Below are 136,947 nucleotides of genomic sequence, written 5' to 3' on the forward strand. Positions count from 1 at the left end.
TGGCTTGACCCACGTGCAATAGACTGGCTCCTAGTGGACTACCTGATTGTACGAAAGAGGGATCATTATGACGTCATACATACGAGAGCTATATGTGGCATAGACTTCGTCTGGTCCTATCACAGGCCAGTCAGGTCCAAACTCGCCCTTCCTATTAATATGAATATCGGTAATCCACCATTTACGAGGAAGAAAAAGAGCAAGAAACAAACACCACAATTGGCACCAAGCACCTCCGAGATTGCCCAAGAGGGTCGGGGTAAGGAACAGCAGAAGACTGCTGATCTCTCAAAGAGTTCCAAGAAACAGGAAACAAGTGCCCCTCCTAACTCGTCAGAGGGAGTTTCGACAGTTAGAAATAAACAGGAAACGAGTGTTGTGCCAAGTTCGTCTGAAGGAGTCTTGCCAGAAAAAAATAAAGGGGAAATGAATGCTAAAACTATCTCTTTAGGAGTCTCGCCTGAAAAAAATAAACAGGAAACAAATGCTAAACCTAACTCATCAGGAGTCCCATTGGAGAAAGATAAACTTCAAGCAAGTGCTACACAAAGGGTCTTGCCAGAGAAAAATGAAGAGGAAACAAGTGCCAAACCTAACTTGTCCAAGGAAGTCTCATCAGAGAAAAATAAACCGAAAACAAGTGTTACACCTAACTTTTCCGGAATCTTGACAGAGAAAAATATTGAGGAAACAAGTGCTATACGTAATTCATCACAGGGAGTTTCATCAAATAAAAATAAAGAGGAAACAAGCACCATACCTATCCCATCGCAAGAAATTTCACCAAATAAAAATAAACAGGAAAAAAGTGCTACATCTAATTTGTCAAAAGGAGTCTTGCCAGAAAAAAATGAACATGAGAATTGCAGGAAAGTAAAAGGTAAGAACAAAGTGACTGTGTCATTGTCAGAAGAATAACAAATTTTATAGTGTTTCTTGATACTATTCTAATGGGAGTTTGTGCTGTATCCAAATGTAGTCAACAAGGTAATTGTATGGCAAGGTTTAAACAATGTTTTATGTAATGCATTACTGTCAACACCCATATTGCAATAACTTCAGTGTTGCAAAACCTGTAGAAACAAAGTTCATGATTATGTTCAGTAAAGGTTTTTTTCTGGCTTTGCATTTTTGCTTATCCCAATGAAATTACGCAAAATTGTGGATTCAGCCAAGAGTACTCTCTATTTCTATCTCAGTCTCTCTCTGTGTTTCTGTATCTGTCGTTCTTTGTCTCTCCCTGTCTTTACCTCATTCTGTCTCTTTCATTCTCTTCCTATTTCTGTGTCTCTGTCATTCTCTGTCTCCCACTCTCTGTATCTCTCTCTCCCTCTCTCATCCTTTTGGCCACTCATTGTGTGTCTGTCTCCCTATCTGTATCTCAGTCTCTGTTTCACTGTCTGTCCGTCTCCCTGTCTTTCTCTGTTGGTCTTTGTCTCTGTCTCTCTCATTATCTTCCTGTCTGTGTCTCTGTTTCTGTTTATGTCTCACTCTGTCTCTCCTCCTCCGTCTTTCTCTACCTCTGTCTCTCCATCACTTCTTTTTCTGCCTCTCCCTCTCTTTCTCTGCCTTCTGTCTCTTTGTCTCTCTCATTTTCTCTGTTTTCTCTTTCTCATTCTCTATCTCCTTGTCTCTTTCTGTCTCCGCCATTAATCAAATGGACTACAAGAGGCATCCCAAGGCTTTGGGGCTCTTTTCTCTAGAAACCAGGAGATTGTGGTATCAGCAAACGGAAGTTTTCAAAATACTCCAAAGGATTTGATAACTTTGACTGTCGACATCTCTAGGTTGAATATGAATGCCACTTGCAGTCATGAGTGGAACCCCTATCTCCCTTGTTACTTTCGTGATGAAGTTGGTGACTTGTACCGGGTGGCTACAAGAAATGAAATTCAAATAGTGGTAAGTACACTGTAATCACTGATACCACTGACAACTAATGCATGCGAATACAGACAGAGCTGGCTCCGAACTGACGCCAAGCTGCCAATTCATGCGAAAAGACGTGCATCGCATTTGCGATATCCAATATAATTACAATTATACACAATGATTACACATAATTACAATAAATAATAAAACAAAACATATGACAATTTTATAAAGAGGGGGAAACATATAATTCCCCAAATAAGCAACACAAGTACAATGTACAATAATAATGGTTTGATATACAACATACCACGCTAACACAGACTTTTTATTCATAAAATCTGTAACACTTGGAACAAGCTGCCAAAGGACGTAGTAAATAATTCCTCAGTTGAGCAGTTCAAAAGTTGGACAAAGTGCTACACACATTAGTGTAAGTACTAGTGTGAATCCCTGGCAACCCGGTACCTCCTTGGGGTGGATCGTAAAACCTTTTCGGGTACTGAGATTCCTTGTAACTGTCTCTCCTTTGTCTTTTTCTCTCCTTTTTATCTTTCATTCTCCTCAGTCTGTCTCTCTCATTCTCTGTCTTTTTTTCTGTCTTGCTGTCTTTATTTCTCACTCTAATTCTCATCCTATCAGTCTCTCTGTCTCTGTATTTCTCTAAGGCTGTATTTCACTGCCTCTTTTCTGTCTCATTCTCTGTCTTTTTATCACTGTATCTCTCATTCTTTTCCTGTTTCTGTGTGTGTCTGTATCTTCCTGCTTCTTCTTTTTGTCTCATTCTCTCTTTCTCCTTCTTTTTATCTGTATGTTTCTCTCTTTGCCAGTATCTCTGTCTCTGTGTCTCTCAGTCTCTCTGCCTCCATTTCTGTCTCTCATTCTCTCTTTATCTCTGTCTCAATCTCATTTGCTTCTGTCTCTCATTCTGCTTGTGTCTTTGCCTCTGTCAGTTCCCTTCTCTGTCTTGCTGTATGTCTCTGCCTCTCCTTCTCCATCTGACTCTTACACTGTCTCACCTTCCATCTCTCTACTGATATTAATATACAATTTGAAATTCTCAGTGCAACATTTAAATGCCTCAATGTGCATGCTCCCATAATTACTAGAGAAATATCTGCCATTTGACCCATGGATCGATCAGCTTAAAAACAACAGGCCAAGTATTACACTAGAAAATAAAAACAACAGGCCAAGTATTACACTAGAAAAGATTAAAAAAAAAATTGAAAAGCTTATCAGTAGGGCCAAAATGGACCATTTGAAAAATAAATTTAGGATAAGTAGAACCGTATGGAAAGTATAGTGGGTGCTGCTATAGTGTGAGGTCAACCATTTCCATACATTTATTTTAGCGATAAACATATTTTGCACATATCCTAGGAATGACTTAGATAATTGGATTTCTAATTACGTTCATATTAAAAGAAGAAATGTAGAAATAAACATATATTTCCATACATTTATTCTAGCGACACACAATTCGTGCATCTTCTAAGAATGACAAAAATAAGTTAGGTCAGGTCACGTTTTTTGGTGTATTTGGGCAGGACATATATTTGATTGGACAGGTGAGTGGAGCGTCCCGAAGGAACGCGAATCTCAGGCTGCACCAAAGGTAGGCGACATATGGCGGTATACCTGACGCTATAGTAGCAGCGTATAGTGTGTCATCACGTGATCACACGTGGCTATAAGAGTAAGTAAAAGTCGAGGTTACACGGTATTTGGTATTAAGTTAAAAATGTACATACATATACCAAGGCTTTTTCCCCCTTTCAAGGGAGGTAGCCAAAAAGGGAAAGGCATAAAAACACTCCCACCCATTTCATCCCTAAATACACTCCACACTCCTCCCACCCTCCCTCTCATCTGAGCACCTCCTGGATGATGGGTCATCCCTGCACCTTGCCCACCACCCTGGGTCAGAAGCAGTGTCGCAAGACACAGCAAGGCCGCTTCATTTAATCGGCGACCCCCCTCTCAGTCCCCCCTTGCATATAAGGAGAGGACGGGGAGAAATCCCTTCGGGCTGCGTCAAAATTTACTCGCACATACTACCCCACCCCCCGCCCATTCCTCCTCATGCAATCACATCATCCATATACAACCATTCTCCACTCACCTCTGTCTTCCGTCCTCTCCCTTCCTCAACAGACATTCCCCTCTTCCTCAAAGCCCCCTTCACCCCATCCATCCACCTCATCCTAGGACGTCCCCTCATGTTCACTCCCTCCACATCTGCCTTCCATACCTCTTTTACTAGTCTTTCTTCACTCATTCTTTCCATGTGTCCAAACCATCCTAATACTCTTTCATCAACCCTATCTCCCAGCTCCCTTTTCACCCCTGTTCTCCTCCTCACCTCCTCATTTCTCACTCTATCCAGCCTAGTAACCCCCACAGTTTCATCTCTCTAACTGACCCTCGGCGGCGTCTCTGCCCGGGCATACAGAGTTGCCATATCTAACCTATCCAAATAGGATATGTATATACAGAATTACATTATGAACATAGATACATATAGAGCAGCTACATGCTAAAATGGGACTGGATACGGATAGAATATACCATAGCCACTATAAGTTTGGACGCGATAATACTGACGTCAATACTTTGCCACAAATTGGAAGTCCCTCGCCCTCAATATCCCGAGCGAGCCAGATATTTTTTCGTATGCCTATCAGAGACCGAGGTTGGCTGCCACCAGGGCATGCAGTTTTTCCAGGCTCGGTGCTGTTTGAGATTCGACAGGGTGAGGATAACGTTTCTGGAGCTCCGCGCTTTGCCTTCGACTTTACGTAAATTCTCGGTGGTTTGGCGTCTTGCGTTGCTGGCTATGGTTAGTGGACGTGAAATCAATCGTGACAAGATTGCTGGTATAGTGGCCCTCTTTAAGGCAGGGTATTCTGTGAAGGAAATCCCTGAAAATATAGGAGTTACAGTGCGTTTAGTGCAACGCTGGTTGTTACGTTTCAAGGATGGGAGGAGCAGCGTTGTACTGTGCGAAGAGACACCCCCTTATAACCTAGGGTCTTCCTGGTGAATTTGTTTAGCAAATTTACGAGGAGACTTGTCTGTCTCACACTTATTAACAGTTAAAGTGCGTGGTGTGAGTTTCCTGGGTCTGCCATAGCGTTGACGCCGGGTAGGTGGTGACGCCTACAAAGAATGCGCTGGGCTGGTGAACAGGTCGACGTCTTTGCCAACGTGATTAGGAGATTAGCGGGACTATCGAGACTTAAAGGCGAAGGCTTGGGACAAGTAGTTAGAATGGTGTTTGTGAATGGCTTCCCAGGTCACATATCCGCTGGGCTACAGAAAGTGGACGATGCAGTGTCTGCGAGCAAGGACGTGTTGGTTAGCTGCAATAGTGACAGAGAAATCAAAAAGACCTTTAACGAGACTAAGGATCGAGATGCCACTACGATGACTCGTCCTGGAAGAGGGGAGACGTGCTGGATCAGAGTCCATCGGCCGATAGAAAAGAGAAAACGCGGGAGTCCAGGGGTGACCACAGCGGATGGAGGGAACCACCTAGGATACGTTGTTATATGTGTGGGCGCCCTGGCCATCCCGCGAGGTTTTGTTGAGACTGAGATTATCTGTTACGAATGTAGAGAATCAGGACATATCGCCAAACAATGCGAGCAGGGAAACGGACAAGAGGCGGCTGCTGCCCAATCAATGTAATGACGCTCCCCAACTATATGCCAATTGTAGATGTCTAGCTGAGAGGGAAACGTGCAAGGGCACTAGTAGATTCCAACTGTTCAACCACGATTGTAACGGCCGACTTGATTAAAGGATTCAGACAGGGAGGTATGGCTCTGACGGAAGGGAGTGTGCAAAGGCGACCAGGAAGTTGAAAAGACGGTGGAGGGTATTCCCATACGACTAAGAGTGCTTGTTATTAGAACAGTCATAGAGGGAATTGAAATGGTGCTGGAAATGAATGCAATTACACAGCTCTGAGAAGTCACGTTTGTCGACGGACAAGTAAAAGTTGGAACGATACGGAATGGAGGGGGGGGGGAGGAACCGTCAGGGACCGGGAATATATTTCGAAATTGTACATTCTCATGCCAGTGTCTAATTGATCAATCACTATTCTTATTATTCATTTATATCTCAAAGCTGTACATCCTCGTACCAGTGCCTATGTTCTCGGTAAGCTACCTACCGAATGTTTATCCTGTGTTATACGGTGATCTGTAATATTGGGTTTCGCTACACAAATCTGTGTACCAAATTATAGAATAAAGGGTAATTCAGAAACAAAAGTTTGTTTCTCATTGAATACATTGTTATGCCTTCCGCAATGATATAAAGACTTTCTGTCTAGAAGAGGTTCGTACTTTGTGGCCTTGATGTAGTTAAGGCAAATCCAAACGGAAGGTAACATAAATAACTATTTTAATTAGTGAAAAAAAATTACTTCATCTTTACAACAAAAATTAACCAATAGACAATTCGTAACGTTTTGTAAAACAAACATTTCCTTAACCTGAACAGAAAACCAGGCCATGAGAATAACTTAAGGTACGTGTAACACAAAAGGGTGGAAAGAGCGAAAGCTATGTGGGAGGTTAAGTTACATCTTGATAACCAACGGAGGAGTCTCTCTCAGACTTTTTTTTTTTTTTTACATTAATTGATCACAAGAAGTACATCTTGCCTTGGTCTCTGCCCATTACTCCTAGAAGGCATACTAGTATGCCTTTTACGATGAAAGTTACGTGTACATGTGTTTAGTTAGAATTATGTCAAAATTTGCAGCGCTGCACGGTCCTGGTCGGTCCCCACGGTCTAGCCGACGTGGTTAGTGTCCTATGTGTCCGTCGCGTCCCATCCGGTCCAGCCGACGTGGTTTAGTTTCCTGCACCCGTCGCGTCCCATCCGGTCCGGTCCAAGGCATCATACGCAGTTACCTAGGTGAAAAAGGAGAAGGTATTAGTCCTTTGGCTTGAATTGTTGTGGTAAGCTATAAGTCAATATTTCAAGTGAGTACAGTTAAGAACCCATCCGTATCCTCTGGGGCTGGCACTTGAAGGAGACTTCCCAGCCGACGTGGTTGGTATCCTTTGCACCCGTCGCGTCTCATCCGGTCGGTTCAAGGCATCCTGCGCAGTTACCTAGGTGAAAAGGAGAAGGCATTAGTCCTTGGCTTAAGTTGGGATGTGTCATAAGTCAAAATCAGCAAGAGAGCACAGTCAAACAGAATCCATCCGTATCATCTGGGGGGCGGCACTTAAAGGAGGCGTCCCAGCTGATACGAGGTAAGTGTCCTTGTCAGTCGACGGATGAGTCCCCCGGCCGAGGTCCTGGGGCCCGCACGCAGAAATCTGGTCGCTGGGGAGAGGGCCACATAATGATTTAGCCCGTTTGCCCCGGCCTCTCCACAGTGGATGCAGGCCTCCGGCTGTCCCGTCACCTCCGAGAAACATCGATATCCGAGACGGAGGCGATGAAGGGTGACTTCCTCTATCCTGGAGAGACGGACTCCAGGGGTCAGTCGCTCATACGCTGTGGGAACTTGATACCAGCGTGCTGACGGCCTCTGGGCTGCCAGGTTCCTGTGGGTTTGCAGCTCCCTCTTGGCCATCGTTCTCGTTGCAATGACCAAGATCTCAGTTCGGCTCGGGAGGACACCAATTCCGTCTTCCATGTCTCCTGTGGCCGCTCTTCTGGACACCCTGTCTGCCGCTTCATTTCCCTGGATGCCGATGTGTCCCGGCACCCAGTTGAGGACGACTGATCTCCCTTGCTGACGGAGGGCCTTGAGCTGAAATAACAACGAGGTCATTAGGTTTTTATGGTCGTTATGATAAATTCTAGATATTAATTGCAACAGAGCTACACTATCTGTGTGCACAACTACATTATGTTGGTGGGTGTTGAGAGCATGGGTCAATGCTAGACCCACTGCAACACCCTCTGCTTGCGTCGAGCAGCGAGTGCCCAACACCCTTACTCCCTGTTGCACGTCCTTCGTGACAAACGCTGCACCTCCCACGTTGTGTACGGGATCCACGGAGCCGTCTGCACATAACCTTCCACCGGCACATCCCTCCTCTTCTGAAGGATAAGGTCATGCAGGTGAAGGTCCTTTATGCGGTGTGCAACCCTCGCTGACCACCTCTTCTGCAGGAAGAGATCCTGATCTTGCTGGAGGGCGCTGATTAGCCTTCGCCGCAGGAACGAGTCATGTTCCCTCTGACTCTTATGGCGAAGGCTACCACCAGTCCTGAGATCCTCGCACTGATAGGCAACAGTCCCGCTTCTTGCTGCATATTGGCGACCAGAGTCTAGCGCGGCGCGCCCAGTATTACGCGCAGCGCCTGGTTCTGTACTGCCTCCAAGCCAGCCAACCGTGTTGCGGATAGACGTAGAATGTCCGGAGGACAGCGCTGTTGGCACCTGCCTCTCTGGTCGCCAAGGACTTCAAAACGTTAATCCGGCTGAGGGCCCTTTCCCGGATGTAGGCCACTTCAGTCTGGAAGGACAGCCTGGAGTCAAGCCAGACGCCAAGGTACATGTGCGTGCTGACCCACTCTACCTCATGTCCCTGCAGCAGGAGCCTGTCCCTCGGCGTCACGCTAGTGCCAAAACACATGGCTTTAGTCTTTGGTGGCGAGATCTTGAGGCCAAGCTCTTCGCATTTTGAGGAAATGCGGTCGAGGCACATTTGCGTCCTCCTGGCCTTGGTCCCTCTGCCTACTACCACCAGCGCGACATCGTCTGCGTATGATAGGAGGCGGCATCCTGTGGGTAGAGGGCTGGCTATTAATTCCGCCATCAGCACGTTAAACAGGGTGGGACTAAGAACCCCACCCTGGGGTGTACCATTTTCCAGGGGGTGTTAGCAGGACTCCACTCCCTGTAGACGGACTCTGGCAGTTCTATTGGAGAGGTAGTCCGCTATCCACTGTAACAGTTTCCCCTGTACTCCTCTGGCAGCCAGACTGTCCAGAATTGCAGCGGGACTGGCAAGCTCAAATGCCTTCTCTAAGTCACAGAAAACAACCATGCCGTGACGTTGCTCCACATGGCTCAAAAGTGTTGAGATGCACTGAGCCGTGCCCACCCCTTTGGTGAAGCCATAGAGGTTCTCTTGTGGTGGTCCCAGTTTCCACAAAAGTCTTTGGTGAACCATCTTTTCCATGGTCTTCCCCAGGCAGATCGTCAGGGAGATAGGACGATACTTTCCGGGCTCCCTGGGCTTGGGGATAGGCACGATGTCGGCCCTCTTCCAGTTGGACGGAAGTCTTCCACAGGATCAACTACTGTTTATCACCTGGGGGAGTGCTTCTTCTCCAGCATCCCCCAGGTGTGCAACTATGGAGTACGTCACTAGGTCGCTCCCCGGAGCAGTGTCGGAGGATCTCTTGCGTGAGGCTTGTAGCTTATGGACGGTGAATGGCGTGTCCGTGTCACCCGGACACCCCATGGGAGCTTGTACCCTGGCCTCTCTTGGTTCACGTAGCATGGCCTGCCTCTGCTGTAGCTCGGCGGGTAGCGTGGTTGTGTGCGTGCGTCTGGCAAATTCTCGCACTGTGGTGCACGGGGAGCGCGCCGTGGTGGGGTACGGCTGGTCGCTGTGTGGAGTTTCCTCCACAGTTCCTTTAGCGTGTTGGACTCGCTAAAGCTTTGGCACCATTCCAGCCACTTGTCGCTACGCACACGTCGAGCTGTCTCCTTGGCCTCTTCGACAGCACTCCGGAGGTTGGCCAGGTTAGCAGGGTTGTGGTGTCTACGCAGGATCTTTCGTAGACGGTTGACCCTGTGGTTGGCATCCTTGATCTCTTGGGTGTAGTACCAACCATCACGATGTCTCCTCCTGTTGAGGGCGGTCGTAGGTATTGCCTCCTCTGCCGCTGCATGAATAGCAAAGACCAGTGAGGACTCCGCATCATCCAACTCACCCATGGCCAGAGCGTCGGTGACGACCTCGCGAGCCACTTTGTCCTATTCTCTGGACCACTGGGGGTGGCGGGCCTACGATGAGGGACATGTCTATTCCAAAATGATCACACGTAGCCGTGTCGTTGATTCTCCACGACATCCGATGCAGCAATGAGGAGAATAATGAGAGATCGAGCCTGCCATTTCGTACATGAGTCGGCGACCCGTCGTTCAGTAGGACCACACCCGGGTTGGTGTTCAGGATTTCTTCAATGTGTCGCCCGGACGAGTTTGTAGGTGACACGGAGTGAAGAATGGGGTGGTGCGCATTAAAGTATCCTGCGAGGATGTACTGCTCGTCCTCCGCGACGGTGCATACTTCCCCCAGGTCCAAGTGTCCACGCCCAGGGGCCTTGTAAATGTTATACACATTGACCGTTTCATGGGGGAAGTGCAGTCGAACTGCGAGCACCTCAACGTCTTCCCCACATTCTATTGGTGGGTCTACTCTTGAACATGGGATGGACGCATGGACAAGGGTCATACAACCTCTGCTTGTGTCCGTTTGGGGTGACACGAACACGTGGTATCCAGAGATCCTGATCTCTTCCTCTCCCACCAGGGTCTCCTGCAGGAGGATGACCTGTTTTTCCTCCTGCCGTATGATGGCTTGCAGAAGTGACTGTTTCGCTCTGAATCCAAGGATGTTCCATTGGAGGAAGCGAACAGTCTGGGTGGTCGAGCGCACTTTGGGCAATCTATCCATGGTGCTCGTTGTCTTCTGATGATTCCGCTGATGATGACGGGCTTGACGGCGAAGAAGAGCCCTCGCTACTAACGTCAGTGTCCGTATCCACCCCTTCGTTTCCCCTAGGTACGTCAGGGAATCCAGCCACAAACGCTGCGCCACCTGCCTTAGAGAGGGTAACCTCTCGCCTCGTCTGATACCGCTGGACTCGAACTGGGCCCTCAGGCAATGCAGTCTTGACCGCGGCTCCTGCGGTACTCTTGGTACCTGCTTTGCCTTTTCGGGCCGGCTCGTCAGACGTCGGTGGCTCTGCGCATACTTGGGAGGGCGCTGGATCCTCCTTGGGTGTCTGGACACTGGTCGAGGGCACTGGGGGAGGCCGCGAAGGAGATGGGGTCATTGGGGAGCTCTCGGTCACTTGGGTGGTACCTGGTGCAGCAGATGGAGACATGGAGGGCTTGGTGGCAGATGAGCACTTCTTGATGGAGACCATCGCCTGCGCTATGTCCTTGAGGAAGCTCGTAGCTTCCCTGACCTGGTCCTCCGAGTTCCCCAGGTGGCGGGCCAGCGCAGCCGCGGCGACCATGACGAACTGCATTAGTTCGTCATCCTGAAAGGTGAGAAGCCGTGGAAGGGCTTGCGCTGGTTGCTGCTCCCTTTAGACAGGAGGTTCCGCAAGGGGGTTGCGATCCTTGGTTTTGTTATGAAACCGGGACCGCTGAGGGAGCCCAGGGAACTCTGCCTCCGTTAGCGCAGGCGACGGTGTTGGAGGCTGCTGACGGGGTTCCCTTGGTTGCCGAGGGTGTTTCTACACCGAGGGACGGGGCGGGGCCGGGATGTATTCCTCTCTGGCCTTATACACCTCTCTCGTTGCCTTGGCCTCATCTCTGCGGATGCCGCAGGCAAGGCTCCAAGCGTGATGGGTCTTGCCGCAGTTGGGGCACTTGGCCGTCGTCTCCTCATTGTTCTTGTGCTTTGCAATGCACGTGTCGGTGGTGTGTGGGCCACTACAGATGCCACACTTAAAGGAGCGTCTGCAGTGCCTCTGGTGATGCCCATACTGTTGGCAGCGGAAGCACCTCATGGGATCCGGCACAAAGGTGCGTTGTGGGAACGTGCCCCACATGCCCAGGTCCAGTTCCCTCAGTGCGGGCCCCCGGAGGGTAGCCACAGCCTACCTGGTGTCCTCCTTCCTCCAGGTGCATCTTTCTGCATTGATCACCTGTGCTCTCTGATGGCGTCAAGGGTATTGTCAGTTGACCAGCCCTGTAACACCATCTTCGTCCCCTTCTCCGCTCCTTCCACCCTCTGGAGATTTACCTTCCTACCACTGACCTCCTTTAGGTTGGCAAGGGCAGAAGTGGCGGCCTCATCCTTAGGAGTGATGAGAATCTCTCCGGTCGGCAGGTACTTGAAGGTAATGTTCCAATTGCTATGTTTTTTGTTTTTGTTTTTTTCTCGATTTCTCGAGAAAGCGCATAGGCTGACTGGAAGCCTTCTGGGCACTTTGGAAGTTTGTAGCCTGTGGTGACCAAAGGGGGTGACGCCCTCTTGGCCCTTACCGCTTGCTCGCCGAGGGTCTGGACCCGTCTCTCCTGCCCATTTCCAGAGCGCATAGCGCGCTCTTTCTTCTTGCTCTTCTTTTGGCCAGTAGTCACCCAGCAGGAAAAAAATACGTTTTCTTTTTCCAGAGCCATTTTTCATTTTTCCTAAATTTTACCAGAGCCATTTTTTTTAATTACCAGAGCCATTTTTTATACTTCCAGAGCCATGTTTTTGCAGGTTCGATTTCTTAACATGTTGGCTTCCCAGTTGAAACTGATCGGCAGACACAGCGCCTCTGTTTCCACTGGCAGTGGTTGGGGGTGGAAATGCACGACAAGCCTTGCAATACATCGTTAGAGTACCATCACTGCCCCGATCCACTTCAAGCCAATCTAGGTTTCACGAGCGTATAGTAGATTCATGCTTTACTGGTTTTCGTTTTCCTTGGCCCTTGCCCGTAGAGTTTGAATTAGGCTTTGCTGGTCCAGAAGCGGTTCCTGCCGTCAAAACACACTCCCTCGATTCTGAAAAGACTGAATCTGAGGGCAAACCATCTTCACTCATCTTCACTCGCTTCACTAGAAATCGCTTCAGTTTTCTTACTTCTGTATAAATATTGTGTTCTATTTTTTTTTCTTTCTTGTACTCTGAGGATGTCGTAATAGACGAAAACGTTCAGTATTCCGACTTTAATTTCCCTGTGGTTTCTGCAATATCTTTTCGTCACGCGTTATTGTGATTATTTTTGCAGCATGGATACCACACGCCACCTTGAAGACTTCGCTGCCTATTCTCCTGGACTTTCTCCCATTGTTTCTACGTTCTGTTCTTCCCTCATCAAGTCACATAAGTTGAAACTTCGCCTTAAGTTTTTAAGGGATTGTCTCCAAGAGCAAGTCTTACCGAAGTCCCTTGGAAACTATCGATTGTTGAAATTTTGTAATAGACCATTTGAGGAATTTCATTAAATCATCTTGCAGAAACACATAGACATCACGAGGTTTGAAGTTCGAGAACCCTTCAAGATTTGCAAATCTGCGAGACAAAGTTTCCATCAAGCCATCCCTGAAACATGGAAACCTAGACTTCTTGATTTTTGTTACGGTAAGATGAGAAGTGTTTGCAAGAAACTTAGCCATAAACTTAAAAAGAAACTTATTAATCTCATTGCAAATAGTGATTGGAGTACACATGCCAACTCTAACTTCATGATCAATCTATCAGACAAACCTTTAAGTAGTGATGTGAAGTGTGCTTTAGTGTGCATATTGATTATGTGGATGTAGCAAAAGGTTTTTGTAATTTAGAAAAATATGGTGATGTTCCTGTACAAGATCTTAATATTTGCAAAGGACTCGTATACAGTTCACTAACAACACCTAGCATCCCAAATTGTCCCAGACGTTTCTCACTTGCTTTCAAAGAATTGAAAAATGATAAAGATTTACATATCACTAAAGCGGACAAAAGTAATTGTTTGGTTATTTTGAACAAAGCTGATTATGTTGACAAAGTGAAAGACTTGTTGAATGATGAAGTCACGTATTCTAAGCTCCACAAGGATCCACTCGAGTCAGTTAATGCAGAATTTAATAATCTTAAAAAGTTTTTGAAAGGGAATGACTTACTCATTAAACAGTTTTCTACTTTGTCACCTTCCTTACCATATATGTACGGGTTGATTAAAACCCATAAACCTGATCATCCTATTAGGCCTATAATCAGCTCTACTGGCTCCATTCTTATAAATTATCTAAATGGCTAGTGTCCATTCTGAGCCCCCTTCTTGGATCCATTTCTCATTCTCACATTAAGAACAACGAAGATTTAATCAGCAAACTTAATAGTCTAGACCTCACTTATGATTTCAAGTTAGTTTTGATGTTAATTCTTTATTTACACGTGTTCCTGTTTTTGAGTTACTTGAATTTCTAAGAAAAGAACTTAGTTCACATAACTTACCCTTACCTGTAGACATTATTATCAGTTTGATTAAACTTTGTGGGGTTAACTCTAAATTTGTTTTTAATGGTGAATTTTATGTTCAAAAATTTGGTATGGCTATAGGAAACCCCCTATCCCCAGTTTTAAGCAATTTGTATATGGAGTTCTTTGAAAGGGAATTGTTACCTAGTATTCTCCCCCGTAAAGTCATCTGGTACCGATATGTCGATGACATTTTATGTATTTGGCCTGCTGATATTAATTTGGACAATTCTCTTATTAAATTAAATGACTTAGTGCCTTCTATTAAATTTAAAATTGAGGTAGAACAAGATAACAAATTTCCATTTTTAGATGTTTCTATTATTAGAAAAGATAGATGTTTTAGGTTTGACATTTTTAGGAAACCAACCAATGTTTTGTCATATGTTCATTTCTATTCTATACATCATATTATACTAAGGTTTCTGTTTTTTCATCCATGATTTTAAGAGCTTATAGAATTTGTAGTCCGGATTTTTTAGACCAAGAAATAGGAAAAATATATGACATTGCATCGGGTTTGAAATATCCAAAATATGTTATAGATAAAGCACAACATAGGGCCAGGAAGTCTCATTTCAATACAACCCAAAAAGATACTTTTTGTAAGAAAAATCTTTTATTTATTCCCTTTCATGATAATATTGTAAGACTTCCTCGCATCCTTAGGAGTTTAATATTAATGTTATGTTCAAAAACAGTACCATCAAAGAACTCATTATTAAAAATTCCCCTTGTAATAATGTAGGATGTGTTTATAGTATTCCCTATAAAAACTGTAGCTCCTGTTATATTGGCCAAACAGGTAAAGAATTAAATATTAGGATGAAACAACACAGGTACAGTTTAAAGACGGGCCAAATGTCCAGTGGGGTTTTTGTCCATGTTAAGAAAATTGTTGATTGTAATTCAGCTCTAGATAGGAACATCATTGAATCCTGTTTAATAAAGAACAATTTTGATAATAATATTAACTTGAGTTTAGGTTTATCAAGGCTAAGACTCCTGTGTTTCCTACTCCACTTACGTCAACCTGTCAGAATCTCAACACACACACGCACACACACACACACACACACACACACACACACACACACACACACACACACACACACACACACACACACACACACACACATATATATATATATATATATATATATATATATATATATATATATATATATATATATATATATATATATATATATATATGACGTAAGTGGAGTAGGAAGTACAGGAGTCTTAGTCTTGAGTTTATTCCTGACTAGTTTCGTTGGTATGCGAAACTAGTCAGGAATAAAATCAAGGCTAAGACTCCTGTGTTTCCTACTCCACTTACGTCAACCTGTCAGAATCTCAACACACACACACACACGCACACACACACACACACACACACACACACACACACACACACACACACACACACACACACACACACACACACACACACACACACACACATATATATATATATATATATATATGTATATATATATTATATATATCTATATACCTATATGACGTAAGTGGAGTAGGAAGTACAGGAGTCTTATTCTTGAGTTTATTCCTGACTATATATATATATATATATATATATATATATATATATATATATATATATATATATATATATATATATATATATATATATAATATAATATGATATAATATTTCAGCAATTCAGGGAGTTCCTGACTAACCTTTTGTATTTCCTTAACTTTGTGTGGAGACCGTAGCTGACATACATACTGGGCTTCCTGGTCTTAATTCCCGGTTCACACGAGCAATGTTGCGGCACCGAGCTCCCGTTATCGGTAACAAGTCGTTTCGCTACATGGCCAGTTCGCTACCGACCATTTCGCTACATAGTTCGGTCGTTTCGCTACATTGTTCGGTCGTTTCGCTACATTCTTCAATGGTTTCGCTACATTTGTCTACATTGTTCGGTCGTTTCGCTACACTGTTTTTTCACATTTGAGATACAAATATGATGAAATAATACGATTTGTGTAAATCTATAAAGTAACTTTGTAGGCTACGGACGTAGAATTTGCCTAATGAAGCTATTTGGCGATAGATAAAATTGTTTTTACCGGGCCTCGTTTTATGCAATCGTCAAGCAGATTATCCGGCAGATAATTGTAAAACAGTGAATCATCATGCACATTACCAGAGCTGGGCGCGTTCCTCGGTGCGTTCCGCTTTGGTTTGTCCGTGGTTATTGCTCCCAAACTATTAAAGCAATATAGGTGCCGGTATAGTATACGGCCTACTAAATTTTTCTTTGGTATAATATGTGGCCTACCGGACTTTCATTTCGGTATGAACCTGTCTCTTAAGGTTTAATAATTTGGGAGAGCTAATCGCGGCCAAACTAAAGCGGAACGCACTGAATAACGCGCCCAGCTCTGATACATACATATACCAAAGAATGTAGTGAAATGGTTGGTAGCGAAACGCCCAATGGGTTACAGGTACTTTATAAACCTGCACACATTGTATTTTGTATCCTATTCTTATCTCAAATGCGAAAAAAAAGAGTGTAGCGAAACGACCGAACAATGTAGCGAAACGACCGAAAGAATGTAGCGACATTGTATTTTTTATCATATTCTTATCTCAAATGCGAAAAAATAATGTAGCGAAATGACCGAACAATGTAGCGAAACGACCGAAAGAATGTAGCGAAACGACCGAAGAATGTAGCGAAACGACCGAAAGGATGTAGCAAGGAACACACACAACACAGTCCCTAACCTAATTTCCCTATCTCCTAATACTACCCCCCCCTCCCCTTTCCTTGGTGGGTTTCCCTCCCTGACACACACTCACGCCTCCACACACTCACGCCTCCACACACCCACAGTCCTTGCTTGGTACTGCCGACCCACACCGACGCGCAGGCCTTCCCCCCTCACCCGTCCCCGTCCTCGCCACATTCTCTGCATTCAACCCACACAAATGTGCTTTCTGATGTATTCTAGGTTGAATCACATAAAATCTGGTTAAGCTTGTGTTATGGTATTCCTTTATCCTTTCACTAGTCTCAACATGCTTTTTTATCCTTCTTGTCAGATATAGCTTCTCATTCTGAGTAGTTTAAACCCCATATACGCCTACACCCACCACGATTCATTTGTAAAGCAGACGGTGCTTTTGATTTTTTTTTATCTGCCTTATTGGACGAAGCAAGGTTTGGTTAGATTAGTTTGGCTAGGTTAAGTTAGTTTAGTTAGGTGGTGGTGCGTGGCTCGCCATGATTCCTTTTGGTGGGGAGTAATGTTAGGTTAAATTAGTATGTAGTGACGTGATGCATCCTACGACCCGTCACACACTGATCAAAGAAATCTTCGGAGCTAGCCTTTCCAAGTTCCCGTAGTTGGCAAGCGTAGTTCGCAAGGGTGTCCCTGCCAGCCAGCGGTCAGCCAATCAGGAACTTGGAAAGCTCCTCACGTTCCCGCCAGCCTCCTTTAAAAGGTCGGCGTTTCGCCGAGATGGGCAGAATCAACACAGCGCTCGTAGAAGTCGGACGTCTCTTCAACCAGCTCTCTCAACAAGCTCCAAGGAATCTTCGCCGGCCGGTGGTAGTGGGGAGAGATATCTCCTTGCTGCTGCCGGTCTGGCATGGCCGGCCTCTACGCTGACGTCGGCAGGCAGGTTTACACCAAGACAAATACACACATTTCCCAAGTCACGTAAATCTCTGTTTTCAGAGTAGTGCTTGGAAGAAAAGAGGCACACGCACGCTTTCTCGCTGGCAAAGCAGAGGCCCAAACCGTCTCACTCAGAACGCTCAATCTGATCGCAGGCTGGCCGACGGTGAGACTTGGGACACCTCTCTGTCCAACCGGCCCGCAACCTAACGCTGGTGAGCGAGTTTACATTTCTAACATTTACACACAATTCCCAATCGCGTAATTCTCTGTTTTCAGAGTTGTGATTGGAAGGAAAGAGACCATACAACACCCGCCCGTCTGCCCCTCCCTCGCACCGCCACTGAATCAACTCTTCTGGAATCCAAACCCAACCTGGGGATAAACAGGCAACGCTCGCCCCACCTGTGGCTCATCAGGAACGCGCTCGCCAGCGGTGACGGCGAGGAGTTATCTCCTTGCCGCTGCCGTTCTGGTTACGGATCTCTTCGTTGACGTCGGCAGGCGGGTTTACACAGCCCGTCTGCCCCCCCCTCGCACCGCCACTGGATCAACTCTACAGGACTTCAAACCCAAAACCTGGGGAAAAACAGGCTACGCTCGCCCCACCTGTGGCTTATCAGGACCGCCCTCTACACGCGGGAAGTGAACTCAACTCACTTCCCGTAAGATACACACATACACCTCTCACAAACAGTGCCACAACACACGCACAAACATCTACACTTACTTTTTCTTCGACTAAAATTCGCTTTCTTTCTAACTTTCTCTTCTACTACATCTTCTCATTTCAGTTTACCTCCCACTAAAGATTTTTCCGTTTTTCCATCTTTCTCTACTACTACGCCTCCTACCATTTTCTAAACTTTCGTTGGTGATCCTAATACTAACCCCGTCGTCAAGCGCTGCCCTCCAAGCTCCCGGTCCATTTCTCCCAAGCCACGACCACCAATAAACCCCTAATCGCTCGCAATTCGCCCGGTGGCAATAGCCCTCTTTTATACACTACTATCTTTTCATTTTCATACAGACATTCTTCCCCTCCCACAAAACCCGATCCCGCGCAAGCGAGGTGGTCTTTCCTTGGAATCCAGAACAGTACCGACCAGCGCACAAACTACATCTCGTCCAGTCTTCTAGCCGTCCCATCGAGCCTCGCCGTCATCATCTGCTACCGCTTCGCTGACGTTAGGATCCACGTCCAGCTACAACCATAAGCTCCACTAAGCTGTGGCCTTAGTCCGAGCTTCACCTATATTTCTCACGTGACACTTCTAGTGTCGCACCTTGTGGCTAATTACCAAAAGAAAGATATTAGATATTTTGTGTTGATTTTTATTTGTCCTGCCGTTGTTCCGAACCAAATACTACTACAAGTATGCTTAGGTTAATTTAGTTCCGTTAGGTTGGGTTAGGTGTTGGTGCGTGGTTTGCCATGCTGGTCACAGGTAGTGTTTGTAAACATTAGCTATTATGAAACTGGCCGCAAGGTTCGCTGCCGCGCACAGGTATAAACTCCAGTATCATGTGAACAATAAGTCCAGCAAAGCGGGAAAATCTGCCGAAGAAAACGAGAGTCCGAGACCTTAGTGCTGCAACATTACTCCTGTGATGAAAAGCTCGTAGGAACCACCCTCTCATTTTACGAGCAGCGCTAGTGGTACTTGTAAGAACTTACGAGGAAAATGTTCTGATCTTAGCTATATACATTGGTTTTTATTTCTCTGCATAAGGAGTCATGTCAAAGCTTATTATAACGTACATATTATTTAACATGTTTAGGTCTTAGTTCTATTACTTATTGTTACATATCTGCATTCTTTTGGTACTTGTAAGAAATTATTATGATTAACATCAACATGTCCTGATCTTCTCTATATACTATAGTATAAGTATATACATTATTTTTTCTTTGTGGAAGGAGTCATCTCAATAATTGTTATTTTGTTATTATGATTTAATATCTAACATTCTTAGTTATTGACATTACTTATTTAAACGTATCTGAATTCTTAAAGACCAAATGCTTCTTGTGTCATCCTCGTAATTTAATACATTGTATTCTTATATCAATGTATCCGATTGCGAAATATAAATTAAACTAAACTAAACTTCGAAGACGAAGTTTTGTTCCTGTAAACATTTTCAAATAGATCATCGTTTGTTTACATACAGAAAAGAATACCAGAGTTTGATATTCAAGGAAGTTTGCCACGTATTGTCGTGGAAACACCAAGGATGAGGTATTGTTACTAGAATATTGCAAACAAAAGTAGTGTAGTTATCCGTAAATCTGAGAAACAAACTGAAAGTAGATTTGTTTCTTCTTTCCCTCCGTAACCAAGGAGTGTGTATTTAAGTTGCATATTAATTCGCAGAAAGCCTGAAAGTAAAAGTTCGTACTGTATCCTGTGGCCAACAGAGTTCGTTTAAAGTTTTGTTTCTTCGTATCTTACAGTTTATTGTGTATATTCATGTTTCGTTATTCTAAGGTCCGTAACATACCTTCACATAATGTTTTATTTTAGTATTGTCATAACAAAAAGTCACCATCATACCATGTCCATGCTAACTCTACAAAACTATGCTTGTGATTAGTGCCGACGTGACAGGTGATATTCCTTTAAATGGAGTTTTTTCCTGATGGGACTAAGAATCCAGGAGGTCCTGTCCTAAACCACAATAAACAGACAATTTCTTCCCTCACTCCTGTGGCAGTTTACCTGGAATGGGTGGTACTCTGGGCGTTTGTGTATCTATAGAATAATAAATGTTATAAAATAATGTATTATGCCTTATATACTCTTATTATTGTTTCTGATTGATACATATGTGTACACTTTATAAAAATCAGTCTGTAAATATGTAGTAAAGATAATTGTAATAGATTTCTAGTAGAATTGCATTTCCATACAATTACAATATAACTCAGAACCTCCAGATATACTTTTTCCTGTTGATTTTGATGTGTTTTCAATTATTCTGGCATTTGTTATTGCAGGAAATTATTCTTTTTTCATGTAACTCTAATCTTTTCAAAGATAATTAGAATACACCAGAACAATATCCAACAACTACGCACATCAGAATTATTGAAAACGCATAAAAAAAAAAAAAAATTGGAGGCCATTTAAATTCATGTCTACCAACCTCTTGATCACTGAAGTTGCTGCCTAGCAAAAAAAGCTGTTTTTGATCAAGTGCCGTTAACCCAACCTGCTATTTTTGATAAAGTGCTATTAACCTAACCTAACCCCCCACTGGAGGGGTTCTTCTGGGCCCCCCCTCAGTTGGGGGTAGAGACAAGTATATGATGTAACGGTTCAAAGTTATTGTTGTATTGGACACCCCCCCCCTAATTTTCTTGACTTAAATTAGTTATCTCATTATTAGTTTGCATTATAGGATATAACCATTCAAATTGATTGTAGTGATGGGCTCTATTGGCTGATATAGTTAAAAACATGCTATCATATATTTAAAAACATGCTATCATATATTGTACATAAATGCAATTAAACCCAATTGTTTACTTAACAGCTATACAAACAAAATTGTGATCGATTGCGAAGTCCGCTATTGGTCACAATTTTGTTTACTACATATTCATAATTTGAAATTTTTATAAAGTCAATACATAATTATCAGTCACAAACAATAATAAAAGTATATTAGCCATAATACATATGTTGAAAATTGAAAATCTTGTAATTTTTTTTTGTGTTTTTGTAATTAAGTTCATTGACAAATATTTGACTGTTTTTTTTCATGAGACAATTGTTATTTGTTCATGGTATCAGTATAACTAGGAAGCTCACTGGCTGAGCAGGTTAGGGCATCATTACTTGTGGCGAAGGTTGAGGGGATGGTGGTTCGAATCCTGCCACCGGCAAAGTTGAATCAAGGGTATGGTTCATTAAATTCCATGCTACAAAGCCCTCTGTGAGGGGCACCGTCCTAGCCTTCCTATAGGGGGGAGTTTGTAACGTTAAACCATATCATCATTACTATAACTGCCTCATTGTCTATAGTTATAGCTTCCTTCACCTTGACCCTTTCTTGCTAAGTGCCTATCCTTACTACACTTAAGGGCAGAACAGTTTTCTTATACAGCGAGTCCTCCTTATACGGTAAATTTTATCCGGTAAATTCACAGTTATGGTATTTGGTAATTACTACCCTCGATTCTATTTACGGTAAGAAAGATTCACAGATACGGTATCTGCTCATGTTTTGGAGGTAAAATTAGATATTTTGAAGAGGAAAGAGCAGGGAGAAGGTACGTCTGCCATAAGTCGAAACTTGGGTTCGGTATACGGTAATTTCAATTTGTGGTAAGGTTTTCAGGAACGCATGTGTACAGTATAGCGAGGACTCACTGTATATGGTTGAAATTACTGCACCATTGACACTGTGAATCAGTTGAAGTGTTGGTTGTCTTGTATGTATCTCTTCCCGCCAGCCATCCTCTCATTGTTGCCTCTTGTAGTGTATCTATCACCTTTCATCATTGAAATTGCTGCACCAATGACATAGTGAATCGGCTGAAGTGTTGGTTGTCTTGTATGTATTTCTTCCTGTCAACCATCCTTTCATTGCTGCCTCTTGTAGTGTAACCAACCACCTTTCATCTGTCTTCACATATTTCTGTTGCCTCAATTAGTGTCCACCTGAAAGTTTGCATACTTTGTTTTCTGATGTATGGTGCATTAGCAGACTGGGGGTTAATTGTTATATTCCTGATTTCTCATAGATTGCTTTCCTGCAGAAATTGAGTCACAGTAAACTAATTGAGACTTTGTATTGCAGCACAGGTTAGGGAGAAGAAATAACCTCTATAATCAGCACTCATGGAGATGCGAAGGTTGATTAGAAGACGTATCCAAAGAAGGCGGCCCTTAAAACTGTCCTGCGTCACTGTATGTTTACTGGTTATTTTATATTTTGAATTGCATGGTTAATACTTATCGTTTAAGTAAGAAGGAAAATGTAAACTTGTAATATATAATGATATAATCCTGCAGTATACATTTAGGTTAGTTGTGAAGAAAAATACAGTGCTTAAGTATGCAAGTGTGAACTTTAAAATACAGTAATACTGGTTGCTGGTCACATGAAGTAAGGTACATGGTAGTGTGTTTCATTGAAGTATATGGAAGATGAATTTTATATTTTTGAAAGTGATGCCAGATACATATATACATACATATACCAAAGGCTCTTTCCCCCTTACAAAGGAGGCATAAAAACCACTTCCACCCATTCCATCCCCACATACTCCACTCCCACCCACCCTGTTCCCTCCCTCTTATCTTGACTCCTCCTGGATGATGGGTCATCCCTGCATCTCACCCAATGCCCTGGGTCAGAAGCAGTGTCACAAGACACAGTGCATCCACAGCAAGGCTGGCTGCTGGATTAAATTGGCAAAAAAAAAAAAAAAAAACCCATCTCTCTCTCTCTCTCTCTCCATCCCTGCATACAGAAATGGAGATGGGGAGAAATCCTTTTGGGCTGCATCAATTTATTTACCACTCATGCTTCCCACCCCATCCCCCCACTCCCCCTCATGCATCACAGCATCATCCATACACAACCCTTCTCCATTCACCCCTATCTTCTGTCCTCTCCCATCCTTCCTCAACAGACATTCCCCTCTTTCCCAATGCCCCTTTTACCCCATCCATCCATCTCAACCTAGGTCGCCCCCTCATGTTCACTCCTAATACCTCTGCCTTCCACCTCTTCATTCCATATATGTACATGTAAATATTGTTTGAGTATTGAGTTTGGTGGTCTGTCTTAAAGGGTTTAGTGATCTGAGTGTGGATGTTTTGTGTGGTATAGGTATATATATACCAACAGGTTTTTCCTCCTTACAAGAGAGGTAACTAAAAAACATAGGCATAAAATCCACTCCCACCCATTCCATCCCCACATACTCCACTCCCATTCACTCTTCTCTCTCCCTCTTATCTTGGCTCCTCCTGGATGACAGGTCATCCCTGTATCTTGCCCACCACTATAGGTCAGAAGCAGTGTAGCAAGACACAGCACATCCATAGCAAGGCCATTTCATTAAATTGGCGACCTCCTCTCTTCATCCCCTCATACACAACCATTCTCCACTCACCCCTATCTTCTGTCTTCTCCTTTCCTTCCTCAACAGACATTCCCTTCTTTCCCAATGCCCCTTTTACCCCATCTATCCATCCATCTCATCACTAGTCACCCCCTCATGTTTACTTCTTCCACCTCTGCCTTCCACACCTCTTTTACTAATCTTTCTTTATGCATTCTCTCCATGTGTCCAAACTATCCCAATATTCTTTCATCAACCATATCTCCCAATTTCCTTTCCACCCCAGCTCCCTTCCTCACTTCCTCATTTCTCACTCTATCCAGTCTAGTAACCCCTACCATACTTCTCAGGCATTTCATCTCAAACCCATTGAAAGTTCTTTTTTTGCACACCTTCCCAAACTGTCACTAACTTCCTTAATTCCTCCTCAGATCCCTCCACAAGTGCAGTGTTGTCATTAAAGAACAACTGGCTTATCTCCCATTTTTTTTTCCATTTTCTTTAACCATCTCTAATCCCCGGACTATTACCCTTGCAACACCCCTTCCATGTATAAATTGAACAACCAAGGTGGAATAACACATCCCTGGTGAAGTCCCACCTTTACCTCAAACCACTCACTCTCCATTTTTAATTCTAACACAAGCTCTACTACTCTCGTAAAAAATCTTGACTGCTCTTAACAGCTTTCCTCCTATCCCATGTATCTGTAATACCCACCACAGTGGCTTCCTGTCTACCCTGTCATAAAGCTCTTCCAAATATATAAAGGCCCAAAAAATATTCTTACCTTTTCCTAAAGCTTTTTCACATATCTGTCTTAACACAAAAATCTGATCCAAGCAACCCCTATCTGTCCTAATCCCACACTATTCCTCACCTCTGTTCCTCTCCTAATCCTCTCGATCAAAAACCTCTCTTAAGCCTTCCCAAGTATACTCAACAAACTGATCCCTCTGGCATTACTACAGTCACAGTTGTCCCCATTTCCCTTGTAAAATGGAGCTATACAGGCACTCCTCCAGTTCTCTGGCACTCTACCCTCTTGTAGACAAAAATTAAACAACCTCACCAGTCAGTCCACTGTCACTGTACCTCCCCTTTTTAGACACTCCCTTTGGGGTATTGGCTGCATGTTATTGTGGGGTTAGAAACTGCTCAGCATGCAGCTGATACATTAGGGTCTATATGGGGTGCCTCTATGGACCAGAGCCACACATCATTTTGTCTGTGATAGAAGAAATCTCTTTTCATAGAGAAATTATGCTACTTTATTATACTGCAACTATCCCTCCATTATGCTGTCCCCCCCACTGCTGTCCTGTACGACTTCTCTGAATATTCATTTCCTTTTTTCACCAAACCCTGTGATGGGGAAAAGATTAATGCCACTGAGTGTTCCTACTTGAATCATAAAAGGCAACAAAAATGGGACAAGGATAGGACTAGGCATCCTACTCTCTGTTGCCCCAAAGGATTACAAAGGCGGAGCATGCCGACAGGAGACCTTTTGGTCCATATCTAGGGCGGCTGAAAAAAAAAGCATAATAACGATAAACAAATAAATGAATAAATAAAAACTATAATAATGTAAATAATAAAATAGATAAATGTATAGGTATAGTTACATAATAAACAGGTAAATAGTTAATAATAAATCGACATAAATATATAATTAATGAGAAACAAATAATAATAAACGGACAAATGATAAAAAAAAAAAAGCAAAGGTATAATTGGGCCTGGTAGGAGTTTTCCAACCAGAACCCTAAGGTTTGGGTCTTTTAATGTGTGTGAATGTAGTACAGATGAGAGTAAAAGGGAAGAGATAGGCCATATGTTTGTGAGAAGTAAGATGGATATGTTAGCATTGAGTAAAACTAAGTTGAAAGGGAGGGATGTGTTTGAGTGTGGAAGTGTAGTTGGGAGGGTGTTAGGAACGAATAGAGGACAAGGAAGAGAAGAGGTGGCTATACTAGTAAGTGAAGAGATAGGTGAAGTGGAAGGTGTCTTCAAGGTTAATGTGGATGAAGGTGAAACTGAGAAGGGAGATGTGGGCTTTTGTAAGTGCATATGGGCCTGGTAGTGAGAAGAGTGTAGAGGAAAGGGAGGGATTTTTTATAGATTTAAATGATTGCATAGAGGGATTAGGGAAAAATGTCAATGTAGTGGTATTGGGAGATCTTAATGCTAGGGTAGGAAATAAACCAATAGACAAAGTGGATGAGATATGTGGAGTGCCAGGAAAAAAATCATAGTGGAGAATTGATGGTGGAGATGTGTCTAAAGAGTTGATGATAGCAGATACAGTGTTTAGGAAGAAAGTCAAGCTTAAGTAAACATGGGAGAGGGTGATGGATGGAAGGATGGTAGATAGGGCTTTGATGGACTACATAGTGGTAACCAGGAGAAGGGTGGGAAGAGGTTTGGATGTACATGCTCAAGGGGAGAGAGGGGGGGAATATCAGATAATTTTTTGGTGGAAGGTAAGTTGAGAGTGGAGGATAGATGGAGAAAGAGGAAAAGGGCAGAAGGTAGGGAAGTGCTTAGAGTAAACTGCTTAAATGAAAAAGAAAAGGAAAAGGAGTACAAGAAGCTGAAAGGGGAGTGGGAGGGAGTGAAGGATAGAGTAGAACTAGGAGAGGAGGAGGAATGGGGATGGTTCATGGACGGAGTCACAAGGTGTACAAAGTTGGTGTGTGGAACAAAGAGGACAGGAAGAAAAAGAAGGAAGGTTAGCGAGTGGTGGGATGATGAAGCAAAGAAGGTTGTAGAAGAGAAGCTAGCATTCACAGATTTGTTACAAGATAGGATGAGAGAATCATATGAGAGGTACAAAGAAAAGAGAAGTAAAGCATAAGATAAAGGAGGCAAAGAGGAAAGTGGATGTGAAATGGGATAAAAGTATGACAGAAAATTTTGAAAGTAAGAAAAAGATGTTTTGGAAAGAAATTTAGAGAGGAAGAGGAGACAAATCAAGTAGAGAAGAAAAGGTAAAAGGTGCAGATGGAGAGATGGCAATGAGAGGAAGATGGGCAGAGTATTTTAGGGAGTTGCTAAATGTGAAGGAGGATAGGGAGAGAAAGGTAGTTACAGTGGGAAGTGCTAAGAAAATGACCATGGTGAATGAGGAAAATGGAGGAGAAATAAGGAAAGATGAGGTGAAAGCAGTTATTGAAATGTATATCATCATTTATCTCAGTGTTAAGTGCTTGTATTTGGTCCGTTATATTCTGAGGGTATAGGTGTGGGGTTGGTATGTTTGTGTCACAGTGTCTGATGAGACCTTTAATTTCTGGTGTGAAATCTGGGTAGTTTGATTTTCTGTTGCCTCTGGGGATGTATTTCATGTCCACATTTTCTTGAAGGTGTGCACAGCAATGTCTATGTGATTGGCATACTGTTCAGTGTCTCAAAGTCTTGTTCTGTCTCTTCAGTGAAAACTGCCAGTTTGCTCTTTTTTAGTTGATGTCTTTGGCCAACTGGGGTGTATCATGTTTTGGTGGTGATGAAGATTAGAAGGTGGTTGGATCAGAGGGCTTAGACCACCTTCCGGGAAGATGTTAGGTTTAAATAGGAAGAAGAGAAGGTAATGTCAGGAGAGGAAGGGTATAGAGGGCTTGATGGGGGATATGTGTGAAATTATGGGTGTTATTCATAATCATTAGTGAATCAAGTTGTTTGTAAACCAAATTCTTTGTGTTGGTATTGTTGACATACCAGGCCAATGATTTGGCCTTAAAGTCACCACCTAGGATAAGGTTTTGGATGGTAGTGAGTTGGTTGAGGCTAGGCTTGAAATTGTTGGGAACTGTGGGGGATGATTGGGGTGGGATGAACATATTAACTATTGTGATTGTGGATTTGTTACCTGTTTGAATTTGGATTGATTGGGTTTCGGCGGTGCTGTTGGTGGGAGGGAGGAGGGATTTGGTGGTACTTGTTTTCACAAAACAGGTTGATTGGTGGATCAGGGTGATAAGTGCTACCATTGTTGTTGTCTAGTGGTGGTGATATTATGAAATGTTTTTTTTTTTTTTTCGTTCTTTTGTTTCTTGTATGATGACAACATGTATGTGGTGTTGTTTGAGGTATTTTATTTTATTTTTCATTTATTTATTTATTTATTTATTTATTTATTTTTTTTTTGTGCCATCATTGTTAAATTGTTAAAATGCTTAAAAGTGGCCAGTCTGCCGACAAGATTGACTAGATAAACACCATATGAGGACGGAGCCTTTATTTGTACGACGTTTCGCTTATTACAGCTTTTTCAAGTACAAGTTTGAGATACAAATGCATGAGATTAAATAAGGGGAAAGGAGGGAACGGGGATAGAGAAAAGGGGGGGGGGGAAGGAAGAGGAGGAGGAGGAGGGAGGAGGAGGAGGTTGGGGGGATTGGACACTGGGAAAGGATGAGACGGCTGGCCCAAACGTCCGTGAGCGAAATGTCCACAAAGGGTGGTTTAAGTATTTAATATTTTGCTGGCCATGGGTATTAGGGGAATAATGTGAGGAGATATGTTAAACATGCCCCTGTTTTGTTCAATAGTGTTCGTTCCTTGAATGATTGCTGCTTCTAAACACTTCCTGCGGATTTTGTCTGGTTCCCGCATCAGCAGCTCTGCATTCTTCAGTCCATAAGATGGTTTTCCTTGTTTCTATGTGTCACACATGCATTGGTGGTGGACATCATGCCTGACGTCGTAACGGTGTTCACGTATTCGTGTATTCAGGTCGCGTCGCGTGACGTTTCTCCGATGTAAACTTTATCACATCCTGAACACGGAAAACGATAAACCCGGCTTTGGTGCTCGGTTGTCTGGTTGTTGTGTGTTTCCGTCTTCGTGATGTCTTTTATTGTTCTGCTTGTCTGGCACACTATTTCCAAGTTGGTGGTTCTTAAAAGACGTGTCAGGTTGGGTGGCAACGGTCGCCGGTTGGCAACACGAGACGTCTAGTTGTGCTGTCTGCTGCCTACGGGCTTACGGCTTCCCGAATCTTAGCGGCCTGCTGTTGCAATTATCTAAAGAGAACTCTGGAAATTTTAGTGTTAAAAAAGGTCTCTTTAATAAACCTGCACTCTTCTTCTAAGTATTTTGCACTACATATCCTAAATGCCCTAAGGAAAAAACCTATTACTACTCCTCTCTTGGTCCTTATATCATGGTGGGAGTAGAAATGAATATTAAATCATTTTTGTTGTGGTGGGCTTTCTATACACTTTGAATTCAAATTGGTTACCGTACTTAAAGATGTGTGTGTCCAGGAAAGGAAGAGAAATCGTGGGATTTCTTCCTCTAGGGAAAACTGAATGGTGGGCTCCACTTCGTTTAAGGCCGTCTGCAAGCGCCTGAAGATTGAAACGCCTGGGTGTGACGAAGTATATATCGTCCACATATCGCAGCCAGGTCACATGCTCGGGAACGATGTTGGCAAAGGGTCCTGTTTCTAGAAATTCCATGAATAAATTAGCCAGGACTGCACTTAATGCAGACAAGCAGAACAATAAAAGACATCACGAAGACGGAAAACACACAACAACCAGACACCGAGCACCAAAGCCGGTGTTTTATCGTATTCCGTGTTTCAGGATGTGATAAGTTTTACATCGGAGAAACGTCACGCGACCTGCATACACGAATACGTGAACACCGTTACGACGTCAGGCATGATGTCACCACCAATGCATGTGTGACACATAGAAACAAGGAAAAACCATCTTATGGACTGGAAGAATGCAGAGCTGCTGATGCGGGAACCAGACAAAATCCGCAGGAAGTGTTTAGAAGCAGCAATCATTCAAGGAACGAACACTATTGAACAAAACAGGGGCATGTTTAACATATCTCCTCACATTATTCCCCTAATACCCAGCATGGCCAGCAAAATATTAAATACTTAAACCACCCTTTGTGGACATTTCGCTCACCGGACGTTTGGGCCAGCATTCTCATCCTTTCCCAGTGTCCAATCCCCCCAACCTCCTCCTACCTCCTCCCTCCTCCTCCTCTTCCTTCCCCCCCCCCCCTTTTTCCTCTCCCCGTTCCCTCCTTTCCCCTTATTTAATCTCAAGCATTTGTATCTCAACTTGTACTTGAAAAAGCTGTAATAGCGAAACGTCGTACAAATAAAGGCTCCGTCCTCATATGGTGTTTATCTAGTCAAATTGTAAAATGTTGATGTGTCATCTGGATGCATTGTAGGTTGCTGTATGGAGTTGGTGTATGGGTGGGGAAAGATTAGGATCAGGGTTAGGAGGAGGGGGACGGTGTGGGTAAAGGGGAGGGCAAGGATGCAGGCTGGATTTGGGGAGGTAAGAGTGAGGTTATGGGTGGGGATGATAAACAGGTCCAGGAGTTTGTGTAGTGTTTTATGTCAACAACTGTTGTGCAAGTGAGGTGGGCCCATTTTTTGCACAAATTGTATTGAATTGAGCCCTTTGGTGGCTCAAGGTGATGGGTTTGGATCATGTTGGACAAGTGTAATCTGTGATGGGTCCAGGGTTTCCTTCTATATCTCCAGCTAATTGGAGGCAAATAGGGATGATTGCTGGAGTCACCCTTTGGCGTTGAAAAAAATGTTTATGTTTATTTTTGATTTAGGGTTGTGGTACTTGCCTGGTTAACTGAAGCTGCTCCCAGGGATCTCTGCCACCTGCAGGGGTGGCAAGAGCTTCTAGTGGTAGTTTAGCCTCCAACTTTCTCCATGCTGTACCACATCTATGCACATTAAAAGACCCAGAACTTAGGGTTCTGGTTGGAAAACTCCTCCCAGACCCTCTTATGCCTTGACTTCTTTTAGAGCTACAGAGAGCAGAATGCCTAGTCCTATCCTCCATCCCATTTTAGTTGCCTTTTACGACCCAAGTGGGAATACTCGATGGTAGTAGTCCGTCTCCCCTAGTACAGGGGAGTAACATAGAAGTAACTTGCTTTTTATGAATCCATAATATATATTATTTGTTTATTTGTTTTGTTATCATTTGTCTGTTTGTCTATTGTTATTTGCTTGATTCTCATTTATCATTAGTTATATGTCAATTTATTATTATTTACTATTTACCTGTTTGTTTAGTATTTAACTATACCTATGCATTTATTTGTGTATTTTATTTACATTATTATAGTTTTTATTTATTCATTTATTTATCATTATTATGATTTATTTCGCATCTGACCTAGATATGGACCAAAAGGTTTCCTGTCAGCATGCTCCGCCTTTGTAATCCTTTGTAATCCTTTGTAATCCTTTAGTCTATCGATGACTGTATAATTAAAGATCTTTAAGGTTCTCATATAGAATCTTTAAGTTTACTCTTTTCATCATTTTTGCAGATTCATGAAGCAATCACTGTATGTTCACCACAAGATGATAAGGATGAAAACCATGCTGCTGAGAATGAAATTCCTCGAGGAGATATCACGCCTAAAATCTCTCATGTTATCCACCAACACCAATCACCTGTAAACAATGAACCAAAGCAATCACAGCAGTTGAACCACTTGTTTGAGATTGGACACAGAGAGGAAGTTCAATCAGAGGCACAGAATAGAAAACTAGAGTCTGAAAGAGATCAAGAAAGTTTGCTGTTGAAGTCCAATAAAGAGCTTCAATTAAAGCCTCAACAGCTTGTTTGGGAGAAGATAAGAATACCAGAGGAATCACAGCAGGAAGAGCAGCTGCAGCAGCAGCAGCAGCATTCTCGTACACAGTATCATGAGCAGATACAGCATGAAAGACAGCAGAACTATCTGCTGTCAGAACTTTATGCTCATTCGCAGAAGTTGTACACAAAGCCCCCAGAAGAATATTTTGACACAGAGCCACAGCAAGAACAGCTGTATACAAAACATCTACAGGAGCCACTTCCGCAGGTACTGGTGCCTGAGTCACGAGAGGAGGGGTTGTCTAGGGTGGACATGGAGGAACTGGAACATGAACACCTTGTCAGAATAGATCAAGAACAAGTGAGACCACAAGAGCAGCTGCAGATCAATTCACAGGAGAAGCTGTACTCTAACTCTCAAGAAGAGCAACAGCAGTCAGAGTTACAAGTGCAGCAGCTGCAAGGAAAACCAGACCAGGCACAGATACAACCAGAACCACAATATATACTGCTGCTGCCTACACCACAGCAGAATGAGCTGCTACAAGAACAACAGAAGAATCAACAACCAAAATCACACGACGAGGTGAAACTGCAACAGGGAGCGATGCAGCAAGAGCAACAGCTGGAGCAGCAACCAAAATCATTTCAACAGTCAGTACCTCAACCAGTCCAGCTGCTTCTTATACCACAACCAGTAATACAGCCTCCAAAGCCAAGACTGAGGAAGCTTCTGCAAAAACCTGCGTGGATGTCAAGCTCTGCGAAAATGCCAGAGAAGCTGAAATCACCAGAATGGGAAGAATTGCAGCTAAATTCCCAGGAGCTGCACCAACAAGGACAGGAGAATCTGGAATCACAACTGCAACAGGACCTGGGATCTGAATCCAGGGAGAAGTTGGGCTCAAAGCTGCAACAGGTGCAGCTGCAACCAGAGGCACAGCAGGAACAGGTGCAGCAACCTGAACCATCACAACGGTGTTCTCATGCAGTACAGGTGCTTGTTACACCACAACCAGTAATACAACCTTCAAAGCCAAGACTGAGAAAGCAAAAACCAGCGTGGATGTCAAGTTCTGCGAAAACGGCAGAGAAGCTGAAATTACTAGAACGGGAAGAATTGCAGCTAACTTCCGAGGAACTGCACCAACAGGGACAGGAGAATCTGGAATCACAACTACAACAGGACCTGGGATCTGAATCCAAGGATAAGTTGGTCTCAGAGCTGCAACCAGAGACACGAGAGGAGCAACAACGGGAGCAGCAACCAGAATCATCCCAAGAGTCACTACCTCAACCAGTGCAGCTGCTTCTTATACCACAACCAGTAGTACAACCTTCAAAGCCAAGACTGAGGAAGCTGCTGCAAAAGCCGGCGTGGATGACGAGTCCTGTGAAAATGCCAGAGGAGTTGTATCAACTAGAAGAGGAGAGGCAGCAATTGGAAGAAGATCTGATATTTGGATTGAAGGAAAAGTTGGCCTCAAAACCACAAGAGGTGCAGCTTCAACTAGAGACACAGCTAGAGCAGCTGCATCAAATTGTGGAGGAGGAGCTGCATCAAATTGTACAGGACCTGGAATCTGACTCAGAAGAAAGTTTGTGCTCAAAACTACAAGAGGTGCATCTGGAACCAGAGACACAAAAGGAACAGCTGCATCAACTAGGACAGGAGAAGCTGCAACTAAAACCACAGCAGGACTTGGGTTCTGTATCGAAGGGAAAGCTGGATGCAAAACCACAACAGCAGCAAGAGCAACAGCAGACGCAGCAGCCAGAAGCATCTCAACAGTCTGTTCCTCAACCAGTGCAGCTGATTATTTTACCAGTACCAGTAATACAGCATTCAAAACCAAGACTTAGGAAACTGATGCAAAAACCAGCGTGGATGTCAGAATGGGAAGAATTGCAGCTAAATTCCCAGCAGCTGCACCAGCAAGGACAGGAGAAGCTGGAATCACAACCACAACAAGACCAGGGATCTGAATCCAGGGAGAAGTTGGGCTCAGAGCTGCAACAGGTGCAGCTGCAACCAGATACTCGGCAGGAACAGGTGCAGCAGCCTGAACCATCGCATCGGTGTTCTCATGCAGTACAGGTGCTTGTTACACCACAACCAGTAATACAACCTTCAAAGCCAAGAGTGAGAAAGCAAAAACCAGTGTGGATGTTAAGTTCTACGAAAACGGCAGAGAAGGTGAAATCACCAGAACGGGAAGAATTGCAGCTGAAATCCCAGCAGCTGCACCAACAAGGACAGGAGAAGCTGGAATCACAACTGCAACAGGTGCAGCTGCAACCAGGTACTCAGCAGGAACAGGTGCAGCAACCAGAACCATCGCATCGGTGTTCTCATGCAGTACAGGTGCTTGTTACACGTCAACCAGTAATACAACGTTCAAAGCCAAGACTGAGAAAACAAAAACCAGAACCTTCAAAGCCAAGACTGAAAAAGCAAAAACCAGCACGGATGTCAAGTTCTGCGAAAATGCAGGAGAAACTGAAATTACCAGAACAGGAAGAATTGCAGCTAAAATCCCAGCAGCTGCACCAACAGGGACAGAAGAAGCTGAAATTACAACCACAACAAGACCAGGGATCTGAATTCAGAGAGAAGTTGGGCTCAGAGCTGCAACAGGTGCAGCTGCAACCAGATACTCGGCAGGAACAGGTGCACCAACCTGAATCATCGCAACGGTGTTCTCATGCAGTACAGGTGCTTGTTACATCTCAACCAGTAATACAACCTTCAAAGCCAAGACTGAGAAAGCAAAAACCAGCGCAGATGTCAAGTTCTGCGAAAACGCCAGATAAGCTGAAATCACCAGAACGGGAAGAATTGCAGCTGAAATCCCAGCAGCTGCACCAACAAGGACAGAAGAATCTGGAATCACAACCACAACAAGACCAGGGATCTGAATCCAATGAAAAGTTGGGCTTAGAATCACAAGAGGTGCAGCTGCAACCAGATACTCGGCAGGAACAGGTGGAGCAACAGTGTTCTCATGCAGTACAGGTACTTGTTATACCACAACCAGTAATACAACCTTCAAAGCCAAGACTGAGAAAGCTGCTGCAAAAACCAGAATGGATGTCGAGTTCTGTGGAAACGCCAAAGCAACTGAAGTCACCACTGCAGGGAGCATTGCAACTAGAAACACCACAACAGAAAGAGTTGCAATTGAAATCACCACAGCATGAAGATTTGAAACTAGAATCACCAGAGCAGAAAGATTTGCAGCTGAAATCACCACGACTGAAGTTCCAGCGAAGGTTGCCGAAATGGAAGATGAGGTGGATATCACCACAGAATAAAACAATAATGCGGAAACAGTCAGAGGTTGAAGAGAAGCCATCTCCCAGAAAAGAGTTGAAGCAGAATGATGTCAACCAAATACATAGGATGTTGCACCCGGAGGTACCAGATCATGAGCAGGAGCAGCTTCAGTCGGACTCACAGAAGCTGCAGTCCAAACTGCAGCAGGTATTTTTATTACCTTTACAGGAACAGGTGGATCCGGAACTACCACAGGAAGAATCTGGACAGGAGCAACACCAGAAGCTGATACCACAACAGAGTCATCTACAGCCAGCATCACAGGAGTGTCTACATCCAGGTAAACATCAGGAATATAGGCAGCCAGAGCAACATATAGAGCAGACACAAAAGATACCAAAGCATCTGCAGCCAAAACAACAAAACCTTGATCTTATACTACCCAAACCACAACAGGAAGAGCTGGAAACTGAACAACAACAGAAAGAGCTTCAACTAAATTTAAATCACAAACAGATCTGTGTAGAACCACAGTATGTGTGCCAGAAACCAGAATTACAACAGGGCAATTTCCAGTCAAAACAGTGTGGGTGGGAGTTGCCTCAGGTCAGACTGTCACATAAATCACACATTGACAAGCGAGAGTTAGCACTACAACAAGGCCATGAATTAGATCCAAATCCAAATTCAGGGCAAAAGGAAGAACAAGTGCAATCACAAGTGATACAGAAAGAGTATCTGCAGCTATCAGGGCAAAAGGAAGAACAACTGCAATCACAAGTGATACAGAAAGAGCATCTGCAGCTATCAGGGCAAAAGGAAGAACAACTGCAATCACAAGTGATACAGAAAGAGCATCTGCAGCTATCAGGGCAAAAGGAAGAACAACTGCAATCACAAGTGATACAGAAAGAGCATCTGCAGCTATCAGGGCAAAAGGAAGAACAATTGCAATCACAAGTGATACAGAAAGAGCATCTGCAGCTATCGGGGCAAAAGGAAGAACAACTGCAATCACAAGTGATACAGAAAGAGCATCTGCAGCTATCGGGGCAAAAGGAAGAACAACTGCAATCACAAATGATACAGGAAGAACAGCTGCAAATGCCAACACAACAGGAACAGCTGTCAGAAAAGGTAGAACAAAACTCAGATATGCAACAACGGAAGGGTGAAAATGAGAGTCAAGGAGACATGAAAGAGAAAAGGTCACCTGTGCTGTGTAAGCTAAAATCAGTACATAATCAGCGACATGATAAGTCCCCCAAACCAGCTCTAGAGTCAGAAAAGAGTCTGAGCCAGGAAAAGTTGCAGAAGAAGAAATGTAAAATATCACAAGAAGAGGGAACAAGGGTAGAGTTGGAGTTGGGAAGCCAGGAGGAGGAGGTGGAGGTGGAGGAAGAGAAGGGGGAGGAGGAGGAGGTAAAGGCTGGATCTCAACAGGTTAAAATGAAAGACAAACAAAAGGAAAAGTCACATCATGGGAAGCCACTGGAAGTTAACGAGAAGTCACAACAGTGGAAGATACAGGAGGGTCAAGTAGAACTGGGACGAAATTCACGAGAAGAGATTGAATTAAACCAGGTGGAGGAGCTACCTCAGGAAGAGGTGCAAAAGCCTCAAGAGGAACATTTGCAGAAGCCAACAGGAGAGGAGGTGCAGACATCGCAAGTAGAACAGATACAAGAGAAGCAAGAACTGAAGAAGCATTTGGATGAAAGACAGAAACCCCAAGTAGGAAAGGTACAGAGTCCACAGGTGGAACAGGTACAGGACCCACGTGTAGAAGAGGTACAGAAATCACAAGTAGAGCAAGTACAGAGATCACAAGCTGAACCAATACAAAACACACAGGTGGAATGTTTTGGGGGGTCATTAGTGGAACGTTTATTGAGGTCACAAGGGTCGCTGGAAGGGCCTAATGTAGGAGAGGTGCAGAAGCCAGTAGAGGAACAGGTACAGAAGACACAAGTGAGCCAGGAACAGAAGCCTGAACTCAAACAGAAACAAGTGAAGGGGAAGTTGCAAGTTGATGAGACACAAGTAAATCTACAAGTGGAACATAAAGGAAAGCTGCAGCAGAAATCTCAGTCTGAACAGGAATGTGAGCTAGGTGTGGGGCGTGTGCCTGACCCGCAAGTAGAACAGTTACTAAAGAAGCCTCAACTTGAAAATTTGTGCAAAAAAACACAAGCGAAACAAAGTTGCAGTTCTGGAGTGAAACCATTTAATGAATCGCAGGTGCAGAGCAAAAACACGAGAGTACAGGAAAAGACGTGTCAGAAGTCAGGTATGAAACTGGCACAGATAGAGTCACAAGTGGACCAGGAACCAGTCACATCACAATTAAACCACCTACAGGTGATGGTTCATCAGGAACAGTTACAAGTAGAAAATCAACAGCATCATTTGCAGGTAACACCTTGCAAGAGCCTCCTTCCACCAAGGAAGTGGGGACAGCAAAAGTCCCATAGGCCATGCAGAAAAGTTGCTGATGTGCAACTGGGCCAGATACAAGAGAATGATTTGCAGAAGAATCACAAGCAAAAGGAAGATGTAAGATTAAAACTCCATGAAACATTACTCCGGCCACAGGAAAAAGAAAAAGATCAATTACAGGAAAATAGATTGGAAATGGGAGAAATGTTAGAGGAACAGTCCCAGAGACTAGAGGCCGTTTTGTCACCAGTGGAACTGCAGGGACAGCGGAAATCAAAGGACCCACAACTAAACCTGTTCCAGCAAAAACCACAACTAGAACAGTCACTGGAAGAATCACATCAAGGATGGTTACAGAAAGATCCTTTTCATGAGCAGTTGGAGCAATCCCAAGGTGAAGAGCCGCAAAGAATGAAATCAAAGGACCCACAACTAAACCTGTTCCAGCAAAAACCACAACTAGAACAGTCACTGGAAGAATCACATCAAGGATGGTTACAGAAAGATCCTTTTCATGAGCAGTTGGAGCAATCCCAGGAAGGTGAAGAGCCGCAAAGAATGACACAGAAGGTGCAGACCTGCCTGCAGCACAATAGAGAGGAGGAGGAGGAGGAGGAGCAGCAGCAAAGTGAGGAATTGCATCAGAAAGAAAAGGATCATATGCCATTGGAGAATGAGGAGCAAGATAAGCTACCTAGCAAGAAAATTAAGAGGACACATAATGAACAACTGGAAGAGAAATCGCATCAAGGGACACTGAAAAGCAAGCTTCAGGAGAAGTTGGACAAAAATATAGTGCAGTACCAATCACAAAATCAGCAGGATCAAGAGGACTCTAGTAAGGAGCAACAGTTGGAGGAATTACACCAGGAGCAGGAACAGAATCCACAGAAGGAACAACAGAAATCCTGTGAGAGTAAGGAATTGAAAGGCAAGCCACAGACACCACAGAAAGAACAACAGAAGTCTTCAAAGGGTGAAAAGCAAGAGAAGTCACAACAGGAGTTGCATGGAGATGCTGACAAAAACGAATTGCGGAAGTCAGAGAAGGGGGAGTTAGGGGAAAGAGTGAACAAAGAGAAGTACGGTGGAAGGTCTGGATTGAAAGAGATCTCTCCCTTGAGACAGGTGCAAGATTCCCATCAGGTAGGGAAGTCCTCCAAAGAAGGTATTGTGGGAGAAGCCCGTACTATACCAGAAAAATTACAATTAAAGAAAAATCTTGGAATAGACCAGTTGAAGGAGAGTTCTCAAGTAAAGGAGAAGCAGAAGTTGGATGAGGAATTTGTGCCGAAGATCCTCGTGCAGGGGCAGAATTCACAAGTGCAAGAGCAAACACACTTGAAACAGGTGCAAGAAGCACATGTGGAGAATGTGCAAGAGAATTCTCATGCGGAACAGTTGCAAGAGAGGAAGATGCAGGAATCGCAAGCACCTACGGATGAGATAAATAGCCAAATAGAACCTCATCAGGAGAGGCCTCTATTGAAGGAATTGCAAGTTTCTCAAATGGAACCGATGCCATTGACAGTTGAACCACTGCAGAACCTACATACAGAACAGATACAAGATAAACAAAACTTGAAAGTTGTACAGAGAATACTAACAGCCGAGATAATGAACCCAGAGGTGGAACAGGTGCAGGAGAATCAACAAATGGAACTGCAAGAGGAAGTACGGAATGATGTTATGAAACAAATGCAGGAACCAGAAGCAGAAAAAATACAGAAGCCGCATTTGGAACAGGTTGAGAAGTCTCAAGTGGAAGATGTTCAGAAGCTGCAAATGGAAAAGGTGCAAAAGTCCGATGTAGAACAAGTTCAGAAGCCACAAGCTGGTCAGGATCAGAAATTGTGCGTGGAACAGGTCCAAGAGCCATCGGGACAAATTCAGAAGACTCGGATGGAACAAGTACAGAAATTGGATATGTACCATATACCGAGCCCACAGAAAAAAATAGTAATAAGGAAGCTACAGGAGACACAGTCCAGAAATTTGAAAATAGAGCCGAGAATGAAGAAACCAGAAACAGAGCAAATACAGGGGAAGCCAGAAATGAATAGAGCGGAGGGGTTGTGCCTAGATAATGCTGTAACAGTACAAATAACTCGGGAACAGAGATTACAAATAGACACGGTAAATGAGGAGCATTGTCAAGGTGAAAAGAAATTATGTCTTCAAATGCAGCAGAAGTCACAAGGGAAGTTGGCACTGATAGACAAAATGCAAAATGTTCCACAAAGTCAGCAGATAATTGGAAGGTCAGGAATGGAGGAGATTGAGATGGAAGTTGAGGCTGAACAGGTGCATGAGTCGGCTGGACTTTTACAACTACAACAGACGTCTCAGTCAGAACAGAGACGGGGATCTTTTGTGGAACAGGTACAGGAGAAGGAACGGGTACAGGAGAAGGAACAGGTACAGGAGAAGGAATGGATACAGGAGAAGGAACAGGTACAGGAGAAGGAACAGGTACAGGAGAAGGAACAGATACAGGAGAAGGAACGGATACAGGAGAAGGAACGGATACAGGAGAAGGAACAGGTACAGGAGAAGGAACAGGTACAGGAGAAGGAACGGATACAGGAGAAGGAACAGGTACAGGAGAAGGAACAGGAACAGGTACAGGAGAAGGAACTGATACAGGAGAAGGAACAGGTACAGGAGAAGGAATGGGTGGAACCACAAATTGATCTTCCAAAAGAGAATCAAAGAGATGAGGATCTACAGGGGAAGATTCCAAAGGAACAGCTGCAACATAATGTCAAACAAGTATCAGTAGAACAGAAGTCTGATCAAGAACAGGTTTCCAAGAATTTGAGTGAGAGACAGCTGGCTAAAAAAGCTGAGCACCTCCTGTGGCAAAATGTGAAGTCAGAGAGTGATCAGATACACCAGAAGTTAATACAGAAACTGCAGAATTTAGATAAACAGTTGCCTGGGGAATGGAGACAAGAAGTTTTTGAGAAGACTAATGTCTCTAAACGTACTCGGCAGAAATTGGATAAAGAGCTGGAGCAGAATTTCCATCCAGAAGACCCAAATGAGAAAAGTAAACAAAGGCTGGAACAAGACCAGTTACACCAGAAACAAAAAAGTAAAAGTCAGCTGCAGCAGAAACCACAAGAATTTTTACAAGAGGAATCAGAAAAGGGACAGCTGCAAAGAGGGTCAGAGAAAAATATAAAAACATCACTGCAACTGATTTTACGCAAATTACAGCCACAAGAAATCCAGAAGGCTTGCAACCTAGAAGGTAATTCACCGAAGTTGGAAAAGCACCAGTCACCACAGAAACAATGTCAAACGAATTTACCTCAACAGAATGACAAGAGGGAGCTGCAACTGGGACGAGGACTTGTTGAAAGTCGTGAAATCAGACAGGGGGAACAGTCAGATCAAAACCCAGAAGAGAATAGTTTGCATTTAAGAGAGCAGAAAGAACAGTGTGAGGAACTGCAGGAGGACCAGTGTATAAAGCAGCTGCAGAAGACTCCACGGAAAAAGCCACCGGTGAGTCCATGCAGAGGACATGTACGGCAAAGTCCACGTATAAAGTACCTAGAGGGGAGAGCGTGTGAAAAACAGGTGCAAATGAGTCGATGCCAAAAGCATTTAAAGAAGACACAGGAAAAGGAGAAGCTACGGGAAAGTCCACGTAAAAAGCAGGTGCAGACGAATCTGTTGATAAAGGATCTACAGGAAAGTCCTCGTAGAAAAGCAGAGCGAGAGAGTCCACGAAAGAAGCAGATGTGGCAGACGAATCTGTTGATAAAGGAACTACAGGAAAGTCCTAGTAGGAAAGCACAGCGAGAGAGTCCACGAAAGAAGCAGATGCAGCAGACAAATCTGTTGATAAAGGAACTACAAGAAAGTCCTCGTAGAAAAGCACAGCGAGAGAGTCTACAAAAGAAGCAGATGTGGCAGACGAATCTGTTGATTAAGGAACTACAGGAAAGTCCTAGTAGAAAAGCACAGCGAGAGAGTCCACAAAAGAAGCAGATGCGGCAGGGTCAGGGCAAAGTGCAAGAGGAAGAAGTCTTGTTCAAAAAGCAAGTGGGGAAGAGTCCCCATAAAATTGATCTGCAGAAAAGGTCAGACAAGCTGCAATTGCAAAAAGAGTTGTTAAAGCAGAATTACCAGCAGGATTGTGAAAGGGACAAGGAGCAAGTGATATCCTATAAGGACCACCTGAGGAAGGAGAACTCCAAGGAACAGAAGTCTTGCACAGGACAACTGGAACAGAGTTCAAGCCAATGTGATTTGGAGAATTTCTCCAAGGGACGTATGGGAAAGGCATCCAAGAATCTTATCAGAGAGATGGTAAGTGAAAGCCAACAAGAGAGCTTACATGCTGGAGAAAACCAAATGAAATCGCCTTGCAGTTTTCTGCAGGAGGAAACTCCAGAGAAACGAGAATTAGTTGAAGTGGACCAGCAGACCTACAGAAAGGACAAGAATCTTGTCAGAGAAATGGTAAGTGAAAGTCAGCCACAAGAGAGTTTACATGCTGGAGAAAACCAAATGAAATTGCCTTGCAGTTTGCTGCAGGAGGAAACTCCAGAGAAACGAGAATTAGTTGAGGTGGACCAGCAGATCTACAGAAAGGATAAGAATCTTATCAGAGAAATTGTAAGTGAAAGTCAGCCACAAGAGAGCTTACATGCTGGAGAAAACCAAATGAAATCGCCTTGCAGTTTGCTGGTGGAGGAAACTCCAGAGAAACGAGAATTAGTTGAGGTGGACCAGCAGACCTACAGAAAAGACAAGAAGACCTGTGAAGAGGTGGAGAAGTGTAACCCATTGGATCAGTTGCAGAAGGAACAAATGGAACAGAAAAATTCTTTAGATTTTGAACTGTTACAAAATCAAAAGGTTAAGCAAGAGCAAGATTCACAATGTCTGGTGCAACAGAAATCAAAGTATGAGCAGCTCATGAGTCCAAAAGTTCAGCTTCATGAGAACTGGCATACTATGCAACACCAGCAAAAGATGGATGAAAGGAATGGGCAAGGTCATCCATCAGAGTTTTGCCAGGGGTCACAGTTCAATCACCAGCAACCGAAGCGACAAATTGAGGAAGCACAAATACACCAAGAGGAAGAGCAACCAGGGAAGAGTATTCAAAAGCAGCTGAAACTGATACCACAACCAGAGCAATTGCCACAGACTATGAAGAGAAAGGCAGAAGAAAATTCACAGCTGAAGCAGTCGCCCAAGAAGAGAAGGCAGATGAAGCTTCAGGAAGAAATAGAGAAGGCAGCACAGGGGTGGCAGAATGAAAAGACAAACCAAGTTCAATTGCCAAAGGAAGTAAAATGTGGAGAGCTGCAGAAGGCCAAACAGAAACAGATTCATGAGAATGCAAAGCATTCACAGCTGCAACATGAAAACGTGCTAAGTGAGACAGGTCAGGAACAGATGCAGCAGAATTCTCAACATGGACAGCTTTGGCAGAAACCAGAACAAACACAACCGAAACTGCAAGATGCAGAGCTGCAACAGAACCCAGAAGTCAAGTCAAAAGAAAAACCACAAGCAAACAAAGACAAAAAAGATATACAGCAAGAACAGCTGCAAGAAAAACCTGCTCAGCAGAACTCCATAAGAACATCACCAAGGAAAAGCCAACAACAGAAGACAAGAGCATCACCAAGGAAACACCAACAGCAGAAGACCAAGTTAGAGCATTCGTCTAAGTTAAGAAAAAAGATACGGTTGCAAGGAAAGACACTGTGTAGGTTGCCAAAGAACCAACTGCAGAAAATACCATACCAGTTACAACAAAAATCAGTTGACCCAAAACTGCACAGCTCACCTAAAGCAGAGAGAGAGAAGAAACGGGTGGAAGAAGAACTACAAACGAAATCTGTACAACAGCAGTGCAAACCAAGTTTTGGGCAGTTCTCAAAAGATCAAGAGGAGAAGCGGTTGCTGGAAAAGAAAGAACAGACACAGTGGAAGCAGCCAAATAGTCAGTTTCAAGAAGAGCCACAACAGCAGCTAAAGAGATCGCCAAGAAAACATCAACAACAGATAACAGATTTCAAGCAACGGCCAGAAGGCAAAGAGGTTAGGCAGTTGTTGGTAAAAGGAGAACAGACCCAACTAAAACTTGTACAGCACCATCTGCAAGAAAGACCACAAGAGCAGCCAACAAGGAAATCCCCAAGGAAACATCTTGAAAAGAAGACAGCTTTTGAGAAGTTTTTTGAAATTCAAAATCATAAGCAGTTGGTAGGAGAAAAAGAATGCGGCCAAAACAAACTGTTAGAGGACCAACTACAAAGAAAACCACAGCAGCTGGTAAAAAGTAAGTCCACTGATAAACAGTCACTGCTGAAGATAGACTTGCAAGAGCAACCAGCAAGGAAATCCCCAAGTAAACATCTTGAGAAGTTTTTTGAAAATCAAAATCATAAGCAGTTGGTAGGAGAAAAAGAATGCGGCCAAAACAAACCTACAGAGGACCAACTACAAAGAAAACCACAGCAGCTGGTAAAAAGTAAGTCCACAGATAAACAGTTACCGCTGAAGATAGACTTGCAAGAGCAACTAACAAGGAAATCCCCAAGGAAACATCTTGAGAAGTTTTTTGAAAATCAAAATAAAAAGCAGTTGTTAGGAGAAAAAGAATGCGGCCAAAACAAACTGTCAGAGGACCAACTACAAAGAAAACCACAGCAGCTGGTAAAAAGTAAGTCCACAGATAAACAGTTACCGCTGAAGATAGACTTGGAAGAGCAACCAACAAGGAAATCCCCAAGGAAACATCTTGAGAAGTTTTTTGAAAATCAAAATAATAAGCAGTTGGTAGGAGAAAAAGAATGCGGCCAAAACAAACCTACAGAGGACCAACTACAAAGAAAACCACAGCAGCTGGTAAAAAGTAAGTCCACAGATAAACAGTTACCGCTGAAGATAGACTTGGAAGAGCAACCAACAAGGAAATCCCCAAGGAAACATCTTGAAAAGAAGACAGCTTTTGAGAAGTTTTTTGAAATTCAAAATCATAAGCAGTTGGTAGGAGAAAAAGAATGTGGCCAAAAGAAACCATCGGAGGACCAACTACAAAGAAAACCACAGCAGCTGGTAAGAAGTAAGTCCACAGGAAAACAGTCACTGTTGAAGATATACTTGCAGTTGGAGGAATCTCAAGAGGCAAAGCACTCACATTCAAAGAAAAAACAGGGGGAATCAAAGTTGTCAAGGAACCAGCAAAAAGAAAAACCTGAGCCAAAGCAGAAAATACTGGAAGATCAACAGAATAAGGTGAAAAAGTCACAGAACCTGGAGTTCAAGCAGATACATCCAAAGACCAGAGAGGCAGAATTGTTGTATTCAGAGGAAAAGAAGAGAAAGAGAAAGAACACAAAAGAAGAGGATAGAATGCAGTTTCAGCCAAAGAAGAGGAGGCAGGAGGATCCACCGTTACAAGAAGAGTTACAGGAAAAGAAAAGAAAATCTAAGAAAGTGAAATATACTGAGGAGAGATCTGAACAGTATGTGGAAGGATCCTTGCAAATCGGTCATTCTTCACAGAAGGAGAAGGGAAGAGGGGTTTTGTTGCAACAGGATCAAAGCCAAACCAGTGGTGGTGAAAATAACTATAATCATCAAATTCTGCAGAAGGGAGGTCAGGAGCAGTCAGGAGAAGAACATTTGAATCCTGAATATGTCACTCTACCACAACAGACACAACAAAAACCTATGTATGTGGATGAAGATGGGAAGTCATTTACTGTGCTACAACCTTCATGGATGGGAGAAGATCAAAGACCTAGAGAACAGGAAGCAGATTTTAACAAAAATGAATATTACACATTATCAGTAAGTGCTGTGATTTTAATGTAGAAGGAAAGCCATTCGTTAACCCCTCTGCATCCCAGATTTTCTTAACCAGTGATTGCAATTTCAATGTTTCAGATGATTTATAGATTAAGTGGTAATGATGTTTGACATTGTGCATGTAATTAACCCTTTAGTGTTGATATTCAACTTGCATGTATTCTGACTGCTACTAGACGATTTCATTCATCTAAGGGAGTGAATGGCTGACTGCTATGCCATAGTGGTTAGAAGTGGTCATTGGGTCCTTCTGTAGATCCCCACACATACTCCCTCCCCCCCCATCCTCCACCCATTCCATGGATGAATAGGTGATGAAAAACTCGTCGAAACCCTGATACATCCAAGACTGGAATACGTGTCAGTAGTATGGTCCCCACACAGAGTGAAGGATATAAACAATATTGAGAGAATACAAAGGGTAGCAACCAAACTGGTCTCCAGCCTGGCAGATAAACCAAATGAGGAGAGATTAAAAGTACTGGGTCTACCAACTTTGAAAGATTGAAGAGAAAGAGGTGACATGATTACAGTGTTTAAGTCACTAAAGGGTATAGATTTCATTGACAGAAGATATCTCCTAGTTGGAAGGGCTTTAAGAGGTCATGGAAGTAAATTAAGAGGGACCATATGTTGAAAGAATGTAAAGAAATACAGTTTTCCATGTAAATGCATAAATATGTGGAATAGCATAGGTGATATAGCCCAAACTCGAACAACACATAAGTTCAAATCTAAATATGATAATTGGAAATCAGATATAGATTAACTTGGAACTGTACGTTAATTTGAGTCTAGGTATGTTAGAAAATTAGAGAATAGGAGACTGGGTCCTTGTGCCAGAAATAATAACAACATACATACATATACCAAAGGCTTTTTCCCACTTACAAGGGAGGTAGCCAAAAAGAAAAATGCATAATAACCATTCCCACCCATTCCATCCCGAATACACTCCACTCCCCTCCACCCTTCATCAGCATGAACTGAAATAATGGATCAGATAACAATCCTTGATGTCAGGAAATTGCATGGCCCGGATGGAATTGCAAACTGGATACTAAAGGAGTGTGAAGAAGAATTGGTGGGCAAAATAGATAATAAGTTGTTGGCTTAAGGAAGGAAAAATACCAGAAGACTTGAAAAAGGCCAACATCATACCAATATATAAAGGAGATAACAAGGAAGACCCAACAAATTACAGATTGGTTTCCCTTACAAGGACTGTAGTGAAAATTTGTGAAAAAGTTATCAAAAATAAATAGACAAAACATGGGAAAGAGAACAACATACTGAGCCCAAGACAGTTTGGATTCAGACAGGGAAGATCTGATTTTACTCAAGACTATTAGATATAATACAGGAAAGGTATGGATGGGCTGATTGTGCTTTCCTAGAAAACTATTAGGAAAAATGAAAACCATAGGAGGGGAACAAGGTAAACTACTGGAATAGATGGAGGATTTCCTGCATGGAAGAAAAATGAAAGTAGTGCTCAGAAATAAAGGTTGTACTTGGGAAGAGGTGATTAGTGGAGTTCCACAGGGATTGGTACTGGCTCCAATAATGTTCGCTGTTTATGTAAATGACATGGACGAGGGTGTGGACAGTTACGTGAACTTCTTTGCTGATGATGCAGAATTGTTGAGAAAAGTAAGCACTGAAATAGATTGTGAGTCGCTGCAGAGAGATCTGAACAAAATTTGGGGATGGAATCGGAAATGGGAAGTGGACTTCAACATCAAGAAATGTAGTATCATGGAATTTGGAAAAAGTAAAAACAAGATATCAGGACTATAAAATCGGTGAAAAGGATGTAAAGAAAGTGGGAAATGAAAAAGAACCGGGGAGAAATCATCACAAAGGACATGTCCCCTGATAAACAGATAAACAAAATTGTCAGAGAAACCTACAAGTACAACCTTTATTTCTGAGCACTATCATTTTTCTTCCATGCAGGAAATCCTCCATCTATTCCAATAGTTTACCTTGTACCCCTCCTATGGTTTTCATTTTTCCTAATAGTTTTCTATATGACAGTCTCTCCTTTCCCCCCCTCTCTAACCCAGATGCTATACCTTCCCCATTAACACCCCAACCTCAACCCCAAATGGCAACATACAACATATACAGAACACACAACATCAACATATTACAACACAACATTGGCGGTATTAACACGAAAAAACATGAACTCGAACACTTTCTTAAACAAAACAACATATACATTGCAATTATACAAGAAACAAAACTAAGACACACAAAACACCATCTTTCATAATTACACCACCATCAGACAAGACCGGACCGACGGCAATGGCGGTGTACTCATCACCCTGATCCACAACTCCATCTGTTTTGTGGACACAAGCGCCACAACCAAAATTCTCCTCCCTACCACAGATAACACTACAGAAATCCAATCCATTTGAATCTGCACAGGCAAAATCAACACTGACAATAGTTAACATGTGCATTCCCCCCCAATCATCCCCCACAGTTCCAAACACCTTCAGGCCACAATTTAGCCAACTAGCCTCAATCCCCAACCTGATCATGGGTGGTAACTTCAACGCCAAGTCGTCTGCCTGGTATGTCGACAACCCTGACACAGACAGAGGGCTTGATATACAGACTCAGTTTGACTCATTGACTATCATGAACAACACACATAATCATACACATATCCCACACCAAGCCCTATACACTCCCTCCTCTCCTGATATCACCTTTTGCTCCCCCTGCCTAACCCCAACAACATCATGGAGAGTGGTCGGAACCCTTGGTTCTGACCACCTTCCAGTCATCATCACCACCAAAACAAGATGCACCCCAGTTGGCCACAGACACACGTACACCAATTACAAGAGAGCTAACTGGGAAGCTTTTACTGAAGAGACAGAACAACATTTTGAAACACTTAACAGTACACCAATCACAAACATAAACAATGCTGTGCACACTTTTGATACAATCATACAAAATGCTGACAAGAGATACATACCTAGAGGCAACAAAAAATCACACAACCCCAACTTCACACCAGAAATCCAAGGCCTCATCAGACAATGAGACACACTTAAACACAATACCCCCACACATATCCCTCAAAACATAGCAGACCAAATACAAACACTAAACACTGTGATTGCCAATAAGATACACAAACAAAAAACACAAAATTGGCAAAACTTTATCAATACACTTGATCACAAAACAAACACCAGCAAATTGTACAAAACACTCAACAGCATTACACTATCCAACAGTAACACAACACATTCTCACACAGCAATAATCACAACAACAGACAATCTACCCTCAAACAGACAACAAGCAAACACACTCATAAATTATTTTGCACAGACAAGCCATCTCACTTCTCACCCTGACGACCGACGCACTATTCGATGTAAGAAAGACTTTCCCACAGACTCAGACTATACACCCTTCATAGACAATCAGACAAAACACATAATACATAATCTCAAGCACTCATCTGCCTGTGGCCCTGATAACATAAGTAACATCCACCTAAAACACATTGGACCACAAGGTATACACGCACTCACAAACATTGCAAACTACAGCTATTCACACAACACTATACCCAACATCTGGAAGCATGGTAAAATAATCACCATTCCAAAACCAAACAAAGACCCAACAATCCCAACATCGCACCGCCCAATCACACTTCTCTGCACCCCCTCTAAAGTCATTGAATGCCTAATACTTCAACTTGTCACACCACATATTCCCCTTGCTGACTCACAACACGGTTTTAGGCCACTACACTCCACAAACACTCTTCTGATAAACCTCACACAAGGAATTTTAGATGGCATCAATTCAGATAGGCCTCACCACAGAACACTTCTTATAACATTAGACATTAGTAAAGCTTTTGATGCTATCCCCCGCCACAACCTAACAAATAAAATGTATAACACAGACATGCACAATAACACCAAAAGATGGCTGGCCAATTATCTGGCAGGTAGGAATGCTTATGTGTCATATAATGGCCAATCATCGCACATCAGAAACATTAAGAATGGAGTACCACAGGGCTCTGTTCTATCCCCCACGCTCTTTAATTTATACATGCATGATATACCCACACCAGACACCTCAGAAATACAAATCTCTTCCTACGCAGACAACATAACAATCACATGCACACATCGTAACACAGACAAAGCTGCAGAAATAATCCAGCCATACCTTGATACACTCAACACATGGTTCATTACAGACTCAAAATAGCTCCAACCAAATCTACAGCAACACTTCTCACCAAGTGGACAAAAGGACACAAATACATACCTCATCTCTACATCAGCAACACTCTAATACCACACACAAACACACCGAAAATTCTTGGTGTAACATACGATACATCCATGTCTTTCAAACAACACATCACAAACATAAAAAACAAATGCACACCTAGACTTAACACACTTAAGTCAATCGCTGGAACAACATTTGGACAAAACAAAGAAACTAATACAACAATATACAAACTGCATACACTCAGTGATGAATTATGAGAGTCCTGCATGGACTCCTAATCTCAGTGAGACACACCACAACACCCTTCAAATCATATAAAACAAAGCCCTAAAAACAATTACAGGCTGCACAAATACAACACCTACAGACCATTTACACCATGACACAAAAGTCCTCAAAGTCAAGGACCACCTCGACATGAGAGGCACACAAACACTTGCCGCAGCCACCACAAACACATCACACCCGCTACACTACATAGCAGAACACCCACACACACCAAGAAACATTAAAACAACACCCAAAGACCTGTATCACACACAGATACTCTCTTCTCTTCCTCCACAACCACCAAATACCAGCCTCCGGAAACATATTCATAATCATATCACTCACCGCTCCATTAACACACTGAAAGACAACACACAGCTGCATGCCAGACCCCCTGATATCCACCCTTCTGAATCCTCTCTCCCACAAAAGGACAGAGTCCACCTGGCCAGACTGCGGTGCGGCCACCACCCAGCACTTCTAAGCTACCAGAAGAGGCTGGATGACTGCATTGTGAACAGCTGCCCAGGATGTAACACTTCACCCCATACCATACAACACATAATGGAAGACTGCATTATACACAATCATGCACGCAAACAACACAACATACACTCTATAAAGGATTTGTGGGAAAACCCAGTTTCGGCTGTGGCCTTCCTTGGGGAGACGGGACTGCTTGGACAGACAGTCTAGGGAACGACAACAACAACAACAATTTGCTAAGGGCAATAAAAGTGGCATTTACTTTATTTGGACAAAGAAATGGTGAAAAAAATACTAGTCACACTGATAAGACCAAGACTGAAGTATGCAGCAACACTATGGTCACCCAGTACCAAAAAGAATATAAGAAAGATTGAAAGAATCCAAAGAGCAACTTTGAAGGTGGCCCCCCACACTTTCAGAACTGTCATACGAAGAGAGGCTATCAAAACTAGTGTTACCAACCCTGGAACAAAGAAGGAAAGAGGAGACTTGTTGACCATTTATAGAATCATGAGAGATATTGAGGCCCTTGATAGATTTACTAAATTGGGATACTAGAAATACAAGAGGACATGGAAAGAAACTCAAAAAGGACAGTTGTAGAAGAGACCTGAAAAAGAACAGCTTTCTCCATAGAGTGGATGTATGGAACAAACTGGATGAAATGATACTGTGTGCAAAAACCATTCACGAATTTAAGAACAATTTAGATACTGCGAGATACAGAGATGGGACACCACGAGCATAGCTCCCCTTCCCATAAGATACAGCTAGGTAAATACACACACACACACACACACAATAACACACAGTTAATGAAAGTTTGATAAGTTACAGATATTAGATGATTAGTATGGTTTTACCATGTCATATATACAATTGTGACTGCAACTTAATATGGTAATATTTGAGTAGTTTTCTGTAATTCATATAAAAAAGAAAAAAATAAAGTTGTACCATGTGAACTATGATTTTTTTAAATAACTGCTTCGTACAATATATATGTTAAGAACTTAAAAGAACTAAAACCATCTTTTCCAGATACAACAGTCTGAGAGAGATGCATCACAAGAGGGAAAATCAGACCAGATATTGAGTGCCCTCAACAATGATAGTCCTTCAGAAAGAGATGAGGTAGATGAAATATCAGGTGCCCAGAGTAGTTTCAACCCCACAAGAGATTTTATAGATAAGAAACATGGTGTTAGAGAAAAGAACAAGACACAATTGAAATGTGATATTTGTGAATATGTTTGCTACCGAAAAACGCATTTAGAGAATCACTTAAGGACGCATACAGGGAAGAGGCCTTTCAAGTGCCCCCGATGCGGTTTCAAGTTCAAACAGGCGTGTAACTTAAAGCAACATATGCGCCGTCATAGTGGTATAAAAGACTACGTTTGTGATGAATGTGGCAAAGGGTTTAGTCACTCGAGTGGGTTGAAGAGTCATATGGTTTCGCACCAAGAAAGGCGTTTTCAATGTCCGTATTGTCCAGCTAAGTTTCCTCGCATCACAGAAGTGAGGAGACATGTTGTGATTCACACTGGAGAACGCAAGTACAAGTGTCAACAGTGCAAGAGGTCTTTTGCCAGTAGTACCACACTCGCTCGTCATATCCTAATACATACAGGAGAACGGCCTCACCGTTGCAGTGAGTGTGGAGACTCGTTCACTCAGATAGGAACATTAAAACAGCACATGAGGGTCCATACAAAGGAACGACCCTTCAAGTGTAGCGAGTGCGGGGTTACTTTTAGTCAGCGAGGCTCGCTTAAGAATCATCATCGCGTGCATTCAAAAAAGAAGTCCAGCTAGTGATCTAGTTATAGTCGTGTTCCAAAAGGAATATTACTTGGAAAAATACCTTGCTAAACAGCTGTAAAGGCAAGCGTTGTCTGTTGAATTTCCTGTTGGTATGTACAGTGTTACTAAGTTATAGGAAAGTATTAGTTCTCTTGTACAGCTGCTACAGTGGTGTGATGGATTACTTTCTAGATTATTTATGACTGAAACCAGATAAGTCAATCAGTTATTGCTGTCAACAGTCCTCAGAACCTCCTGCAGATCTCTCTAGAAAGAAGTTTTGGACTCTGTCAGTGTTGTATCAGCACGGGACTGTTTCTTTGTCATTGGCTCATACTGGTAGGGAGAGTAATCACCAGTTGCCAGCTCTCCATGTGTGAAGAAGTATAAGAAGGAACCAATGACTGGTTCCTGCATGTGGTGATCCTGCAAAATGGGCAACAAAGTTGTCCATTTTCAAAACCTGGGAACCTCCTCACCTTCTTCAGGAGATGCAGCCCTTTGGGTCTTTGGAATAGGCCCAAGATCTTCATAAACTTCAACTGTATTTATTGGACTTTTTCACTCATGGAGAACTGACAACACAGACTAGTCCAAAGTTTCTTCCCAGGAAGAGTTTTGGGATGCTCTGAGGACTGTTGCCAGCCACTGTGAGGCTGTGGGTTTTCCACTTTGTGAAACTTGAGGCGACAATTAATTAATAGATGGATCAGTCCCTCGTTCACAATTTGGAACCGTTATTTGTATTTTAAAGAGAAAGTGCCATTTATTTTTGCAGTGAATTGAATGTATATCCCACACTGAGAATTGTTGTACAAAGTATTTGGAATTTAGAAATTTTGCTATGGCTAATGCCAGACAATTGTATTTATTTCAGACCCTTGTGGTTTCAATGGACTATATAACTCTTGATCAAACCATATTACATTTCTCATTGAGAACTTGTTCAGAATACTTGGCTTTAATGAATTTTGTTCTGATGAGTGCCAGTCAACTTCATTCAGCTCAAAGGAACCCTTAGGTCTCGGTGGGATAACCTTGGCATTTTGTCTCGATTATTGACATTCAGGTATTAAATGTGTGTGAAATAATTGTGTGTTGTTGTGAAAGTACTGGGCACCAGTTCCTGATATCCTGTGAGTGTTCAGATGATGTTCAGTGTGTGCACTAACAAAGAAGAGGCTAGAAGGAGGAAGGGTGGATTCAAGAAAGTATGTTTGCTAAGACAAACATTGTACATTCATTTCCAGTGACAGTTTTTAGCTTTAGAGTCTAAGGATAAATTATACATTTTTTTTTTTGTCTTTTTCCAAGTTTATACCTTTTGACAATGTACAGTACTATTTTTGTGTAATAAATATTTTCCTTATTGAATGCATTTTTTTTTCCCCTCTACAGCCATTTGTTCCTTCTGTCTTAGCTCCTTCTGGATGAAGGGTTATCCTCATTCCCCACTCACTGATTTTGTTTTAGAAGCAATGGAATAGGAATCTCCTTCTCCCCCTCTTTTTCCTCTTCTCTTTTTCTCCTCGTTACCTTGTGCTCCTCTTCCCCGTCTATTTCTCCTTAACCTTCTCATTTTTCATCTTTCCTATTCTCCTTCTCCTCCTCCTCTTCCCTTTCTCCTCCTCCTCCTCTTCCCTTTCTCCTCCTCCTCTTCCCTTTCTCCTCTTCCTCATCTCCCTTCTCCTCTTGCCCCATATAAGAAGTCGACTCCTAAATTTTTATGTAGTCAATGTGAAAGGGACTTAATAACTAATACTCATAAGGACAAGATTCAGGTCATGATTTTTTTATGACTGGCTCCTCCTGGATGATGGGTCGGGTCATCTCTGCATCTTGCCCACTGCACTGTGTCCGAAGCAATGCAACAAGACAGCACATCCACAGCAAGGCTGCTTCATTTAATCAGTGACCCCCTCTCCATCCCCTTATGCAAAAAAAGAGAAGACTGGGAGAAATCCCTTCAGGCTGCATCAGAATATTATTCACACATACTCCCTAAATCCCCCCATCCCCCACCCACTCCCATGCATCACGGCATCATCCATACACAACCACTCTCCACTCACCCTTATCTTCTATCTTCTCCCTTAACAGACATTCCCCTCTTTCCCAAAGCCCCATCCATCTCATCTTTGGTTGCCCCCTCATGTTCACTCCCTCCACCTCTGCCTTCCACACTTATTTTACTAATCTTTCTTCACTCATTCTTTCTATGTCCAAACCATCCTAATACTCTAATAATCTAAAATAATTTAAAAAGATGAATAAGCTAAGAGAAAAAAATGGTCACTCATAATGCAAACAGACCCTTAGTTCTACTGTTCTAGACTCTCTCCTTTACCACTTCTGTGACTCCACCTCTTTAGTGTGACATTATCCTCAAGGATAGAAGTGCTGGCTATTGCCAAAGAAATGCAACACTCCTCTTCCTTCTTTGTCTCCTTTTCACCTTTTCCCTCTGAGGGTCTGGTTCATGAACATATCAAATTCCATTTGGTTCCAGTGACTGCTTGAGAAATTGTATTGGATCTTCAGTTCTAATTAACAAAAGGAGACATTGTGGAGTTGGTAGGGAGGGGGGAAGAGGGGGCTGCATATGTTGTGACATTCCATAACCCAACTGCCCTTCCCAAAGCTTTTGGGCCATTCCAGGTAAACCATCTGTTACCCCAGCAAGTCTCTCTTGCAGGAGACCACCCATGTCCCTTAGGTAAGTGGCAACAGTGCCTTGGTGGGTCCACAAGTCACTCGAGTGGTCTTGGGTCCTATAAGGTCCCAATCTGTCCCCACAAATATCAGTCTTTCTTGGAGATGACTCTGGAAAGAAGGTTGTCGTCTGTCCTACCAGGAGGCAAATCGTAGTGCCTGAGTTGCTGGCTATTGGTGTCACTACAGCTAGACATGATTGATCTGATAAATTTAGAATCACCCCACTCATTCTTAGACTGCTGATCTTGTTACCTTTGCTGACATCAGAAGGAAGCAGGGTGGCAATTCTAGTCTGGACATGCCGCCCACAAGGCTGACAAAATAATTATAATAAAAAAGGTCAAAGAAGTCCTGAATATTTTACCGGCAATATACGAAATTTGCGTTGGAATCAACAGAATATGAAACATTTTTCCTTTATCCTTTCTGTTTAATTATTTTGCAAGCCAACAGCTAAAACAGGCTGTAAGGGATGGTAGAGATGGGAAGTGGTGATGGGGTAGAGGGGCATCACTGAGAACTTTGCTCCAGGGTGGCATTTTGCCCCAGGGCAGCACTTGGACAAGTAAGGGCTCTGGTAGGAGGTTGAGAAGGCCAACAGTGCAGACGCTAGAGACGGAAAGGCAAAAATCCAACCAGAGCTTCACATTTGGCTAGATTCCATGCACATGCCCTTAGGTCCAGGCTCCTCACATATACTTCACAGTGCTGTGTGCATGGCTTTCTTCCTCAGGGGTTAGGTTGAGCCAAATTGGCTGGTATGACAATTTCTGTGCAAATTCCCTAGTTAAATTACTGCTAGTTTTTGGGTCATTTTGACTACTGGCTCTGATTGGGCCAACATCTCACCCATAGATAGGGCTACGAGGCCTGTAGATATCACTTGGAGGCCACTCAGGCTAATGGTGTGGTACCAAGAGGAGGAAAGGCAAAATTCCAGTCAGAGTTTCAAATTGGCTGGGCCCCACGGACACGCCCTTGAGTCCAGGTTCCTCACATGTAACTCACAATGCTATGTGCACAACTCTCTCCATCTAGTGCAAGATTGGGCCAAATCGTCTGACTTAACAATTTTAATGAAAAATCCCTAGTTAGGTTTAGATGGGTTCGGTTAGGTTTTTGACAACACCCTTGGTATAGAGTGGTCTCAGGTGCTGAGGAGAAGGAAGAGGAATAGGAGGATGTATTGCTTGATGTGCATTGCCTTGGCAACCGACCATGGTGAAGCATCTCCCAGATGGACTAAATGATGTAGACCGAGAGCTGATCCACGTTGTTGTTGTTGTTGTCGTTCCCTAGACTGTCCGAGCAGTCCCGTCTCCCCAAGGAATGCCACAGCCGAAACTGGGTTTTCCCACAAATCCTTTATAGAGTGTATGTTGTGTTGGAGGGGCAGGCAGGCCATATCACTCGATTTGCATCGCTCTGGCCACGGACTGTGGAGGACCATCTCCTGGATGGCCCAAATGATCTAGAACAAGTGCTGGTGCACGGTGGTGGGACTGGCTGGCCGTATCGTTCGATGTGCGTTGCCCTGGCTGCGGACTGTGGCAGATCATCTCCCAGATTAGCCAAGTGATGTAGAACAAGTGCTGATACATGGTGGCGTAATTTTTACACCAAGATTGGCAGATAGCGGTTGCAGGGGTGAAGGTTAGGGTTTGTTAGGTAAGGGATGGTTAGGTTCGAGTAGGGAAGGTTTGGTTAGGTACATTAGTACATACATACATACATACATATACCAAGGCTTTTCTCCCCTTACAAGGGAAGTAGCCAAAAAGAAAAAGGCATAAAATAATTCCCACCCATTCCATCCCTAAATACATTTCACTCCCCTCCACCCTCCCTCTTATCTTAGCACATCCTGGATGACGGGTCATCCCTGCACCTTGTCTACTGCCCTGGGTCAGAGGCAGTGTCACAAGACACAGCACATCCACAGCAAGGCCGCTTCATTAAATCGGCAACCCCCCCTCTCCGTCCCCCCATGCATAAAAGGAGAAGACAGGGAGAAATCCCTTTGGGCTACGCCAAATTTTGCTCACACATGCTACCTCACCCCCCATCCCCCCACCCATTCCACCTCATGCATCACAACATCATCCATATACAACCATTCTCCATTCACCCCTGTCTTCTGTCCTCTCCCGTCCTTCCTCAACAGACATTCCCCTCTTCCCCAAGGCCCCTTTCACCCCATCCATCCATCTCATCCTAGGACGTCCCCTCATGTTCACTCCCTCCACCTCCACATCTGCCTTCCATACTTCTTTTACTAGTCTTTCTTCACTCATTCTTTCCATGTGTCCAAACCATCCTAATACTCTTTCATCAACCCTATCTCCCAACTCCCTTTCCACCCCTGTTCTCCTCCTCACCTCCTCATTTCTCACTTTATCTAGCCTAGTAGCCCCCATTATACTTCTCAGACACCTCATCTCAAACACATTCAAACTCCTTCTCTCTTCCTCTCTTATGTTCCATGTTTCTGCCCCATACAGTGCTGTTGGCACAATCACTCCTTTATATAGTCTCCTCTTAGCATCCATTCCCAAATGTCTATTCCTCATTACACTTTTTAATCCACCAAGGCATTTACTCGCTTCTTTCAGTCTACATTCTACCTCCACCTTTTCCTGCCAAATTTGCACCCAAGTATCTGAAACTACCCACTTCCTCCAGTCGCTCTCCCTTAATGCTCACTTCCAGTCTACTGCCACTTTCACCCCTTGTACATCTCATCACCTTACTTTTACCCACATTTATCTTCAGCTTTCTTCTTTCACACACTCTCCCAAACTCTGTCACCAACTTCCTCAATCCCTCTTCCGATCCTGCCACAAGTGCAGTGTCGTCCGCCAACAACAGCTGGCTCACCTCCCACTTTTCTCCATTTTCTTTAACCATCTCCAATCCCTGACCCACCACCCTTGCATTTACCTCTCGCACCACCCCATCCATGTACAAGTTGAACAGCCAGGGCAACATAACGCATCCCTGACGAAGTCCCACCTTTACCTTGAACCACTCAGCCTCGTCGCTCATCAGCCTTGTCTTCTCTCGTCTTAAAGATTGCCTTATTCCTCTCGTTGTAGTTGCTCCGTAGTCGATCGCCTTTGTCAGGCCTATGCTTGGTTGTGGTCGCGTCGTGGTTGTGGTTGTGCACTGCGTGGTTGTGGTTGTGCACTATCTTCAGTCTCTTCGGTTCGCCCCTCGCTGGCCACCACTGTTCCCTTCGCTGCCATCTAACACTTAGTAATTTTCATTCTTCTGTAGGCCCCATGCCTAGTCTTTCACTCAAAGGTTGAGGGATGAATTAAAATGAGATTGATTTTTCTTATCTTCTTTCTTCTCAACTTTACACTTGGTTTTGTGATCTACATCAAGGGACTCCCGCTGGAAATCCCTTTACAATACGTCAAGCCACCTTCGTTCTGACGTTACTATTTCATTCATCCAATATCCTTTTACTTCTCAAACAAGTGCCACTCCTTAAGGGCGTGACTTTACCTCCATGCGCCAATAGTTTTTTCTCCACATTTTTCTCCAATCAGAGAGGCTGTTATACTGTTTCAAGCGATATTATTTACGTAAGCATTATTGTGGTACTCCCCCAGGTAGGCGTAGCTCCTCCTTGGGGATCGGTGCCATCTGCGTAGAGCTGATGGCCAGGGGTGGTTGCTGCTGATTGGCCCCCAACTCTTGGGGTTGGGGGGTGGTCCCACGACGTAGACGTTGCAGCTCCAGGACAGAACAACATTTTGAAACACTTAACAGTACACCAATCACAAACATAAACAATGCTGTGCACGCTTTTAATACAATCATACAAAACGCAGACAAGAGATACATCCCTAGAGGCAACAGAAAATCACACAACCCCAACTTCACACCAGAAATTCAAGGCCTCATCAGACAACGTGACACACTTAAACACGATACCCCCACACCTATCCCTCAAAACATAGCAGACCAAATACAAACACTAAACACTGTGATTGCCAATAAAATACATGAACAAAAAACACAAAATTGGCAAAACTTTATCAATACACTTGATCACAAAACAAACACCAGCAAATTGTACAAAACACTCAACAGCATCACACTATCCAACACTAACACTACACGCTCTCACGCAGCAATAATCACAACAACAGATAATCTACCCTCAAACAGACAACAAGCAAACGCACTCATACGTCATTTTGCACAGACGAGCCATCTTACATCTCACCCTGACGACTGACGCACCATTCGACGTAAGAAAGACTTCCCCACAGACTCAGACTATACACCCTTCATAGACAGTCAGACAAAACTCATAATGCATAATCTCAAGCACTCATCTGCCTGTGGCCCTGATAACATAAGCAACATCCACCTAAAACACATTGGACCACAAGGTATACACGCACTCACAAACATTGCAAACTACAGCTATTCACACAACACTATACCCAACATCTGGAAGCATGGTAAAATAATCACCATTCCAAAACCAAACAAAGACCCAACAATCCCAACATCGCACCGCCCAATCACACTTCTCTGCACCCCCTCTAAAGTCATTGAACGCCTAATACTTAAACTTGTCACACCATATATTCCCCTTGCTGACTCACAACACGGTTTTAGGCCACTACACTCCACAAACACTCTTCTGACAAACCTCACACAAAGAATTTTAGATGGCATCAATTCAGATAGGCCCCACCACAGAACACTTCTTATAACATTGGACATTAGTAAAGCTTTTGATGCTATCCCCCGCCACAACCTAACAAATAAAATATATAACACAGACATGCACAATAACACCAAAAGATGGCTGGCCAATTATCTGGCAGGCAGGAATGCTCATGTGTCATATAATGGCCAATCATCGCACATCAGAAACATTAAGAACGGAGTACCACAGGGCTCAGTTCTATCCCCCACATTATTTAATCTATACATGCATGACTTACCCACACCAGACACCTCAGAAATACAAATCTCTTCCTATGCAGATGACATAACAATCACATGCACACATCGTAACACAGACAAAGCTGCAGAAATAATCCAGCCTTACCTTGACACACTCAACACATGGTTCATCACAAACAGACTCAAAATAGCTCCAACCAAATCTACAGCAACACTTCTCACCAACTGGACAAAAGAACACAAATACATACCTCATCTCTACATCAACAACACTCTAATACCACACACAAACACACCGAAAATTCTTGGTGTAACATACGATACATCCATGTCTTTCAAACAACACCTCACAAACATAAAAAACAAATGCACACCTAGACTTAACGCACTTAAGTCAATCACTGGAACAACATTTGGACAAAACAAAGAAACTAATATAACAATATACAAACAATGCATACGCTCAGTGATGAATTATGCGAGTCCTGCATGGGCTCCTAATCTCAGTGAGACACACCACAACACCCTTCAAATCATACAAAACAAAGCCCTAAAAACAATTACAGGCTGCACAAATACAACACCTACAGACCATTTACACCATGAAACAAAAGTCCTCAAAGTCAAGGACCACCTCGACATGAGAGGCACACAAACACTTGCTGCAGCCACCACAAACACATCACACCCGCTACACTACATAGCAGAACACCCACACACACCAAGAAACATTAAAACTACACCCAAAGACCTTTATTACGCACAGATACTCTCTTCTCTTCCTCCACAACCACCAAATACCAGCCTCCGGAAACATATTCATAATCATATCACTCACCGCTCCATTAACACACTGAAAGACAACACACTGCTGCATGCCAGACCCCCTGATATCCACCCTTCTGAATCCTCTCTCCCACGAAAGGACAGAGTCCACTTGGCCAGACTGCGATGCGGTCACCACCCAGCACTTCTAAGCTACCAGAAGAGGCTGGACGACCGTGTTGTGAACAGCTGCCCAGGATGTAACACTTCACCCCATACCATACAACACATAATGGAAGACTGCATTATACACAATCATGCACGCAAACAACACAACATACACTCTATAAAGGATTTGTGGGAAAACCCAGTTTCGGCTGTGGCCTTCCTTGGGGAGACGGGACTGCTCGGACAGACAGTCTAGGGAACGACAACAACAACAACAACAACGTAAGCATTATGTTGCAATGGAAATGGCTTATACGTCTACAATTTTTTACCACATCAGCATTGTTTACAAATACAAGGCGCGAGCGGGTGCGTGTATGACTAAGCCATTTCTGTTGGCCGTTGTTTTTAAACCTTTAGTCGTAAAATTTGCATTCGTCTCCACCTACCCCTCTATCTACCCAATTGTCTACCTTTATCTACTGGTCTCTTACACTCTACATTAGTACTAGTACAATAATATGCTAGTACTAGTACATTATTACTAGTGTAATAATACTAGTACAATAGTTCACAAGTATTAGTACACAGGTACTAGTGCACTAGTGTACTTGTATATTGGTACTAGTACTATTGTACACTAATACATTAGTACTAGTACACTCCAATTGGACCACCATCTCATCCGTAGGTCAAGGGCTCCCAGGGCATTTGCAGATTCCACTTTGGCACCACTCAGGCCAGCAGTATGGGAACCAGAGGCATAAATGTGAATGATTGGAGAAAAGGCTCAATTTTGGATAGTCGCCACACACAGGCCCTTGGGCCCAGGTTCCTTGTATCTACCTTGCTGTGCAACCTACCCAACTCTCTCCCTTTAGGGTAAATTTGGTTCTTGGGGTCATTTTGGTCACCTGCTCTGATTGGGACACCATCTCACCCACAGGGCAAGGGCCTCCAGGGCTCCTGTGGATTCCATTTGTAACACTCAAGGCCCCAACTAGGGGAGGGGCAGCGGGGGGCAATGCCCTGGGGTGGCACGTTTTAGGGAGGCGGCACTTTTGGCGAAAAGAAGGTAAAGCAAATTCCCCCTAATGTACTTTTAATGCATGATTTATTTATCACGAGTAGTGTGTATGAATGATGTGTGTATAATCATTGTTTTGTGGATGAATGTTACATGTGAATTGAATAAACTTCCTGCAGAGGCAGTGCAATGTAGTTCAGTTCAAAGCTTTAAGAATCATTTGGATAAACACCTAAGCAAGATGCTGTAATGGTTATAATTTATTTCATATAATTTGTTTTTGTTTTGTCATCATTTGTCCGTTTGATTTTCATTTATTATTAGTTATATGTTAATTTATTATTTACTATTTACCTGTTTGTTTATTATCTAACTATACCATCCAAATCTGCGTTCACTCATAACTGTTCTGACCTCCCCCTCTTTTTCTTGTTCTTCAGAAGTTTAGTTTAGTATAACAATGATTGATGTTTACAATTTGGTTTCCACCTTTGTTTTGCCAGTCAGAATATGGTATATGTCTCATGTAGGGTCTGAGAACAGTTATGATCTGACCTTTTTCCTCGTTGTTTTACTCATTCGAGTACTGGTCCCCTGTAGCCTACCTCCGGTGCTTCAGGTTATAATGTACTACTCCCTAGTGCTCATACTAATTGCCCACTCCGTCCTGAGATTCAGGTTAAATGTTAGACTTAATTAATAGGTGACCCTAGCTGCAGTGTAGCATTCACTATAACTACATGTTGTTACAGATGTAGAATATTGTAGTATATCATTAATGGTACTACTCTGATATAGTACTCACTCATACATGTTGATACAACTGTAGAATAATGCAGTATATCATTAATGGTACTACTCTGATATAGTACTCACTCATAATGTTTTGTTACAGTTTAACATTATTTTGTTGTTCCTTTGCTTAATGCAATGTTCCTTTTTGTGATGGTGCTCAAATTTTTTGTCTCAATATTCCTATGTGTACAAACATTTTAGTAATATTAGCAAAACTATAACAATGTTTATGTGTCATATGTGTACTGACTGGTATTACTCATGATTGTCTCTGGTCCCCTTAACCCCCTACGTATGTTGTCACACACTGACTTAGTGTAGAATAACAATCTGATGAGGACCACAATGGAAATAAGCGTACATGTTTTTTGTGTTATCCTCGGCAATTTGCTTTTATTTATTCTGAACTGTGTCTTGTCATTATTTGCACTTCATGTACATTGATTCATTGCCAAATAAAGTCTATCTATCTATATTTTTATTAATTTATTATTATTATGATTTTTTTCACATCCGACCTAGATATGGACCAAAAGGTCTCCTGTCGGCATGCTCCGCCTTTGTAATCCTTTGAATCGTGCTAGTGACCATCAGATGTGGAAGGTGGTGGTAGTGGTGTGTGTGTGGGTGGGCACTTTTCGACTCGTCCCGGGGCAGCACTTACCCATGTCGGGGTCCTGGTAACACTTCACCCCATACAACACATTATGGAAAACTGCATTGTACACAATCATGCACACCAACAACACAGTATACACTGGGAAACTATAATGTTATAACACATTTGTAAATGTACACTAATGGAGAAATAATATCAGAAGTACAGGAAAACTGTATTTTTTTACTACTATCTGTAGTCGTCTTCAGCAGAATGGTTACAAGAAGATAGAGTACAGGTATAAATGAGGTAGTGAGGAGTACAGAAAAGAGGATGGGGAAAAGTGGAGGGGTACTCAAGTTACATGCCCTTGATGTGGTTGGGTCAAGGATGGACATACATACATACATACATATACCAAGGCTTTTTCCCCCTTCCAAGGGAGGTAGCCAAAAAGGGAAAGGCATAAAAACACTCCCACCCATTTCATCCCTAAATACACTCCACACCCCTCCCACCCTTCCTCTCATCAAGGATGGACAGTTTGTGGTATTTTGTCTGATCAAAGAGGACTACAGATAGTAGGCGAAATATACGGATTTCCTGTACTTCTGATATTATTTCTCCGATAGTGGGTTTAAAGTGTACAGTATACACTGTATAAAGGATTTGTGGGAAAACCCTGTTTCAGCTGTGGTGTTCCTCAGGTAGACAGGACTGGTCAGTCAGTCTAGGGAATGACAACTTACCCTACTCTAATCTAACCAAACCTCACTCAACTTTAATCTAAAATAACTTAACCCAATCTAACCCACCATAACCCAACATAAACCTACCTATACTAACCTCACTGAACCTAACAATCTAATTTAACCTTACTTCACCTATACTAACCTAACCTAAACCACTTGGTGTTGTCAACACCCACATCATTTAAATTATTCATAAAATTATGTATGCCTCCTCATATCAGTTTCATCCAGAAAACTGTGCAAACTGTCTGTAGCAAACTTCAGTAACTACAGCATTGCAATTAGTAGTCAGGCAACAGCATGGCTCTACCTCCTAGTAAAGTTCCTAAGGCTACTACTGTGTGGGACGAGGTCAAAAATTAAACTTCTAATGAGTGATTTTTCAATTAATCCATCTTCTAAATTTCCTTAAATTTCTCTGTGAGCATACAAGCTCCTTTCACATGAAATGTTTATTCACATAAAGACTGAAATACAAAAGCAAACTTTAGAGAGGATTTGTAAATAACCATGGAAGCCATATTTAAGAAATATACTTTATTTATCTTTGGATAAATAATACATCATAGTAAGGAAGGCACTTCACAACAGCACTCTTGGTATGTACAAATATTAAAACAATATAATAAAATAATCTCATCATACATATATGTACAACATATATCATTACTTGCATTTTTTTCTATCTCTTTATATACCAAGGGCTTCTCCCCTCTTACAAGAGAGGTAGCCAAGTCATTCCACCACCCTTGTTTCCCGCTCATCTTAGCTCCTCATGGATGAAAGGCCATCCCTGTCTCCTGCCCACTGCCCTGGCCAGAAACAAATGCAGAAGACACAGTACATCCACAGCAGGGCCACATCGCCTAAATGGCGACCCCCTTTGTGCGGAAAATAGAGAAGATATAGAGAAATCCCTTTGGGCTGTCAAAATATCATCCATGCACAACCATCCTCCATTCACTACTATCCCCAACCTTCTCCCTTCTTTACTTGACAGACAATCCTCTACCTTTCCTAAATGCACACTGCTCCTCACCAATTACTCCCTCTGTTCCCCTCCTAATGCTCTCAAAACCCCCCTATAAACTTTTCCAACTACACTAACAAACTGATCCTTCTAAAACTACTACTATCACATTTGTACCCATTTCCTTTATAAAGTGGAACTATATAGGCATTCCTCCAGTTTGGCACTCTTCCCTCCCTTAAACACACATAAAATAACCCCAGCGGCCAGTCTATTATAATTGTACTTAAATAAACATTTAAAAAATCCATACTCAACTGATTAATGCCAAAATAATATATATATATATATACACACACACACACACATATATATATATATTTAAAAAAAAAAAAAAAAAAAAAAAAAAAAAAACAAGCTCCAACATTCGAAGCATTTGTGAGCCCTAGCATTTCTAAACATGGTCTATATTCAGTATGAATCACGTATGTACACATACATGTATATAAACACACACACAGAAATAGCTCATATATAGCCAACAACAGCTACTGGGCAGGCCCATAAGTCACTCAGGGAAGAAATAATATGTTGTTGTTTAAGGACTGATAATGTGGGGCATTCCAAAATGAGGAATTATTCATACAAAAACAACTGGCATCCAGTAACTACACTCTTCTTCTACAAGAGGGATAAAAAAGTTCTGTCCTCACAATATAAACAACAGTTTCTTCCTAAATTTATTTACTGGAGGACCCAAAAGCTATTCTCAACAACAGGGTCAAAGAAACTCAACAAAATATGTGATGGATGTGTAGGTGGGAGTGGGTGCAAACCTTGATTGGTTACCTCCTTTATAAGGGAGAATCCCTCAGTATATAGATAGACTGATAATAAGGAACCTGAATTATGGTTTGAATACAGTATGACAGTCACAGTCAACTACCATGAAAAGATTATAGGCAGATCTTTTGGTCAGATCTTTATGATTATAGCAGTCTGTGTACATACACGTACTTGTTATGGTTGCAAATGTATTAGCTACATTCATAGCCCTTTTTCCATTCTCTTATGCCAGGCGATACCTTTTGCAAATTTCAATCTAATGCCAGGCACTTTTATTTAGCTCAGGAGGTGGGTACCACTGCGTTGCAGAGGTATAGTCAAAACTCAGTTTTTATACACCCTATTGTTCATATGATTTGGTTTTCAATTACTTTTTTTGTCAAAAATTTGTTCCAGTTGACAAAATGTTGGATTTTTTTTCTTCAAATTGTACAAAAAATAGGGCATACAAAAATTGATATTTGACTGTACCCTAAACCACCCTCTTCATTATGGTGATGCCCTCTGCAGACCTTATCCTGGCCAAGAACCAATTTGACAGGCAGCACCTTTGTCATAAATGGGTTATGACGACAAACCAACTGACCAAAACTGAAGAAGGGGCAAGTCCCATTCTGTAGCGCCAAGCGCAACAAGCAATTGGTGCACATCTGTCGTTCCCAGAGAATGACACGGAGATGAGAAAGTGGTGGCTGATGACGGAGATGGCAAAGGCAAAACTGGAGATGACATGGGAGAATGCATGATCCTATGAGAAAATGGAGATAGAGGAGAACTCGGTGATGACGAAGGTGATACTGACAAGATGGGAGGATGTAGTTGTGAACTGTTCGAGGACTGGTGGATACCCTCGGTACTGGAAGACTCGCTGATGTGGTGACTGGTACTTTGCACGTGGGCCCAAACTTTAGCCTGAAAGAAAAATATCAGTCTTTACTTAAGACAGTAAAGAATAACACTCAAATTTTCTAACCCTTTGAATATATATCTATTCTATCTGCTGAATATATATCTATTCTATAAAATATCTATGTATTCATTCAGCTGAGTGATCATCCCAAACTCAAGCTCAAACTTAACCTTTTCGGTGTGAAAATTTGTTAATTTACTGCAATTTGTACTGGGTGAAGGGGGCTTTGGGGAAGAGGGGAATGTCTGTTGAGGAAGGAAGGGAGAGGACAGAAGACAGGGGTGAATGGAGAATGGTTGTATATGGATGATGTTGTGATGCATGAGATGGAATGGGCGGGGGGATGGGGGGGTGAGGTAGTATGTGTGAGCAAAATTTGACGCAGCCCGAAGGGATTTCTCCTCGTCTTCTTTTATGCATGGGGGGACGGAGAGGGGGGGTCGCTGATTTAATGAAGCGGCCTTGCTGTGGATGTGCTGTGTCTGGCGACACTGCTTCTGACCCAGGGCAGTGGACAAGGTGCAGGGATGACCCATCATCCAGGAGGTGCTAAGATAAGAGGGAGGGTGGAGGGGTGTGGAGTGTTTTCAGGGATGGAATGGGTGGGAATGATTTTATGCCTTTTTCTTTTTGGCTACCTCCCTTGTAAGGGGGAAAAAGCCTTGGTATGTGTATGTATGTATGTATGTACTGAGTACTGAGATATTGATGACAGTTATATGCAGCCAATACTTTAGGAACACTTGATACTTTTGGTATCCCAACAGACCACAACCACACAGCATTTATCTATGCCAGAAACAAATCTCCACTTGTAGAAAAATGCTGAGCTGCTTTATATCTTTTGCTGTCCTTCTGAAATATATCCTTTTCTGTTCCCAAATCTTCACATTTTTGTTTTCTTATACTCTTGTGGACAAGATGCAGGGATGACCTGTCATCCAGGAGGTGCCAAGGCAAGAGGGAGGGAAGAGGGTAGAGGGGAGTGGGGTATGTAGGGGATGGAATGGGTGGGAGTGGTTTCTATGCCTTTGTTTTTTGGCTACCTCCTGTGTAAGGTGGAAAAAATCCTTTGATATATGTATGTATACTCCTGTGGTGGGGATAAGCTTGTGGCCTGTGAAAAGTCCAGGCAAAAGAGTCCTCAACCCTCAATGTCTTGCTCCCTTTTCCCTCTCCCTCCTTCCCTCCCTACAGGTGTCAAATCAGATCTAAACTCTCCCCACATTAACATACACACACATATACCAAGGGCTTTTTCCCCCTTACAAGGGAGGTAATCAAAGTCAACTGGCATAATTCCACTCCCACCCATTTCACCCCCCTTCACCCCTCCCTCCCTACCTCATCTTGGCTCCTCCTGGATGACAGGTCATCGCTGCATCTCACCCAGGGATGACCCATCATTAACATAGTGACAAAAATTGACACACAAAAAGTTATGTTTAAATAATACAGCATGCTGGTAGACCTTTTTGTCCATAATGAGGTCAGATGGAGAGGGAATTAAAAAGAGAGGACAGAAAGAAAAGTATTCTTACTTTATTTATCCATTCTTCCATTATTGTTGCCAGGAACACCAGGAGAGTGGATGCGGAGACAGCTGGGTTCACTATTGCTGCCTCAATACGACCCAAAACTTGTGGAGGACGGCACGGAAGAGGACCCTCATTCGTAATCTATCAAAAAGAAAGAGGAGAGAAAGATAATAGCTCTGCTCTCCACCACATGGCTTGGAGCAACACAATGCAGCAAGACATAGCTCCACAGCAGTGTCCGTCAGCTGAAACTGGTTTACCCACACCATTTCACTATATGGTGAACTCTCTCCCTGTCCACTTCTCTATGGAGCAGATGATATCATCCCTTTGGGTTGTGTCACAAAGGGAAAAAGTAGATAAATGAATACAACCACTCCTCGTTTAACGACGACAATTGGGACCAGCGCGCCGTCGTTAACCGAATTGGTCGTTAAGCGAAAGTGTATACATATACGTACATGTACTGTATGTACAATGTCCAGCAATACATGTATCTTTATTTTCGTGTATTTTCCCTCTTTTATACAGTACATTAAAGCTTTATTTACTGTTTATTTACGGTGGTTAGGTTCCTGAAATTACTGTATATGACCAAATCCGTGTATGCTGACATTCCATATTGAATACCGGGGTATTTTTTTTAGTTTCGACCATGGGCGCAATATAGCAATAGAAAATTAATTATTAATTTTGTAAATTAAAATGTATCAACGTAATATGCAATTTTGTGGGCGGAAATGAAAGTAAAAAATACCATGCTACAAGAAAATATGCTAATGAACGAAGTCGGTAGCATAGGATCGGGACGCCATCTTGTCGTCTGCCAACGTCTCTCACGACGACGACAACGAGGACGAGTGTATACATATACGTACATGTACTGTATGTACAATGTCCAGCAATACATGTATCTTTATTTTCGTGTATTTTCCCTCTTTTATACAGTACATTAAAGCTTTATTTACTGTTTATTTACGGTGGTTAGGTTCCTGAAATTACTGTATATGACCAAATCTGCGTATGCTGACTTTCCATATTGAATACCGGGGTATTTTTTTAGTTTCGACCATGGGCACAATATAGCAATAGAAAATTAATTATTAATTTTGTAAATTAAAATGTATCAACGTAATATGCAATTTTGTGGGCGGAAATGAAAGTAAAAAATACCATGCTACAAGAAAATATGCTAATGAACGAAGTCGGTAGCATAGGCTCGGGACGCCATCTTGTCTGCCAACGTCTCTCACGACGACGACAACGAGGACGAGCCGGATGACATTTAATTTGCAGGTAATGATTTATCAAACACAGATTAGGTTAGTTTAGTTTAGGTTAGACGAATTTATCATCCTTTCATTTCTTCGACATCGGCATCTATCATAACAAACACGGTGTACCATTCGTCCGACATGACTTCGTTACTTACGAAATTTGTTTTAGCACCTTTTTTTCCGCTCACAAAATTGCATATTACGTTGATACATTATAATTTACAAAATTAATAATTAATTTTCTATTGCTATATTGCGCCCTTGGTCGAAACTAAAAATTTACCACTACCGGTATATACTGTACCCCAGGTAGTTTTTTTCAGCTTGCAGGATGGTAATGTAGACCTAAGCTTCAGAACACTTTACCTCACAGGTAATATCCACCGTACAAGTTCATTTATAACATCATACAAATTTGCCTCAGCCAAGTTAATTATCGTACACGACGTCGTAACTTCAGGAGATTTACGTTAAACGAATGTCATAAAGCCCGTCGTTACTCCGAGTTGTCGTTAACCGAGTAGGTCGTTAAACGAGGAGTACCTGTACATACATATGCCAAGGGCTTTTACCTCCTTACAAGGGAGGTAGCCAAAGTCAAAGGCATAAATCCACTCCCACCCATTTCATCCCCACATATCCCACTCCCATTCACCACCTCCCTCTTTTCTTGGCTCATCCTGGATGATGGGTCATCCCTGCACCTCGCCCAATGCCCTGGGTCAGAAGCAATGCAGCAAGACACAGCACAACCACAGCAAGGCCACTTCATTTAATCAGCAACCCTCCATCTCCATCTCCTCATACAGAAAAAGAGATGGGGAGAAATCTCTTCGAGCTGCATCAAATACCATTCGCACATACTCTTTCACCCTCCATCCCCCACCCACTTCCTTCCATGCATCACAGCATCATCCATATACAACTCTTCTCCATTCACCCCTATCTTCTGTCTTCTCCCATCCTTCCTCAACAGATATTCCCCTCTTTCCCAATGCCCCTTTTACCCCATCCATCCACCTTATCCTTGGTTGCCCCTTCATGTTCACTCCCTCCACCTCTGCCTTCCACACTTCTTTTACTAATCTTTCTTCACTCATTCTTTCCATGTGTCCAAACCATCCCAATACTCTTTCATCAACCCTATCTCCCAATTCCCTTTCCACCCCTGCTCTCCTCCTCACCTCCTCATTTCTCACCCTATCCAGCCTAGTAATCCCTACCATACTTCTCAGGCATTTTATCTCGGACACATTTAAACTAAATAAATAGATAATAACAAATAACACTAAGTAATAAAATTTCACTTTTGTCTTGTGCTTTGCCCAAAGCTATAATTTTCCAGTTATTTCCACCTAAACAAAATAGAAAAAAGTAATTTTGATCCTAAAACTTTGCATTTGTAATTGTTATTTCAAACTATGTGTTCTTTTCTTTATCTGCACTTCATGTATATTGATTCAATGCTATATAAAATTACTTACTAATTACTATATAACAATGAATTTACATTGTCCCCTTTGCATTGCACATTTATTCCCTGCTTCATGTTCAAGCAGATAAAAAACAAATTATTTGCCAGTGGCAAGATGGATGGCAAAAGTAATCATCTTCAGGTGCCCATTTTCAAGACTTGTCGACCTTGCACTTGGTCTATGGACTGGGACCAAGATCTCTACTTTAACTTCCTCCACCTTTTCATATAAAGAAAACTGATGACCAGTGGCTCCCTCTTCCTACTATTTTCAGTTGATGACACTGAAACGGTTTCACACAAACACAACACAAACAACAGTTCAAAGTTTCTTCCTAGGGAGAGCTATGGGATGGTCTGAGGACTGTTGCCAGCAACTGTGGGGTTGTGGATTTCCAATCGGTGAAACCCGAGGTAACCTGTTGGTCGAGCAGGTGAGAACATTGCTACTTGAGACAGAGGTCGAGGTGACGGGAATTCAAACCCTACTGCCAACAAGTTGGACTAAGGACACGGTTCATTAAATTCCAAGGTACAAAGTCCTCTGTAAGGGGCACCATCCTAGCCTCCTGACAGGGGGGGGAGTTTGCGGCATTAACCGAACTGAATCAAAACCAGAGGCAACACTAATCATTATCACATATTACTGTAATGCATAAAACATCGGTACAATTAACACACACTTACTTGGTACTTGAACTTCATGAGAACTTCATTCTTCTTGTCTTCTGCTCCAGTGCCATCTTTATCTTGATGAGAGGCAGTGTTAGCACAATGAACAGAATGGTCCTTTTTCACTAAATCATATTTATTTGCTGCGTAAAGAACCTGGAGCTCTTGGGGAGACAGGCTGAGGATGCAGGTGCCTCCAAGTTGCAAGACAGCATCAGGAACTATCACTGAGGAATGGAGACCAAGGACGTTACAATTTGCCTGATATTCTCTTGAAAATTTCACTGCCTGATAACTGTGTTTTGGTAAAAGAGGCTGAAAAGGAACAGAAAAACATACATGATTCAGACTCAAGTACCTGCATGTGTACATTATGTATATATATGACCCAAGGCAGTGTGCAGGATAAAGGGATGCCCATGAAGAGCTAAGATGAGAGGGAGGAGTGTGGTGGATGGGAGTGGAATAGGTGGGAGTGGAATGAGTGGAAGTGGGTGCATCCCTTGTGACTTGGCTACCCCCCTTACATGGAGGAAAAACCCCTTGGTATATAGATGTATTAAATCACTTATCTACATCATAACTGATTGTAATACTCATCTAAGTGTGGAACATATTGGTACATATACAGTAGCGAGCATAAGTTAAGGGACAGTAAAACACTCTCTGAATAAATCTTTATTGTAACTTAAGTATTTAATCAAGAGACCTGTAAACTGACACAGATTTACATACACTTGTAGTATGAATTCTGATGAAGTTTTAAAGCAATAGATTGACCGGTTAGTAAATACGAAGAAGAATAGCACAACAGTTACATTTCCATGTAGTGCAAAAGTTAAGGGACGCATCAAAAAATGCAACCAAAAACCTTGTTGATGTCAATTTAACTCTTATTTGTAAGCATGTATAAGACTTTCTGCATCAAGCCAATTATATCTTAAGCTTGTACATTATTGGAACGCCTTAAAATCCATCATGGCGCCTGCAAAACGTCAACAAGTGTCTGAAGCAGAGAGAAACCGCATTGTGTCTTTACACAAAGATGAATTATCACTTTCAGAGATTTCACGTGCAATAGGGAGATCTCGCAGTATCGTGGAACGCATTGTAGCTAGATTCAAACAGTCAGGAAACGTTAAAACTTTGCCAAAGACCGGCAGACCTCGAAAAACCAATGCGAGAGAGGACAGAATGATGGTGAGACAGAGCATGCAGGACCGTTTTAAGACTGCAGCTGAAATTTCTCGCGAGATGGGTGAAACTTCCAGTTGCACAGTGTCTCGATTTACGGTTTCACGTCGACTGAAGCAAGCTGGTTTGTTGGCACGTGTCCCTGCTGAGAAGCCTTTGATCTCAAAGAAAAATAAAAAAAATTACGTCTTCAGTTTGCCCAAGAACATGTCGTATGGTCGGACGCACAGTGGGCTACAGTTCATTTCAGTGATGAATCCAAGTTTAATGTGATCGGGTCTGATGGAAAAAAGTATGTCAGACGCAAATTAGGTGAAAGGTTGTCTCCAAAGTGCGTCAAAAAGACAGTGAAATTTAGAGGAGGTAGTGTGACGGTGTGGGGAGCCATTTCTGCTGCCGGGCCTGGACCGCTTGTTCGCCTGCATGGTACAGTAAATGCAGCTGTATACAAGGAGCTACTTCGACAGCATGCGCTACCAAGTTTACGAGCTGCAGCTGCACAACCACCCATTTTCATGCAAGATAATGATCCTTGCCACAAAGCCAAGTCCTTTACCACATTCTTGAGGGACGAGGGGATATCAGTTATGAATTGGCCAGCCCAAAGCCCTGGTCTTAATCCAATAGAAAACGTATGGAAGATCATTGGAGAACGTGCGAAGCCAAAAATCCAGAAAAACAGGACAAACTATGGGAATATTTGGAAGAAGAGTGGAAAAAGTTGACTCCGGAGTTTTGTAGAACATTAATAGGTTCCTGTGATAAACGATGCAATGAGGTTATTGAGAACAAGGGTATGTTCACCAATTATTGATATTCTTGATATTTTTTGATGGTGTCCCTTAACTTTTGCACTACATGGAAATGTAACTGTTATACTATTCTTCTACTTATTTACTAACCGGTCTATCTATTGCTTTGAAACTTCATCAGAATTCATAATGGAAGTGTATGTAAATCTGTGTCAGTTTACAGGTCTCTTGATTAAATACTTAAGTTACAAGAAAGATTTATTCAGAGAGTGTTTTACTGTCCCTTAACTTATGCTCGCTACTGTATATATATCAAGGGCTCTTTCCCCTTTACAAGGGAGGAAGGTAAAGTTAAAAGGAATAATTCCACTCCCACCCATTTCATCCCCACCACCCACTCCACTCCCATTCACCTCCCTCTTTTCTTGGCTCCTCCTGGATGATGGGTCATCCCTATATCTCGCCTATTGTCCTGGGTAAGAAGCAATGCAGCAAATGTACTTTTACAAATTATGTAAAGTCTACTTATAATGCACCTGGCCCTATACTGGGATACTGGCCACATAGTTATATGTACCATAGTCAATACTTTAGGGCAGTGTTTCTCAACCAGGGTTCCCCGCAAAAGGTCCCTAAGGGTTCTGCGAGAACAAGCGAGAAGCTAATGCACTTTTGATTTTTTATCTAATTTCATATATGTGGTATAATTAAACAAGCACGACATATTCTTGGTTATTGTAATAATGTAATATAGACATCATCCTATCTAACCTATTATTGAGATGAAAATAAAATGAGAAAGATATGGTATGTGTTTTTGCACAGGGGTTCCTTGAGACATGCAATTTATTTCAAAGGTTATGCAAGGGTAAAAAGATTGAGAAACACTTCTTTATGGACTTGAGTAACACCCCCTATGGACCAGAGTCACACAGCAGTTCATTCCCAGTGTACCTCTCATGATGGAATACATACTTCACAAACACTCTGTCACCCACGTACATTTCTGCTTATGTTTTGACGTGACCACCTTCTTATATGGGGAAAAGGGCTTTTGGTATGTACTGTACATATGTATATATGTTACAACACACACTAATGATCCCCAGTACATAGATTTTCATATTATCAACCACATTAACTTTTCCATTTTAATTCATTTCAAACATAATTGAGACTAACAAGGAGCTCAATGAAGGGGTGGAGGGGTGTGGAGTGTATTCAGGGATGGAATGGGTGGGAATGATTTTATGCCTTTCCTTTTTGGCTACCTCCCTTTAAGGGGGAAAAAGCCTTGGTATATGTATGTATGGAACACTGGTGGGGTGGGACTCAAACCTAGCTGATACGTAACAATTGGTTAAGTCACTGTCCATTTGTTACATATTGGCTAGATTTGAATCCTAGCCCAACAGCATATCAGTTTCCAAATATGCTTCCACAGAGCTCTGTGCTAGTCTCGATCGTGTTTGCAAGGAATCAAAATGGTTGGTTGATAAGGTGAAAATGTATATATATGTGTATGAGTATATACATACATACATATACCAAAGGCTTTTTCCCCCTACACGGGGAGGTAGCCAAAAAGAATATACATATATATATATACGTGAAAAGGTATATATATGTGTACGAGTATATACATACATATAACAAAGGCTTTTCCCCCTAACAAGGGAAGTAGCCAAAAAACAAAGGCATAAAAACCATTCCCACCCATTCCATCCCTAATACACTCCACTCCCCTCCCTCTTATCTTGGCACCTCCTGGATGACAGATCATCCCTGCATCTTGTCCACTGCCCTGGGTCAGAAGCAGTGTTGCAAGACACAGTATATACTCTGTTATAAGAAAGATGAGGCCCTTGGTAAATAGTACATACAGACATATGAATATATTTGCCTTAAGATGAAGAAAATTGTAATTCTGTAATAACTCACCAGAAGAGCTGCAACTATTCTTGAAACGACTTCATCATCATGACCTTTTATAATCACTTGGTGACCTATCAAGAGGTGGTGAAGAAGACATCTGAAGGCTGAACCACCTAACCACCCATGGAGATCTCTTACGGTAAATGCATCTGTTGGGAGAAAAATATCCATTTATTTGCAATTTCTTTTCTCTTAACATAATTTCATGTATAATTCAAACAGTACTGATTTGGTTTTATGTCACAAATTCCACCCTATCAGGAGGCTATGGCAGTGCCCCTTACAGAGGACTTTGCAGTGTGGAATTTAATGAACCATGCCCTTAGTAACCCGAGGATGACATGAGGTCACATAGGGTTGGGGTAGTGACATTCATTCCTTTCCAAGTTCCCTTTCCTTTGTAAGAGGTTGCTATTTAAGATGGCATCCTCCTTCCACTTTGTACTAATGAAGAGGATTGCAGTTAGCAATCAAAATATATAGTTTCGCTTACTCAACACTTTCTTTCATCCGACTGTGGTGTTAGTTGTAATTTACAAATGTGTTACTACATTTCTCACCAGCGAGATATATATATATATATATATATATATATATATATATATATATATATATATATATATATATATATATATATATACACACACACACACATATATAAATACATACATATTTCATACATTTCTTCCACCTCCATGTACTGATATAAAGATAAATAAATGGCAACCCTGCAGAGGTCATGTGAAAATAACACTGATGTTATGAATTAGTAAATTTAGTGTTTCATATATACCAAGGCTTTTTCCCCCTTACAAGGGAGGTAGCCCAAAAAAAAAAAAAAAAAAGGCATAAAATCATTCCCACGCATTCCATCCCTGAATACACTCCACTCCTCTCCACCCTCCCTCTCATCCTAGCACCTCCCGGATGACGGGTCATCCCTGCACCCTGTCCACTGCCCTGGGTCAGAAGCAGTGTCGCAAGACACAAGTGTTTCATGCAGAACTAGTAAGTTATGGAAATCAAGTTGTAAGCCACTTGTGAACCCAGTGTATTTTGCTTATGTCTTCATGTAGGTCAAGGTTTCGGGGAGCTTATTCCTCAACCTTTCTCCTTATTCACCTTTCTATACCTTTTATCCCAGTTTGTGGGAGGGAGGAGGGTGGAGGGGTGTGGAGGATGTAGGGGATGGAATAGGTGTGAGTGGTTTTTATGCCTTTGTTTTTTGGCTACCTTCCTTATAAGGGGGAAAAAAAGCCTTTGGTGTATTTATGTATGTATGTTTCTACTTTTCTCTTCTAGCTCTCTTCCTGGTGCATATTGGTACTAATGTCTTGTGAATACAAACAAGTGAAAAACAAATATCTATGACACAAAGGTCATTGTGTTCTTGGGTAGACAGTATTAAATTTGTGATTACCAAATCCTCTTTTTATTTTGCATTCCAAGAGCAGTTTAACAACAACACATCTGAAAATATTTACCGTGTTCCTCTGTGGTACTCGAGAAAGTGTAGCTTGGTGGTCCTTCCACCACTTTTTCCCGAAGCCGTAGTCCTCCAGCCTTAAGAACCCATGTAAACCAGGAATGCAACATTTTCCAAACTGTCTCATCACCGACAACTTCACAGAAGGATCGAGGCTGTCCCACTGCTGTTGAAAAACGAGTAAAAGAATTTGTCTTGCACTCCTTTTATCACAAGTGTTTCATACAACAATATATTGATAAAAAAAAAATCAAAATCAGGTTACAATATTCTGCTACTATTAAAATATTTAATTCTTTATCCTACAAACATGGAGGATTACTGAATGGGTTTTGTCAACAGATACGAGACAATTTAATTCACCTTAGGGGAAAACCACAAACTGACGAGTATCTCAACGAACCATGAACTTCTATCTACGTTTCATTCCTCAAATGAATAAGATCTATTATTGTCTGAACATAATCTACAAGGTATACTACCATACTGCAGTAGTCCTAGACTGTCAAGTAAATTAAGCAACTACACTTTACCTCTTTGCCTTCTGAAGTTGTCTGGCGTGAGTGATGCAGCCGATCTAAGAGCTCGGTGGCTGACATGGGCTTCTTCAGTTTTATATACCTGTTGCAATATTATGCACTTAATATGCAAGATTGTGTATGGATGATGCTGCGATGCATGAGGGGGAGTGGGTGGGGGATGGGGGGTTAGGGAGTATGTACAAGAAATAAATTGACAGAGCCTGAAGGGATTTCTACCTGTCTTCTCCTTTTCTGCATGACGGGACAGAGGGGGGGGGTCACTGATTTAACGAAGCGGCCTTGTTGTGGATGTGCTGTGTCTTGTGGTACTACTTCTGACCCAGGGCAGTGGGCAAGAAGCAGGGAAGACCCATCATCAAGGAGGTGCCAAGATAAGAGGGAGGGAAGAGGGTAGAGGGTAGAGGGGAATGGAGTATGTAGGGGATGTAACGGGTGGGAGTGGTCTCTATGCCTTTGTTTTTTTGGCTACCTCCCTTGTAAGGGGGAAAAAGACTTTGGGAAATGTATGTAATATGCAAGATTATATGAAACCATTTCCTCTATCAGTCTGGAATTCTGTTTGGATCCACCAATCCCAATCATCTTCATGTTTATCTCCCTCATCATACCCCCAAATACACACTGAACAACCATGGTGATGTTACACAACTCTGATGCAGTGCCACCTTCATTTCAAACCTTGCATCTAACTTAAACTGTCCTACACTTAAAAAAAAATTAAAGTAATGATTCTCATCCCATTTCCTTGTTTTAATCTATCTAATAACAGGACTGATTTATGAAGAATTTCTACACGATTATTTAACTACAGATTTTAAGTTGAATATCTTTATATTCACTTTTGTTGCTTTGTGTGGTAAATCCTAGTCATTTACAATAACAGAATCTATTGATGAACAACATCTAAAGAACTATAAAACCATGTACAAACAATTAGTTTGATATTTTCATATTTACCTTTGTTGCTTTATGTTGCAGCTCCCCAATTATCTGCTTCAGATGTTTAACAAGAAAAGCCCAAGAGTTTAGGAGAAACATCTTGTCTTTCATGAGCACCAATACGCTGTACCTGAAATTTTAAAATGCAAGATCTTGTAATTGTAGACTTTGAGGGGGAAAAAGCCTTTGGTATATGTATGTAAACCATTCAAGCATTCTTTGATGAACCCTATCTGCAAGCTCTTTATCCCCACTCTCTGTCTCACCTAATTTCTGACTTTATTAATTTTTGCAACCCCCAACCATACTTCTTAGAAATTTACGCACATTTAAGCTCCTTCTTTCTTGCTCTTAATCTTCGTGTCCCTGCCCTATACAGTATCATGGATACTCCTATCTATTTATCTATCTATCTATCCATATATACATATACATATATACATACATACATATATATATTATATATATATATATACATATATATATATATATATATATATATATATATATATATGGAAGCTCGCTGGCTGAGCAGGTTAGGGGGTCGTTACTTGCGGCGAAGGTCGAGGTGAGGGCGGTTCGAATCCTGCCAATGGCAAAGTTGAACCAAGGGCATGGTTCATTAAATTCCAAGCTACAAAGACCTCTGTGAGGGGCACCTTCCTAGCTTCCTGATACGGGGTTAGTGTGTGACATTAAACCATATCATCATATATATATGCACACACACACACACACACACACCATGGGCCTTTCCCCCTTAAGATGGTAGCCAGCCAAGGCATCCACCTGCCTCTCCCACCCACCACCCTTTCCCCCCTCTCTCATCTCAGCTCCTCATGGCTGAAGGGTCATCCTCGTCTCCTACTCACAGCCTGGGTCATGGACACATTTTTCAATTATTGCACAAATACGTTACTCCCGATACCTACATTCTTTTGAACCCTCTGGCCTGCACATCCTGCAGAAAGAAAGTGTAGGCAAGGACTTGTCCTCGTGTATCATCACCAAAGTATATTGGACCTTCCTGGCCTGGACAAACCTGGAACATACACAATGTGAATGAAACATGAGACTTCATGTAAATAAAAGAGCATTGCTCTAATTCACTGCAGCAATCTCCAAAACTTTAAATCACAAAATATAATGTATTGCATATTTCAAAGTACAGTATGTTATGGACTAATGGCAAGTATCACTGAATAAGGTGGGAAAGGTAGGAGTGGAGGTGGAGGTAGAATGTAGATTGAGAGAAGGAAGTAAATGCCTTGAGGGATTAAAAAGTGTAATGAGAAATAGACATTTGGGAATGGATGGTAAGAGGAGATTTTATAAAGGAGTGATTGTGCCAACAGACCTGTATGGGGCAGAAACATAGAACATCAGAGAGGAGAGGATGAATTTAAATGTGTTTGAGATGAAATGGCTGAGAAGTATGGAAGGTGTTACCAGGTTGGATAGAGTGAGAAATGAAGTGGCGAGGAGGAGAGTGGTGGAAAGGGAGTTGGGAGATAGGGTTGATGAAAGAGTATTGGGATGGTTTAAACACATGGAAAAAATGAGTGAAGAAAGATTAGTAAAAGAGGTGTGGAAGGCAGATGTGGAAGGAGTGAACATGAAGGGGTGACCGAAGATGAAATGAATGGATGGAGTAAAAGGGGCATTGGGAAAGAGGGGGATGTCTGTTGAGGAAGGGAGAAGACAGGGGTGAGTGGAGAATGGTTGTGTATGGATGATGCTGTGATGCGTGGAAGGGAGTGGGTGGGGGTAGGGAGGTGAGGGAGTATGTGTGAATGATATTTTGATACAAACTGAAGGAATTTCTCCCTGTCTTCTTTATCTGCATGAAGGGATGGAGGGCGGATCACCAATTAAATGAAGCACCCTTGCTGTGGATGTGCTGTATGTTGCTGCATTGCTTCTGACCCAGGGCATTGGGCGAGATGCAGGGATGACCCATCATCCAGGATGAGCCAAGAAAAGAGGGAGGGAGGGATGGTGAATGGGAGTGGAGTATGTGGGGATAAAATGGGTGGGAGTGGATTTATGCCTTTGACTTTGGCTCACTCCCTTGTAAGGGGTACAAGCCCTTGGTATATGTATGTACAAGTAAATAGGGTGGTGTAAAATGGCCTGAATTTCCTATGCCATAAAGGAATAATATATTAAATAGGAGCTCCAGTTAGTAAAGTATTTTGGTTTTCTTGTAAGAAAAACAAAACTCCTCTTTGAATGGGACTGAGGAGCTTCCTATTAAAGTGCTGTGGTTGAGAGCTTCACATACACTTTAGAGATGATTTACTAAAGTGGGATAAAAGAAAAACAAGAGGACATGAATTTTTTTTATAAAGGATAGTTACAGAAGAGATCTGAAAAAGAATAGCTTCCCACACAGAGTGGTAGATATCTGGAACAAACTGAATGAGGAAACAGTGAATGCAAAAACTATACAAGAATTTAAGATCAAACTGGATGCTGAAAGATACAAAAAGGGGGCACTATGAGCATGGCTCTCTTCCTGTAAAATACAACTAGGTGAATACACATGGTTGGGGTGGAGTAAAGATGGACTGAAGTATCCTTACTCCTACTGAGCCATTCTAATATTTACATAGTTGTTGTATTTACCTAGCTGGTTTCCATTCACTACATACATGTTCTTACCTCACAGCTGAGGGACCTTATACAGGCTTGCCTCATCAAGGTGAACAACTCTGGCTGGAGAGGGTACTGAGAACTGATGTAACTGACGTGCGCCACGTCATCATTACTGATATAACCTGGCTGGGGAAAAGAAAACCCTGTAATGAGATACACTATAAACAAGGATGGAGAAAAGCAAAAGAGAGGAAGAGACAGAAAAGGAAAGGGAAAACGTGAGGGAGAGGGGAGTAGAGGAAAACTGAAACCTATATTGTGTCACAATAGGTGATTAAAGTCACCTTGAGCATACAATACTAGCACCGATAAAATAAAAGAAAGGTGGAATGCTTAGAAGAAGAAAAAATAATAATAATAATGAAAAATAAATAAAATAAATAAATAAAAGGACACTGTGGTACTATAGAATATAAGAAGATAATTCATCAAATTTCAAGAATCAAACTTATCTAATTGTCTGTTTTCTGAGGGTTTCCATCCTAATGGCTGACATAATAAATATGGAAGTCAAGTTAAGCAATCAAAGGATTAACTGAGAAAGTTTTAACCTTCTTGGCTTCCTAGGATTTAACCTCAGCTAGATAATTTACTTATTTATTTATTCTTTACACAGCCCAAAGGGATTTCTCCTTGTCTTTTCCATCTTCTTTATGAGGCGAGGGAAAGGTGGGGGTTGCTGATTAAGTGAAGCAGCCTTATTGTGAATGCGATGTGTCTTGTTGCATTGCTTCTGACCCAGGCAGTGGGCAGATGAAAAGGATGACCCTCTATCCACAAGAAATTAAGATACGGGGGAAGCAAGTGTAGTGGATGGGACTGAAATGAGTGGGACTGGGTGCATGCCTTTGACTTGGATATCTCCTTTATAAGGGAGAAGAATCCCTTCGTATATAGATAGATAGTAACAAAGGATAACAAAGGTGGAGCATGCCGATAGGAGACCTTTTGGTCCATAACTAGGTTGGATGCGGAAAAAAAAAAATATATATATATATATAATGATAATTTTTTTTTTTACAATATAAATAATAATAAATAAAGAAAATAAATAAATAAATAAATGTATAGGTATAGTTAAATAGTAAACAAACAGGTAAATAGTAAATAATAACTTGGACAAAATGTAGTGCCACATTTGTAAATAACAATCACAAAGAACCCACAGCCGGAATAAAAGGAAACTTTTATATTTCGGCTAACAGCTAGCCTTCTTCAGGAAAGTACTTTCCTGAAAAGGGCTATAGCTATTAGTCGAAAATAGAAGTTATACTTTCTTATAAGTTTCCTTTTATTCCGACTGTGGGTTCTTCGTGATTAGTAAATAATATATTGACATATAACTAATCATAAATGAAAATCAAGCAAATATTAATAAACAGACAAATAATAAAAAAAAAAAATCAAGCAAATATTAATAAACAGACAAATAATAACAAACAAATATACAAATAATATAAAATAAATGGCAGGGATTACAGCATCTTAGGTGTTTATCCAAATAAATCTTAAACCTTTGAACTGAACTACATTGTACTTACTCTGTCTGGAAACAGACAGAATGAGTATGTAAGTCAAGCTGAGTAGTAAAAGGGTTAAAAGAATAAACATCAATGTTCAAGGCTTACCTTATTATGTGGAATAGAACGACACGCTAAACACGTATCACTCCCAGTCATTGACAGTTCTGGGGACGTCACAGGAGGTTGCATGAATCCGTACGTCCACAAGTTCTTCTTCTGGTGAATCTGGAGTTCGTACGATAGAAACTTAAGAATTTTCCATTGGTAGACCTAAGTAATGCTCTCTCTATCTCTCTCTCTCTCTTTTTTTTTTTTGGCTATCTCCTTTATAACAGGAAGGAAGCCTCTTGTTACATAGACTCCAGTACTCAATCATCAAGGTTTGTACACTAAATTTCGTATCATATTTCTTCTATGGACAACTGCATAATCAACTGGAGTGCCTATAGAGCTGGAGTATATCTACATGGGAACCTACCTTCGATATAGCAACTTGTCATTTTGAAGCAAAAAATAAATAAACACATTTACATGTACATGGCGATGAGCTACAGTGATGGGCAAAATGCAGGGATGACCCGTCATCCAGGAGGAACCAAGATGAGAGGGATGGAGGGAGGAGTGGTGAATGGAGTGGAATGGGAGGGGATGAAATGGGAGGGACTGGAATTATGTCTTTTCACTTTGGCTACCTCACCTGTAAGGGGGAAAAAGCCCTTGGTATATGTATGTATCTATGTACATGTACATGTACATGAATGGGGTGGTGAGGGAGGGAAATGCAAGAGCACTAAGTAGAGGTTTGGAAATAGTGGGTGACAGTTGAAATCAAGTACCTGGCGTCTGGTGAGAAAAGGTGAGAAGTGAGAAGAGGAGGACGTGGGAAGTGAATTAGTTGTTGTTGTTGTCATTCCCTAAACTGTCTGTCCGAGCAGTCCCGTCTCCCCAAGGAATGCCACAGCCGAAACTGGGTTTTCCCACAAATCCTTTATAGAGTGTATGTTGTGTTGTTTGCATGCATGATTGTGTATAATGCAGTCTTCCATTATGTGTTGTATGGTATGGGGTGAATGACAATGCTATTAGTTTACTCTGATAAGAAACTGGATCAATCAATGATGGAGTTTGGAAGGATGTGCGACAGGCTCAATTCATCTAGATTCAGCAGGGTTATCAAATTAATTCATAATTCTCTAAGGAGTGGTGATTTTTCCTAGTTAAATATAATTGTCTGGTATTAAACACAATGAAATGATTGATAGGAATACCCAAACATGCGACCTGGCCTTTCAACATCCACAATGAAAATAACAAAACAATAAAGACTTACTGAACTTTTCCCCTGTTCTCTGCATGATTCTTCTTTATCCGCAGTTGGATTTTCTTGAAGGGTAGGCAAGTCACGAAAAGCTTGTGTACAAAACACTACACTTGGTCCATGCAGCTCACAAAAATGGCACAGAGACACAATAGCATTCATTCTTCACTGACATCTGAAATGTTATCAACATTACCCAAAGAAAGCATACAAGAACTTGCAAGTCTGTCTGTTTTACAACAAAGAAGAAAGAAAATCAGAAGGACATTACTGTTCCTTGGTGGGCTTGGCCTTACCAGCTGAGAGAACCCATAAACAAATTAAGGACAATTTATATATTCACACAATGGTACAAGTTGATATATGGCTCATGTGTTTCTAGTGATAAATGTTTCTTGTTTTAAATCAGTTATAAAATAAATATATTATGCCGCCTTGTACAATCTCAGTATATGCTTAATAAAGATATAAAATATTTAATCTAAGGGTTCCTTGAGACATGAAATTTATCTAAATTATTTACCAAGAATAAAAAGGACAAGAAATTGCGATGATCATGACACAAAAACATGTGAAACTCATTTCCATTGTGGTCCTCTTAAAAAACAAAGATTCTAGATACATATTATCATATAAACAATTAACAAGAAGTAGTATAATTATAACTAAGAATAGAACGTTAGGTCTTGTACTTAAAATAATAATACAATCGGTGACATAACTCATTATGTAAAGAAAGAAAAAGCTTATGTATATGGCTTGGATTAGAACATGTTAATCATAACAAGTTCTTACAAATTATAATAATTATAATCTTTGTTTTTGACTTAGTGTAATTCATGATGATGCTTACCTGTACTCCTTGCCGTTGTTGTCTTCTTTCACTCGTGTTGCCTATCTGACTTTCTCTTCCAGTATAGACAGTCTTAAACTTGTAATGTTGCAGAGTTTACATTAGATAACCATGTCTGGGTGGTAAAACACCCCCGTGACGCCGTCATACAGCTGTGAGTCACGTTTGGATTCCGAATTTAAATCCACGATCAGCTGATTGTATTGTAAATAAAGGGAGTTCAAAGAAAGCTTTCTTTATAGGGGTAACTTTAATATTAGCGTAAAAGATTTAGTGTCGACTAAAGTCGAGCTATATCTGGGGTTTCTTCGTTCTGGAGCGGTTTGGACGGCGGCGAGGAATTCCCGATGGAGGTCGTCTGTGTCATTTGAGATGATATAGAACTGGTAATGGGGGTTCAGTTGTCTTTCCCTGTGTTGCAGCGTCAGAGCCCTTATCTTACTGCCTATTATAGCTATTGGCCTGCGAAATGATTAAACAGATTAAAAAAATGTATTTAGTGTCAGTAATGTGCACAGACATTGCAAGGGGCAGGTGCTTAGGGCTGGAAATTGGGCACTTCACCAGTGGCGGCGCCAGGGGGGGGCTTGAGCCCCCCCCCAAAAAAAAGTGGCCAGCCCCCCCAACTGAAATGAGCAAATTTAAAATTTAAAACATTCATTGAAATAATTTTATTAAGTGGAATTTTTAATTGCCAGGGCTAAAGATTTGTCAGCCATCAGTGCTAGCCCAACCATTAACCCCCTCCCCTTCTGAAATGAGGATAATATATGTGTATTATCATATTACTATTAGCCCCCCAAAATTTGCTCAGCCCCCCCTTAGCCTCCCCAACTAAAAATTCCTGGCGCCGGCGCTGCTGACTTCACTCTTTTGTATTATTCGTATTTGGCAACTCTCCGGTAGGATGCAACACCATTTTCCACATTATAGTTTCTGCATGGTAAGAAAATGGAAAAAGCCTGCGATAAATAATTTTTCCTTCTTTTTTATATATATTTTAGTGAAGGGCACTTTTGGGGCACAGGGCAAAGGGGCAGGTGCTCGGGCACCCTCCCCACCTCTGCACGGGCCTGTTTTGTGCCACTATTGCAGAAAGAATAAGGGAAAATATTTCATATTCTGTTGATTCTAACGCAAAATTCGTATATTATAGTAATATATTCAGGGCTCATTTGACCCTTTTTATTATAATTATTTTGTCAGCCTAGTGGGTGGCATGTCCAGACTACGCACCCCCCCCCCCCAGATGAGGGCCCTGTCCAGCATTGAGGTGGAGGAGAAGTCCATATCTAAAGTCGTGACGATAATATAGTGGTCACTTGTAAGCTGGGAGTTCACCATCCATTGGGTACGCTGAGCCATGCTTTTAGAGGGCAGATTGAGATCCAGTCACCGTCCCAAGACTGAGTGGAGTCTTTGGCGTTCGGTAGAGTGACCTCAGGTATCTCCCCAAGCAGCATTGCTGGGTTTTGACCCGGTGCATTGAGTCGTTGGAGGGAACGGAAGATGGAGTGATGTGCATCAAAGGCAATGAATATGGGCACATAGCCAGCCAGGGGGGAACATCTCCCCAGGTGGTAGTTCACCCACTTGAGGACGATATATGTTGTAAAGGAGGAGGGTGCCTCCAGCAAAAGAGCTTCTGGTAGACAAGGTATCTACCTGTGTCCAGGTTCCTCACATGCATCTCATAGTGCTCTGTGCACAACTCTCTCCCTTTGTGTTAAGATTTGTCCTAATCGGCCGACGTGAAGATTTTAGTGAAAAATCACTGAGGTTTTCGGATAATTTTGAACACTGGCTCCGACAGGGCCACTATATCACCCACAGGTCAAGGGCCACGAGGACTCCTGTGGATATCACTTGGAGACCACTCAGGCCAAAGGTGCCGGCACTTGAGGCGGAAAGGCAAAAATCCAACCAGAGCTTCAAGTATCACAGAGTACTTCGAGGTACAAATGAAGAACCTGGAGACAAGGGATTGTGCGTGGGGCCCAGCAAATGACTTTCCCTCCGTGGCAAGATTGGGTTAAACCAGCCGAACTGATTTACCCCTGGGGAAGCACTCCCGACTATGGTGAAAAGGACGACGAGCGAGTGTTCGGCAACAGTGGCGGGCACAACTTGAAAGTTGCTGGAAGGCAGTCAATGTGGTGGAGTAGTCCCGACTATGCTAAGAGATAAATACCGAGTGGTCAGTCATAGTGGCGGGCACAACTTGAAAGTTGTTAGGAGACTGGCAACGTGGTGGATTAGTCCCGACTATGCTCAGTGACCGACCGATTGATCGGTCACAGTGACGGGCACATCTCAAAAGTTGCTGCGAGGTCGGCAACGTGGAGCACTCCCGACCATACTAAGTGATATGGAGTGAGTGCTCGATCACAGTGGCGGGCACAATTAGAAAGTTGCTGGGGGGTCACAAACGTGGTGGAGCACTCCTGACTATGCTAAGTGATATAGACCAAGTGCTCGTTCACAGTGGCAGGCACAACTCGATAGTTGCTGGGAGGCCGAGCAATGTAGTGGAGCACTTCCGAGCGCTTGGTCATAGTGGACGAGTGGAACAAAACTGACTCAGCCCCCTCATTTCGAGGTGAGCCACATTGGGCCAGATTTTGGCACCTTTGAGCAAGGTTGGGACATGGAGGCCCATTTAAGCCCAACTTCTCGATGTGACGGAAGATGAAGTGAAGGTAAATTTAATTTAGAAACGAGGTCGGCAATGGGAATCCGGGACCCAACATACCGAATGCTGGGATCCCAAATGCACTGTGTAGAGGGAGTGTATCACAGGCCGAGAGGCTGGGTGGCGCCCACCCCCGCCAATTCACGTGGTGCCCAGGCATTAACGTAGAACGAGGAGGAGGAGGGCAAGCAGGAGTAAGAAAAGGAGGACAAGAAGGAGTACGATGAGGAGGAGGAATAGGAAGACGAATAGTAGAAGGCCAAATGTGCGGGCACTAGAGGTGGAAAGACAAAAATCCAACCATACCCTCATATTTGACTGGGTTCATCGCATACATCCTTGGGTCCAGGTTCCTCACATGTATCTCATAGTGCTCTGTGCACAACTTTCTCCCTCTGGGGCAAGATTGGGTCTAATTGGCCGACCTGAAGAGTTCGGTGAAAAATCCCTGCGAGATTTTCTGGTAATTTCGGTCACTCGCCCTGATTGGGTCACTATATCAGCCACAGGTCGAGGACCAACAGGCCATTTGGAGACCACTCGTGCCAAAGGTGCGGCGTTCCAGCAACTTCTTAGTTGTGCCTGCCACTGACCAAACACACTGACTTCGCCACTTAGCATAGTCGGGCGTGCCCCACCGCATTGTAGGCATAACAACTATTTTAGAGTTGTACCCACCACTGTGACCGAGCACTCGATCTATATCACTTAGCATAATCGTGGCAGTTCCCCCATGGTCTCTTCTACCTACTCCTCCTCACCATAGTCGGGAGTGCTCCGCCAGATGAACGCCGTGCTAGGGTACACAGCCCAATTTAGAACCTCTATTACGATACGAGACCAAGTGACTGCAAGAAAGAGAAATCAGGTTGGGCAGTTCACCTGGTTTAATCCAATCTTACCACGGAGGGAAAGTCGTTTGCTGGGCCCCACGCACATCCCTTGTGTCCAGGTTCTTCACATGTACCTCAAAATACTCTGTGATACTTGAGGTTCTTGTTGGATTTTTGCCTTTCCGTCTCTAGTGCCCGCACCTCAGAATCTTCGTCCAGTGATGCAAACAAGTTCGTGGCACTGTTGGGTATAATGCGTAGGATTGGGCATTCTGAGTCGAGGTACTTATCCCGACAGGACCGTATTAATGGGGTAAAGGGTGTACAAACAAATATAAATATACTGATCGATCGAGCATGGTAATCGAAGAATCTTTTGAAATAGGTTATTGGAAGAATTCGTTTGTGAAAGGGATTGTGACCTAGAAAGCTCTCTACCAACAATAAAGGAAAATTGTGTGATTAGGTTAGGATACGGGTTAGGTTAGATTATTAATTGTAAAGTGATATTATAAAAAAGGTGGCTGGACGGTAAGAGGCGATCCACACGTTCGTTTCACGCCATTGAAGTGTTGAATTTATAACCCATTTTTTTTTCGCTACCTCTCTATAGTTCATGAATAAATCCAGGGTAAATGATTTGGTTATTTTTTAACAGTTTATAATTGGATAAGAATATCAAAGGAAGAAACGAATATTCTTGTATGGCGTGAAAGTTATATTTCTGGCCCCACGTCTTTGTCACATTCTTGTAAGGCGCGGAGGAGTTGTAATTCTACATCCCCTGCTTATGTCTATCATGATAGTAAATACTTATTACGTGAATGTTCATTTTATTTTGAGAACAATTAAATATGTCTGTATAGCATAACTCAGTAAATCAACTGGTTGTAATCTTGAAATTTCCTTTATTTCACCTAACCTGGATTTCGCATGCATAAAGTAAACGGCCTGAAAAGGGGGAATGGATTGAAAACGTATGTTCAATCACTAACCACACCGCCACATATATAGTGGTTGGGTGGTGGCAGCGACAACTAGGCCTACTCAAAATAACCAGACTTAACTTAGGATTTCCCAATCACATTATATATATTTGACTAATTGTCATCATCATACGTGGTGCTCTAGATTGCAATACGATTTTATGAAGGTGTACTATACATCTTGTTATTCCATTGTTATAATCGTAATGGTCATTCTGGCACTACTTATTCTCCTGCCCAACCTGGTTTCTCTTTCTTGTACAATGACTTTGTCTGGTATCGTGTTGGAGGTTCTAAATTGGGCTGTATACCCTAGCACAGGGGGTTCATCTGCAGTGGCGGATCCAGGATAAGAATTTGGGGGGGGCTAACCTGAATTCCTTCCTCTGAGTAGTCTGATGTATCAGAAGTCTGGAGTATACTTAATAAGGTTTTTCAGATTTTTCTGTATTTTAGACATATATAATAGAATAAATATTCGTTTTATATTGTTACACGCTTGTGCTAGTCAGTGACAAGGCACTGGCACGCGTATACTCTCGCATAGACAGAAATTATTGTAGGATCCGTGTGTAGTGTTAGTGCACATGGACTCATGGAAGTAATAAAAAATAGAAGTAGCTTCAAAAACAGAAATACAAACAAAAACGTGTATGAACTTCTGAACCTGTTAATAAAAGTATTTAAATTACATTAATAACACATAGCATTGTTCATGGGATCCCACACGAAAAACCGCCTCCTGTTTTTTTTTTTTTTTTGGGGGGGGGGGCGGCAAATACATTCTGGTCATTCTCCCTTCCTCCACTCTTCGGAGTTTGAGTTTCGAAGTTTCGGAGGTTTGAAGCTTCAGAGTTTCCAAGTCTTGGTATTTGATGCTTCAGTTTCGAACTTCGATTACGCAAATTGGTGATACTCTCGCAAACCACTTAGTTTCTTCAAACTGTAATTGATGTATTAGTTAATGAGCTGTTTATGTATATGTATAATTCAGCCAAATTTTACGAGTCACAAGTGATCTGTGACACTCGCCCACACAAAAAGATATTGCTCCACGCAATGTCTAACCAATTACTCCAGTAATAATTACATAGAGACACTGATATGTAATTGAATTGAAATCTAACTGCACAACTATAATATTCTATAAAAGTACAATTACTACACTTTTACGTCTTTCTCGAGCAGTCGGGACATCAGGTCAGCTCCAACATTTGAACTTCCTTTGATGTACCGGATGACCACGTTGAACTGCTGGAGGTACAATGCCCACCTCATGATTCGGGCGTTGGCGTTCTTGGAGGTCCTAAGGCTCGAAAGAGGCAAGTGATCAGTCTCTAAAATAAATTTATCTCCGTAGAGGAAATAATAATACTTTTTGATGCCCTCTACAACTGCAAGCAACTCCTTTTCCACCGTACTATAGTTCAACTCCGCTGGCTTCAGCTTCCTACTATGATAACTAACAGGAAAAATATCCCCATCCCTTTCTTGCATCAGGATAGCTCCAATGCCTTCTTGGGACGCATCGGTCCGGAGGATGAAAGGCTGGTTGAAGCCCGGTAGTTGAAGTATCGGCTCCTTGCAGAGGAGGTTCTTAAGCGTCGTAAACGCTTCCTCCTGTTCAGGCCTCCATGTCAACTTGTTAGGAGCATTCTTGTTGAGAAGCTCTGTGAGTGGCAAGGCGAGGACAGCAAAATTCGGAATGAACCTGCGGTAGTAGCCCACAAGTCCCAAGAACGATCGGACCTGTTTCTTCGTGGTCGGCCGAGATGCATTCTTGATCTTCATTATCTTGCTATCCTGGCATCCACATCGTCCTTCGCATTTAGACGGCTTGACTGTCATATTCACTGAACTAAGTCTCTTAAGTACCTTCTCCAGGATCTCCAGATGTTCCTCGAAGGTAGAAGAGTGGATGAGTATATCGTCCACAAAAGCTTCCACTCCATGGATGCCGCGCAGAACTTGACGCATGGCACGGTTAAAAACTGCTGGGGAGTTGGTAAGTCCAAAAGGTAGTACTTTGAACTGGTAAAGTCCGTTGGGTATTGCGACTGCCGTGACCTGTTTGCTTCTCTCCTCCAGCGGAATCGGGAAGAATCCTTTCGCCAAATCCATCTTTGAAAAGATTTTGGAGTTGGCGGCCTTTGCAAATATTTCCTGCTGATTGCTCATTGGCTCTGCATCCACCTGGGTTACTGCATTTACTCCGCGGTAATCTCCACAGATTCGTACACCTCCATACTTCTTGCGTACAACGACTATAGGACTGCAGTAGGGAGACGATGACTTCTCTGTGATGCCTGCAGCTTCCATGTTGTCTATCTCCTTCTTGACCGAATCCACCAGACGAATGGGTATCGGGTATGGCTTCAATCTGACGGGTACGCTGCTCGTCAGCTGTATTTCGTGGCAATCCACCTTGGCGACTCCAGGCTTATCGGAGAACACTGCTGAATGTCGCTGGAGAATAGAATTTATACGTCTCTTCTGCTCTGGACCAAGCCTCGGAGGTACTTGCACATCCTCCACCGTTTCGCCTTGAATAGCTTCACGGGTAAGGGGTGCGCAATCTGTCAATTCCTCAACCTCTGGTATAACCACGGCAGCAGAGACCATCTGCGACTGCTTAAACTGGCCTTCGACAATCTGCAGACACTCGTACTGTTCAGGTGATAGCACACGATCTCCCCTATTCAGCAAACATTCTTGACCAACTGCCGAACATGTAACTTGAGGTGTGTAATATTTCTTCAGCATATTAATGTGGAACCTCTTTTGGTCTGGTCCCACTTGCACCAAGTAGTTCAAATCATTGAGACGTTTGACTACTTCAAAAGGTCCTTGCCATTGCGACAGCAACTTGTTGTGCGCGGTGGGTAGGAGGAGGAGGCACTGGTCTCCTTCCTCGAGGATCCTCAGCTTAGTTTTCTTGTCGTAGTACGCCTTCTGAACTTCCTTAGCTTTCAGTAGCTCTTGCTTTGCTACTTCACAGGTCTCTCGTAGTCGTTCGGCCAAGTCCAGCACATATGCATAAGTTGTCTTCACTGCGGGGTCAGGCTCTTCTTCGTCCCAGAGTTCTCGCAGTACTTGCAGAGGACCACGAACTGACCTGCCGTAGACTAACTCAAATGGTGAGAACTGTAGTGAAGCTTGGGGTACTTCGCGGTTGGCGAATAGTAGAGGGGCGATAAATCGTGGCCATTCCTTAGGTTGCTCTGCTGCCATCCGCTTCAGCATCTTCTTGAGGGTGCCATTGAAACGCTCACAGAGTGGTAAGGGGTAGTCCTGAGCCCTTTTACAGCCAGTAGCCTCAGCAACTCTTCCTTGATTTCTGTAGTGAACTGGCTCCCCCGGTCGGACAACACTTGCTTAGGAATGCCCACGCGACAAAAGATTTCGAACATTGCTTCGGCGACAGTTATGGTTTCAATATTGCGAAGGGGTACTGCTTCAGACCATCTCGTCGCGAAGCCCACGCAGGTAAGGGTGTATTTGGCTCCGTCAGCTGCCCTTGGAATGATAGGTCCAACGATGTCCACAGCCACTCGCTGGAATGGCTCAGAGATCAGAGTGGTGCAGGCTTCACTCGGCCGCGATCTGTAGTCTTCTGACATACGTCACATGACCTCATCATCCTCACTATCTCTCTGCCTATCCCAGGCCAGAAAAATTGAGACTGAATTCTATCTTGAGTTTTCTGTACTCCCATGTGTCCACCTAGTGCAGCATGATGACCCAGCTTAAACACTGCCAGGCGGTACTTCTCTGGAACGACGAACTGTAGTCTCGAGTCCCCGCTTGGATACACCGTACTGCGATAAAGTCTTCCCCTTTTCTTAAGGAATCTGGTTTCCGTTCCCCGAGAAGTTCTGCAATGTCCCTCTAGAACCTTCTTACAAACCATGGCAAGTGTGGGATCGGTCGTTTGCTCGGCAACTACGTCCTCACTATTTGCAAGATCTGAAACAGATGAAAGTATCAAAGGTTTTACCTGGTTGGTTGCTCTGGCGGCTCCTCTGGTAACCGCCGCTGCACAGGTTTGGGTGGTGTCTTCGTGTGAGCCGTAGCTAAGGGGCAGATCACCCGAGTCCCGTTGATAAGACTCACGGTTACATAATTTCCAGTGTAACTGTCAGGCGTTACAAGCCTCTCCTTGACACAACACCCCGTCGATCCGTTGTCCCTTAAGACTTCCGCGGTGACACAATTTACCTTGCCAGGCTGAACCAGGAGCCATGTACCTCTGAGACTAGAACTCAATGCAGCTGATAAGTACACGTGTTGGGGAGATGACACGGAACCGGCGGTGACACACTCTTCTTGCGGAATAACCTTTGGGGAAAATTCCTCAGGTGCTCCTCCGTGGTGTACTGCTGCTGCTGCAGCGTGCTGATTCTTCTGACCCTTGTGACCCTTCCAACCACCTTGAGAGTAGGGCTGGTTCCTCACTTGCTGTGGTTGGCTGTGAGGAAAAAAAAAGATTGAGTAAATCTTTGTGGTTTCGACTGCTGTGGAGATGACTGGTAACTTATTGTGGTGTTGGGCTTGCGTGTTAGACCCTTGTGGTGTCTGAGAATGTACAGGGGGAGGCAACTTCTTGTGAAGTTGTTTCCTCGTGTGGTACCCGTAAGCTGCGAAGTGTGCGTCGGCCAGGTCAGTCATTTGCTGGAGGTCCTTTACTTTCGGTGTCTTGAATTTAGCCACCAGCTCCGTGGGACACGACTTTTCCAGCTGGGTGCGCAGCATCAAGTCGCGCAGACCCTCGACAGTCTGCGGAGTCTCGTCCTTTTCCATCCAATGGTCCAAGTAACTCTTCAATCTAGCGCAGAACTGGGCTACCGTCTCCTTATCCTGCAACATAGCTCGCTGATATTGGTCACGCGCATCCTCCAATGTCTTACCATAAGCTAGAAGTAATGCTTTCTTCATACCTTCATAATCTCGCATTGAGGAGTCAAGACGGTGGATGATGTCGAGAGGTTTCCCGTCGAAGAGGTTCATAAACTCGACCTTCTTAACATCTTCGCTCAATTTGTACATAGTCGCCACCATCTGGAACCTGTCAATAAAAGGCTCAATCGCTTGACCTACCTCATACATTGGAATGTTGAGCCGATGTGTAGAGAACTGAGTGTGAGCGACAGGGTTGACACCTGGCGAGCTGGTACCATCGGTCTGAGGTTGGGAAAGTTTGAGCTGTAGCATCTCCTTCTCCTTTTCATGTTCCAACTTTAGTTTCTCGAACTCTCGTTCCTGCGCTCTGTCGTCCCGAAGTTGCTGTTGCCGTTTTCGGACGTACTCCCGGATTTCCTCAGTATCCTTATACCCCAGGGTTTCCGCCTCACTCGTCAATTCCTGCACGGACATGGCTCTCACACTTCTGTAATCAACTTCAATGTTACAATAAAAGTTTTACTGCCAGAGTGTGAATAACGCACAAGAAGGCCCCACGATGGGCGCCATTTATGTCAGAATCTTTCACCAGCTGTGTCGATTCTTGACTGTCCATTCTGGTCATTCTCCCTTCCTCCACTCTTCGCGCTTCGGAGTTTGAGTTTCGAAGTTTCGGAGGTTTGAAGCTTCAGTTTCCAAGTCTTGGTATTTGATGCTTCAGAGTTTCGAACTTCGATTACGCAAATTGGTGATACTCTCGCAAACCACTTAGTTTCTTCAAACTGTAATTGATGTATTAGTTAATGAGCTGTTTATGTATATGTATAATTCAGCCAAATTTTTACGAGTCACAAGTGATCTGTGACAATTTCAATATTGATTTCATTGTAAACGCCGAGTAGCGCCAGGCCGTTGAGGCTATCTTGACCCATAGTATTCCTTAGGTAGGTCTTCAGTCGCTTCAGGGTTGAAAATGAACGCTCGGCCTCTACGTTCGAGACTGGGAGCGTGATCAAAACTCGGAGGAGCTTGGCCAGGTTCGGATACATTCGGGTCTGGGCGTGGGCAAGGGCATCTCCAATGGATTCGAACTTCATTGTTGTTGAATACCAGCGCTCTGCTTCCACCTTCACGAGGCTCAAGGTCTCGATGTCAGCCTCATAAACCTTTGCCGCTTCCAGTACAGCAGCAACATCTCCGTCAGCGCTGCTGAGCAGATTCTTGATCTTGAAGCCAACAGGAATAGTATCATTCCCGAACCGGGTCTGCAGCTCAGTCAATACATGGTCGAGGAATGGGACATATACACAGTGGCGGCGCCAGGGGGGGTGGGCTTGGAAAAGTGGCCAGCCCCCCCCAAACTGAAATGAGCAAATTGAAAATTTAAAACACTCATCGAAATAATTTTATTAAGTGGAATTTTTAATTGCCAGGGCTAAAAATTTGTCAGCCATCACTGCTAGCCCAACTACTAACCTCCTCCCCCACTGAAATGAGGATAATATATGTGTATTATCATATTACTATTAGCCCCACCAAAAATTTGCTCAGCCCCCCCTTAGCCTCCCCAACTAAAAATTCGTGGCGCCGCCGCTGCATATACAGATCTTCGGTAATACTCCCTCAGCTTCTGGAAGAGTAAATTCGCTCGCTGCGTTTGGCGCTTGCAAACTCGAGGTACAGGAATGGTGTCATGTGATGAACCGATCTCCTGGAGGAGCCCCTCTGCCTTCTTGAAGATGTTCTGGAAGCTGGTCAGTGCACCTTCCCGGGTCTTGTTTAGATGCGTCACCACATCACCAATCCTAGCGTACGCTGAGACTAGATCGACCATAGGGGACTGCAGGGCTCGGCTCGGCTCCACAGTGTGAGCTAGCACAGACTCAGCGACGGCGAGACCAATCAGAAAGTGCGGCTCTCGGATTGCTATTAGTAGTAGTACCGCCGTCGCGTCCGAGTTGCTCTCGTTCTCCAGAAAGACGGCAATAACTGGCAGGAATTCCATAAACACAATGTCCGAGTCGTGTCGCTCAACCCATCTAATAGCGCAGAGGCTGACCAGAAAGTACTAAAATCGATTAAATGAAATCCTTACAATGATTCATGGAAGAACAAATTTGGGGGAGGCTTCAGCACCCCCCCCCCCCTGGATCCGCGCCTGTTCATCTGGTAGCCTACTGTTTTCAACCTGTCAACTTTGAACCTCTCAAGTGTGCACCCAGACATGCCTCTGATCTCCTTGGGAGTGAGTTGAACACAGCCAAGTACTAGGCATACACTATTTAACCGAAGAGAACTGATACGTGCTTCATTACAAGTATCTAGTATATTGCGTGCTCACTTTCTCTCACGTCCACTTGTAAATGTCAAGTTAACTAGTTGCCAAGACCCTTATCTTTGTTGATAGCTAGAAAGACGTTGAACACGTCAGATTTATTAGATCTCAACGGATGATATCTAGTCTTATGACCTTGTTGCCCAAGTACAGTACTTTTGATGGTAAAAAAAAAACCCTGCACGCATTCCATGCAAACTACATTTATACGACTTTCATCCATTCTCTTCGATGTTCATTGAACCGTATTCAGATTACTGTATACATTGACAAGAGTTGACATCGTTATAGAGTATATACATATTTGCAAATGTATTAACATGTATGTAATTTACTTAATATTCATTCTTTTTTTGTAATCATTGGACTTTGAATCCCTTCTATTACGTGACTAGGCTTTCATAAACACAACGGTGGTTAGGTGCCGCGTTTCGTTAACCAAGCTAACAAGATAATAATAATCTCACTCACAGGGCCTTTTTATATGTTATTGCATAATTAAATTGCAAATTTCTAAAGTTTTAATTGATTCTTTGTTATAACAATTTCCCATAGATTTTTTGTTTGGCCAATTCATACAACATGTGGCAACATCGGTTGCGTAGTTTGTTACGAAAATGACCAGTTTAGGGTTCTAGGTGTACACCTGACCCATTGATGTCAAAAGCTTAGAGTGGAATGCTCCATCGTATCTCAAGGCAGTTACCAAGAGCAATGGCTTTATTATTCGAGAACAACACAAACTCAGGGCCTGTTAATGGCAAAGCTAATATGTCTATTGACATTGGTGGTGAGTACTCTAGCTGATACCGGAACTAGCAGCGGTTTTACTTTAACGTCAATATAATGTTAGTTCCCAGAACGAGATGTGTACTACATAAGACTTTTTATGGATTCATGACAAAGCTGCAATCAATATTGATCTGTTCAAAGGTGCAACAGAACATACCATTCTATGATTCTCTAATTCAGCTTCTGATTTTTTAATTACATTTTATATTATTGCCCTCAGAGTCCATAGTTTCCATGATTGTAAACAAAGATATAGATTTACGCCCAATATGCAAGAGATTTGTATAATGAAAGCAAGGTGGGCTGTAAAAAGCCACTACTATGGTGATTTATCATTTACTAATCTTACATAAGTCACAAATACAGAAATTATATTATAATTATGTACATCGTTACAATGTTAATGTAGGCATTGTTTTAAGGCGACAAGCAAATACTAGACATGAAAGTAAGGTTAATATAAAAAATAAATTCCACAGTACCCACAAATATACCTTGAACACCTAGAACATTCGACCTCTTCAAACCACAAGCACTATGAGAAATAAATTTATGAGACATGCAATACGATAAAATGGACAAGACATAAAACAGGAAAAGATAGAATCAACCCAAGAGAGACCGAATTGGCTTCTTACTAAAACAGAGCAAAATTCAAAATAAAATTTAAATACTAGAAGATTCTTCTTAATATAGAGAAACCTAATCACTCCCAATAGCCCTGCTTTACCTTTGATATATTTGAAGAATTTAGCCCCTCATTGCCGTTGGCAGAGCTGAGATTGGTTTCTGCTCACTTTGGGGCCAAGACCCAAGCAGCTTCGTCTTTTTTTTTTTTGGATGAACTCAAGTAGAGAGTTGATGTTGAAGCTGACGTAACCTAGAGTTGGTGGTTGATCAGGTATGCTGGTGAACCAGTAGAGGAGATTTTAATGTATCAGCGGTGTCTCTAGTTAGTCACCCATCTTTCTTGGGAGACAGATGAATAATCATACTCCCGTCAAGTTAAAACTGGTATACAAGTATTTTTGACCTTTGGGAATGAGGCCTCTGTGCCTTGTATAAAACAGTCTTCCACTATAAGCTATTTATGGGAACAAGAAAATAAGGACCACTTTAATAGGAATATACTCTAATTACAAACAAGAACAACAGCAAAAAGAGATACAGATATGATAGTACAGTACAAGTGTGAGCTAGATTAAGATAAATCTCGTTTGATTTAAAATAAAAAGTAGCGACTTGAATAGCTATACTAATCTACCCTAATGAAATAGGTAACGTTACAGTTGCAAGCACTTACAACAGATACAGGATTTCTTGAGAAAGAAATCCAAATACAGTGTGGAATTAATCAGGATTAACTTTTTTTTTCTCAAAGGACAATTCAATTCAATAGCTAAACATCCATTTATTAACAGGAATGCGCAAACCTTACAAAGGAAAAAGTGAGGTGTTCACAGAAGACAACCTTGTTGCCAAGGAACCTGTAGCACAGTTCAAAGCTTGGTTTGACGAGGCCTGCAACACACCTGGAATTGTTGAGGCTAATGCAATGTGTCTTGCAACAGCAACAAAGTAAGCGATGAGTATGATGTTCATATTTAATCTTGTAGGGTACTACAGTCCAGTATTCTTTTTACACAAGTATCGAATTAATTGAATGCTCGTTAATATTGGACTACCCAGTGTATTTCACAACCACCATTTTCCCCTTTGTTCTTAACCACTTTTGTCTTGTTTACTTTTAGAATTTGGCCTGGGGATCGGGCACTGGAACCTTAGTTATTCAGTGACATTTTCTAAAAATCTAAGTAATATCGTAAGAAACTACATTGGAAAAAGTTAAACAACAATTACAATTCATACTTGTGTCCCACTTAAGGAAAGATGTCACTCGAATCAAACTCACCAAAAATGGCTTGATAAAGAAACTGAAAAATGTATTTCTAAAAAGAAAGCTTATACATATACACTGGGGGGTAGCCAAAAAGAAAAAGGCATAGAAACCACTTCCACCCATTCCATTTCCTATGTATTCCACTCCCCTCCACCCTCCTCCCTCAATCTTATCTTGGCACCTCCTGGATGATGGGTCATCCCTGCATCCTGTCCACTGCCCTGATTCAGATGCGGTGTCGCAAGACACAGCACATCCACAGCAAGGCCGCATCATAAATTTGGCAACCCCCCTCTACGTCCCTTCATACAGAAAAGGAGAAGACGGGGAGAAATCCCATTGAGCTGCATCAAATTTTTTCTCATTCATACTTCCGCACCCCCCATCCCCCACCCACTCCCCCTCATGCATCCCAGCATCATCTATACACAACCCCTCTCCATTCACCCCTATCTTCTGTCCTCTTCCATCCTTCCTCCACAGACATTCCTCTCTTTTGTAATGCTCCATGGTGCAGTGGGCAAAGGGCTGAAGTGGGGACAGCTTGTCCTGGATTCGAGTCCTGACCAAATGAGTTGAAGAAAGCTTTTAAGAAATACAAATGTGCTGACTTGCCTTATGTTTATCAGTTAGGTGATAATGCAAAGGGATTTAAAAAGATCAGGAAAAAGCAGAAGTATGAAATGAACATACCTGATAATTCTAAAGAGAATCTCAACTATTTAAATCATTAAAATATGCTATGTCCATATGGTTGCTGAATCTCAGTGACATTAACAGACTGGAAAAAGTACAGTGGCAAGCCACAAACCCAATTACAAATACATGCATACATATACCAAGGCTTTTTCCCCCTTACAAGGGAGGTAGCCAAAAAGGAAAAGGTATGAAATCATTCCCACCCATTCCATCCCTGAATACAGTCCAAACCCCTCCACCCTCCCTCTCATCTTAGCACCTGCCTAAACCACATGAATCTACATACATTCCAAAGGCTTTTTCCCCCCCTACAAGGGAGGTAGCTAAAAAACAAAGGCATAAAAACCATTCCCACCCATTCCATCCCTATCATTCTCCACTCCCCTCCACCCTCTCTCTTATCTTGGCACCTCCTGGATGACGGGTCATCCCAAATTGGCGACCCCCCTCTCCCGTCCCCTCATGCAGAAAAGGAGAAGACGGGGAGCCATTTTCCCTAAAAAAGTAAAGCACAAGGTACGACCAGCCAATAGAGGAATTTGGTAGATGTTAGTCACCATTTTGAAAGGAATAGAAAGATGCTTTTAATGGATTTGAGGTAAAAAGTGTCAAGAGGAGAGCAGGTACAGAGGAGAGGATAAAGGGAACTGCTTTTAATGGACACCATTGAATTAAATATTGGTTAGAAATTGTCTGTTCACTGTCTGAAGATTTATTTTAATCTTAATGCATTACTTTGTATTTCTATACAATGAGCCCCGGGCTGTGCCCGTCTCTGCTTTCCTGGGGGGCTTGGCTTTGCCATTAGTGGCCTTCAGTGGCTAGATGCTTTAGTGCAGTGCATGTTCCCACACCATCACCATCATTATCACCAGCATCATCATCATCATCACAATCATCACCCATGCAACATTTTCAGATTCCAATTATTTCTACAAACAAACAGGAGGTGCCAAGATAGGAGGGAGGGAGGGGAGTGTGGAATATATGGGAAATGAAATGGGTGGGAGTGATTTCTATGCCTTTTTCTTTTTGGCTACCCCCCCTGTAAAGGGAAAAAAGCCTTTGGTATATGTATGTATGTATTGTTTCTTATGTACTATGATAGGCTGCATCCAGTGATAGGTTCAGACAAATTTATTTTCTTCCTTCAGAGATGGAAAACCCTCATCTCGAATGGTCCTCCTAAAGGGATACGGCAAGGATGGATTTAGGTTCTTCACTAATTACGGCAGCAGGAAAGGACGAGAACTTGTATGTATATCACTTGGACAAAAAATGTAGTCGCACATTTGTGAAATTATAATCACGAAGAACTCACAGTCGGAAGAGGGCTATAGCTATTAGCCAAAATATAGAAGTTATACTTTCTTCTAAGTTTCCTTTTATTCCGACTATGGGTTCTTAGTGATTATAATTGTATGTATATGTATACTATTGTATATTGACCTAGTGCTTTATTGCTTTGATACCAGTACTCCATTTATTTTTTATTATTATTTATTATTTCTTTTCTTTATCCGAGTTGGAATTCCTTTTTAGTATATCACTCTCCAAGGTATCTGTAAATTGCATTCTTAACAATGAATTCGTTTCTTGATCATGTTTCATACAAAAGTTTTGTCCTAATCTCAATCCCATTCATGGAAGGTAGTCTTTTCCAATTTATTCTGGCTGTGGCCAAGTCTCACTTCATCATCTATGGGACCTTAGAGGCCTTAACCCCTTCAATATGGGCCAAAATCTCGCCGGCAGCATTAGCTGCCAGATGTGCGATGTTACGTCATAATACTCGCATTATAAAAAATAAAGTTACCGCTGTATTGCTCATTCTCTTTCACCAGTGAATTTTGATAACCATAGAAAATATGATGAAGCCAGTTTACAGAGTATGGGGGTCATACAGGTACAACTACAATATATATAATCAAGATGCCGACATTGGCATCCTCGCGTACCCACTTGCTCCTCATGATGCCTACGTAGGCATCATCGTATCGAAGGGGTTAAGATTTTGGTGCCCCCATATATATGGTGCGAGAGGTATATGCAAGGGTAATGGGCTGGGGATTGGAAATACATATATTTACCAATGGTTATTTCCCCCTTACAAGGGAGGTAGCCAAAAAACAAAGGCATAAAATCCGCTCCCACCCATTCCATTCCCACAATCTCCACTCCCATTCACCCCCCTCCCTCCCTCTTATCTTGGCTCCTCCTGGATGATGGGTCAACCCTGCATCTCACCCACTGCCCTGGGTCAGAAGCAATCTAGCAAGACGCAGCAAATCCACAGCAAGGCAGCTTCATTTAATCTGTAAATCCCCCTCTCCATCCCTTCATGTAGAAAAAGAGAAGACGGGGAGAAATCCTTTCGGGCTGCATCAAAATATCATTCACATATACTCCCCCACCCTCTCCCTTCCATGCATCACAGCATCATCCATACACAACCATTCTCCTCTCATCCCTATCTTTGGTTTTCTCCCTTCCTTCCTCAACAGACATTCCCCTCTTTCCCAGTGTCCCTTTTATCTCATCCATCTCATCCTTGGTCGCCCCCTCATGTTCACACTTTCCAGCTCTGCCTTCCACAACCCTTTTACTAATATTTCTTCAATCACTTTCCATGTGTCCAAACCATCCCAATACTCTTTTATCAACCCTATATCCCAATTCCCTTTACATTCTCCTCCTCACCTCCTCGTTTCTTACTCTATCCAACGTAGTAACCCCTATCATACATCTCAGGCACCTCATCTCAAACACACTCAAACTCCTCTCTTATATTACATGTTTCTGCCCCAAACAGTGCTATTGGCACAATCACTCCTTCATACGGTCTCCTTTTAGCATCCATTCCCAAATGTCTATTTCTTGTTATTTTTTAATCCCCCAAGGCATTTACTTGCTTCACTCAATCTACATTCTACCTCCACCTCCACTCCCTTTCCTCCCACATTCACAACTAAGTATCTAAAACTGTCCACTTCCTCCATTCTCTCTCCCTTAATATATCCAATTTGCTGCCACATTATCCCCTTGTACATCTCATCACCTTACTTTTACTCACATTTATCTTCAACTTCCTTCTTTTGTACACCTTCCCAAACTCTGTTACTAAATTCCTTAATCCCTCCTCTGATCCTGCCACAAGTGCAGTAACATCAGCAAACAGCAACTGGCTTATCTTTCACTTCTCCATTTTCTTTAACCATCTCCAATCCCTAACCCATTACCCTTGTGTTTAGCTCTCACACCACCCCATCCATGTATAAAATGAACAGCCAAGGTGACATAACACATCCATGGCAAAGTCCCACTGTTACTTAAAACCACTCGCTTTCTCCATTTCTGATTCTAGCACAGGCTCTACTACTCTTGTAAAAACTCGCCTCCTCTTAACAGCTTTCCTCCTGTCCCATATATCTGCAATACCTCCCACAGTGCCTTCCTGTCTACACTGTCATAAGCCTTTTCCAAATCCATAAAGGCCCAGAAAACATCCTTACCTTTTCCTAAAGCTTTATCACATATCTGCCTTACTACAAAAATCTGATCCATACATGTGCTAAGATAAGAGGGTGGGTGGAGGGGTGTGGAGTGTATTCAGGGATGGAATGGGTGGGAATGATTTTATGCCTTTTCCTTTTTGGCTACCTCCCTTGTAAGGGGGAAAAAGCCTTGGTATATGTATGTACCACAAAAATCTGATCCACACATGTTAAAAAAAAATAGTATGCATTAGTATTAATTAATGAAAAAATGATTTTTTTTTACAGATAGAAAATCCTTTAGCTTCTTTGGTGTTTTACTGGTCATACAATGGGGAAACTAAGTCATGGGCCCGACAGGTAATAAAATTCAACGCAAATTTCCTTTGCCTAGTCTTTGATGCACTCTCTTTCACAAAGTTTTAATTAGATTATTGAATACATTCACTGGTACCATTTTTATATAACTAATTTTTGTACTCCAGCACTTTTGGGAACAAGGAAGAGGGTCACCGTACAATGAAGCTGTGAGTTTACACCAGCTCAGGTTGTCAGGACTTACAGGGTGACAGAGGACAGGGATGATTCTAAAGAACCATGCCATGGAGGCATAACCAAACAAGGTTTTCAGGAGCCGTTTGTATTCTGTAATTAGTGTTTTTCTGCTGACCAAAACTCATGCTTGTTATTGATCTTAGTCTGTTAGTTTTCTATAGCTAGGTTCTTGATAGTCTTTACTTTTTAGAATATCAGGATGACCTGTCATCCAGGAGGTGCTAAGATAAGTAGGAGGGAAGAGGGTAAAGGGGAGTGGTGTGTGTAGGGGATGGAATGGGTGGGAGTGGATTCTATGCCTTTGTATTTTGGCTACCTCCCTTGTAGGGGAGAAAAAAGCCTTTGGTATCTGTATGTATGTAGGTCCTTGATGTGTAAACTGAAGGATGTGTAAATATCAAAACTATTTTAGGGCTTTTGTAGCAGTTGGCTATTGTGGAGTGCTTCCTACCCAGGGAGATGGGAAGGCTTGAGGACTTGCCAATCTGACTTCTAATTTGGAACGAGGCACAGGATGGCAGAAGTGATTTTAGCGAGTTTTGCAATGCCTTGGGAAGGACTCCTCAGTTTTTGTCTTTGTTAGTTAATTTAGTACAAAACTTTTTGGTCTTGAAAGTAGTAGTACAGTAATTTCTGTACGTAAGAGTACAATTGTGGAGTGCTGCAAATGTTATTTGAGGTACCATATTAGAACTTCTTTTATTTTGTTTTGTGAAAGGGAGACTGTAGGAAAGACTGGCAGATTCTTTTAGATTATAAGTTAACTTTATATGTTCCTTGCAGATCGAAAACCCTCAGGCTTCTTTGTGTTTCTTTTGGGAACCCCTTATGAGATCTGTAAGTCAATTTCTGTTATACTGAAATTCATAGTCAGATACTCAGAGCTTGATTTGAAACAAAACCGATATGTCCAAGCTTGTTCATGAAGATGTTTTTCCAAATCTTTAACAGGTACGTGTCGAGGGTAAAGTAACGAAAATTAGTACAGAAGAGTCGACGGACTACTTTCACTCTCGACCTCGTAGTAGCCAGATTGGTGCAAAAGTCAGTCCGCAAAGCACGGTAAGTCAAGAGAAAATCCCAACCAAGAGAGTTGTTAGCATTATCCATTGGATGTATGTACAATTTATCCATTTTATGGGTGGGAGTGGATTTATACCTTTGACTTTACCTACCTCCCTAAGAAAAAAAAAAGAAAAAAGCCCTTGGTATATGTATATATGTACAATTTATCATACATGCAAGCTACCATGCTCTCTTTTCATGTACCAGTTTCAATTTTGTCTCTATTTTTTACTACACCACAAACTAATTAAATACTATATACAATGCAGGTCATTGCTGGTCGACATGTCTTGACAGACAAGGAGGAAGAGCTCTTGGTAGAATACAAGGACGAAACAAAGGTTATCCCAAAACCAGAGTGTTGGTAAGTTGCTCATAAGGGTTAGTGCTTTAATGTAGGATAATAGTCTGAATGCAGATATACCACTCTCTCACCGTGGGAGCAATTTCTCTATTGGGTTGATATCTGGTTGCATTTGGTTAAGTATAGAATTTGGAATTTGAATGTGCTGTGTCTTGTGGCACTGCTTCTGACCCAAGGCAGTGGCCAATATGCAGGGATGACCCGCCATCCAGGAGGTGCCAAGATAAGAGGGTGCAGGGGAGTGGAATATGTAAGGGATGGAATGAGTGGAAGTGGTTTCTATGCCTTTGTCTTTTGGCTACCTCCCTTGTAAGGGGGAAAAAAAGCTTTTGGTATATGTATGTTTAGTGCAGGGATGACCCGTCATTCAGTAGGTGCTAAGGGATGACCCGTCATTCAGTAGGTGCAGGGATGACCCGTCATTCGGTAGGTGCTAAGATAAGAGGGAGGGTGGAGGGGTGTGGAGTGTATTCAGGGATGGAATGGTTGGGAATGATTTTATGCCTTTTTCTTTTTGGCTACCCCCCTTGTAAGGGGGAAAGAGCCTTGGTATATGTATGTATGTTTAGTGAGGAGAGTGTATGCAGGTTTTGGAATGGGCCTTTGGTATACCAATTAATCAATGCTCAGGACACTATCCACCAGCATTGGAAGAGCACCAACACTAGTCCTGGCCTCCGATTCATATTGCTCCTGATGCAACCACCACTTAGTAGAATGACCACTTCATGCTGCAATGCCCCATACAAATAATCTTTAGACAGCAGTATATTGTCTGTAACTTAATGTAGAATAACAGTCTAATATGAGGACCACAATGGAAATAAGCTTACACGCTTTTTTGTGTAATCCTTAGCAATTGTGATTGTAATTTCGAACTATGTATTTTCTTCATTATCTGTATTTTTTGTATTTGATATATTGCTAGATAAACATTATTATTATTATTATTATAAATATATATTCTCAGAGTGACTTGTGGACCAGCCCAGAGGCTGTTTCCTGTAACCTGAAGGCCGTGGGACTTGTCCAAGAAAGACCAAGGTCAACAGCTTGATTGATTAATCAATCAATTGCAGGATATGCCAACCCCCCCCTCCCCTGTAACCAATTACAGCCACAAGTTTAGACCAAAAACCACTGATAAGCTAGCATTTTTGGCCAGATGCAGTGAAAATAGGTCAATGTAGAATTGTCACCTGTGTGGTGATTGCATCTAGGGTAGTTGAAGTCTTTTGCCAGATAGATTCTATGTTGGTAAGTACAGTACTGGAAGCTCGCTGGTTGAGCGGGTTAGGGCATTGTTACTTGCGGCAAAGGTTGAGGGGATGGCTGTTTGAATCCTGCCACCAGGGAAGTTGAACCAAGGGCATGGTTCGTTAAATTCCACGCTACAAAGCCCTCTGTGAGGGGCACCATCCTAGCCTCCTGATAGGGGGGGGGGGAAGTGTATGACGTTAAACCATATCATATCAAGTACAGTACTGTTTTAATGTGGGGCGATGATCCAAGTGCAGTTATGTCAGTGTAGTTTTTAGACACTTGTCAAGTACAGACGCTCCTCTACTTACGTTCATTTGTTTTACGTTTGAACTGACTGTAAAAATTGTAAAAAAAAAAAAAAAATTGAGTGAATTTTTTAGTTTAGCGCGCTCTCCGTAGTTCAAACGATACTTACGCATGACGCTGCGTCCATTGTTTACATGGCACAAACGACAGACTGAACGTGCCTTGCCTCCTCCTCCTCCTCCACCATCTCAATTTATGTTGCTTGAATTTAATTTATTTGAAATTAATGTTATTATTTTACAATGTTATGTTTATAATTAATGATTTAGGGGTGTTTTATAAGATACGGTAATAGAATTTATGGATGTATAGTACAGTAACAACTTACATTCATTTTCACGTTATGTTCGGCCGTTCGGAACCTAACTAAAACGTAAGTTGAGGAGCATCTGTAGTTATTTTTCAGTTGGATAAGTCTTAGGGAACCTGTCGAAATATAGAATTCGGAGGTCTATCATTGAGTGCTTGTTTTGCGACCTAATTTTGTATGCATGTGCTGTGGATTATTGGGACTAAGTTCTTATGTGTGTCTGTGTGTGTTCAGTAGGCTGAGTGATATAGTGCTAACAGCTTGGTAAAGATGGAGGGCAGGTACCATGCATGTCAAGGTGGTGGGGTGTAATTGGCTGTATGCTGCTCTGCACTTTGAGGAGTGGGGGTGTGACCTTCCATTGCATTGCTGCTGATTGACATTTCTATTAGATCAGGGCACAGAACAAAATGTTGAATATAGTCTTATTTTTCTTAATTTTCAGGGGTGGATTTAGAATTATTCCCGACAGGATTGAATTCTGGCAAGGTCAGACAACACGGATCCACGACCGCATTGTCTTCCGAAAGCCCGATAGCGATGAACAGATCGACTCGACTCTGACACATATGGGAGATGATGGATGGGTGTATGAACGTCTAGCACCCTAGTCTTGCCTTACGTGGGCATTGGGAGTTGTAGAGGTAAACATAAGGAAATGTTAGGTATAACAAAAATTGTAATAAATGTTTAGTCAGATACTTTAAAATGATGCTAATCTGGTTCAGGAGTTTACCTGAAATGTCCACATACCAAAGATAAAATCTTAAGCTGCATATTGATGACTTTTAGCCAATCTGCTATCTAGGCTGTCCCATATTCAAGAGTCCCTTGGATGGCCAGCCTTATTCATGTCTTCCAGTAATTTAATAGGATGGAAGGATTAATGTTAGACCCTAGGCAGTTGAATGAATTATAATTTTAAGCAAATGTTCATAAGACACATCAGGGATGTACATTGTGTGAATAAATTAGTCTTAACTTCAGCTGGAACAAAATCTAAATTGTTCAAAGGTAATTCTACCAGTAGAAAGGTAATTAGGTCACAAGATCCTTTACTCCTTTTATACAGCATTAGTCAGACCCAACATTGGCTATGGAGTCTAGTGCTGGTTACACATCTAGTAAGGGATATCAAAATAGGTCCACCACAGGACACCCAGACTGGTGCCAGAACTGTGATGACTTGCATGAGGAGAGATGTGAGGCTCTAAAACTGCAAACACTGGTGGACAGAAGACAGAGTGGAGACATGATTGAGGTATATAAGTTCTTGCAGAGCATGTGGTAACAGCACCCATGGTGGCGGGAGTGTGCTGTGGCTGTTTGCCCAATCGATCCAAATCTGAACAGGTAACAAATTCACAATTACAATAGTTAACATGTAGAATACATTGTTGCATGCCAGACCTCCTGATGTCCATCCCTCTGAATCCACTCACCCCGGAAAGGACAAAGTCCACCTGGCCAGAATGTGGTATGGTCACCATCCAGCCCTTTGAAGTTACCAGAAGAGGCTGGATGAAAGTATTGCAGACAACTGTCCAGGATGTAAAGGGAAGTCTAGAATGCTGCAAAGTTTTCTAGCTATTCTAATGTTGTTGTGAATTAGAAAATCTGGAAGATGACTTTGCCTACGGTATTCTAGACCTCCCTAAGGACAATTGAACTATGTGTTTAATATTCATATAGTTTTTACTTCTTAGTATGTCATTCAACTTCTCAGTATACGACGCAAAGGTGATTTGACATTTGGAGATTTGAAAAGTAAAAGATTGTAACCTAAGTCATTTCTACTCAAACGAACTCATTTGAGTTGTGTATGTGTGACAGGGGCTTAAGAACATAAGAAATAAAGGAGACTGCAAAAGACCATAAGGCATACACTAGGCAGCTCCGATAAGGCCTACACTAGGCAGCTTCACTTTATACCAGCGTTTCTCAACCAGGGTTCCGCAGAACCCTAAGGTTCTGCAAAAGGTTATTGTAATAATATAATATAGACATCATCCTATCTAACCTAGTATTACAATGAAAATGAAATGAGGAAAATATGGTATATGTTTTTTTTTTTCTCTTGCACAGGGGTTCCTTGAGATGCAATTTATTTTAAAGGTTATGCAAGGATAAAAGGTTGAGAAATGCTGCTCTATACTATACAACACATAGGAGATTGCATTATACACAATCATGCATGCCAACAACACTATATACAGTCTGTAAAGGATTTGTGGGAAAACTCCGTTTTAGTTGTGGCGTTCCTCAGGGCCAGACAGTATAGGAAATGACAACAAGAAGACTGCATTGTACACAGTCACACACGCCAACAACATAATATACATTCTGTAAAGAATTTGTGGGAAAACCCTGTTTCAGCTGTGACATTTCTCAAGGAAACAGGACTGCTCACCCAGACAGTCTAGGGAATGACAACAACAACAACTATGATTGATGCTTTTAAAGTGAGGTACAACAGACATGGGCACAAATTAAAAGCTATGGCAATCCATCTAATGGAGGTGAGGGATATCAAAAAGAAGGTACCTTCTTATTTCCTCAATAATGTTTAGGTAAATAAGCACAATGGTGGACTGCATTTTAGTTGGTTGTACCGTGGTATATATTTTTGCAATTACAGGGAGTAGCTACCTTCCTTTAGAGGGGAAGAACCCTTTGGTACATAGATAGCTGCACTCTAGAAAGCCTCACCTACGAGTATTGTAAAGCTGACAATTGTATTTGACCAATGTACAAGCATGTCAAATGTAAAAATGAAAGACCTTCAGAGTAGAAGGGGGTTTTTCCAGTATGATTATGAAAACTACTTAGATCCTGTAATGGTGACTTGCGGCGATTTATGGCTGTCTAGTTTAACTAAATAACTTGGCCATTCATCTTTGCATCATTGTATTCATGCATTCTCTAAGTTTATGGAATATAATTGATTTGACTGCATACACCAACCATTCATCTATCCCTCACCTATCCAAGACCTATTCATTATCCCTCCTATCTTTGTGGTGCATGGATAAGGGGTCATCCCTGTCCCTTGCTACACTGCCCTGGTCAAGTCAATGCAGAGACAACACTGCCACAGCAATGCTAGACAAATCTCGTTTGATTCCACTGCTTTATATAGTATTATGTATGTTAATAACTGCTAACTGACTAACTTTCCCTTAACAAATATTGGAAGGTGGTTCAACCTCCTTGTTGGGTGTTGACTGCATAAATTGTTCCAAAATCTGAACTGATTTATACAATATGAAATGTGCAACCTCAGGCAAGAGTCAAGTTTTCAGGGCTACTTCACGATTGATATGAAGGTTGTGATATTTTGTGCAGAGGTATCATTTTAAGGTTCACTTTAGCTCAATCTAGGCCATTCTCTACCAGCACTTTCCTTTTTATTGAACATTTGTCTTACTATTTGAGAGGCAGGCTAGTCCCCATCCTTTCCCCGACTTTCGTTTATTTCCAGACCGGTTAACCCACCTATGGGTAAGTGTCAACTTTTTGGCAAGAGCTGTTGCATGTTGAAAAATGACTATGTAACTTCGTATCTGGAATACAGTATGTAGCACAAGTGATCAAAACTTGGATACAGAAAGGAGAAATGTAAACCACACATGACTCACAGTTGTTATAATAAAGATTTAATCTTGTTTATTTTTCATTTTAGAAATACCCGTTTCAACAACATTGGATATAAAAAAAAAAAAAAAAAAAAAAAAATACTTGCCACCTATGCACTTTAAAGTCCACTCATGCAATGTGGACATATGAAACCTCTCAGTGTTGTGTCACATCTGTGGAGAAAGAATTGTGTATTGTGGTAACACAGTAACATGATTAAATGTTTTCATTTCTAGTCCACCACTGGTCTTAGCAGATTACTAATACAGTATTCTTATATTTTTTTTTAGGTATATTTTGTCAAATCAAGTTCCTATATTATTACTGAGGAGCACTAAAAATTTGCTAATAAACTGTACTGTAGCAATTGTACATTACAAATATTTATTGTTATTTAGCAACCCCATTGTTATGATAATTGTTTTCGTAATTTGACTGTCTAGGGTATTATGATGATTGTTTATGTGATGATGATGATATAGTTTAATGTCACAAACTCCCCCCTAATGGAAGGCTAGGACAGTGCCCATACAGAGGACTTTGTAGCATGGATTTTAATCAACCATACCCTTGGTTCAACTTCACTGGTGGCAGGATTCAAACCACCATCCCCTTGACCTTCGCTGCAAGTAACGATGCCCTAACCCACTTGGCCAGTGAACTTCCGTTAAAGAAATTATCTATGTAGTAGTTTTTATTTAGAGCAGCTCAAACCAGACTACGAAATGTGCCGAGCATGGAATAAAACTTTAACTGTAACCTAACATCGAAAGCCACTGCCAAGTACCATGGGGCCAAGAGTGCACTGACTCAGAAGTTGTGTGAATGGCATTCTCATGATCATGCTCTTAGGGAACAATTTGAAGAAGATAAGTCTGAAGTTACAAATGCCAAAGTTCTGTATTATAACTATGACACTATTTTTGATGAATTCAAGTTAAAACCAAATCTCTTGACTCTTCTACAAACACTAAGAAGAAAATTCTTTCAAGCATATCCCAAGTTTTTATCCAGTTGGATTCTTTGACCCATTTTTTGTAAATTGTAAAATGAACTAAAACTTCAGTGGGATGAAAATGTTGATGATAAAATAAATAAATAATTTTTTTCATTTATTTGAAGATTTTGATACGTACATACACCAAAGGGTCTTGACCCCTTACAAGGGAGGTAGCCAAAATACAAAGGCATAGAAACCACTCCCACCCATTCCATCCCCTACATACTCCACTCCACTCCCCTCTACCCTCTTCCCTCCCTCTTACCTTGGCACCTCCTGGATGATAATGATAATCTACAGAATGTCAACTTTCAATGCATGACATTTAAAGATTCAAATTCAGTAGATTTTTTTGTTTTCTATGATGCTAGTAAAACTGCTTATGGATTTGCTTGTTATGCAGTCCAAAACTTAGATTCTAATCTAATGTTTCCCAAAATTAAAGTGGCTTCTCTAGTTGAAAGAACTGTGCCCACCTTAGAATTATTGGCTATGTATTTAGTCATTATACATTTAAAGTCTTACTTAAATGAACTGCACACTTCTGAAATTAAGGTCAGAAATATTCACCTCTTCTGACAGTCAAGCAGCATTGTCTTGGATCTTCAAAAGTAATGCATTAAAAAAGAATGTATTTATCAATAATAGACTAAAGGATATGAAGACTATTCTAGAACACTGCAGAAAGGGATATTGCTATTTCTTTCAACTATGTTCCTACTCGGCACAACACAGCAGATATCTTTACCAGAACCTCTAAATCTAAGGGATTCTTAGAAAGACTAAGGAATGGACTCTCAGTTGGATTAGAGATTCCAGGAAAAAATGGGCCCTAGGAAACTTGGGTTCTATTTCTCCATCATTCATTAAGGCTCCTACTTTTATGGTTGCCACACTACGTGTGGGCAGTAACCCTTGATAGACATATCTGAACTCCTTAACAACAGATTTGGCTGTCACTCGCACTGTCTTTCAAGCTGTAAATAAATAGAATAAAATAAAGATTTTTCAGACATGCAGGATAAGGCATACACCCGTCTTAAAAAGCAATCTTTTTTTCAACTGGAATTGGATTTTCTTGTCATCAGATCAGAATATCCCTATTTCCAAACGAATGCAAGATTTTAACCTTATCCTTGGTGATAAAGACTTGATTAGGTCCAAAGGATTCAAATATGTCTCCCTGCCAATTATGAAGTAAATTCCATCTTGATTCATAAAAAAAGTTCATTGGCCGGGCATGTAATACATGATGCTCATATGCAGAGCTGGGCGCATTCCTCGATGCGTTCCGCTGTAGTCTGGCCACGTACGGTTAGCGCTCCCAAACTATTAAAGCTTAAGAGACAGGTTCATACTAAAATAAAAGTGGTAGGCTACATACTATACCAAAGAAAAAATTCGTATGCCACATCCAAAAGGTAGGCCACATACTATACCAGCACCTATATTGGTTTAATAGTTTGGGAGCGCTAACCGCGGTCAAACTAAAGCGGAACACAGTGAAGAACGTATATAGGAACGCGCCCAGCTCTGCACATGTGAAATCAAAACACCTAGGGGATTGGTAGTACAATGAACCGCATCAGAAGCAGTCGTTGGCGGATTCCAAAAATTACACAAGCAGTCTTGATCAGTTTGAAGGCATGTGCAGTTTGCCGTATCCAAATTTCAATGGGTTTCAAGAAACCTAATACTCATCTTCCTTCAGCTAAATGTAGACTTTTGAAGCCTTATGAAACAGTGGGAGATAGCTACAAAGTAATGTCGTAACACATTCGTAAAAATTCGTATTCCACTGATGAGGATCACAGTCCGTGATCGAAATATATGGATATCAGCTATTTCATTCTTCTTTTTCAACACAGTGGGTTCTTGTTGAATAGTGGGAGATAGGTTATACTGGTCATTTCTATACATTAGATTATTTAGGCAGTAGAATCAAACCCTACATTCTCATATTCACTTGCTGATCTACCCGTGCCATTCATTTAGAGACCATATATTACATGAACTAGGACAAGTTTGTTTTGTCATTCATATGCCTCACTAACCGTTATGACATTCCTTCCACAATGTATTCTGATAATGCGAAGACCTATTGCTGGCAAAAATTTAATGTAGACTTTATATGTCTGACATCATACAAAAATATGGTACTGTTAACATATCCTTTTAAACCATTTTAGTCTAGGCTGTTTGGTTTGGAGCTACATAGGAGATATTGATGAAAGTTGTTCACGACTTTGTATAGCCTTTGGCAAACACCGGTTATCTGCTCCTAATAACAGACACACGGTTAGTTATGAATAATAGACCCTTGAGTTACACTTCTGGTGACAATTCCTTGAGCGTGATAACTCCAAACCACCTTATTAATCCAGGTATTAGTTTTCCTTCTGTTTTATAATATAATAGAAGGAATACTTATATTGTGTATTTCAGCGGGAGTTCCTCTGTATGAAATTATACACTGAGGCATTCCCCGCCAACTGTTCACTATATTTTATAATAAGCTCTACCTCACGGGAGCTTCTTCCACGATAAACTTAAAAGAGATAATTTAGACAACTTACTTTTGCGATTAGTTGTTCTTTTACTGGAAAAGCAAGACTATAACTGGAGGAGTATTTTATTATACAAATTTTATCAAGTAGTGTTAAAAAATAGATTTATATAAAGATAATCGCCTAATACGTCTTTTGTACAATTTTAATGAGTGAGCAAGTTTTGCATAAAAAGGTTTTCCATGTTAACAATATTTGTTTTTGCAAAATAAAGAATATTGCAGGTATGACTTTAAATCTCTACTGGGCCGTATGAATAGACACTCCGTTCAATTCAAAATGAGCTTCTTCTCTGTTGCTGTATAGTTTGAGGTCCATGTTTGAATGGAAAGGATACATTTTACAAGCCTAAGTCCTTAAATGAGGTCTGAATAACATCCGGAATCGGTTCTGTTGTTTAACGTCCGGGACTATCTGATAGCGCCCAGTACCGACCGGGCAAGGAGGGTAAAAGAAAGATAAAATGGAAGGCAATGCGAAAGATGTGGACTGCCAAGAGGTACCAAGAAGATATGCAGTGTTAATCAAGTATAAACAACAAATGTGGTTTTGCAATAAATGAAAACAAGGAGTGTAATCACGAACAAAATAATTGAAATTATTCACAGAGAAAAATAAAGAGAATGAAAAAATCCGTAGATGGAAAGGAAAGTGGGTGAAGGTGAAACAAAGAATAAAAGAAAACGGAATTTTGAAAAAAAAAAACTAAACTAAATAGGAAACAGTAGTGAATACGGTGATGAAGAAAACTAATGAAGAGCAAAGAGAGGAAGAGGATAGGGAATCAAGGAGGAATAATATAGTGATGTATTACGTGGAAGTGAAAGAGAAAGAAAAGAAAAGAGGTAGAGTATATGGGGATCTGTATGAGAACAATAGAAGGATCATATTGTATAGGAGAGCGAGATCTACGAGGTAGACTAGGCAAGAAAATAGAGGGGGAACCAAATGTGAAACTAAAGGAAGAACAAGTAAAGCGAATTCTGAAGAAGGACATAAAAAACCCCGCAAAAAGGGCAAGAGTGTACTTAAGCAAAGACATAGCCAAACAAGAGCAACAACAACAAAAAAACACTGATGAAAGAGGTTAAAAAAAAAACGAGGGAAGGTGAAAAGGGCTGGCATAAAAACAAAAACAAAAAAACGGAAGTGTGCATGACAGAATAAAGGAGGTAGAAAGAGCAGAAACAACAGTAAAGACAAAAGGAAACAAGAGAAGGCAAATATAAAAGTCACATTGATTAATGTACATGGACACTTAAACAATTTGAAACAGTACGAAACAGAAAGGGATAATAGAAAAAAGGTAAGATATAGACATCTTGTGCATAACCGAAACACAAGTGAAGTTGGAAAAGGTAAATTGGGACAAATTCCTGATAGGATGCACCAAGAGGTCTGTTGCTTGCATACAAGAGGGGGGATACACATGGCTGGAGGGAGAGGGAGGTGATAAGAGATAACGAGGGTGTACTAGAATTATAATTATTAGAAAAAATAAACGAAATACTTAATCTACACTGTGGCAGGAAATAAGCCTGAAGACAGGGCCAGAGAAGAACGCCAACTACAAAAGCCGCAACTTTACATTCTGTTTCGAATCAGGCTTCCTGAAACATTAATTTCGCACCGTAACGCATAGTCAGGCATCAGTGAACAAGTCAGGACGCGCCCTGAAGTCGCACAGAAGATGAAAAAAACAACAACAACATCTATGCGAAACTTGTGCTGAACGATTCAACAGATCGCCGAGATTTGAAGTGCAAAACATTGTACCGCACAAGAAACCACAGTCGGAGAAAAAAAACTTCGAATAAAAGATGATTCTATATCTCGGCTACCAACTGTAGCCCTCTTCAGGAAAGAGAGCTACAGTTGGTAGCCGAAATATAGGATTCTTTTATTCGAAATTTATTTTCTCCGACTGTGGTTTCTTGTGTTATTTATAAATGTGCTACTACATTTCTGGTTAGACATATGATATAATGTCTTGAAGAAGGAACAAATATCGACGGACCAAAACAATAGGCCATACATGGCAGAATATAGGTAACATCTTTCTTCACCGAAACACGATCACAATGTCATCTAGGACATCACACAAGGCAAGAGTTAGACGATAGAGGGAGCAAACTGTAACCACAAGGAACAATTCCGTACATTCCCGAGCAGCTTGATGATCTAATATAAAAAAATTTAATGGTTGCTTACGCCGTCCGGTGGTAATTCGGTCACACACAGGTGGTGGTTGGGAAGGATGGCCGGGGATTCGTCAAAGTTAAAGATGCAACGGTATCGTCACTTCTGGAGTTGGGTGACGAAGGAAAAGAAGTTCAGTAAAGGAGAGTTAATAAAAACTAGCTAATCAGAAGAGACATGACGTCATGACATCAGCTCTGTGGGTCCTAAAGAGCCCCAGCTCTGAGCGGGTGACGTCACGACTACTAATTTTCCAATTTGCCAAATTTTTAAGCCCCCAGGCGAAGCCTGGCCGGCGCAGCCGGTGGGCTTGTTCTTGAAAAAAAAAAAAAAAAAAAAATGAAAAGCCCAAAAAAATCTAATAGGAATGAACAGGACATGCAAACTCGGGCCACCTGGGGACCATTGGAAACAGGACAAATGCACACAATAGATTATGTGTAAAACCACAAATAATTTAGTTTATATAAACAAAGAAACTTGCACCCAACAAACACACGTACAACTAGAGGCAGTCACAACCCAAAACACCACACACACCAAACAAGCACCAATATATCAGATGCTCATTCTCCCTACGCAGCATCAATGAGTGGAATGATCTCCCATCCCATGACCCACTCTTGATACTTTTAGAAACTGGATCACCCATCACTACCTCCCTCTCTTAAGTCCTAATCTCAAAATCCTGACCTTAAGTCTGATTCCACCCTAACCCAATTTCTGGACCAAATTATGTCGCCAACCCTGGATTCCCCCACTCAGCCCGTAAGCGGCCCTCTGCGGGTTCCCAAAATAAAGAAACAGACGCGCGATTTTCAGTGATCAACTCCCTTTGCTTACGGGTGGAGAGGCTTTCTTCATGTCTTCTCGTCCGACTATTGACCGACCCTGGAGAGGGAAGTCTTCCCTCCTGATTGCCTTACAAGCCGAAGGAGACCACTAGTCACTCCTGGAAGGCCCGTATCGTGAACGAGATCCACGCCTTTAAACTCTGGGAATTGGTTCACCGACATGCTCTAGACCAGCGTTTCCCAACCTTTTCCGACCATAGCCCACCATGTTGTCATGTCTAAGCAGTCCAGCACCCCAATCTTCTTATTAGAAGGATATAAGAAAGTGAAGTGTACTGCTTGATGATTTATTTTCTTGATTCCTTAGAATTGAAACGAACTGACAATATTGTTTGTAGAAGAAATAAGAACACCATCGAAAAATAAAATTGCATGGAAAAAGTCCAACATGCACAAGTAGGTAATCAATGATACATATATCAATGTGATTTTTGTGTGGATCACTTCCTAGCACCCCCTATAATTGGTTTCAGCACCCTAGGTTGGGAAACGCTGCTCTGGACGACCCTCGTCTAGATTATGCCCCCCCCCCTCAAACAACCAGTGGTGGTAATGTACAAGTGATGAAAGAGAAAGACTGAGGGATAAAGATGTGTGGTCACTGTGACAAGAAGGTTACAAGTCGGGGCAGAGGTAGTGATGGTTTGCATTGTGATTACTGCGAGTTTTGTGTCCATGGATCATGTGATGCAGGAATGAATGTAGATTTATACAAACAATACTGTAACCTTGCTAAACAATTTCCTGGTATGTCCGACAGCTGTAACATTTCCCAAGGTAAACTTGTCTCTGGAGAGATTCTCAAACAACTACATTTCAATAAGAAAGTACATACGGATGCTGACGGTCAGCATCCATGACGACGACGACGACCCGGATGATCTTTAGAATTTGAGGTACCGAATTACTAAATATAAATTAGGTTACGTAGGTTAGGTTAGTTAGGTTAATTTAGAATAGACGAATTTATCATCGTTTCATTTCTTCGACCTCGGCACCTATCAAAACAAACATGGCGTATCATTCAACCGACGCGATTTCGTTCGTTAGAAAATCGGTTTTAGCAATTTTTTGTTATTGATTTCCGCCAAGAAAAAAACATATTACGTTGATGTATTATAATTTACAAAATTAATAATTTAATTTTAATTGCTATATAGCGTAGGTGTGCAATTCTTAAAAAAAAAAAAAACTCAAATTCTAAAGATCATCCGGGTCGTCGTTGTCGTCACGGATGCTGATGGCCTGATTATTATTGTACCTCGGGCAATTAACAGACGACGGCAGAACCCTGTTTTCTCTCATAAAGTCCATGGAAGCCCTATGTCTTTGTACATACATACATATACCAAAGGCTTTCTTCCCCCTTACAAAGGAGGTAGCCAAAAAAACAAAGGCATAAAAACCACTCCCACTCATTCCATCCCTATCACACTCCAGCCCCCTCCACCTCCTTCCCTCCATCTCATCTTGGCACCTCCTGGATGACGGGTCATCCCTGCATCTTGTCCACTGCCCTGGGTCAGAAGCAGTGTCGCAAGACACAGCACATCCACAGCAAGGCCGCTTCATCAAATCGACGACCTCCCCTCTCCGTCCCCTTATGCAGAAATGGAGAACACGGGGAGAAGTCCCCTCGGGCTGCGTCAAATTTTTCTCACACATACTCCCCCTCCCCCCCCACCCATTCCATCTCGTGGATCACATCATCCATACACAACCATTCTCCATTCACTCCTGTCTTCTCTCCTCTCCCGTCCTTCCTCAACAGACATTGAACATTCCCCTCTTCCCCAAAGTCCCTTTCACCCCATCCATCCATCTCATCCTAGGTCGCCTCCCTCATGTTCACTCCTTCCACATCTACCTTCCAAAGCTCTTTTACTAATTTTTCTTCACTCATTCTTTCCATATGTCCAAACCATCCCAATACTCTTTCATCCACCCTATCTTTGTAACAGCGTTTATTAACGTCACCTGGAGTTGGAGAACACCCGGTCCACAACGTGAAAGTCATCGTATGATAGTGACTGGACTGGCATGGCGTCTGGACCATATCCTCGCGGTTTCGTTCGTTAGTAAATTTGCTTGTAGCAAGTTTTGTTTTGTTTTGTTTTTTATTTCCGTCAAGAAAATCGCATACTTCGTCTATGTATTATAATTTACGAAATTGAGGTAAAATTTTACTTTCGACCTTTGTTGGAATATAACAATACAAAATTAAATAGTAATTTTGTAAATTAAAATGTATGAACGTAATATGCAATTTTGTGTGCGGAAATGAAAATAAAAAAAGTTGCTAAAACAGATTTCTTTGTAACGAAGTTGTGTACTACGAATGGTACGCCATGTTTGTTATGGTAGATTCCGACGTCGGAGAAATGAAAGAACGCTAAATTTGTCTAAACTAAAGTAAAGTAAAGTAAAGTAAAGTAAAGTAAAGTAAACTAACCTAACCTAACCGGTAAAATTTTACTTTCGACCATTGGAGGAATATAGCCATACAAAAGCTGAGAGAGTGGTTGAAAAGCCCGCCAACGTCTCTCACGACGACGACGACGAGGACCAGCCGGATGATATCTAATTTGCAGGTAATGATTTATTAAACACAGGTTAGGTTAGGTTAGGTTAGGTTAGGTTAGTTTTAGACAAATTTATCGTCCTTTCATTTCTCCGACGTCGGTATCTACCACAACAAACATGGCGTACCATTCGTCGTACACGACTTCGTTACTTAAGAAATCTGTTGTAGCAACGTATTTTTATTTTCATTTCCGCACACAAAATTGCATATTACGTTGATACATTTTAATTTACAAAATTACTATTTAATTTTGTATTGCTATATTCAAACAAAGGTCGAAAGTAAAATTTTACCACGAAATTAATATTTAATTTTCTAATACTATATCGCGTAGGTGTGCACAACTAAAATAAAAACCTAGACGAATTTTTCATCCTTTCATTTCTTCGACCTCTGCATGTATCAAAACAAACATGACGTATCATTCAACCGCCGCGATTTCGCTTGTTAGTAAATCGGTTTTAGCAACTTTTTTGTTATTGATTTTCGCCCAGAAATAACACATTACGTTGATGTATTTTAATTTACAAAATTAATATCTAAATTCCTAATGCTATATCGCGTAGGTGTGCACAACTAAAATTATACCGAAAGATGACTTCTGTAAAACACGGACGAATTTTTGCCAAACGTCGCTACCGGTCACAAAATTAACATACACAAAAATGTATACTTGTAAATAATTTTGCTCCATGCACTTACCTTAATTCCGAACACTTTCTCCCATGATTGCCTCTTAAAACACAAATCTACAGATTTGATGCACTTTCCAAAGCAGGGGATAGTTCAAGTATAATTATATCAACAAGTCACCAATTCGGCTTAAATTTGCGATCCCTACAACATAAAAAATGTATCGGTAGCAATGAGCACGTCAAAGCCACTTTAAGGATTTTTTTTTTAGCCAGACATGTCACAGAGTATTGAAATGTCCTTCAATAATGGTACAGCAATTAGGAACCAGAACGAGAGACTGAAAGCACAATCCACCACAAGCTAGTGTTCAACTGTTTACTGGCGGAGAATTAGTAAATTTTAGCAAAACATAAAAAAGTAAAGCAATATATATAAAGTGTAGAGCAATTCGTGAGATATAGTTAAATAATTTTTATTTATTTTCGGTGTAAGTAATGTATTACGTGATTTGCTTAGCGAAAGAAATAAAATAGAAAATGTAGACAGAATAGAATAGAATGTAGTCAGATTAGAAACAAAGGACCAATCACGTGACAGTCAACTGCTGAAAAGAAGGCGGGGCCTAACATTTCCACGCCCCCAACACCCATTAAACACTTCAGTAAGACTGGTGGCAAAGATAGCTCAGATAATTATTACCTAATCAATTTTCTTATGTAGGACTTATTACATACAAAGGAGGTAGAAAAAAAGGCATAAAATCCACTCCCACTCATTCCATCCCCACATACTCCACTCCCATCCACCCCCTCCCTCACCTTTATCTTGACTCCTCCTGGATAACGGGTCATCCCTGCATCTCGCCCACTGCCCTGGGTCAGAAGCAGTGTCGCAAGACACAGTACATCCACAGGAAGGCCGTTTCATTAAATCGGCGGCCCCTCACTCCCTCTCCATCCCCTCATGCAGAAATGGAGAAGACGGCGAGAAATCCCTTCGGACTGCGTCAATTTATTTTTTCACACATACTCCCTCACCAACCATCCCCCACCCACTCCCGCTCATGCATCACAGTATCATCCATAAACAGCCATTCTCCATTCACCCCTATCTTCTGTCTTCTCCCTTCCTTCCTCAACAGGCATTCCCCTCTTTCCCAATGCCCCCTTTACCTCATCCATCCATCTCATCCTTGGTGCCCCCCCCCCCCATGTTCACTTCTTCCACCGCTACCTTCCACACTTCTTTTACTAATCTTTCATCACTCATTCTTTCCATGTGTCCAAACCATCCCAATACTCTTTCATCAACCCTATCTCCCAACTCCCCTTCCAACCCCGTTCTCCTCCTCATCTCCTCATTTCTCACTCTATCCAGCCTAGTAATCCCTATCATACTTTTCAAGCACCTCATTTCAAACTCCTCTCTTCCCCTCTTATGTTTCATGTTTCTGCCCCATACAGTGCTGTCGGCACAATCACTCCTTCATACAATCTCCTCTTAGCATTCATTCCCAAATGTCTATTTCTCATCACAAATTTTAATCCCTCAAGGCATTTACTTGCTTCTCTCAATCTACATTCTACCTCTACCTCCACTCTTCCCTTTCCTGCCACATTCGCACCCATGTATCTAAAGCTATCCACTTCCTCCAGTCTCTCTCCCTTAATACTCACTTCCAGCTTGCTGCCACTTTCTCCCCTTGTGCATCTCATCACCTTACTTTTACCCACATTTATCTTCAACTTCCTTCTTTCGCACACTTTCCCAAACTCTGCCACTCACTTCATCAATCCCTCCTCCGATCTTACCGCAAGCGCAGTGTCGTCAGCAAACAGCAACTGGCTTATCTCCCATTTTCTCCATTTTCTTTAACCATCTCCAATCCCCCGACATTTACCTCTCACACCACCCCATCCATGTATGAATTGAACAGCCAAGGTGACATAACAAATCCCTGACAAAGTCCTACCTTTACCTCAAACCTCTCACTCTTTCCATTTCTGATTCTAACACAGGCTCTACTACTCTCTAAAAACCCTTGGCTGCTCTTAAAAGCTTTCATCCTAGCCCATATATCTGCAATACCTCCACAGTGCCTTCCTGTCTACCCTGCCATAAGCCTTTTTCAAATCTACAAAGGCCCAAAAAACATCCTTATCCTCTCCTAAAACTTTCTCACATACCTGTTTTACCACAAAAATCTGTTCCACACAACCTCTACCTGTCCTAAACCCACACTGTTCCTCACCAATTACTCCCTCTGTTCATCTCCTAATCCTCTCAATCAAGACCCACCCATAAGCCTTTCCAACTACACTCAACAAACTGATCCCTCTGAAACTACTACACTCACACTTGTACCCCTTTCCCTTGTAAAGTGGAACTATACAGGCACTCCTCCAGTCCTCTGGCACTCTACCTTCTCTTAAACAAACATTAAATAACTTCATCAGCCAGTCCACTATCATTATATCTCCTTCTTCTAGATATACTGTATGGCACCCATCCAACCCAGGTGCCTTACCTGCTCTCATCATCTTAACTACTGCCTTCACCTCATCTTGCCCCATTTCTCCTCCATTTTCCTCACATATCACACTTATTTTCTCAGCGCTTCCAACTGCAACTACCTTCCCCTCCCTATCTTCCTTCACATTTAACAGCTCCCTAAAATTCTCTGCCCGTCTTCTTGTAAATAATATTCAAATTAAACTAAGAGTTTAATTATCCTGCCTGAACTCTGTCACTCGTCCGAACTGCGCACGGCCTTATTTTTTTTCTTTTTCTTCTTTGTGTCGCGACTAGCCTGGCCCATAGGTGGGTTGTGACAGCCGCCAATTCATCAGTACTTTTGTCCTTATAAGGACAACGTAGCACGTGGCGACAAGGGTGTCAATGCAGAGGTAATCGTTGAACATAAGAACATAAGAATAAAGGAGACTGCAAGAGACCATAAGGCCTACACTAGGCAGCTCCGTATCCATCACCACCTGTCGTCCCCATCCATAAAGTTGTCTAATCGTTTTTTAAAACAACTGATAGTTTCAGCGCTTACTACATGGTTACTAAGTTTATTCCATTCATCGACCACCCTATTAGTAAACCAATTCTTGCCTATTTCCTTCTTAAATCTAAATTTGTCCAGTTTATACCCATTACTGCGAGTCCTGCCCTGTTGTTTTATTATGATGACCTTGTTTGCATCTCCCTTGTTATAGCCTTTGATCCACTTGAACACTTCTATTAGATCACCCCGCACTCTGCGTCTTTCCAGAGAGTGTAAGTTTAGGTGCCTAAGCCTCTCTTCGTAAGGCAAATTTCCGAGTCCATGTATCATTTTGGTCATTCTTCTCTGTACTGATTCTAGTGAATTTATGTCCATTCTGTAGGACGGAGACCAAAACTGTACCGCATAGTCAAGGATGGGTCTAACTATCACTAGATAGAGTTTGATAATTACCTCTGCACTTCTATTCGTTACCGTCCAAGCAATGAAACCTAATGCACTGTTAGCTTTATTTCTGGCGCTAATGCACTGCTTCCTGGTTTTAAGGTCCGGACTCACCAGAACTCCTAAGTCCCTCTCGCACTCAGATTTGTCTAAAAACGTGTTATCTAAGATGTTATCCAAGTTGAACTCTATCTGGCGATAACTAGACTCATCCTTGTCTGTGCAGTACAGATTTGATCGTCCAATAGAATGGATATTACTAGTAATTCACTAGAGTCAATACTGGGGAGAATGACCAAAGTTGTACAAGGGCTTGGAAATTTACCTTACGAAGAGCTTAGGCACCTTAACTTACTCTCTGGAAAGAATAAGAGTGCGGGGTGATCTAATAGAGGTATTAGAATTGGTCATGGGGTTTAACAAGGGTAATGCATGCAAGGTCATTACAGCAAGACAGCAGGGAAGGACTCGAAATAATGGGTTTAGATTGGGCAAATTTAGGTTTAAGAAGGAAATAGGCAAGAACCAGTTTACCAATAGATTGGTTAACGAATGGAATAGACTTAGAAGCCTTGTAGTGAGCTCTGAAACAATGGGTTATTTTAAAAGAGAAGATTAGATACTTATGGATAGAGATGGCAGGTGGCAAGGGACATGGAACTACCTAATGTGTGCCTTATGATCTCTTGCAGCTACTCCATTATTATGTTTGTATTATTTGTTATGAGGGGGAAGTGGCAACGTTAGTATTGTATATCAGTGTATGCAGCCAATACTTTAGGAACTATCTGATACCCCTATGGACCAGTCACGCAGCACTGTCTTATATTCGGAGATATTTCCGTTTGTGTAGGAATAATGATGTTATTTATTGTTGACGAGTTAAACACCATATGAGGACGGAGCCTTTATTTGTACGACGTTTCGCTTATTACAGCTTTTTCAAGTAATAAGCGAAACGTCGTACAAATAAAGGCTCCGTCCTCATATGGTGTTTAACTCGTTAATCTTGTCGGCAACTGCCACTTTCAAGGAAATTATTTATTGTTATCTTTCGTTTCTGTTTAAGATTCCACCTTTTCTTTTCTCATGTTCCTCTGGTGGAGGGATAAGACAGGCGTTGTCGTGTTTCCGTGTGTGACTTATCATTAATGTATTTCTTATATCAAGATGAGTAAAAGCAGAAACGACTGCAACAGCACTGTAGGAGAGAGGCCAAACGCAGAGTATGGGATCCAATGTATTTAACGTTTCGCCCAGGAGGGCTTCTTCAGGTTATTTCTGAAGAGGTCCTGCTTGGCGAAACGTTGAATACATTGGATCCCATACTCTGCGTTTGGCCTCTCTCCTACAATTTCTTATATTCATTATTTCATTTTTCTGTTTTTCCTCGAAGAGTCGACTTTGGGAAGGACATAAATGAAATCCCTTAGAAATATTTCTTTATTTGGCACAGAGACTTGAAGGCAAAGTCATTTTTTTCAATAGACCAAATAAGGACGCTTAAGAATTTAAGAATGAAGATTATTTTCAAAACATCCAATTGACAAATCAAATCAACGTCAACAAGACCAAGTAAACAGAACAAGGTATTAGACTGGGAAAACAGTCCTCTAACAATTGACTAGTCATCATTTATTTTTTTCTTAAACAAATGTACACAGATGCCCTTATAAACAGATATATGAATATATTGTCTTCCTGGTAGAGTTAACTCTTAGAAAAATAATAATAGTAGACAAAAGCCCAAACCATTATTTGTTTGGCACAAATGAATGTGGACACAACAAAGGAGAAATGAAAAGTGAAGAAGATACAAAGGTGTGATGTCCTTATTGCTGCTGGCTGTGGGAGTGGATGGAGAATCTGAAGGAAAACGGGATGTAGAAAACGGAAGCGATGGAGAGGTACCAGAATAAGTATAAAGAGAAGAAATGACCAATAAACTTGGAACCATGAAATGGGAAAAAAAGGCGGGAGGCAGTGGTATTGAAGGGATGGTCATACACATGAATAAAGATAAAGATAGAAAAAGTACAAAGGGTGAAGCAGGGCATATGGCGAGGGGAGAGGAGGCGAGGAAGTGTGTGTGTGTGTGTGTGTGTGTGTGTGTGTGTGTGTGATTGCAGTAAGAATGTATAGTAGGCTGCTCTGAAAGAAGAAAAGAACAATTGAGGGGATAGGAGATAAAGATAAAAATATATACCAAAGGGGAAGTAGAGCATATGCCGAGGGGAAAGGAGACGAGGAAGTATGTGTGTGTGTGATTGTAGTAAGAATGTACAGTAGATTGATCTGAAAGAAGAAAAGAATAATTGAGGGGATGGGAGAGTGGACAAGGAGCTGAGGAACGACAACTGGGACCGTTGTTCTCACTTGAGGGCGACGTGGCACTTCGAGACCGCCTAGAATTGATGCAGTAAGTAGTCACTGGGGATGGATGGCCTTAGTTGGTGATGATGTGTTTCAGTAACAAAGGTCGAGGGGTCGGGGAGGGCTGTAAAGAAAACATCACTGAAGTGAACGGTTTCATTCATCTCATGGATATGGTCTTTATGTATATGTATATATATATATATATATATATATATATATATATATATATATATATGTATATATATATCTGTACACATATATCTATATATATATGTATATATATATATATGTATATATACACACATACACATACACATGTATAAATCTTTGTGGGGTCGTTATGTTGCCACGACCTAATGCAAGTTGTCACCCAGTCTAGATGGTCGTCTCATCACACTTGTTCGCTTTCGGCCCCAAGTTTGGTCGTTCTTGCACCTTTTGCTGTTTTTGTTTGTGTTCTTGATCGTTACAATCGTGTAAGACCGTTACAGACTGTTACCCGGACATCCGTTTGATTGTCGCACAGGATACAAAATGCTACGAGACACAACTGTTGACTGTACAACGTCTTAAAAAACGTAACAGAAGGTCATTATCTTAACTTGATTAGAGAACGCTAGTCCTTTGCGGTTTAGGGGGATCTTTGTGTGAGGCGGTAACACGGCGGCAAGGACTTCCCCGTCTACCTGAGGACGGGAAAAGGGGGACAAATCTTTTTCTGTTTCATCCAAGTGCTTACTCCGACCTCTTGGACACTTCAAAATATAGCGCTACAGAGTTCTTCTTATAGTTCGCCTTCCACGTCCGCAGGAGTTCAATAACGAAGTCTTCTAGTTCTCTCGGGTCTGAGCCAGAGCCCAAAGAGGTCTCGGAGACCTTTCTTCTTCTTCTTCTTCTTCATGTGCAGACACTTGGCGAGCACAAAGGGCAACACTGGCTTTCCACCCTACTGCTGCTGCAGAGGACAGAGTCACGTGCCCTGGGGTCCTGACTCCTCTGGTCAAGCACCAACTTCCTTTTCTTGTCTCTGCTTCCGTCATTCTTTACCCATCTGTCAGTCTTCTTATCGTCGACCGGGACATTTGTACCGAGAACTGTGGAGGAAGAAGAGGAGGAGGAAGAGGAGGAGGAGGAAGAGGAGGAGGAAGAGGAGGAGGAGGAAGAGGAGGAGGAGGAAGAGGAGGAGGAGGAAGAGGAGGAGGAGGAAGAGGAGTTTTTTTCAGGGATAAGATGTTCCTGGTATGCTAGTCCTCTCCTGGAAGACCTACCGAGTCAGCAGAAGCAGGAAGCCCTTGGAGACGCGACTGGTGGTGGTGGAAGAGGAAGCCGATCAGACGGGTGCTGACGAAGGTGGCGTTGGGTCGGCAAGGGGGGAGGAACCCCCGACCCGTCAATGCGTGGCCAATACGTCCGGCGTGGTCTTCGGGGACTTGGCAGGCTCGTAGTGCGCCCGCTCGTTCATCTCGATAACAGCCTCGGCCCGGAACCTGTGGCTGCCGTAGACATCGTCAGAAGGTTCCCCGACTTCGTACGGATCGTGATGGGCGTGTGATGCAGAGTGGGGGGGAGGATGGGGCGAGCGGCCTCCGTAGGGGGAGCTTCCGTATTTGTTCGACCCGGACTGGCTTCCCGAAGGGGCGCGTCCGTACACTCCAACGGGAGGCGGAGGCGGTGTGGGCACCTGTGGAGAACCCGGGGTGAAGGAGGACGGTAGCCCCGGGGGGCGGCGGCTGGGGGGCGGCGGCGGGGGCGGCGTGGCCGGGAGAGGGAGTCCTACCGCGCCTCCGCTTACCCCGACGCTGGAGTCTCTCTGCATCAGAGAGTCTCGTGTCTGGCACTCACAGTCTCTCATCTCGACGCAGGTCCCCTCCATCTCCTCCAGCTCCTCCTCCTCCTCTTCCTCCTCCTCCTCGACATCCGTCTCCTCGTCAGACTCGTTCCTGAGGCAGTTGGGTCGACCGTTGGTCTTGGCGTCGCTCGAGAGGTAGCAGGAGTCGTCGATGGTGTGAGGACCTCTCCGAATGGCCCTTGGTGAAGAGGCCGCCGACAGAGTACTCCTGGACTGCTCGAGCTGTTCGCGTGAGCGTCGGATGTTCTCCTGGAAGGCAAAGGCTAAGATTACTCAAAAGAGGTCAGAACAGGTCATACAACGCATGGGCCCTGGTGAGAAGGAGTCACACGTAAGCACTACATATGTTTAGGTCTCGCCAGGATCGATTGGTGCCTCATTCAAACAACACACACACAGCAAATGGTGGTCCCCAGAGACGGACGTCAGAGGGGAACATCTCCATGCCGCCCGTCTTCAAAACCTGCCCACGCCCTCTCCTCCACCAGGAGGTACAACCCCGAGGGGCTGACATTCAGTCTTTGGTCCGTTGCCGGCTGCTACGGCGCTGCAGGTTTCCAGTTAAACTCAAAACAATAATTATTGATATTGTTGTTGTTGTTATTATTATTATTATTATTATTATTATTATTATTATTATTATTATTATTATTATTATTATTATTATTATTATTATTATTATCATTATTGTTATTATCAATCATCATCATCATTATCATCATCATCATCATCATCATCATCATCATCATCATCATCATCATCATCATCATCATCATCATCATCATCATCATCATCATCATCATCATCATCATCATCATCATCATCATCATCATCATCATCATCATCACCACTGTTGTTGTTATTATCATTATTGTTATCATTATTATCATCATTATGGCTATCATTATTAGTATTATAATTGCTATAATTATTACTATATATATATATATATATATATATATATATATATATATATATATATTATATATATATATATAAATATATATATAAATAAATACATATTATATATATATATATATATATATATATATATATATATATGTATATATATATAGTTTCTGATAGTTTCTTCAAAAGGACTTAGTAGTTCGGTGATGTTTGGTACTGTACTTAAGATGTACGAGTAATTCCAATTGTGTTTAACACCATATATGAATGCAGCATATGCGGCCTGCGGCATATGCTGCATTCAGCATATATATATATTGGGAAGTTGGCTAGTAGCCTAACTTCCGCCACCGATTCGTTAAATTTGTCTTTGATATATTGCTTTTTAAGGGATTCGGAACCAATTACTGTACCGAGATGTCTTTCCTCCTCTTTAGCTACCTTCACTTTACTACTACTACTACTACTACTACTACTACTACTACTACTACTACTACTACTACTACCACTACTACTACTACTACTACTACTACTACTACTACTACTACTACTACTACTACTACTACTACTACTACTACCACTACTACTACTACTACTACTACTACTACTACTACTACTATTACTACTACTACTACTACTACTACTACTACTACTACTACTACTACTACTACTACTACTACTACTACTACTACTACTATCATACAGAGCAGTTGATACTGCACTGCCCCACACTAACAATCCGCAGACAACAACACAACACCTTTTCCTTAAGCGACTTAGGTTCTTGGAGGCCAAGGATCTTGTGCAAAACCAGGTACAACGGCTGGATGGATTATCACCATCATTATGGATAAAGTGGATATACTCACGTGGATTTGCCTGCCGTCGTGGATGAGTTTGCGTACGCAGTTGTAGCACATGGTGAAGCACATTCCACCCAAGAGGGCGCATCCCAGCGTCAGGATGATGATGATGTGCACGGCCTGGATGTTGAATTTGAGTTTTTGTGAGGACTGGAAAAAGAGGAAGATGGCGTTAGTTAGGAGGTTGAAATCAAATGAATCAATCAAAGAAATACACAGACATGGAGGAATGAAATTAACTGGAGGTAGCCAGATTATACAAGTGTGAATAGATCCTTTATGGCAGGGGGTGAGTAACTTTTTTGGGTGTGACTTCAAAAGAATTTGTAGTAAAATGAATTTACCCTACTCTTTGAATTACTCTGGGGGACAAACCAATTTACTTATAGAATTTAATGATAATAAACAAAAAATATATTTTTTAATACTGATATTTCTCCGTTTCCGTAGTTTTAAAGATCGTGGGATCCTCGATGCATTTTTTTTCTCCAACTTTTATTATAAGTTTCCCTCACTTTGCACATCCACATCCGTATCCATAGCACGTCCATTACCCCCCAAAATGTCTAAATTACCCCCATTTGGGGGTAATTTACCCCCTGTTCCCCGATCACTACTTTAGGAAGAGGAGGAAGGAGGGAGACCCTACCCTCAGCTGAATCAAATCACGTAAGGAGTCATTAATATCTCCTGGCGTTGGAAAAAGAAAATAATTTGTCTCCATTGGGCGATTTAATTCAACTGAGTGAGACATTTCCATTAACAGAGAGTTTAACAACGCAGCATTGTGATCCCCTTCATACAAATTTAATTATGTTCGACGCTCTTCTTAGGCAACGAAATTAGGAGTTCACCAACAAATCTCTATTTCTGTCAATTGCTAAAGTCACCCCTCTTCGTTTCATTTTCTTTGATGACATACAAACTTTAGCCCATCACCCAATAGCTCAGTCACTAGCCACCTGTTCTCCTCCTCTTTCTTCTTCTTCTTCTTCTTCTCCTCCTCCTCTTTCTTCTTCTTCTCCTCCTCCTCTTTCTCCTTTACACCCTCTCTCCTTCCTTCCTCCCTTCCCACCCCAGTCGTCTTCCAACTCTTCTTCCCTCTTCCCCTTCCCTTCCTGTTCTTCCTTTCATCTCCTCTTCCCAGCCCTCTCCTCCCTATTGCAAAACCTTCCCAAGTCCTATTTCCCTATTTGCCCCCTTACGCCTTCCTCCCCCCTATCCCCCCCCCGTCTTCTATCCCCCAAAACCCCCCCCTCAGTTCTCTTCTCCCCTCCCCCCCTCCCCAATGGCCCTTACCTTCCCTAGTCCCCTATCCCCCCCCCGAGCACTCCCCCCACCCCCACAGTCCCCCGTCCACCCTTCTCCCCCCTGTTCCCTCACCTTCCCCCCTATTCCTTGTCCTTCTCCCCAGTCTAACCCCCCCTCCCCCCAAAAGGACTCCTCTCACAACCCCCCCCATCCTTCCTCTTTCTCTAGGTCCTTACCTTTCCCCCCAGTCCCCCTCCTCCCAAAGCACTCCTCACACACACACACACACACACACACACACACACACACACACACACACACACACACACACACACACACACACACACACACACACACACACACACACACACACACACACACACACACACACACACACACACACACACACACATCGTGGCGCTGTGGTTAGAGTTCCAGGCTTTCACTACTGCGGTCCGTGTTCGAATCCCGCCCAAGGCTGAAATAATTTCAGTATCACTGCGCTACGAGTCGTTACTCCAACTCTCGTGAGCGGGGAGTTGGATGTGTGTGCGCGTGCGTGTAAAGGTCACAGCATTACCTATAGATCGGTCACATATGAGCTCTCTTCCGGGAGGGAAATAGCTGTCGATCGCGAGTCCAACACGTGACCCAAGACCATGGTGACACACACACACATAGACGCACGCACACACACACACACACACACACACACACACACACACACACACACACACACACACACACACACACACACACACACACACACACACACACACACACTCGTCCTCGTCCCACACTCTAGTCCTCGTCCTCGTCCTCGACCCCCGTCCTCGACCCCCGTCCTCGAGGTCCTACTCACGTTGCAGTTCTCCTCGTCGTACTCGTGCCTGCAGTTCTTGATTCCGTTGCACAAGAGCGAGATGTCGATGCAAGTTGCGTCGTCACAGTCGAACTCGTTCTCGTAGCACTTCGGAACCTCCGTCACGCCTGAGGGGAGGGAGTGGAAGGGAGGGAGGGAGGGAGGGAGGGAGGCAGGGAGGGAGGGAGGCAGGGAGGGAGGGAGGGAGGGAGGGAGGCAGGCAGGCAGGGAGGGAGGGAGGGAGGGAGGGAGGGAGGGAGGGAGGGAGGGAGAAGACAGAAGGGGGAGGGAGGAAGAGAGGGAGGGAGGGGGGAGAGGGAGGAAGAGAGGGGAGTGGAAGGAAGGAAGGAGGGAGGGGGAGGGAGGGAGTGGAAGGGAGGAGGGAGGGAGCGGAAGGAAGGAGTGAGGGAGAGAAGGAGGGAAGGGAGGGAGGCAGGGAGGGAGGGGGGAAGGAAGGAGGGAAGGAGGTAGGGAGGGGAGGGAGGGAGGGAGGGAGGGAGGGGAGGGAGGGAGGGAGGGAGGGAGGGGAGGGAGGGAGGGAGGGGAGGGAGGAGGCAGAGGGATGGAGTGGAAGGAGGGAGGGAGGGAGGGAGGGAGGGGTGGATAGAAGGAAAGAGGGAGGGGATGAGGGAGGGAAGGAGGGAGAGAGGGAGGGAGTGAGGGAGGGAGGTAGGGAAGGAGGAAGGCAGGAGGCAGTGGTTGGGAGGGGAATGGAAGGAGGGAGGGAAGAAGAAACAAGAATGAGTCGAAATGTTTGCTCTCTCTCTCTCTCTCTCTCTCTCTCTCTCTCTCTCTCTCTCTCTCTCTCTCTCCTCTCCCCCCTCTCTCTCTCTCCCTCTCTCCCTCTCTCCCTCCTCTCCCCCTTCTCTCTCTCTTTCTCTCTCTCTCTCTCTCTCTCTCTCCCCTTCTCTCTCTCTCTCTCTCTCTCTCTAACTAAAATCATATGATTAGTGTATGTGATGGGTATTTTCATAAAGCTTTAAGTATAACCAACAACCAATTTACATTTCTGCTCACTGATAGCCAAGACTCCCTCCCTCAATCCCTCACTCCCTCACTCCCTACATTTCCCTACTGCCCTTTCCATGATAGGTCCCCTCCCTCGCTCCCTACAGATCCCAAGGCGTCCTTTCCTTCCACTCCCCCCATGATCCCAAAAGAACCCTGACATTACAATCCCCCCCTCCTCTCCCATATCCCCCCAAAGCATCCCCCTACCTTCCACTCCTCCCCCCAATAACCCTCCTCCCACCCATCCCTAAGAACCCTATCACCCTTAGCCTTCTCCCCCTGAATTCCCCCATAAAGTGTCTCCTCGTACCTCTCCTAATCACCCCTAACCCTCCTAATTACCCCTAACCCTCCTAATCACCCCTAACCCTCCTAATTACCCCTAACCCTCCTAATTACCCCTAACCCTCCTAATTACCCCTAGCCCCCTTCCTCTCTTCCCACATAGCGACCATCATGAAGTGTCCCTTTCCCTTCCTCCCTACATCCCTCCCTTCCTCCCCCCTTTCCTCCCTCTCTCACTTCCTTCCTCCCTCTCTCCTTTCCTTCCTCCCTCCCTCTCTCTCTCCTTTTCTCCCTCCCTTCCCTCCTTCCCTCCCCCTTTCCTTCCTACCTCCCTCCCTTCTTCCCTCCCTTCCTCCCTTCCTCCCTCCCTCCCTCAACTCTCAGATTAATCTCACTCCCATCCTTCCCTGAGATCCCTCGACTTTGCACCCGAATCCTCCCCCGGAAGACCCTCGAAGACCCTCGGAAGAACCCCCCGAAGTCCTTACTGGTCTTGTCCTCGATGTTGATGTCCCTGAAGGCGGTGAAATAGGCCTTGAAAGTGGTGTCCACCGCCCGTGGGAGGGCGTAGTAGCGGAAGTAGACGACGTGGCTCTTCGTGGTGATGGGGTCGGCCATGGCCCCGCAGTAGAGTTCGAGGCAGTTGCTCATGTCCGTCCCGTTCGAGAAGATCTGCACGTAGTTCGCGTCGCAGCTGTTCGGCTCGATCAGCTTGAACTCCTCGAAGAACATGTAGATCTGGAGAATATCGTCAAGACCTTAGGGACATTCGAAGGTGGGAGGGGCGGGTGGGTGTGTAGATGACAAAGGCTTTATTCACTTTATTTCATTAGGGTCACATGAAGAATCGTCACCCCAGAACGCCCACATGAAGAATCGTCAACCCCAGAACGCCCACATGAAGAATCGTCAGCCCATGAGATCCCACCTGAATATTTGTCACCCCAGTACGCCAAGTATCGACAGTATATTCAAGATAACGTTGGGTTAGGGTTAGGTTAGGTTAGGTTTGGTTAGGTTGAATGAGGGTTATGCTTATTGTTATCAACCTATACAACCGAAGAATCGTAAACCCAGGATGGCCCACACGAAGAATTGTCACCCTAGGATAGCCCACATGAAGAATTGTCACCCTGTTGAAGCCTGGTGTGACGATTCTTCATGTGATCCTTTCATTATATTTATATATCTATCTACGTGTGTGTGTCTGTGTTCGCGCGCGCGAGTGTGTGTGTGCCTTTGGGAACATCGGGTCTGGGAACCACCCACAGAGTATTGGGAACGCTCACCTTCTGTTTGGGCGTGACGGTGATTGCCCACGTACAGTCGATGGGAACAGAGTGGTTGACTGTGTACTCCAGCCTTTTCCTGGGAATGTCAGTCGTCTGGACGATGCCCTGGACCCCAGACACCTCGAAGTGGCAAGGTCCGATTTCTGGGCGGTCTATGGCTGTGGATAAAACGAGGGGAATTAGTTTCATTGTAGGGGTAACTTTAGAATATTATATACAAGGCCCTCACATGGGGGGAGGGGGCAGGGGGTAACTTTAGAATATTATATACAGGGCCTCTTCGAAGTGGCAAGGTCCGATTTCTGGTCGGTCTATGGCTGTGGACAAAACGAGGGGAATTAGTTTTATTGTAGGGGTAACTTTAGAATATTATATACAAGGCCCTCACATGGGGGGGGGCAGGGGGTAACTTTAGAATATTATATACAGGGCCTTCACTTCGAAGTGGCAAGGTCCGATTTCTGGGTGGTCTATAGGGCCATTTACACGGTCTAACTGCTTTACAAACCCGGTTTGTCAGACAAGTGTTTGAAGTGATGTTTGACCGTGTGAATGGGGTATTTGGTCGTCAAACACGTTTGTCGAACATGTTTGACAACCAAATACCCTATTCACACGGTCAAACATCACTTCAAATACTTGTTTGACAAACCGGGTTTGTCAAACCGTTTGGCCGTCTGAATGCCCCTTCAGAATCAACAGAATATGAAATGTTTTGTTTAATTATTTCGCAAGCTAATAGCTATAATAACTGATTCATGTGTTGACAGAAGGGGGAGGGCACACACACACACACACACACACACACACACACACACACACACACACACACACACACACACACACACACACACACACACACACACGGTTGGTAGAGTCTCGAACTGTCAGTACGGGGGTGCCGGCGGTACCTGGTTCGAATCCTACCCAGGGCTGAAATTATTTCAGCATCGCTGCGCTTCGAGTCGTTACTCCAACTCTCGTGGGCGGGGAGTTGGGTGTGTGTGTGCGTGTAAGGTCATAGCATCACCCATAGATCGGTCATACGAGCTCTGAGCTCTCTTCCGAGAGAGAAAAGCTGTCGATCACGAGTCCAAAACGTGATCCAAAGACCAAGGTGAATCACACACACACACATACACACACACACACACACACACACACACACACACACACACACACACACACACACACACACACACACACACACACACACACACACACACACACACACACACACACACACACACACACACACACACACAATTTCTTCATTATAGTTTGCCTCTCCACTCACCCTCCTTCCTTCCCGTCTCTTCCCTTCCCTCTCTCTCTCCTTCCGTCTCTGTAATGCACTTAGTAGGCAGGTTGCAATGTTGAATTATGATGCAACATTAATGGCGACAGGCGGCCCGGCTCATAAACGCCCTCCCCCTCCCTCCCCCTCCTACCGCGTCCCTCCCCCTCCCCTCTCCCCTCCCCTCTCCTCCATTCCCCCCTCCCTTCTCCCTCCCCTCCCCCCTCCCACTCCCCTCCCCCCTCCACCACCACCATCGCCACCACCTCACGAAAGTAACCCCACCGATCATCTTTACGTTTTTGCCAACGCTCAGTGAAGCTGTAGCGCGCTGGTTTCGACCTCATCTCGCGGACCGGGCCTGAGGTCCTCGCCTTCAGGACCTCGGTCGTTGTACTGTGAGCTTCCTTGACCGACGAGGGCCCCTGAGTAAGGATATTATAAGACGGACGAAGGACCGTGAAGTATCGGACTGAGGAAGACTTAATCGTGTTTCGAGTTAACTTCATGCTCATTCCGTCGCTTGAAACTCGACAACGAGAACTTTTAACTCTCCCCCTCTCTCCCTTCCCCCGCTCTCTCTCTCTCTCTCTCTCTCTCTCTCTCTCTCTCTCTCTCTCTCTCTCTCTCTCTCTCTCTCTCTCTCTCTCTCTCTCTCTCTCTCTCTCTCTCTCTCTCTCTCTCTCTCTCTCTCTCTCTCTCTCTCTCTCTCTCTCTCTCTCTCCCTCTCTCTCTCTCTCTCTCTCTCTCTCTCTCTCTCTCTCTCTCTCTCTCTCCTCTCACGATACCCGATGCCGTCCCTCTCTCGATGCCTTTTCTCACCTCTCTCTCTCTCTCTCTCTCTCTCTCTCTCTCTCTCTCTCTCTCTCTCTCTCTCTCTCTCTCTCTCTCTCTCTCTTTACTTCCACTCTCTCTAGGTACCCTCTCTCGTCTCTCTATTGAACCTCCTCTCACTAGCCTCCAACTGCTCTCTTTCTCTTTCTCTATTTTCTCATCTCACCCTCGGTTCCCCCCTCCTTAATTCCCTCCTCTTCTATCTCCTCACACCATTGTTC

General features: G+C 42.6%; 4 protein-coding genes across 8 annotated transcripts in view; 2 read left to right on the forward strand and 2 right to left on the reverse strand.

The window, feature by feature from the left end:
* The first annotated feature begins 19,294 nt into the window (after nt 1–19,294).
* On the forward strand, nt 19,295–53,205 carry LOC143027623 (uncharacterized). Of its 2 annotated transcripts, none has more exons than XM_076188994.1 (4): nt 19,295–19,381; nt 22,525–22,634; nt 31,136–44,953; nt 51,071–53,205. In XM_076188994.1, the coding sequence occupies exons 2-4, from the start codon at nt 22,566–22,568 to the stop codon at nt 51,845–51,847; spliced, it is 14,664 nt and encodes a 4,887-aa protein (XP_076045109.1). In that variant the 5' UTR covers nt 19,295–19,381; nt 22,525–22,565; the 3' UTR covers nt 51,848–53,205. The 2 variants fall into 2 exon arrangements, with proteins under 2 accessions (XP_076045109.1, XP_076045108.1); XM_076188993.1 differs by lacking the exon at nt 19,295–19,381 and adding an exon at nt 19,818–19,958.
* A 10,904-nt stretch (nt 53,206–64,109) lies between these two features.
* Nucleotides 64,110–120,761, reverse strand: BHD (folliculin). Of its 3 annotated transcripts, XM_076188996.1 has the most exons (13): nt 120,510–120,761; nt 84,475–84,936; nt 83,634–83,796; nt 82,409–82,528; nt 80,787–80,906; nt 79,055–79,164; nt 78,141–78,252; nt 77,175–77,262; nt 76,640–76,804; nt 75,162–75,304; nt 71,290–71,589; nt 67,855–67,992; nt 64,110–66,315 (listed from the first exon to the last, which is right to left on the reverse strand). In XM_076188996.1, the coding sequence occupies exons 3-13, from the start codon at nt 83,781–83,783 to the stop codon at nt 65,968–65,970; spliced, it is 1,794 nt and encodes a 597-aa protein (XP_076045111.1). In that variant the 5' UTR covers nt 83,784–83,796; nt 84,475–84,936; nt 120,510–120,761; the 3' UTR covers nt 64,110–65,967. The 3 variants fall into 3 exon arrangements, with proteins under 3 accessions (XP_076045111.1, XP_076045110.1, XP_076045112.1); XM_076188995.1 differs by lacking the exon at nt 120,510–120,761 and having other exon boundaries at nt 76,640–76,807; nt 84,475–84,681; XM_076188997.1 differs by lacking the exons at nt 83,634–83,796; nt 84,475–84,936; nt 120,510–120,761 and having other exon boundaries at nt 76,640–76,807; nt 80,787–80,902.
* LOC143027626 (pyridoxine/pyridoxamine 5'-phosphate oxidase-like) lies at nt 96,640–110,996 on the forward strand. Of its 2 annotated transcripts, none has more exons than XM_076188998.1 (7): nt 96,640–97,009; nt 98,433–98,589; nt 100,765–100,864; nt 103,393–103,464; nt 104,611–104,721; nt 104,994–105,088; nt 107,413–110,996. In XM_076188998.1, the coding sequence occupies exons 1-7, from the start codon at nt 96,898–96,900 to the stop codon at nt 107,576–107,578; spliced, it is 813 nt and encodes a 270-aa protein (XP_076045113.1). In that variant the 5' UTR covers nt 96,640–96,897; the 3' UTR covers nt 107,579–110,996. The 2 variants fall into 2 exon arrangements, with proteins under 2 accessions (XP_076045113.1, XP_076045114.1); XM_076188999.1 differs by lacking the exon at nt 103,393–103,464 and adding an exon at nt 104,443–104,496 and having other exon boundaries at nt 96,645–97,009; nt 107,413–110,960.
* Nucleotides 120,762–125,892: 5,131 nt separating the features above from the next.
* The window catches only part of LOC143027627 (uncharacterized), a 24,075-nt gene continuing 13,020 nt past the window's right edge, over nt 125,893–136,947 (reverse strand). Inside the window, exons 3-7 of the mRNA XM_076189002.1 lie at nt 134,593–134,753; nt 133,792–134,041; nt 132,008–132,135; nt 129,901–130,044; nt 125,893–128,371 (exon numbers count right to left, since the gene is read on the reverse strand). Of these exons, the coding sequence (XP_076045117.1) occupies nt 127,664–128,371; nt 129,901–130,044; nt 132,008–132,135; nt 133,792–134,041; nt 134,593–134,753 (1,391 nt within the window). The 3' untranslated portion in view covers nt 125,893–127,663. The remainder of the gene's footprint in view (nt 128,372–129,900; nt 130,045–132,007; nt 132,136–133,791; nt 134,042–134,592; nt 134,754–136,947) is intronic.

The sequence above is a fragment of the Oratosquilla oratoria genome, chromosome 8 (genome assembly GCF_046742065.1).
Source record: "Oratosquilla oratoria isolate Oo_2021 chromosome 8, ASM4674206v1, whole genome shotgun sequence".
In the NCBI taxonomy this organism is placed as follows: Eukaryota; Metazoa; Arthropoda; class Malacostraca; order Stomatopoda; family Squillidae; genus Oratosquilla; species Oratosquilla oratoria.

Excerpts from the sequence above, each read along its gene's own strand:
- LOC143027623 (XM_076188994.1), top strand. The coding sequence starts at position 22,566 with ATGGAGATGCGAAGGTTGATTAGAAGACGTATCCAAAGAAGGCGGCCC. Across the intron at positions 22,635-31,135 it reads TAAAACTGTCCTGCGTCACT|ATTCATGAAGCAATCACTGT; the intron begins GTATGTTTACTG and ends TCATTTTTGCAG. Across the intron at positions 44,954-51,070 it reads ATGAATATTACACATTATCA|ATACAACAGTCTGAGAGAGA; the intron begins GTAAGTGCTGTG and ends CATCTTTTCCAG.
- BHD (XM_076188995.1), bottom strand. The coding sequence starts at position 83,783 with ATGAATGCTATTGTGTCTCTGTGCCATTTTTGTGAGCTGCATGGACCA. Across the intron at positions 78,253-79,054 it reads GCCAGAGGGTTCAAAAGAAT|GTACAGCGTATTGGTGCTCA; the intron begins GTAGGTATCGGG and ends TTAAAATTTCAG. Across the intron at positions 77,263-78,140 it reads TGCAACATAAAGCAACAAAG|GTATATAAAACTGAAGAAGC; the intron begins GTAAATATGAAA and ends ATATTGCAACAG.
- LOC143027626 (XM_076188998.1), top strand. The coding sequence starts at position 96,898 with ATGCTCCATCGTATCTCAAGGCAGTTACCAAGAGCAATGGCTTTATTA. Across the intron at positions 98,590-100,764 it reads TGTCTTGCAACAGCAACAAA|AGATGGAAAACCCTCATCTC; the intron begins GTAAGCGATGAG and ends TTCTTCCTTCAG. Across the intron at positions 100,865-103,392 it reads GCAGGAAAGGACGAGAACTT|ATAGAAAATCCTTTAGCTTC; the intron begins GTATGTATATCA and ends TTTTTTTTACAG.